The sequence below is a fragment of the Phyllostomus discolor genome, chromosome 10 (assembly GCF_004126475.2).
Source record: "Phyllostomus discolor isolate MPI-MPIP mPhyDis1 chromosome 10, mPhyDis1.pri.v3, whole genome shotgun sequence".
NCBI classification, from domain to species: domain Eukaryota; kingdom Metazoa; phylum Chordata; class Mammalia; order Chiroptera; family Phyllostomidae; genus Phyllostomus; species Phyllostomus discolor.
The window spans coordinates 16,406,031-16,550,209 of record NC_040912.2 but is presented as its reverse complement, the minus strand read 5'-3'; the positions used below and the strand labels follow the sequence as shown (position 1 = coordinate 16,550,209).

Genomic DNA, 144,179 nt, shown 5'->3' with positions numbered 1-144,179 from the left:
GTTTCTGCCCCAGATACAATTTTTTTAAATAAATGAGCAGTTATCTGATGCAGCCATTCCTAAGATGTGTGCAAAAGCACCACGCTACTTCACAAAACGTTTGGGCAATCCTGAGACCTACATATATACCCCTCTCAGAGACTCACAACATTAATACAGTAAAGGTTCTGAAAATTCCTGCAGTTCTACGTAACTTTGTTCAACCCATACAAAACTTACTTTTTTTTTTTAAACCTAATACCCCTAAACATCTGTGGAGCCTACACTGGTGATTTTCAAATTATGTTCTACAAACCCCTCTTAGGGTTTATCAGAAAACTGTAGTGAGAGAAAGCAAGGAAAGGAAGAGGAAGCAGTTCACAAGTAGGACATTAGGTCCTATCCTCACTTCAACATTTTTACTTCGGAATCTCAAAATATAGTATCACTTAATTTTTTAAAATATTTTATTTATTTATTTTTAGAGGGGGGAAGGGAGGAAGAGAGGGAAAGAAATATCAATGTGTGATTGCCTCTCACTCGTCCCCTACTGGGTACCTGGGCTGCAACCCAGGCATGTGCCCTGACAGGGACTCGAACTAGCAACCCTTTGGTCTGCAGGCCAGCACTCAACCCACTGAGCCACACCAGCCAGGGCAAAATATAACACCACTTTAAATAAAGGAATATATTTATTTTAAAGTGCAAAAATCACTTTCATTTCTAAAATTTCCTAAGAAATAATTTATTTCTAGTCTGAATTGACATGTTGAGCTTATTATGGAATTGCCCAAAAAAGAGTCCACAGTATTTCTACGACAGGTTCTTGCAGTACATGGAATTTACAATTCATGTCATCCACTCCCAAGCTTTCTGTGCTTTCCTAGAAGCAGAGTTCACTTCTCTGCCCCATTGATTTGGAGCTGAACCATGTGATCTGCTTTTGTCAATGGGATGTGAGGTTCTAATGTACTTGTGTGGTTTACTTGTGTTCCCCTTGACCTCTATTCACCGTGAGAAGTGCATGCCCCAGAAAATGGCTGTTCACCAGCCAAAGCCCAGGAGTTAGAAGACACATGAAGCCCAGATGATACCAACAAAGCTACAGCCAACCCACAGCCCTCATGTAATATGAGCAAGAAATTGTTTATTGTTGTAAGTCTCTGAAATTTGGGGACTGTTTTTTGACACAGCAAAAGCTGAAATTCAAATCAAATGTAAGCTGATTTGATACTCAAACATCTGCAATATTATCCTAGACTAGATAATCAGTTTTAAGATATGAATTGCTGAATTCACTAACAGTTTTGTAATTTCTTTTTATAACTGTAAGAAGGTGCAATAATGCTTCATCCTCCAAGAGTAAGTGCTTCGCCCTCCATGATTTTTAAGAAAATCAATGGTTAAAAACAATGCCAATAAAACTCACTGTATATAGTTTTCCACTAGGGAAATCAGAGAATTTTCCCTTTGTTCACAAAGCCAAATACAGCTTTGGAGTTGGAATTTAATGAGAAAAATTCAAATATGAACAATCCATGCCTATAGCTGTTTTCATACAGCTTAATCAGGTCAAAATTAAAAGTCAGCTGTTTAATCAAGCTGTAAATCAAACAACAGCCTTTCCAACCAACACACATGAAAAGCAGTCTAGAAAGAAGAAAACAGCCATATTCACTTCCATCCTAAAAACTGAAACCTCATCTATTAAAAATGGATATGTAGTGAATTAATAAGTTTTCATTTTATTCAAGTTCTTTAAATTTATAGAACAGTTACAGAAAAAAACAGTGTCCCACAGTACATGGGATGACCATGCAATTACTTCACTTAACAGAAAATACAGTTGGAAAAACTCTTACCTCAGAAAAAAATTCTACTAGTAAGGAATTAACCCATAGTTGTGTATAAAAAATGAAAAATGAAAAAGTTTCTGGAAGTAATCGATCTTTACTGAGTCAAACTTGTGCACAGAAGGGCCACACAACCAAAAGAACAACTGTATTAGAATTATAAGACAACTCAGCAGCAAGATTCAAAATTCCTAAGAAGTGAATGCTAACAATATGTGTGAAGTTTAGATTTCATCATTCTTTTGAAAAGTAATGAGAAAGAGATTTGTGATCTACTGACAGAGAGGAACTCCTCTCTTACTTAAATAATTAAAAATAATGCCAACTATAATACTGTTTATTAAGCACCAACAATGTAATAGGAAGAGTTGAATAAAATAATGAAGTAGTGGACAACACCCTGGCATAGTATGATATGCCCATTGTACAGATGAACAGATGAAAACTTCAAGAGTTTAAGTAACATGTTCTCATAACTACTATAAAGTAGATTTTTTAAAGATAAATTGAATTAATAAACACTTAGCCAGATTACCTAAGGTAAAAAGAGAAGATTCAACTAAAACCAGAAATGAAAAAGGGGACATTATAACTAATGCCAAAGAAATAAAAAAGATGATAATGGACTATTATGTATAATTATACACCAGCAAACTGGACAACCTAGAGGCAATAAATAAGTTCCTAGAAACATATAACTTTACAAAGATTAAATTACGAATAGAAAATATTAACAGACCTATAACTAGTAAAGAGAATGAATCAGTAAGCAAAAATCAACAACAACAACAACAACAAAAACCCGGGATCAGATGGCTGCATCAGTGAAATCTACCAAATATTTAAAGAAGAATATGAATCTTTCTTCAACTGTTCCCAAAAAATAAAAGGGGGAACACTTCCAAACCCATTTTACAAGGTCAGCATCACCCTAACACAAAAGGCAGAAAACATACTATGAAGACAAACAGGTATATCTGATTAATATTGATGCATAAATCATCAACAAAATACTAGGAAACCAAATTCAACAGTGCATTAAAAATATTATACATCATGATCAAGTGGATTTATTCCTGCAAAGACCTTTCAACATACAAAAGTAATCAATGTAATAAACCACATTAATACAGTATAAAAACCACTTGATCTCAATCAATGCAGAAAAGCACTTGAAAAAATTCAACACCCATTCTTGATAAAAGAAAAACACTCAAAAAAACTAAAATAGCCCTGGCTGGCATAGCTCAGTGGATTGAGCGCAGGCTGCATGTGAACCAAAGTGTCGCAGGTTCGATTCCCAGTCAGGGTACATGTCTGGGTTGCAGGCCATGACCCCCAGCAACCGCACAGTGATGTTTCTCTCTCTCTCTCTCTCTCTCTGTCTCCCTCCCTTCCCTCTCTAAAAATGAATGAATAAAATCTTTAAAAAAAAAACTAAAATAGAAGGAAACAACCTCAATATAATAAATGCCATATATGAAAAGTCATATATAAAACACTCCACAGACAACTGCAAACAATGTGGATAGACTTAACACTACTGAAATATATGCTTAAAAATGATAAAGTTGATAAATTTTATGATGTCTTTTTTACCACAATTTTTTTAAATGAAGAAAGAATTCTAATCCAGTGGGTTTTTTTTTTCCCACAGATATCTTCCTGCAACATACACTTGGAGGTCGATGAAAGGAAAAGCAAGCAGTCCAGGTGGAATAAAGGACGTGGTCAGATGAACAAGTGTCCACAGTTATATGTGTTGAATGAAAGTACCATGATAGGAAAATAGAATTGTTACATAAGCACCAGCATATACAGAAGGCTGCAGGTGAAATGTCAGAATGTCATTATTTTAGAAAGTGTTAGAAAACTCTTTGAGTTTTAAATGACTCAATGCTGTTTATTCAAAGATTTAGTGCTCATTTCATTTTTACTGTATTAGTTTGCTAGGATGTCCATAACAAAATACCACAGACTGGCATTTTTCTCACAATTCTAGAGGTCAAATGCCCTACTTTAAGACATCAGCAGGTCTGTTTTTCTTGAGGTCTCTCTCCTTGTCTTGCAGATGGCCTATTTCTGTGCACATGCATCCCTGCTGTCTCTCTCTCTGTATGTCCTAATCTCCTCTTCTCAAAGTGACACCAGTCAAACTGAGTTAGGGTTTACGCTAATAGCCTTATTTAACCATAGTTACCTCTTTAAAAGCACTATCTCCAAATACAGTCATCATTTTAAGTGATGCAATTTAGGACTTCCACACATGAATTTAGGGAAGGCATTTTGAGTCCATAAACAATCACACACAGAGTTTAATTTCCTAGTTAGTTGTACATGTAAATTTTGCTAAAGGAAAAAAAAGAGCTACAGACAAATAGCTGAGGTCATATGCTATCAACTAGGGAGAATAAGAGAATATAATCATGCCTCAAATGGTATTTTTGAAGGGACTCACTATAGGCAATTTCACAAATTATATATTTCCACAGATCCAGCCTTTTTTTGTTTGTTTGGTTGGTTGATTGGTTGGTTAGCTGTTCTACATTTTACGCAGTAGCAGGAAAAACATCAAAAAGCAGGCTTTCAGGGCCAAATGAAGTCTGGAAAACATCTCTGTAATTCTGCAAGTTTATTCCCAAGAGATTTCACAACATCCTTCGGGAAATCTGAAGACAACTTTTCCTCAAAGGGTTTTAATATTCTGGCCTCCAGACTTACTCCGAACCGGGAAGTTCCTAAGTATTTTAAAAGAAAATTTAAAAGAAATCTACAAATATTTCAAAAGGTTTTTTTTAATATTCTATATGAAAAATGCAATATAATTTTGTCCCTGAGAGATAGATGTTTTCTTTCTTCCCCGGTTCATTTCACAGTCTTACCTGTAATATATTCAATAGTCATTAATTTTCTCTTCTGAACTTTTCCTGACTTAAATTCTTTAGAAAATTATATTTTTATACACACTGACTAATTTTCTCAGTTGTCACTGACATCAGTAATTAATATGAAAGACCAACTGGGTAAGCTGCTTTAAATAAATATATATGCACACTACATTCTTGAAATAATAAAGCTCAGGTGTTGTTTTTAAGTCAAGGGACTAATTGATGTGTTTAAATGCATACTGACATGTTTATTTGGTGGTTTAGTGTCTCTTAAAAGATACTGACAATGACAGTGACCAGAGGACAGAGGGGAGGGGATTTCCGGGGAAAGGGGGAAGGGCTTACAGGAACAAGTACAAAGGACACATGGACAAAACTAGCGGGGGTGGAAACAGGATGGAGGTGGGGAGGGCTGGGGGCGGGCTGGGATGGGAGTAAAAGACAGAAAACTGTATTTGAACAATTTTTTTAAAAGTCATAAAAAAAGAAAGAAATTCATGGAATTGAAGGTAACAACCCAATTCACAGTTTTCTATGATTTATGAAAAGCTGTGTACTGAAAATATTCCCTTCTCTTTTTTTTTACATTTTTTAAATCTTCACCTGAGAATACGTTTATTAGTTTTAAAGAGAGACAGAAGGGGAGAGAGAGAGTGAAACATCGATTAGTTGCCTCCTGCACACACCCCGACCAAGAATCATACCCACAGCCTAGGTATGTGCCCAGACTGGGGATCAAACCCACAACCTTTTGATTTATGGGACAATGCACCAACCAACTGAGGCACCTAGCCAGGGCTATATGTATTCTTTTTCAATAATATGAGGTCTGGCTTGTCTTTTAATCTGTAAAATTGAAACATGTAACGTAGTGATTTAGAACAGTTTCTAAATGGTTAAAAAAATGAGTGTTCAAAGTTAAATAATATCTGAGACCAGTTCTGCATACTAATAAAAACATCTTTGTTTATATAGATTCAATGTGTCCAACTATTATATTTTTAAAATATAATCAAATCCATAAATGTTAGGCCCTGGCTGGTGTAGCTCAGTGGATTGAGTGCAGGTCTGTGAACCAAAGGGTCTCTGGTTCGATTCTCAGTCAGGGCGCATGCCTGGGTTGCAGGCTGGGTCCCCAGTGGGTGGGGGGTGCATGAGAGGCAACCACATTGATGCTTCTCTCCCTCTCTTTCTCCTTCCCTTCCCCACTCTCTAAAAATAAGTAAAATCTGTTAAAAAAAAATACATCTGCCAATAAAAAAGTCATAAATTTTATACCCAAATACTGTTTATAAAATCTCAAGTTCTCTCTTGATTTTATCTTATAAAATTGATCTACATTAAATACTCTTTAGTGCTGATTAAATATTTCATTTAATCTCCCTACTACATGAATAACATCCTTAAGCACAGCTTCCTATATTAAGGAAAAAAGTCACTTTAGTTCAGTGGGAATATCAGCTAGAGAATTGAGTGTCAGTAATAGTCATACAATATTCAGATGAGGTGGTCAGAATGTTAAATATCAAATAGATTGGTATAACATCAAATTTCACTATACCAGCCTAGAGCAGCTGGCATGTAATACTTTTTACTTCCCTGAAAAGTCCAGAAAACAAACTAAGCATCCTCATTTAGGGATCTTGATCTCTCGTTAGATATCAAGTAAAAGTATTGAATTCCTTATAGCCTCAAGTTATACAAGTTACAAACATGCACGCACATTTGCATACATAGGACTCATGAGAATTCCCTCACACCCTCACACCCTCTGAATCTCTTCTGTGCCAACGTAGGACATGAGGAACTAGGAGCCTTTACCTTAATCAGGTTCATATACCCAGAAATCTCCCTCTAGTAATGCTGCATTTTGGCTCTGAATCAGGATGTCTAACTCTGGGCTAAATGGTGTCCAACCTTTCGGTATCTCTGGCCCACACTGGGAGAAGAGTTGTCTTGAGCCACACATTCAGTACATTGAAACATATAATAACAAAAAAAAAAATCTCACAATGTTTTAAGTAAATTTATGATTTTGTGTTGGGCTACATTCACAGCTATTGGGAACCACCCTGCCTGGTTTCAGGAGCTGTAACCCCCCATGGCTAAGGCTGAGTGAGAGACCTTAGGATCATAAACCACTAAGGAGACAAAGCTCATCTCCCTGGCAGGGGTGCAGCCTCTGCCCCCTTTCATTTCACTCTGTTTGGCCCCAGGCAGATGACTGGTTAGCCGATGACAGGTGAGATTCCTCAAGGGAGAGATGACCTAAGACAGGCATGGTCATGAAGGGGCCCTCAGGGAAGGACTGGGGACCTATAGAAAAAGGGGGGTGATGGACCCTCATCCCTCGACTTTGACATAGCCTGAGTCTTCATTGTCTGCAAGAAGTCTCCTAATCTCTTAGCTGCCTTACTTCCCCTGCCTCACTTAAACCTCGAACAATGCCAGAGGGCAGTGCAGCCCTGGGCAGGAATGGGCGGTTACCTGGGGCAATCAGGCCTGAGGAAGAATACATAAAATCCTGTAAAACCTGCTTTGCTAAGAATGTCATCAGTTTTCTGATAAGGACCCAAGTGTGAACTGAGTTTGTTTCCCAAAGTTTTATGGCCCTTTAGCTCTGACTCTGACTCAGAATAAGCCCTCATACTTCTTTGTATGTTATCTATTATTTGACCATTACGGTCTGACAATGGTGATGATCTTCACCTGTATTCCCGTGCAAATTGAACTGGCTCCCGGCCCTTTTCTTTGAGAGATCAGCCACCTTTCCTCCTCAAGCAGATCCTGTCTTGGTAGACCCATTCTCAGCAGGCAGAGCCCCCCCAACACATAGCTATCCTGGGCCACAGGAGGCCCAAGGGTTGTGGGTTAGACACCCCCAGATAGGGTGTCCTAGAGGTCCTGCTTAGGATAGCAGACTACCAGCTCAAACATCTTCCCAGATTTCCCCATACTCATCTGGATGTGACAGTAGCACCCCATGTCCCCATACCTACTGCCATGATATTCCCCCCAAAAAGGAACAAGCAAAGACACTGAACTTGGCTCCATTTCAAATCATTTACTGAAAAAGTCTAATATTGTTTAAATTTAGTTCTCACTGTGAAAAATCACAGAATCCAAACATAACCCAACTACATGATTTTAGATAAGTCAGAACCTCAATGAAATAGAAATATCAGAAGTTGAGGTCTTCCAGTTCCAAGTTCATAATTCCTTCCACAGTACTTCTTGCCTTCTTAATTATGTCTTTAATACTTCATGAATCAGCCATATTCAAAAAACACTGGAGATGAATGTTAGTCACAGAGTGTTTTCCATGTAATAACCATGCATACGATAAATTATCCATGTCACAGCAAAAATGGTACTTTTCAAAATACCTTTATTAACGTAGCAATGATTTCCAAAGCACTTAGTATATGCCAGAAACCATTCAAAGCACTTTACAAATTATTATACCATTTTACAAGTTAAAAAAAAAGAGAGACACGGAGAAAAAATAACTTGCCTGAAGTTACACAGCCAACAGGTCAGGGAGCCAAGACTCCACCAAGGCAGTTTAGCTGTAGAATCCATTCACTCAAACAGTGCCATTCCCCTTCCTGAAAATATTCATTATCTTCCCATCCCATACAGAGTGAAATCAAAGTCCCCACAATGCCTTAGTAGGTCCCACATATCTCTGGTCTACTTCAGGGAGACAAGTGGTGTCCCACTACAGGGTCTTCCAGCTGTCCCTCCACCTGGAGCACTCTTCTTCCATATACATGTTTGACTTGTTCACTTCCCTTCCCTCTTTCACAATCAGGCATTGCCCATCTTCTCACTGTGCTTTTTTTTTTCTCCACCTACATTGTACCAGCTATATACATATTGTTTGCTTTTGTCTATTCCCTCTCCCCCATTTAAAATGCAATCTCCATGAGGCAAGGGCTTTGTCTTCTGTCCGCTCTTGTCTCTCCAGTGCCTAGAACTGTGGCTGGCACATAGCAGGCACTCAATTACTATCTGCTGGACAACTAATGATTTATGAATGTGTAGAAGATGTACACATATTTGAAAAAAGTAGTAAACTTTGATTCTACTTTTTCTAGCCTGCCTTTTACCCCAGTGCTATTTGACCTGACATTTTGACTCTGCTGCTTGCTTTTACTTCCTAAGGACCCAGTCTACAAAGTGATTCAAAGTACAGAGAAAATTATACTTGTAATACAACAAGCCAACCCCAGACATAAAGTAATCCTAAAATATTTGTGGGGAATTATTGTTTTTTCATGGTATAGCTAAAATTTAAATACAACATTTTAAATAAGACTAGTAAAAATAATCAATTTAAATATTCTATTCATGAAAATTTTTTATTAATTAAAAAATTATCTCTTGTTGATAAAATTACAATTTTTTAAATCTTCACCTGAGGATATGTTTACTGATTTTAGAGACAGGAAGGAAGAGAAAGAGAAACATCAATTAGTTGCCTCCCACACACACCCAAATGGGGACGGAAGACACAAACTTTTGATTTATGGAACAATGTTCCAATGAACTGAGCCACCCAGCCAGGGCAACAAAATTTACACAATAGCTACAAGAGCAGAGCAAGTAATACTTATACCTTGTACAAATAAACAAAAAATAAAAAGTTTACAGTAGTTAGGCCTATACATCATATTCAGTTTCCATAGTTCCAGAGATTATTCAAAGAGCTTTAAAAAAATGGAATTTATTAACCCTCCCCATAAGATTAATCATAGAATTATCATAAGATATTATAAACCCTTTTATGAGTTAGATACTAATATTATCCCTTTCATTGGTGAGAGCAGTGAAACACAGAAACAAAGGCAGTGGCAAAGGCAGGTTTGGAACCCATCAACCTAGTCCTTGAATTCGTTTCATGCACTGCCTGTCTCTAATAAACCTCTACTTTTTATTATAAAATTACAGAAGATTCACATCTTCCCACCAGAATTTATATCTCCAAATTTTGACACAAGTCAATTGAGCTTATTAGAAATATGAAAATTCATGACACAAAAGCTAGAATTAGTGCCATGAATATGAAAAACAATTATGAATTAATAATTTCTGAGAATTTGCATAAAACAGTTCACTGTAGCAAAATAATTTCTGAACAATGAAATGAAAATGAACAAATTTTTAAATGACAAAAGTATACTATATAAAATAGTTATCAAAGAGTAAAACAGGTTTTGTGGACTTTGCTCTTTTATGGACTTTGCTCTTCTGTGCCAGCTGGGATGAGCTAGGGAGAGCTGCAGTAACAGATGACAACCACATTTCAATCATTTCAGTCATGTCAGGTTTAAAGCTGAAAAGTTTATTTTTCATTCATGCTACATGTCTATCACACTTTGGCAGGGGTTTCTGTACATGCTGTCCTCTCTTGGGACTTGCACCATCTGGACCATCCCTGGTTTAGGTGACAAGCATCATTACTCTTGTTTCACTAACCCCAGGGCCATGCCTACTTTCAAGCAGGTGGGGAAGCGCCATCCCCCTGTTGTTCAGAAATAGGGGGGAACCATTTAGTGAGCAGTTTGCACATGGTTCCCAGATAAATACACAAAATCAGTGCTCAGATTACAAGGAAGATGGAGCACCAGGAAATGTCTGTATTTTCTGCCACCATCAATGCTGACAATGATAATAAACATGATAAAAGTAGCTATCATTCACTGAAAACTCACAAAATGCTGGGCACTATGCTTTGTATGCATTTCTTCTTTAATCCCCAAATCTCACAAGAAAAGTGAAGAACAGAGAAGTAAAATACTATTCTGGGCCTTAGATCTAGTAACTGTTGGAGGTAGAACAAGAACCTAGACAATCTAATGAACACCCCCTGTTAGAAATGCTCCCCTATTGCACTTCTAAATTGTACAAGATTTGGAATTCAGAGCACTTTATCTCTGGATATTGCAGGCTTTGGAACTATATTCATCAGTGGTCTTGAGTGCTAAATAGAATTTGACCCCGGTGGTTTAGCTATAACTGGAAAAGACAACTTCCACAAAATTTTCTCATAAAGTCTGTTGCCAAGATCGTCAAGAACAGCATGTGCTTTTCCAAATTACAGTGATAAGAAAGTCAGTGTTGCTCAGAGCTACAAGTAAGTCCTAAGGAAGCAGCATGTCACCAGAAGAGGCACATTTCCGCTGGCCTCCACAAGAGCCTGTGCATTGGTTTCTTGGGAAGAAGCTGGCTAATACTACTGGGAAACCACATTGAACAGATTCATGTTGTGGGAAGGACCGTCAACAGGAAATGGTCCAAGATAGCCCTAAATCCACTAACGCAGCTTGCAGACAGGGTCTGCTGGAATATTCTGGATATTGCCATGCTGTCCATTCACTTGAAGACTAAAAGACCCCTTCCATTCTAAGGGAGGGTAATGAAGTGATGAATGAAAAAAAGAATCTTTGACTAAGTAAGTTGTATTCAAATTACTCACCCACACCTGGGAATTTACACTAATCACACCCCACCTCAAAATGTAATTACTACGATGCCTGGTGTCTCCTGAGCTGTAAATCTCTCCAATAGGTGCTTATTGTCATGGGCTGGCAGGTGCTGATGATAATGGCCTCTAACCATTGCACACATACACACTCCATACCTTCCTTTCTTGCCCCAGGTTCCTTCAAGTCCACTCTCTCTCAATAATTTTCAACCCCGCTGGATCCTCTCTCTCACTCTGGGGTACAAGGTACTCCATGAGAAGGTCTCAGAACTATTAGCTCAGGCTCTTCACCATGCCATGGCTAGTCTGCTATTCCAGCCCTGTGATAACCATGGGGCTTCTAAAAGGCTTCCAGCCTCCCCTGGCCACACCTAGTGACCCTGGGCTATCATGCACCAATTCCCTTCAACTTAGGAGTGGGGGTGAGAGAATTCGGGGCAGGATCTGGGTCTTTCTCATCAATTCTTACATCATCATACATTCTAATGATTTGGGCATAAATCTCTATGCTTTATTATCTTCAGAACTTTGGATTCTGATATCCAAAGCCAAGCTTTTGAACTTTAACACACCTTATCTATTTCAAGCACTTGGATTTCAGGAATTTAAAAATTCTTAAAAATTTGCTTCTGCTATGAGTTTCAAAGCCCACTCATCAAACCCCATTCTAAGCTACACCTTCTCTCCCTCTGTGGCTAGTGTATAAAGAAATTATCTTGTGAGGAAAAGGCCATTGGTTCCAAGCTGCCCAGGGGAGGCAGGAAAGTGGGGTCAGGAGTTTTGACTAATGTACCTCAAAATATTATTTGTTGGATAAGCTTTCTGGAATTCTGGGTGTTCCTTCCTATTCTGAGGTTACTCTGATAACTGTAATAGCTACACTTATGTAGCATTTACTAAGTGCTAGCACCTTAGATTATTTTATCTTTTAACCCTCAGAAGACACTATGATTTGGACCTTTTATCTTTACAGATAAGGAAAGGGAGTCTTGGATACATTTATTAACTTGACTAAGTCCTCACAGGTAGTAAGTGCATGGTAGAGCCAGGCACTATGTTAGTTCCTAAAATGAATAGTACAAAGGTGAATAATATATCAAGATGAATGCACCAAGTGGTGCAGATATCATACATTTAAATGGATCCTGAAAGCCCAAGTAACTAGGGCTGGTATTGACATTTATACAAATCATAGGGGCATTTAACTACAGATTATGGAAGACTTCCTAAAGAGACTAACACCTGAGCTAATTCAAGACTAAGCAGGAAAGTTAGACAAGTGAAAGGAATTGGATAGGAAAAACAAGAAAGAGCATTTCAGGCCCAAGACACAAAATCAACAAAAGCACAGAGGCAACCTGAAATAATGGTCTGAATGGCTGTGAATGTTTGCTTCCTGTTTAGGACTACTTTCCCATCTACTGTCATTAACAAGCCACCCCAAAACTTAATGTCTTATAACAGCAGTCATTTTGCTTATGCATCAGCAGTTTGGACAGAGCTCTGTGGGAACACCACATCTCTGCTCTGCCCAGCATCATCTGGGAGAGCTCAAAGCCTGGGGCTAGAATCAACCAATGCTCGCTCATATGTGAGTCAATAATGGTAGCAGGCTGAGACCTTAGCTGGCTCTTTGGGCTGATAAACCTACCTCTAGTCTGTCCTGTGGCTTGAGCTTCCTCACAACATGGAGCTTCCTCACAACATGGAGCTTCCTCACAACATGGCATCCTGAGGAAGAAGAAACCAGGTGAAAGCCGTATCATCTGGGTTTTTTTTTTGATCTAGCCATCTAAGTCATGCAGTGTCACTTCTATCACATTCTCTTTGTCAAGACAACGACAAATGCCACCCAATTCCAAAGAGAGGAGAAAATCCCTCATCCCTTGAGGGAGTATGGCAAGGTTTTAGAAGAACACAGGGAACTGGAAATATGGCTGTGATCATTTTTTAGATATATAATGTGACACAATGTTAAACATAAAAATATATATATAATGTTGTTAGGAGGATAAAGGTGGAAAGAAGGGGAAGGGACTGGTCAAGGAACATGTATGAATGACCTATGGACATGGACAACAGGGTGAGGAATGACTGTGTGAGCGGGAGTGGACTGACTAGAGGGGGGCAAAGGGGGAAAATTGGGACAACTGTAATAGAATAACAATAAAATATTTAATAAAATGCTGTTAGCCATCTCCTATAACAATGCTGTCCTTCCTCATCTAGTTACATGGTTGGCTGCATGATATCATTGACTGGCTTATTGTTTACTAGAAGGGGGTTACTAGCTAAAGCCCAAAAAAAGAATTTCTCATTCACAAGGTATCAACATGACTTACCCACTCAGTAGGCTGGGCACAGGAAAATCATGTTATCACTGCACAAAATATTTGTGTTATCTTGGCCATGTGGCAAACAACACATTCATAAACTGTCTGCAACAAAGTCTTAGCTAAAAATTGTGTCCAAAGGCTTAAATTTGATTTTTGCAAATTAAAAGACCATTTCAAGCTATCTGTCCCAGGCTGCCATAGATACCTCTATTTCTCTAGGCAGTCATCTGTAAGTCCTGACCAAGAATCTCTAATAATTTTGCAGTCATTTCAGGAAAGGTCTTCTTGCTTGTAGAAATATCCTCTGAATGGCTTGAACACTTTTAGCTTCATCTCACTTACTGGGTACAACAATCATAGCCCCATGCCAATTTCATTGTTAACAGTCAGATTGTAAGATGTTAATGTTTCTATGTCCTACAGGACCCAGACTGCAAGTGGCTCCGTATTGCAATGCCATGGTAATGAAATGTAAAGTTGCTTTTTCCCAGGCAACTTGAAATGAAGCTACAAGGACAGGGACCCTCTTATCTAGAGGAATTTAACTCTGAACTTTCAGTTTCTTCACCACCTCACCACCACTCCCCATGGAATGTCATCAGAAACACAGAGTAGAGAAGCAGTCACTTTTACTGTCCATCACAGTGACGAGATCAGAAATAATGGTGAGCAAATGCAGACAAGGGCCCTGTTACCAAGACATTGCATTCTAGTAGGAAGGACAGGGGTTCATCAAATCATCACACAAATACGGGATATACCTGAGAAGGGATAGATGCAATGACGGTGAAGCCCCTGACTCTATGAAAGCTTGTCACAGGGACGCTGACACACCTGGGGAGGGCTTCCCTGAGCAAGGGACAGTCGAGCTCAAGCTGAAGAATGCGTTAGCCCCGAGTCAGAGATGAGAAGAGGGGAAGGGTGGAGGGGAGTGCCGGACAGAGAGAACAAACTGATCGGCAACCTCGCAGGGCACAGCATGGTGAACCCAAAGACCTAAAAGGACAGATGGCATGGCACCAAGGAATCCCGACGCGTGGACCAAGGTGAGTCCACAGCGCCCTTGTCCTTTGAACAGGGAGACGCCACTAACAAATGTTAAGCCTCTAGATTTTCTGAATTTCCTTCCACGCAGAACCATGTGATACTCAACTAGAGAAAACCACGTGGGAGTGGCACGGGACCTTTTGTGTTGGCCCCACACCGGTCTGCCACAGCTGCTTGGTCCCGGGCACGACAGCGCCGGTCCACTCGTGTAGCAGCAGGAGCTGGATCCTCGTGGACGCGGGCCGAGGGGCGCCAAATGCCCCCGAGGTGGGAAATCCACGCAGTGTGAGAGAGCCCTCTGCCTCCGTGGGTTCCCACTCACGGATGGAAAACAACGTGGCTGTTCTCCTTACCGGGAACTGCCCTCCCAGGCGTTTCCACCCTCCACGCAGCTGGGTACAAACCGGGTCCCCCACAGTCCGCCAGTGTCGAGGCCATCTGGCGGGAAAGCAGGCGCCGCCGGAAACGCCCACGCCCTTCGGGAGGACCCGGATGTAGAGGTGGGCCACCGGCAGGAGAGCAACCCCGAGCTCCCGCGGTTCCCACGGGGACCCTGGGGCGGGCCTCTGGAACGTTTGAGTCGCCGTCTTGGTTTGCTTACCCATCCTCTGGCTCCGGGGCAGTGCCTTTGCGCCCAGGCTGCCTGCCCACCGTCCTGATGCCGGAGGGGGCCGCCCGGAAGCTCAGGGGCTTGGGGAAAGCCCAGAGGCCATGGGCCTCCCGGAAGCCGGCGAGGTGCAGGCCACTGGCTGGCTTCTGGACGCGGCTCCGAAGCGCCACCTTCCCCAGCCGCCAGCCGTTCTGCCCTCACCTCAGAGCATCTAGAAGGGGACCGAGAGCATGAATGGGTTTTTTTTTTAATGCTCTCAGAACTGTATGTTTTGCTCAAACTCCTCTTAATAAAACACGTGAAACAGTCGCCCACCTGCATCATGGCAACTGGAAGAGAGGAGCCTTTGCTGGGCGACGTGCTCTCGCTGGGGCGAACGCAGGGTTTTAGGGAGAGTTGACTGGCTGAAGCTCTCGGAGCACAAATTCAGGTTATTATAAAACTGGCCAGCCCGAGGAAGGCGAGTCTCTGGGGACATGACCCGGGCAGAAGTGGAAGCCCCTGCTCCACGTGAAGACAAACAGGTGCCGTTTGGTGTTGGGGAAGGGGTGGATATCGTTGCTTCCAGATCAAGATTTGGTAGGGGGTGAACAGGGCACACGACACATTACACCGGTTTCTCAAGGGCAGAGGGATAAAGCAATTACATAGGGAATAAAACTTAACTCAAGGTTTACAAAGGAGCAACATAAGTCGTGATTCATCATTGGTGCCTGATTCCAATACCTAGTTGATCTTCCTACGATGAAAGTTTTGTCACGTCACTCTCCTGTTCAAAATTCTAGAGGCAAATTCAAACGCTCCTCTGTATTATTTCTGGTCTAATAAAATCTATTTCCTCCACAACCAACCCCCACTCTTCCCTAAAGGAATCTTCCCTTTCACGTGGGTTCTGTGTTGATGTCATTCCTCCTGGGAATGACTTTGCTCTCCTCCTACCCTGGCCAATTCTTACTCACCCACTAGAACATCACCCGAGTCCCACATGGGTGCAGCCTTCCACAGCAACTCCAGTTTACAATGATTTCTCCCTCTGAGATTTTATAGCCCCTGTTAACCTCTACCCTTCATATTTGTTACTAATCACAGATGAACTCCCGCAGGACTCTGTAACTACTCACATAGGTTTGTCATATCTCTTGCAAGAAAAACACGGGTTCCTTGCCAGGACCCATGTGTTTGATCTCTTACATCTCTCATAGCACTTAGTCGGAGGGTAAATGAACGTCAGGGAAGAAGACCGGAAGCATTCAACAGACTATCCTTAAAAACTTGAACTGGCCTGAGACTGGGCAATTCTATTTCATGAGCAACGGTGACATCTAGTGGTTGCAAGGTTGTATACCTTCTTCTGACTTTTTAATATTAATGCTTGGAAAAGGCATTCACAAAGAGAATGTTGCAGAATGTTTAATGAATTCAAATTATTCCCGTCAATTATGCTTGATTTCGAGGGGATTGCAAGTGTAAATTTATGTGCTCTGCTTTCCTCCCAATGCCTTCCGCTCCTCCTGCGGTCCAACGGCCCACAAACTGCTGGTTAGAGGGTCCCCGCATGTGCTCCTTGTAAACCACAACTTCCCTTTCCCGTAGGAAGATCACAGAGGTTGCACGGTGATTATGCGATTTTTAATTCTCCACTTCCTGTTAAGATGAATCTTACGTGCATAAATATTTATTTTGGAAATAAAGTATGTAATTTAGAATGAAACTTGAGATGATAAATTTGATAGAGTAGAAGCCAAATGGGAGAAAGGCAGTGTGATAATAGAGGAAAGATGTGGACTTGGATTTCCAAGGGACTGGGGATCAGAAACCATTTCTTCCCATTAAAATCACATGGTAATTATTACAGAGTAACTTCCCTGGGACTCAATTTCCATATCCCAAACAATTAAGATGACATATACCTTGCCAGGTTGCTTTCGGGAGGTTAACAGGATCATGTAAAGTAAAATTCTGGCCCACAGCAGGTAGTCAGTGAAAGGTAGCTATTATTATTATTATTTACATTTTACTAAGAATAATTATCTTCATGTTTACAGTTTGATATTTTAAAAAACTAAAATGCTGGGTTTTTTAATTTTTGATTGTCAATAACTAACTTTGATCCTGATTAAAACTACCTCATCTCTCTTGGATTCAGGTGCTTAAGCTACAAAATAATGAGTTTGGGAAAACTACTTTAAGTCTCTGAAAATGAAATAAGAATTCTAATCTACCAGAGACATCGAAATTTGAATAGTAATGAAGGGTTTAGAAGAAGGGGAGCAAACCGATATCATCTTTATATAGAGAATTTGAAAAATGAACTCTACCTCAAGTTATAAATTGTGAAAGTAATCTGGATTTGAGGAGGAGAAAAAGGCACTAGGAATAAATATGTAAACAAATTTATCACAGTAAATTATTTTCAAGCACTAATTGTTGTGGTCCTCCTGTGAGCAGAGTGTGAATCATAATAATTCTTTTAAAATGTATGTATTGTGTTAGAAAACATCATCTGAGTGTTCTAAGTTTTTCCTGAACCCAAAGGTAAAGCAAGAGCTTATTTCAAAAGTTGATCATTTTTGCCTATTATTTGGAACTTGGCAAACTTTTTCTCCATATAAGAAATATTATATACTGTGGATTATTTCCTAGTCAGTCCCATAGACTAATACCATAGTTAGGTCTCAAATATATAACCCCACAAACAATACTAGCCCAAGTAGCATCAATGGACAGTGATTTCTTTGGAAATGTCAAAAACAATAGAATATTTGAGTTGAGTTGGAAGAAATTTGAGATGTCCATTATAAATTCCAGTGGAATATACCAAAAACACACCTTCCTCCAGTTTTGACCCTACCAATGGAAGCAAATAATCCACTACCCACTCAGGATCAATGCAACTTTCTTCTCCAATCAGAACTATTGAAATAGCAAGGCATGGGCACACCTGCATTCTAATTCTCACTCTTCCGTTAATTACAGGAGAGGGAATAAAAGGGCAGGGGTTAGTCATTCCAAAATCTCAGAGTTCAACAAAGGTCTGTTCCAAATCTTTATTCTGCGATCCAGGCTGAAGTAGCAACCACTAACAGGGACATGCTTGTAGCATAGGGAAAAATAAATTGACCAGTGAGATGACTCAAAGTCTAAACTCAGGACTGCAGTAAAGATCAAGTAAGACTAGGATTATACATATTATATTATATTATATTATATTATATTATATTATATTAATATTATTGCTGTTATAATTTTTACCAGAGATTCTATCTAGCAGGTCTGTATTTTTTGTAATGTTTCAGGATGGAGAGAGACTTGGAGAGGCATAATCCTTTAGTCGGCTGAAGCTAGCAAAGTCCCAAGACTTTGTTCTTCATTTAGCTATTTGCCATTGGATTTCTGTCACTTGGTACCCAAAGAGTGCTAATTAATCCACTCCCCTCAGGCATAGTCAACTTTGTTTAATACATAAAATTCAAAGATTAACCAGATAGGCAACCTTGTTCAGAGTACAGTTGTTAAAACAATGCATGCCATAATGCTGCACCCCTTCATGTTGAGGCCTTTCAGTCACCTACAAAGTTTTTGTGCTACAGACTTCTAAACTCATAAAATCTGTCATAGATGTTCCATGAAGGTACAAGGAAAACCACCTTTCTCACCCGAAGAACACATTGGGAATATGGGAGATGGAAGAGCCTTCCATCTGAGCATTCTTTGACTCTTCTCTCCTGTCCCTTTTGTCTGCGTTTTGATCACTTCCACACCATATGTGGGCCCTTTGCCCAGCTTCACTTTTCTCAGAGGTTCTTTAGACAGCACTAGCTCTACATGGGAAAATATTCTTTTCATCAAAAAACCAATGGAATCTTAGGAAACCCCTGCTTCCACGCGTGTGGTGGCAACTGTTGAGATGTGGCAGTTCATATTTACAAGTTTTCTCAGGTCTCCTCCCTAAATTTGTGGTACTCAAGTGTTAAGTGTTCCAAGGAAGAAACCCAATTATTACTTCTCTTTGGCCATGCACAGCATTTCAGAACAGATGGGCCTAGATGCCAAGTTGCTGTACATTAATTTTTTTCTTGCTCTAAATTTAAAATGTCATTATAATATTTACTTTATTGTTAACTTAAAGCTATTATTTTTAAAAAATACACTTCTCTTCCTTCAGAAGTGGTTAAACATTAACACGTGATCTCAGAATAGAGTTAGTATTATATGAGACTACCTACCCACATATGCTACAAGTATATCTAATGTATGAATTCAAGAATTTGTCCTGTTTCACAGTAACAGCACGATTCTCTTGTATTGATCATGTTTTTTATTTTCTGTATTTTATGATGCTTTGATATCCTGGGCCTTGCTGATTATGAAGGTACTACCCTTTCCAGGGTTAGCTAATTCCTGGAGACAGCAAACAATCATCCCAGAGTGCTCCTTCAAAACCAACCAACCCAGAGCTCATACCTTCCTCCATCCTCTTTATTGGGCTATATCATGCTGAGCAAACAACTACCCTCTTTCCTATCAGTCCAAGATCAGGTACCAAACAACTAGACACAAACCCTCCACCCCAAGTCCACTGAAATTATTCAGACTAGCCAATTCTCAGCCTGTTTATCCAGCGTTGCTATGCCTTTCCTATGGAAACCACAATAAAGGCTCTTGCACACTTTTTTCCCCTGCTTCCTCTACCTCCTAGCAAACCTATAGTGCTTCCCTGTATGGCCCTGTGGAGAGTGGCATATTTAATATTTCTAGGGCCCTGGGAGTATAAGCTGCTTCCTTCATGACAGTCATTTCTGTATCTGTATGTCTTACCATAGATTAAAACAAGTCCTGAGTACATTTTAAAACTTTGGCATCTAGTATTTTATTAACTATTTGGCAAAAATAGCTTTTCTTAGTAAATGTATTAATAATCTAATGTTTTTTACAATATTCAGAGGTTTTCTTGAGATACATTTTTTTAAAGTAAGACTTTAGGACAGAAGAAAATTCAACTCCATTGAGACTATGTTGGAATGATTCACTTCCATATTTTTTAGGAAAGCTTTAGTAATAAAGTCCATAAAGTTGGATTTGTGGTTTACAGAAGTCTCTATAATCTGTTTTTGATATGCATAAAATACTGTGAGTCATGAAAGGAAAAGTAATTTTCCCTCTGTGGATTAGAAATGATCTCAGAAACCTTTATAAAATTTAAAGGGGAAAGGCATTGCTTCTAACAACTTGCCTAATTGTTCATTTAGATCTGGTGATTTAATCTTCTCATTGATTTACAAAAGGAGCTGTTAACAAGCAAGTGGACCCTGTAGGTGACTATCTGGTATTTCTTTCCTAATCTTGTATCAAATTATAACTTTTCTTTCAATTGATTTTTAAATGAGAATGGAATTAATGGCCTCTTGGTAGCCAAAATAGATTTATGAGTGTTGGCTGTCTGACTGGGAGATTTTACACATCAGAGCCACATTAATGTAATCTTTCGTAATTTATATTACGAAATAAAAATAGCATTGTCCCCGAGAAATTATTTTTCCTCTATTTAGGAGGAGAACTTTAAAAAGATTCTGTATATGAAAACAACCAGGGATAGAGCCAGTGTCCATTACTTTAAGCAGTGATCTCAAATTGTAATTTGAATAAAATCACTTGTAGTGCTTGTCTAAAACTCATATTCTTGGGCCATACTCTCCAGAGATTCTGATTCAGTAGTCTAAGGAGAGGCTCAAGAATCTGCATTTTATACCTGGCTGGCATAGCTCAGCGGATTGAGCGTAGGCTGTGAACCAAAGTGTCACAGGTTTGATTCCCAGTCAGGGTACATGCCTGGGTTGCAGGCCATGACCCCCAGCAACCGCACATTGATGTTTCTCTCTCTCTCTATCTCCCTCCCTTCCCTCTCTAAAAATAAATAAATAAAATATTTAAATAATATATATTTTTAAAAAGAATCTGCATTTTTATACACACTGTTCATCCTGACACAGATGTTCTAAAAATCACAATTTAATAGACACAGAGAAACCAGTGGCCTACTTCCCTGCTTCTAAAGACTCATTGTTGAGCCATGTATGCTGCCAGCTGCCAGCTGGGGTCCTAAAGTATCTCTCCTAGTAGCAGCTACTCTCCAAATGTTGAGCTGATAATATTAATTTCATATATAGAGTATATATATTTATATATATACAAATGTATCTAGATATAAGACAGATGTCTAGGTATATATTTAGATTTTCTCCTATTATTATTATTATTATCCCCCTTTCAGATCCAGATACAAATGTGTAAAAACTTCAAGTCAGTCACTGATCAACTCTCTTAGTTAGGGCAAGTTAAACACTTTGAATCTCAATTTCCACATCTTTAAAATGGGATTACAGTGCCCCTTCACAGAATTACAGTGAGGAATGAAGGGGCAATTGTGTGTGATGCATTTAGCCCAATACCTAGCCAAGAGTAAGTCGTCAGTAAATAGTAGGTATTCTTATTAAAACATAAGGGAGGAGACACCCCAACTCATTGATGCCAGAGGCTACAGTGTATTGTTCAATTTACAAATGAGGTTCCACCTCAGCCTGTCACAGTGAATACTTGCTCAGAGACTCAGTGTGGGGGGGGAAATGAGCCTCAAGGCAGCTTGGAGCATAGGCCCTTTTTTTTGCCTTTTGATACTAAGGAATTAGTGTACATTAGAATGCTCCTGTAAATTTCAGAGCTCACAATGAGTTGCCGATTTGTAGAATGGCAGAGTAGTACAGAGGCTAAGAGCATAGGTTTTGGACTAGACAAATTTGGCTTTGCCACTTTAACAATTGTGTCAACTTGACAATGTTAAGTCTTTTAAACCTCAATTGCCTCTTTGCATAATAGTAACATCTAATATTTATTGAAGCTTCCATATCATATTTTTCACAGTGTATAGCAGAGTACTGCTCAGGATAGAATTAATATATGAGAAGCCACCCACCTACACATGCTACAAGTACTGTTAATGTCTGTGAGCTATTATTACTATTGCTAACTTAAAGAATAAAGTAATAAATTTTTCCAAATGTGAAGAGATGGCTTATGAACAAGTTGTTCATCACCATTAAAATCACTTACTTTACTAGGAAATGGAGTAGACATGAAGAGACTGCATAGCTAGGCCCAGATTACAATATGATTCCATGGCAGGGTCAAATTTCTGCTCTGTCCAAGACCTTGTCTCTTCTCCAGAAACCACTGTGATCCTTTCATTTCATTCAGAATAAAAACTTCTACTTGGGAATTCCCTTGTAGAGTTTCATAATTTTGTCCTAACTACTCTTGGGTCTGGAAAATTACTTTGTATTCTTATGTTTAATATTTTGAGTTTCTGTTAAAGATGGAATTTTTGCTGAGTTAAAGGCCCACACAGTTCTTACAGGTTCCAACTTGGAACCAATCCTAAATCTTTTGTGGCTTTGAGTTGGTCTTGGCAGAACACTTCCAGAGTGGGAGGATTTTTAATGGGTTTCTTTAAAGAGTCACTTTAAAGCATGCATTTAGGCTCAAACCAAAGTAAACTGACCACTCTATTCCCATGGATTTTAGAGCAACAAGGGTTAGAATTCAGGGGAAATGTGGTAACCAAGCCTACTGAGAATTTGGTTGATACTGTGGGCCATAAAGCAGAAGTAGGACTATGGTGTCACCAAAAGAAACTTTCTCACAGAAACGTTTTTAAAGTTGTACTGTGTTATGTTTCCATAATAGTAAAAGTGTCTCTGAATACATACGTACATGCATGTACACACATACATATCCTTTGTACCAGCGCCAAAGGTGGAGTTGTAAAATTCATACTTTGGTGAATATCAACTCATAAAAAAGCTTCCAGTATAAAATAACTATTCTAAAATGTTTACTGAAGATCCCAGTAAAAACTTGAGTCTAACATGACAGTGAAGAACCATAATTTTACAAACAGCTGCCAATAGCTCATACAAGTCACTACACAGCACATTTGTCTTACTACATAGACTTTTATCTGAGATAAGTGAAAGATAAAAATATTTCCCTACAATGTTTTTTTCTGTACTCCATGGTTTTTAAATTTTTTATTATGCCTGAAAATTGTATGTGATTTTGAATTTATAATCCTCAGGGTTGTCTGAGGTGGCCAAATGGATTTGCTGCTTTTGATTGTTTCTCATAATTTATGAAGAATTCCAAATGGGACTTTTCCTTGAAAAAACTCATGGCTCAAATATATCTTAAAAGTGTTAAATTAATATGTCTTATAATGATAACATTGTTTAGTATTATGATAGATATTAGTATCCAAAAATTCAATGAAGATTAAAATATCACTTATTTCTAGTGTACTCTATCTTTTGAATCAGTTAGTAATTATTTTTAATAATCTTCCTAAATCTATCTAGCTCAAGTTACTTTTATTCTACTATCACTCAAATTTCTTATTTTCTTAACTATTTGTTTTTATTGAAATATAATTGACATATAACATTGTATAAGTTTAAGGTGTACATGTGTTGGTTTGATATATTTATAAATTGCAGTATGACTACTAATGTAGCATTAGCTAACGCTGCCATCATATCACATAATTATAATTTTGTTTTATGGTGAGAATATTTAGGATCTTGTCTCTTAGCAACTTTGAAGTATATAATACAATACTGTGACTATAATTGCAATGCTGTGCACTAGATCTCCAGAACTTATTTTCTAACTGCAAATTTGTTCCCTTTGATCAATATCTCCCAAATTTTCCCACCTCCAAGGCCCTGGAAACAACTATTCTATTTTCTGTTTCTATGGGTTCATTTTTTTTAAGGTTCCACATATTAGTGAGATACTATAGCATTTGTCTTTCTCTATTTGACTTACCTCATATAGTATAATGCCTTCAAGGTCAATGTTGTTACAAATGCAGGATCTCCTTTTTTCTGGCTGAGTAATATTATACATATACCACATCTTCTTAATCCATTAACTCACTGGCAGACCCTTAAATTGTTTCCATATCTTGGCTATTGTGAGTGATGCTGCAGTAAACACAAGAATGCATATATCTTTTCAATATACTGTTTTCATTTACTTTGGCATATCCCCAGGAGAGGAATTGCAGTATCATATTGTAATGTGATATGATAATACATGCATACCTCATAGATATTGTGAATTTGGTTCCAGACCACTGCAATAAAGCAAATGCAATATGGTGAGTCACTCAAATATTTTGGTTTTCCAGTGCATGTAAAAGTTAGGTTTACACTATATTCTAGCCTATCCAGAATGCAATAGCATTATGTCTAAAAAATCAACGTACACACCTTAATTAAAAATTTCTTTATTGCTAAAAAATGCTAACCATCATCTGAATCTTCAGCAAATAATAATCTTTTTGCTGGTGTAGGATCTTGCCTCAGTATTGATGAAAACTCAATACCTGCAAAGCTCAATAAAGCTAAGTCCGTAAAACACAGTATACCTGTATTTTAAGGAAGTGCTATACCATTTTCCATACTGGCTAACTCAGTTTACATTCTCACCTTTCTCTTGTTCTATATCTTAGAGGAAAAGCCTTTAAACTGTGACAATTGAGCATGATGTAAGCTGTGGGCTTAACATTGTGTAGCTGAGGTATATACCCAATGTGTTGAGGGCTTTTATCATAAAAGATGTTGAATTTTGTTAATTTTTTTTACTTCTATTGAATTGATAATACAATATTTTATTATTTATTCTATTAATGTGATGTATCACATTTATTGCTTTGCATATGTTGAGCCATCCTTGCATCCCAGGAGTGGATTCCACTTGATCATGTGATGTGATCCTTTTAACATGCTGTTGCGTTTGGTTTGCTAGTATTTTATTGTGATTTTCACATCAACATTTAAAGGGGATATTGGCCTGTAGTTTTCTTGTATTATCCTCATCTAGTTTGGTATCATGGTAACTCAAGGCAGAAGAATGAGTTCAGGAGTATTCCCTCCTCTTCAAGTTTTTGAAATAGTTTGAGAATTGGCATTAATTCTTTAAGTGTTTGGTACAATTTACATGGAAAACATCTAGTTATGGGCTTTTTTTGTGGGGGAGATTTTTTTCAATCTCTTACTCATTATTGGTCTATTTAGATTTTCTATTCATGATTCAGTTTTGATAGGTTGAATTTTTTCTCAGGATTTATTCATTTTTTCTAAGTTTGTCAGGGGTTTCCTAGTAGTCTCTTATGATCTTTGTATTTCTGTGGTACCGATTGTAATAGCTCCTTCTTTCATATCTGATTTTATATATTTGAGTCTTTTCTCTCTTTTTATTTTTTTAATCATTCTCTTACCATCACTTTATTTTTTTATTAAATACTTTTGAATTTTATTGTTGTTCAAGTAGTTTTCTGCCTTTCCCCCCCCCACCCCTCCTCCCATCCCAGCCATCCCCCACCCCCCCGTTTCCACCCCGCCTTGTTTTTGTCCATGTGTTCTTTATAGTTGTTCCTGTAAACCCTTTACTTTTTTCCCCCCATTATCCCTTCCCCTCTCCCCTTTGGCCTTTTTATTTTTTTTAATGTTTCTAACATTTATTTTCTTTTTTAAAAAAAACATTTATTTATTTTTAGAGAGAGGGAAGGGAGGGAGAAAGAGAGGGAGACAAAGAGCAATGTGTGGTGTGTGGAAGGATACCGGCCAGCAGTATCCATCTCGGCTGCGGATGTTCATCAACATGCGAGAAAAACATACACAGAGACGATCAGGTCCTGTGGGGGAATAGGAACAGCAGGGCCACTCCTCATGTGGGGAGCACCTTGGCCACCCTCTCTCCTGGAGGGTGCCGCTTGGCCACCCTCCCTGGTGGGGAGAGCGCTCTGTTCCCCCTCCAGAGAGGCTTTTAATTGGCTTCATTTGAATAAGAATTCAGGTAAAAGCTCATTACTCATTGCTAGGAAGTAAGGATCAAACAATAGATAACAAGGAAGTCTGAGGGCCTATTTTGAGTCAGGGTCAACGAGCTGTAAAAAACTTTAAGGAACAAACTTACTTCTTCCTTGGACCCTTATCATTCAACTGAGAGCACTCTAAACAAAGCAGGTTTCACAGGATTTTACATATTCTTTCTTAGGCCTGATCACCCGGGGAACCCGCCCTTTTCAGCACAGAGCTGCACCACCCTGTCATTGTTTCAGGCTTAGGTGGAGCAAGGGAACTAAGGCAACCAAGAGATAAGGAGATTTTCTCCCAGACAATGAGGACTCAGGCTATGTCACAGCCGAGGAGCGAGGGTCCATCACCCCCTTTTGCTGTAGCCCCCAAAGTCCTTTCTTGGGGGCCTCCCACGTGATTGTGCCTGTCTTAGATCATTCTCCCCTTGGGGAATCTTACCTGTCATTGGCTAACCAACCAAGCTTTGGGGTTCAGTTATGAATGAAGCAGCAGAAGCAGTGCTCCTGCCAGGGAGATGAGCTTTTGTCTCCTTGCTGGCTTAGGGTCCAAGGCCACTCCCTCAGCCTTAGCCTTGGTGGGGGTTACAGCTTCGGATACCAGGCAGGGCAGTTCCCAACAGTGGTGGGCTCTCACACGCACCCCACTAGCTACCTAACCTACAACCAAAAAATGTGCCCTGACTGGGAATTGAACCAGTGACCCTTTGGTTCACAGGCTGGCACTCAGTTCTCTGAGCCACAGCAGCCAGGGCTCTTTTCTCTCTTTTTATTAGTCTAGCCAATTGTTTATCAATTTTGCTTATATTTTCAAAAAACTATCTCTTAGTTTCCTTTGTCTTTACTATTATTTTTCTAGTCTCAACTTTATTTCTTCTCATTGTGATCTTTGTTATTTCCTTCCTTCTAACTATGGTCTTAGTTCTTTTCTTTTTCTAGTTCCTTGAGCTGTACAGTTAGATAATTTATTTGAGATATTTCTTTTTCTTAATGTAGGCATTTATTGCTATAAACTTTTCTATTAGAATTGTTTTGCTACATCCCATAAGTTCTGGTATGTTGTGTTTCCATTTTCATTTGTTTCCAGATATTTTTTTCTTCGATAAATTGATTATTTAAGAGTATATTGTTTAATTTCCACACATTTGTGAATTTTCCATATTTTCTCCATTTTTTATTTCTAGTTTCATATCTTTGTGGTCAGAAAAGACACTTGTTGTCATTTCAGTCTTCTTGATTTGGTAAGACTTATTTTATGAATTAACATATGATCTGACCTAGAATATGTTCTGTGCGCAATTGAGAATAATATGTATTCTGCTGCTGTATATATAGAATGTTACATATGTGTCTATTAGATCTATTTGTTCTAAATTCTAGTTCATTATTTCCTTATTGATTTTCTGCCTGGATGATTTATCCATTGTCAAAAGTAGGGTATTGAATTACCCTACTATTATTGTATTGTTACCTGTTTCTCCCTGTAGAGCTTTTAGTATGTGCTTAATATATGTAGATGTTCCAATGCTGGGTTCATAAATACTGGGTTGTTATTTTCTTTTAATGAATTGACCCCTTTATCATTATAGAATAATCTTTTTCTCTTATCACAGTTTTTGGCTTAAAATCCATTTTTTTCTGATATAAGTATAACTACCCATGCTCTCATTTGATTTCCATCTGCATGGGATATCTTTTTCTATCCTTTCACCTTGAGCCTATGTGTGTTCATAAAGTTGAAATGAATCTTTTGTAGGCAGCATATAGTTGGGTCTTATTTTTTTAATCCACTCAGTCACTGTATGCTTTTTGATTGGAGAATGTAATCCATTTACATTTTAATAATAATTAATAGGTGAGGACTAACTGTTTTCTGGATGTTTTATACTTCCTCTTGCTTTCTTCCTTTGTGAAGTAATGATTTCATGTAGTGGTATGCTTTGGTTATCTTCTTTTTATCTTTTGTATATCTACGGTAGGCTTTTGTTTTGTGCTTACCATGAGGCTTACATAAAACATCTTAAGGATATAACAATCTGTTTTAAGCTGATAACAACTTTGATTGCATACAAAAAAAATCTACCATTTTACTCCTCTGCCAATATTTTAAGTCTTAGTGTCACAATTTACCTTTTGTATGTTATCTATCCATTAACTATTGTAGCTAAAGTTATTTTAAATAATTTTGTCCTTTAATCTTTACACTAGAGTTAAGTGATTAACATACCATAATATTACTGTATTAGAGTATTCTGAGTTTGACTGTATACTTACCTTTACCAGTTATTTTATATTGTCATGTTACTAGTTAGCATCCTTTCATTTCAGCTTTATGAACTCCTATGAAGATTTCTTATAAGGCAGGTCTAGTAGTGATGAATTCCTTCAGCTTTTGTTTGGAAAAGTCTTTCTCTCTCCTTCATTTCTGAAGGACAACTATGCCACATTAATTTTCATGGTTAACAGGGTTTTTTTTTCTTTCAGCATTTTGTATATATCATTTCACTCTCTTGGCCTATATTTCTGTGGAAAAATCTGGCGATAACCTTATGAGGGCTTCCTTATATATAAGGGTGTTTTTTGTCTCAATACTTCAAAATTCTTTGTATTTAATTTTAGACCATATTATTATAATGTGGAAGATCACTTTGGTTAGAAATTGTTTATAGATCTATGAAATTCATGAACTTGGATGTCAGAATCCCTCTCCAGACTTGGGAAGTTCTTAGTCATTATTTCTTTAAATAAGCTTTCTGCCCCCTTTCATTCTCCCTTCTCGTTCTAGGAGTCCTAATAATGCATTGATTGTATCTCTTAATAGTATCCTATAGTTCTTGTAGGCTTTCTTTAGTCTCATTATTTTTTCTTTGTTCTCCAACTGGTCATTTCAAATGACCTCTCTTACACTTTATAGATTTTTTCTTCTTTTTGATCCAATGGGCTGTTGATTGCTTTTTATTTTATTTTATTTTATTTTATTTATTGTATTCTTCAGCTCCAGAATTTGTTTGTTCCTTTTTTTATAATCTCTGTTATACTTCTCATTTTGTTCACATATTGTTTTTCCAATTTTGTTGAATTGTCTTTCCATTTTGTAGTGGTTCACTGATCTTCCTTAAAACAGGGATTTTGAATTATTTATCAAGCAAATTGCAGATCCCCATTTTTCTGGGGTCAGTTACTTGTAAAATATTGTGATTCTTTAGTGGAGTCATGTTTCTTGAATTTTTCATGTTTCTTGAAGTCTTACAATGCTCTCCTGTTTTTACTGACTAGATTAGAGAGACCTTCCGTCAACCCTATTAGGGATTCTGAGGCATTCTCAGACCCTTTTTATGATTATGTTGCTCCACATTTCTTGGAGGGAAATTCTTAAGATTGAATACCTTCTCTTCATCCTGCAAAGCCATACCATGTGCAGATAGTTTCTCATTTTCTTGTTTTTCCTACAGTTTAGTTTTGTGTGCTTTCTCCCAATCCCACAGAGTTGGGCCAGCTTTCTATGTGTGTGCATGCTCACTAGCTATCTGTGAAGGCTTGCTTCTACTGCCTGCAGGGGTATACACAGGGAGATTATCATTGGTTGGGGTGGAGGGGGTAGGGGTGATGCACGCAGAATTTGGGAGTGCCTATGAACTAGTTGGAGAGAATCTGTAGGCACCCCCAGCAGCTCATGAGCACACTTTCTGACAGGGTTTTTTTTTTTTTTTTGCCTTTCAGTATTTTGTGTATATCATCTCACTCTCTCTTGATGTTTCTGCAGAAAAATCCACTGATAAACTTATGGTGCTTTCCTTGTATGTGACAGAGTCTACCATGGAGGATCTGCATTCCTTTGATATTTAACATGCTGAACAGTGGCTGGTGTGCTCCCAGTTGCTCCCTGCCCCCCAGTCACAACACACCTCAGTTTGTCCTCTGAATCTGTGTCCTGTCAACCTTCCCTTAGAAACATCTCTCAAATATGACTTTCTCCTGACTCTATCAAACTGGACCATAATGACTCTACCTAAATCTTATCTTTCCCCAAGTCCTTCCAGTCTACCCATGACATCAGGTTAATTGTACAAAATACCAAGGACTCTGTCCCTCTCATTCCAGAAAATTATAGTATTTTCCCTAAAAAATTAGTTCAATGCTTTCTATAATCTCATCTACCTCATCTCTTTTTCTGTTTCTGCATGAACTGTCTGTTCTAACCACGCTGGTCTTATTCGTCTATTGTGAGATCATTTACCTTTGAATTCCTGAATTTATGTTCTCGTTCCTCCTCAGGGCCCTCCTCATCTGTGGAGTGAAACCGTTCTAGGCCATAATGTTCTTTTCAGATGCTAGAATAGTCACTCACTCTATGTATTATTCATCATATAACTTTGTCTTGCTAGTTATATTAGTCAAGGTTCTCCAGAGAAACAAAAATAGTAGGAGAATATGAATATATAGTGTTTATAAATATCTATATATAGGTATGAGAATGGATAGATAGATAGATAGATAGATAGAAATTGATTGATTAGTCTTAAGGAATTTGCTCACATGAGTGTGGTGGCTGGCAACACTGAAATCCTCAGAGCAAGCCAAAAGGCTGGAAATTCTGGCAAGAAGCTGATGTCTTGAGTCTGAAGGCAGTCTGGATGCAGAATTTTTTCTCCATCATAGGACCTCAGTATTTTCTCTTAGGCTTTAACTAATTGAATGAGGCCTGCCCACATTGTGAAGGGTAATCTGCCTTATTCAAAATCTATCAATTTAGATGTTAATAACCTCTAAAAAATACCTTCACAACAACATGTAGACTGGTAATTAATCAAACAACTGGATGTCATTGCCTAGCCAAATTGTACATAAAATTAATCACCACATTGGGTATGTATATTTTTTAGGGTTCTTAGGGTTCTTACATATAATCCTCAATTCTACAATCTTGCTAGACATGTGGATGGAAGAAGGAAACAGCATTTGAGGAACTGGAATATGTCAAGTGTTAGAAAACAATTACAGCTTTTGAAGAGTATAAAATACTTCATTTCAGAAAGAATAGATTTATGGAGAAGATAGAAACAAAAAAAAATTTGTGAAATTTGTCCATACTTAACAATGATCTTCCTACTACTAGTTTGTTCCTTTTGGAGCTTTTATAAAATTTATCTTTCTTCATCTAATCAAAAATCTTATGTTTTCCATCCAACCTGTCTATCGTACCTATGCATCATATTATTCTTATTTACCATGTTTCAGTATTAAGTGACTTTCTATCCTGACACATGAACCCTCCCCCCCCCCAAATTTTTTAAGCCAAGAGCCCTTATAAACAAAATATTCCTAATTTTGTATTTCTTTGTATCCTCTATAGTATTTTCTATGATAACCTCTACATAGTTATCAAATACTAAGGGCTGGCTGACTGACAGATTTAACTTAGGCCAAGTAAGATATCCACAGTTCTGTTCTCATATCTCACTTGTTGTTGGATATTACTACCTGATTGTGTCACCAGTATCTTACATTTGACATGTTTCAAACCAAATTTATTTTCTTTCCAAAACATTGGATGATATAGAGGAACAAAGAGGTAGCTGTCATGACCAACCTATAACTTTCCATATAATAATGACTTCCTTATTGTCCCATGTTCTTTCATCTTCTGTCCCTTTGTGTCATGAACTTTTTCTCTCCACCATATAAATCATACTTCCTCTTTCTGGGATACTCTCTTTGATCTTTATAAGTCAACCTCCTTCTTACAGTTCAGCTTTCATCTTCAAAATTACCTCCTAAAAGAGGTTTACCCTGACTAGATAGTATAACAATCACATTACTCTTCATCACATTGCCCTGTTTTAGTCCTATGTCTAAAACTTAACCACTGACTGCCACGACTCGGTTGAGCATTGCCCTGCAAAGCAAAAGATCACTGATTCAATTCCCAGTCAGGGCACATACTGAGGTTGCAGGCCAATCTGTGTGAGAGAGACAACTGATCAACCAATCAATGTTTCTCTCCCTCTCTTTCTCCCTCTCTTCCCTCTCTCTAAAAATAAATAAAATGTTTAAAAAAAAACCTTACCACTATCTCATTTTTCTAATTTATGTATGTTTTTTGTTAAAACTGTGACTGTCCCAAAAATAGGGTGTAAGCTCCATGACAGCACAGACTTCTAAGCTATTTAATGTCAAAAACAATCATCATTTAGATTGGCTGGTGTGGCTCAGTTGGCTGGAGTGTCATCTCATAACCAAGTTTACACATTCAATTCCCAGTCAGGGCACATACCTAGATTGCAGGTTTGATCCCTGGTCTAGAAATATGGGAGGCAACTAATAGATGTTTCTCTCTCACACTGATGTCTCTCTCTCTCTCTCTCTCAAAGCAATGTCGTTGGGTGATGATTTAAAAAAAAAAATTATAATTTAAGCTTGTTAAAAATGTAGATTTCCCAGATTACTGCCTTAGCTTCTTACTCACTGAATGAGAGAAAAGAAATCTGTTAGTTTTATTTTTAACATGCCCTCCAGGAGATTTTAACGTCAAGAGGTTCTTTGATCATACTTTAAAACCATGATATGGACAGTAGATAAGAATAACATTGTTAGTATTGCACTTTATTTTGAACTTCATTCTTATATTCTTAAATTTAGCAGAAATAAAAATAAAACTTTCTCTAAGGAATTAATGCCTTCTATTTGCCAATACTTAGTGCTAGGTGTTATAGAGTTGTGTTTCTCATATTTAATAGTCATACAAACCACCTGGAGAATCTTATTAAAATGCATATTATATTCAGTAGTTCTAGGGAGGGATCCAAAATTCTACATTTCTATAATAAATTTTAAAAAGCATGATCCAGTACATCCACTATGGAAAATGATATGTGTTCCTCCAAATATTAAAAATAGAATTACCATATTATCCAGCAATTCCACCTATGAGTATGTATATGAAGGAAAAGAATTCACTGTTCCAAAGAGGTATTTGCACCCCCGTGTTCATTATAGCATTATTTACAATAGCCAAGACCTGGAAACATTCTGAGTGTTTGTGGATGGATAAATGAACAAAGAAAATGTGGTATACAGTCATACACTGCCAAACAACAGGGATACATTCTGAGAAATGCATCCTTAGGTGCTTTTGTCATTGTATGAGGATTATAGAGTGTACTTACACAGATCTAGATGGATTAGCCTAAACTATATTGTACACACCTAGACTGTATGGTATAACCTATTGTTCTTAGGCCACAGCCTATCCTGTATGTTACTGTACAAAACTATACAAGATCAAATAAAGCACAAGAGAAAAATGATTCAATCAAGAGAAGTGGTAAACATGAGATGTATGAGGCTGCTACTAGTATAACACGGCATATAGTTTTACAACAAACTTTATTTTTATAATAAAAAAGAGTACACTCTAAAATAACAAAAGTATAGAATAGTAAATATGTAAATCAGTAAAGTAACATAGTTATTTATCATTATCAAATATTATGTACAGTACATGATTATATGTACTATACTTTTATAGGACTGGCAGCCCACGATTGGGTTGTTTATACCAGCATCACCATAAACACAAGTGACACATTTCCCTAAGAAGATAAGATAGCTACAATGTCACTAGGCAATAGAAAAATTTTAACTCTGTTATAATCTTATGGGACCACCATTGTATATGTGGTCCACCATTGATCAAAATGTCATTATATGGTACATTACTGTATATATACAGTGGAGTATTATTCAGTCATTTAAAAAAAAAAGGAAATCTTGCCATTTGTGAAAATGTAGATGGCCCTGGCCAGATGGCTCAGTTGGAGCATCATCCCATACACCAAAAGGTTGTGGGTTCGATTCCTGATCAGGCCACGTACCCAGATTACAGGTTTGAGCCTCAGGGCATGTACAGGAAGCAATCAATCAATGCTTCTCTCTCTCTCTCAATCTCTCTCAATCTCTGTCTCTCTGTCTCTCTCTCTGTCTCTCTCTCTCTCTCTCCCCCACCTCACACACACCCCACTTCCTCTCCCTCTAAAAAAAATGAACCTTGAGGTCATTAGGCCAAGTGAAATGAGTCAGACAAAAAAAAAAGAAGTATTGCGTAATCTCACTTATGTGTGGAATCTAAAAAAATTGCTTTTCTACACATTAACAATTACCAGAAAATAATTAAGAAAACAAATTTATTTATATTAGCATCAAAAATAATGGAATAAATAAAATATGTGTATTTTGCCACAATTCAAAAAATTATTTCTGCATTTCCAGTAAGGTACCAGATGCTGCTGGTCTTGGGACCACACAGATTAGCAAGGCTGTAGTATGGAGGAAAAAAAGGCACATGAGTTCCTCAGGAGAGTGAACCATATCTTTTTATGAACTAATGGCTGACATATTGTATAACTTCAACACTTCTTCAATGAACTCACAAAGGACTAGATAAAGAAATATAGTAGGGTAACTTAGAATTATAATATAAGGCAGAATTTGTCAAAGAATGTAATATAGATATGTGCAAAGCACAAAAGGAGGTGATTATTTTTAGATAGCAACAATGAGGTAATTTGAATGAATGCCCTGCATGAAGTATTACTCAATGATTGTTTATTACAAAAATGTGACATTGACATATTAAAGAGATTTATTTTAATTATTATAATTACTAATTCAACTAACTAAAAGTATAATGGGACTAAATAGAAAACTGCATATATAAACACTACAAATCTTTAAAAAGAGTATTTATTTGGCTCATTAAATTGTCTTTGCTTACATTGTTTTTTGGTATGCAGCATGACATGAAGAACACAATGTGCTTTACCTGGAAATTAACCACTGTTGTAATCAGATATTACAGCGGGATCAGAAAATGAGCTTTCTAAAGCACAGTTATGAAGGTGCAGTTATTTGCTGAGAAGAGAAACCACACATGATTTTGATGTAAATGAATAGATCATACACTTAATAAGGTGAGCTTCAATTGTTTTGGTTTTTTATGAATATGAGTCTTATTATATAATTGTTAATTACCATAAAATACAAATGATTGATACGGTATATTTTATTACTTTTCTTACACATATGTCAAAATAATGAAATGATGTAAAGTCAGTATAGCAATTGTAAAGATTTCCTACATGGAGTCATGACCATGATTTCTGAAAAAGGAAGAACATGCCTTTTTTCTCAGGTACTGAAAGCTGACCCATTAGGACTTCCTTCTTTGGGAAGAAGCTTACTATTTCAAACTGTATTTTTTTTCAGAAGTTCAGATAATGTTTAATGATTTAGTAATTCTACTCTAGATTTTAAATCCATATTCTGTATAATCATCTTAATATAGGTAATATGTTATATGGCCTGACAAATGAGATTGAGTTTAAAAATCTCTATTACATTTGCATTGAAATGATAATTTATATAAATAATTGTAACCCTTAGACAAGCTAAGATTCTGAAGTGTCATCCAAAAAAAGAATACATTATGCTTAATAGAATTTTAATGAGTTATTAATATATTCTATTTTTGATAAGCATTAGTTTATATTTGGTAGAAGCTCTAACTTCCTTATATTTGGTGAACTAGAGAGCCCTGCTCTCTCAAACCACCCACAGAAACTACTGCATCAAATTTTTGCAGAGAAAAACCATAAGATAAAGTTTTCATCAATTATAATAAATCAGTGGCAGAGTAGAAATAAAATTCAATGTCCTGAAAACTATGCATTGTCATAGAATCTAGCATAGAATTTTCATTGGCTTCAAATAAATCCAAGTCCAGAATGAAAGAAGTTATAAATTCAATGATAAAATTTGAATAGATACCTCAGTTGGGGAGGGGAGTGGAGAGGCAGTGTGAAACTCAGCAGCATGATTTTTTCAGAGGCTGTTACAGATATAAAGAATGCTTTATATCAACTAAGTGATAAAATTTCATGTAGTCATGATATATTTGTTAATATTTGGTTTCAGAAGAATTTAATGGTAACTATGATGGCAAATTCTGAAAGAACTGCAGAGATGCCAGAAAATTGCCAGAGAAATAGGTAAGCTTTACCTAAATTCTATAAAAAGTATTCTGCAACTTCAAAGATACCTTATTCTTTCCACAGCTGTAGCAAATAAAGTTTATATTTTTTTTTCCAAAATTAGCAATACTATTTGCTTGTTGCTGGACTTCAACATAATCAGTGTTGCAGCTGATTTAATAGTAATTTTAGGAAGTGTTAATAGTATAAGATTTATTGATTTGGTACTTCATATATCACCTCTTCTGAACCTGTAGCTTACCAGATAGAGAATTCCATTTTAATTCTCTATGGATCCTCCATTCCACGTGGCACATTTAATGAAAGAATATATTAGATCCTGATGTTTTTACCAAATGGATGCCTGTGTGTGTGTGTGTTATAAAAATTGTCTTCACCTATAACCCATTAATTTAGAGATATAGAGTAAAAATGGTTTAAAATCTATTGTATTTCTACTTTCACCATAATAATCATGTTACATTTCAATGTACAAACTGTGAGACCCAAGGGAACCCCTCTGGATCGTTGGTTCATTAATGTAGGGCTACCACAGCCAGAAAGGGAGTTCCCACCATACCTGCCCATGTTCTCCTCTTCACTTTCTTATTTTTATTATTATTGTACAGTCCTTTTATTGAATTTATTAGGGTGACATTGGTCAATAACATTATATAGGTTTCAGGTGTGCAATTCCATAACATATCTTCTATCGTATTGTGTACGCAGCACCCAATGTTATTTCCTTCTATCACCGTTCATTCCCCCACACCCTCTCTACCTTGCCCCACTCCCTCTTCCTTCTAGTGATCACCATGCTATCATGCTGTTGTCTGTGTCTGTGAGTAGTTGTTTTGGTTTGTTTGTTTTTGCTTAATCCCTTCACCTCCTTTATCTAGCCCCACATCCCTCCTCCTCTCTGACGGGTGTCAGTGTGTTCTCTATCTATGAGTCTTCACTTTCAACTCTGGTAGAAAAAAAGACTTTTAAAAGACTACCCAAGGGACACCCAGCTAGCTCAGCTACTAGAGCATGAGACTCTTAAAAGACTACCCAATCCCTTCTTCCAAGGCATTCCATGAAGGTCAATAGTAGACAGAAGTGTTTTCCTGAAATAAAATTTATTAAAAAAGAGTCGACTTGGCCTTAGGCTTTAAAATCTGTATTTGGGCTGGAGGAAGGACTTCACAATCTTAAAGCGCTTTTTGTCATCCATGAATCATCTCAGAGCAGTTGGCCCAAAAACATAAGTAAATTATTAACCACAGATAGAATAGAATTAAATGACTTCTCATTTATCAATGCTGATTGAACAGTAGGCTGCAAAGCTGGAGAGAAAAGTTGGAAATTTGCCCTTCTGTCATATCTTTTTTAGAAAACTTAATCTTATCCCCTTCAGTCTTCTGTTAATGTTTAAGAATTGGTGTGTATTCAGTTGAAAAATTTCCCTGAAATAAATAGATAAAATTTACACTTTTCATGTGGACCTACTTGTAATGTGAGCTACAAAATGAAATGTTCAATGAGGGACAAAATGCACAATATACTTATTTAATGTGTAATTAATAGAAATTTCATTTAACACTTAGAATTGCTCTTGAGCAATTTGTTACAAAGGGTTAAAAATTCTAATCCATCACTTCATACCCATTAGGATGGCTACTACTATAATTAATAATAATAATAAAATAAAATGAAAATAACAAGTACTGGTGAGGGTGTCAAGAAACCGTGTAAATGGTTTGTAGTATGGCCTTGGCTGGTGTGGCTCAGTGGATTGAGTACCAGCCTACAAACCAAAGGGTCACCAGTTCGATTCCCACTTAAAGCACATGCCTGGGTTGCAGGCCAGGTCCCTAGTAGCAGGGGTGTGAGAGGCAACCATACATGAATGTCTCTCTCCCTTTCTCCCTCCCTTCCCCTCTCTCTAAAAATAAATAAATAAAATCTTTTTAAAAAAGAGGTAAGATGGTAAATTCTATGTTCATGTGTACTTTACTACAATTAAAAAAAAACTTTACTCCAACCTGGCTGGCGTAGCTCAGTGGACTGAGCGCGGGCTGAGAACCAAAGTGTCGCAGGTTCAATTCCCAGCCAGGGTACATGCCTGGGTTGCAGGCCATAACCCCCAGCAACCGCACATCGATCTCTCTCTCTCTCTCTCTCCCCCCCTCCCTTCCCTCTCTAAAAATAAATAAATAAAATCTTTAAAAAAAAAAAAAAAAAACTTTACTCCAGCCCTGGCTTGTGTAGCTCAGTGGACTGAGTGTTCGCCTGCAAACTAAAGGGTCACTGGTTTGATTCCCAGTCAGGGCACATGCCTGGGTTGTGGGCCAGGTCCCCATAGGGGGTGCATAAGTGGCAACCACACATTGATGTTTCCCTCTGTTTCTCCCTCCCTCCTCCTTTGTCTATAAATAAATAAAAAAATCTTTTTTAAAAATTTCACTCCAGATGTGTACCTTCAATTGTTACTCTAACTAATGTGGAAAGCTAGGGACAACTTACTTTTCCAGTGATTATACTAAAAAGCTTTGTAGTATCTATCATTAAATTTGTTTTTAGAATTTCAGCATTGTTATAAATTTGCTACCAAGAGTGAAATTTGACACTTCAGCACAATTATAATTGGAAAATGTTACAAATTAATGCACATTGTAACCTTTAAATTTTAATATTTGTTTTCCAGAAAACTACGAGAACAACTGCCCAAAGTAAGAAACCCAGTTGTTGGACCTTTTGAAATAGTAAGTGAAATCAGTTAAAATGTATGCATACCAGAAAATTTTAGCAAATTGTCAGTAGTGCATAAAATGATTGTTTGATAGTTTACATCTATTTGGGATGGAAGGACAATTAAAAATAATTTATCAAAATATTATTTCCAATAGGAAAAATATAATCAACCCAACAGCAGTTCTACAATAAGGGGTAATGAGCAGATCATAGATAGAGAAGCCTGACAGCTGTGGGTGACAGCTGTGGGGGTGAGGTAACCTGGGGGTGATGGAGGGATTGAGCAAAAAAGGAAAAAGAAAAGAGAAAAATAAAATAAATGGAACACCTTTAATTCTTTTAAGAAGTAACTATCTATACAATTATTCGAATTTTGGGGAAAAAGGTCTGTGTATGTGTGTATGAGGTACATAAACATCAGAGGTTGTGTCTGAGTGGTGTGCAATTATGAGTGACTTTTACTATTTTGTTTACACTTCAGTATTTTCTAATGAAAAGACCATAATATGAGTTACTTGTATTATTTTTAAAGTGCTATAAATCCTTTTTAAATAAGAAATAATTATCTAAATATTTTGTAAAGACTATGCAACAGAGTGTGTATCAACATAATTCTTTGGCATTGTGTTCAAGAAACATTTCAGAAATGTGTTCCCAGAACAGCCCCTGTATCTACTCTAGCTGTAAATCAGCCTAGCTATAAATATCACTAGAAATACACATGAAACAGTATCTGTTTTTTTTCAGAAGTCAATTTTTTAAAAAATCTGAGATGTAGCAGAACATGAGAAATTTTATCAAGGAGATAACATACTACTCTGGAGGATGGTGCAAGGAAGAGCAGATAATCTCTTATCTCTAGTACCAAGTACAGTGCTATGGCATTTAACTCATAAATATTTATTAGCTACTGCATGAATGAATGGGAAAACATTAAATGTTTTTCAGTCTCCACTTATAACACAGGAGGTCTGTCCAGAAGGTATCCAGCCATGTAATATGAAAAACAGAGATATCTATTAAAGAAGATACAAGATACAAGAAATACTGTATGCAGGACAATGATGCCTCAGTCCCCTTCAAAATACTCACCTTGGGACCTCACACAGTTTTCACAGTCACCATCAGCTTCCCCATCCTATTTTCATGAAGTTCATCCATGGTCTGAAATCTCTTCCCTTTTGAAGGTGATTTTAGTTTTGGGAAAAGCTGCATGTCTCAGGGCACCAAATCTGGGTTGTGTGGGGACTGAGTCACCTGGGTAATTTGGTGTTTTGCCAAAAAATTCTGCATAGGACGTGATGCATGAATGGGCATGTTGTCGTAATGAAGCTGCTAATCACCAGTTGCCCAGAGCTTTGGCCTTCTGAATCATCTGAATTGTTTCTGCAGAGTAATGTTCAAGCTTAATGCAAAATCTGATGCAGATTTGCTGCTCTACTTGCCCAATCATTTTGAAGGTGAACGGACACACAGTACACATGCTCACTCAGTGGTGTCTACCACCCCCACTGACTAGTGCAGTGAAGTCGTCACTGTTCACGGACGAGCATTCCAATCCACTCTCCTTGGCTGCCAGGTTACATCGATATCACACAAACTGTTCCCATTATACTAACAATGGCTGGACTTCTTCCAGATAGACTTTATGTGTACTAAGTTTCAGTTGCTGTTATTCAAACCTAATTTCATTTCAATGCCATTATACATTTTATCTTTTCCTCTCTTGGTAAGATAAATAACCCACATTTTCAAGTTCATTTTTTGGTTTTAGATAGTGCTGTGGGGACCTGCTATAGAATAGAATGTGAAGCACTTCAGTATTTGACTTTCAGTTATCTCTTTCTTATTCTAAACAGCTTTGCAAATTATTGTAGACCCTAATTTACAGAACAGACATTGTCCTGCATGGAAAAAATGTGAGGAATTTAAAATTAGAATGAAAACTTTAATTAATTACATTTGGCAAACTAATTTTTACTGGATAGCTACTGTTCACTACACGTTCATTGCTATGATGTTGATAAGCCTAGGGAATTGAAAGTTTGAAGAGCAACTGTCCATCAATAAAGACATTATCATTGCAGTCTTTTGAAATATCTTAATTTAGTCCAGAATCAACCAAATGAGAGGAAGTTTCTGATTCATGCCAACATCCGATCTGACTCATGTCATAGGTCTACAATTTGTACGGATTATGCTACTTTCTTTTGTCAACAGTTTCTTTAAAATGTATTGTAAATCCCTAGGACTGGTGATTTTTTAACTATAAATACTTATTCATGACTTTATACATTTATTTAGTCTCTTAATTTATAAAATAAAATTTACTTGATGGCAAAAACTATAGGTTGGTTTTTGGTTTTAACCTGCTACCATGTTTTTGTTTTTTTTTTTCATTTTCCCAGTTTCGCTTTGCTGATGGACTGGACCTCACACTCATGGTCCTGGGATTACTGGCATCATTGGTAAATGGAGCCTGTCTTCCTGTAATGTCAATGATTTTAGGAGAAATGAGTGATAACCTGCTTAGTGGGTGTCTAGTCAAAAGCAACACAAGTAAGTACAATATTTACTTCTTTATATTACCAGAGACTTAAAAACATTAAATGCAATGAACAGTGAGCTCATAATATAGATTATTGTATTGTTAAACAGTATCTATATAGTATGTATTTAAGTCATTTATACTTTTATATTGCTAGGGACTAAAGAACCAAAATTTATATTCATCAGGAATTTTTCAAAGAAACAGAACCAATAGGATATGTGTGTGTGTGTGTGTGTGTGTGTGTGTGTAGAAAGAGAGAGAGAGAGAGATTTATTTTAAGGAATTGGTTCACTCAATAATTGAAGCTGGCAAGTCCAAACACTGTACGGTGGGCCTGCTGGCTGGACACTCAGGGGAAAACCAGTGTTGAAATTCAAGTCCAATGGCTGTCTGCTCATGGTATATACAAATCATCTGAGACCCAGTATTGCTCAGCTTATCTCTCTACATATTCAAATAATTTTCTGTCTAAAGTACAGCATAGGAAATATAGTCAATAATATTGCAATAACTATGTATGCTGTCAGATGGATACTAAATTTATTGGCATGATTACTTAGTTATATAATGTTCAATCACCAGGTTATATACCTGAAAATAATTAGTATTGTATGTCAACTGTAATTGAAAAATAAAACATTATTTTAAATGAAAAAAAAAAAAAAGAAGTGATGATTATATCAGGATTTAATCAAAGGCTTGGGCCATTCCAGACCATTCATCTGTAATTCACCCTTTAAGAAGAAATCAGGAATGGCTAAATCTTTCAGAGAGCTTTTAGAGTTTCATTAATAGTATATAGATATCCATGACATTATAGAACATAATACAGCAAAGAAACCAAAAAGAACATGCAGAAAATTATAGTACTAAGACAAATAGCTTGAATAAAGATAGAAGGGGAATTTAGCAATCAGGTGTGGGAAAAAGTGTTTTTATGCTTCCTATAATTATAGATGTCCTTCGTGTATTGTTACCTTTGTAGCATCGTATTTTAGGGTCATGTCCTTTAAGGTGACATTCTTTAGAGGTAAATTCCATCAATTCTCCTAGGCACTAATATAGCGAATATTCACTTTTTTAAAAAAACCTGGTGTATATTATAAATATTTATATTGATAATTCCCTGATATTATGTTTTTCCCCAAATTACACAATAGGAAGGAAGTATCCTTTGACTATTCATTATAACTAGGATAAATGTCTCATTAAAACCTGTCTTTTAGACACAAGCCTGACTTTATACATTACACCTCTCTTTGTGCTCTATTTGACTTTAAGTACTAATTTATTCCTTACAGTTTTCCACCTGAAGGCTAACCTTTCTACTGTCCCAATCTTGTTTGAGTGGAGTAAAGCCATTGTGTCCACCTCCACATCCTTGCATGTGATGATCTCTTGTCTACACAGTTACTGTTTGGTTGGCCAAAAAGTTTGTTTGGTTTTTTCCATACAAAGGCTCTAGTAAGTGCTTAGTTGTCTTTAATTTCATTTGAAACAATTTTGTTAGACTGTATTTTGACAGCTATCATATCAGCATGCATTTAAAAAAAAATGACAGTAACCAGAAGGGAGATGGGAGGAGATAATGGAGAGAAAAGGGAGAAGGGTTTTCAGGAACAACTATAAAGGACAAATGGACCTGGCTGGTGTAGCTCAGTGGATTGAGCACGGGCTGCGAACCAAAGTTTCGCAGGTTCGATTCCCAGTCAGGGTACATGCCTGGGTTGTAGGCTGTGACCCCCAGCAACCACATATTGATGTTTCTTTCTCTCTATCTCCCTCCCTTCCTTCTCTAAAAATAAATAAATAAAATCTTTTTTTTAAAAAAAAAAAAGGACAAATGGACAAGACTAAAGGAAGTGGGATCGGGAGAGGAAGGTGGAGATGGCTGAGCTTGTGGGGAAATGGTGCAGGGAAAATGGAGACAACTGTACTTGAACAACAATAAAAAATAAATAAATAAATACATACATATAAATATAAAATATTTTAAAAACTTATCAAAATTGGTGAATTTTTGTGTAGCCATTTCAACACTGAAGGTGGAAAAAATAAGCAACATTTTTGGCATATTATGCTTCATTGTTTCAAGGTAAAAACACAACTGAAACACAAAAAAGATCTGTGCAGTGTGTGAGGAACATGCTGTGCCTGACGGAATGTGTCAAAAGTGGTTTGGGAAGTTTTGTGGTGGACGATGCTCCATGGTTGGATAGACCAGTTGAAGTTGATAGTGATCAAATCGAGACATTAATTGAGAACAACCAACATTGCACCGTGTAGGAGAGGGAGATAGCCGACTTAAAATATCCAAATCAATGAAGTTACTGGTGAATACAAAAAATGTGTCTTTTATGGAGAAAAACAAATGGACTTTTTGGCCAACCCAATAATTTTTTAATAGTTTAATGATAGAAGCTAAATTAAGGATGTCATTCTGTTTGTTAAACAAAAAGAACCACCAATTCACTGAGTGAGTATTTATGACTGCCAGCGATGCCTCTCTGTGTCCAAATGAGTGAGTGAAAGAGAAAGGAAAGAAAAACCTAGCAACCTAAGGCAGTGAGTGTCCTTGGGAGTATTCCTTCTGTTAGATCTACTCGATAATTGATTGTCTTACCAGCTTTAGATAGGGTAGGCCAAACATAATTGATTGATATTGATCTGAATTTTAATTTTTGTTTTTTATTTAAAGCTTTTCCAGTTTGGGAGTTTTTTGGGGGGAAGGGTTTTGTTTCATCATGGAATATACAAATTTCTAATAATTGACTTTCTGGAGGATTATAGAGGAGAATTATTTGCTCTAAAAGATGAAAATATGAATATAGCTATTACTGATCAGGGGTCCATTTTTGAGCCAATGTTGAGTTTTTGCACATGCTACCTCTATTAATATATTCTCTAAAATGAGATTATGCCATTTTTATGTGATTCTAGGTGCCACTTTTAGAAATAATGTTCATTATTTTTGTTAGCTCCGTTAATCTCATTAAAACCTTTTACTAGTCAATTCTGATACTTCTACTATGTTAATTGTGATAGTTGGAGTATACTGCTTTAAAATATTTTCCTGCCATAATTTCATAAATGGATTAAGAGGGAAATGATTGTTTGTGTATAAATAATGATCATAAATATTATCATATGTGAAGATGCTGGGGTCATGTAAGAGATGAAGAGTCATGATGTTGTCCTAGCTAGGTGGCACAGTTGGTTGGAGAGTCGTCCCAGCCACCAAAAGGCTGTGGATTCGATCCCAGGGGCGTGTATGAGAGGCAACTGATGGACAGTTCTCTCTCTCTCTCTCTCCCAATCCCTCTTTCCCCCTTCCTCTCTCTCTAAAATCAATGAAACATATCCTTGGGTGAGGATTTTAAAAATAGAGTTATGATGTTTGCAATTCATTTTAAATATTTATTATAGAAGTTTAAGAAAGAATATCATGATAGTGATTATTAACCACTGTTTTGTTCTGTTGTTGAAATCGCAACCTTGGTATATTAATTAGCATTTGATATATGTTTTACCAGATACGTAAAACAGTTTATATAGAAAACTTGTAACTCAAGGACTGTTTTAAATACTGTTCTATTATATCACTATCCTTGTTACACTCAACATATTTCAGTGAGCTTTATTTAAATTTTTCCCATGACTACTGCTTCTAGAATTTTCACATTTTTGCTTTTCTTGAATTTTCTAAATTATTCCCAGAGGTATATCAAACAGAATTCTAAATAAATAATCTTAGCAGGGAAGGAGAGTTTTATTACTATTAATTATACACAATTGTTGACTGAAATCAGAGATGTTCTAAAGAATTCTTTCCTGGTATGAGATTCATAGTTAATATTAACTTATAATTTTTCATGTTGCATAAGAACTTATTGAGACCACAGAAAATTATTTCAAATTTTAAGTTAAATAATAGAAAATAAGGTAATCATAAATCTGTGTGTAAGCATTATTAAGTTTATTTTCTTGAGAATGCACTGTGTTTGGTTTGGAGAGGTATGTATGGAACAGTATGGCCAATTATAAATTAACTGCCTTTATAATTTAAAAATCTTTTTTACAGCAATTTATCGAAACTGTACTCAGTCTCAAGAGAAGCTGAATGAAGATATGATTGTGTAAGTCAAAATGAAATGTAAACATCATGCACATTACATGCTGCTTTATTTAATATTTATAAGGAAAATACTGAAAAGTGTGATCATTAATATTGCAAGTGATTAAAGCATACATGTCCTCTTCTTTCACTGTTATAAAATATAATTATTATACAATATTTTCTTCTATTTAAAAGGTATGTAGGTTCATATGTTTTAAGTAGTATTTGATGAAATTATCACCAAGACAAAAGTTGTTTTGGGGTTTGCATTCTTACACAAATTTTTACTCCTAGAACAGAAGCTACATATCCTGGAAACTAAAGGAGTTGTTTTTCCTTTTTTTCAAATTATTTTTCTTACAAACTTTATAGAAAAATGTCACTTCTATGGACTTTTAAAAAAGAGAGAAGTGTGTAACAGTAAAAATATTAATGAAATGGTAAAATTTGATTGACTGATTTTGGAAACTAATTATTCAGACAATTATAGTTTTCATTAGACTAAAAATTGTAAAGTCTGAAATAAGTAATTTATAAGGATATTGTGTGTTAATAGTTTTATGTATTAAACAGTATGCTTTTGTCTGTGATGTGTATTGAGTTTATTAGTCAGAGAGATGTTACCTTACTGAGTATATTTACTGGATTTCAGTAGTATCTCACTAAAACTGTGAACCTTTGCTATAGACCTAAGTGATGTCTCATGTTTTCACCCAAAAGTGAAGCCTGCCTGTTGCACAGCCCTAGGAGACACCTATCACATCCCAGTGACATCCTCTGGACCATAATTCTTGACCTGTGCTGTCCAATGTGTTAGACACAGCCACATATGGCTATTTAAATTTGAATTAAATAAAATTAAATATTCAGTTCCTCATTCTCAGTCACATTTCAGGTGTTCAATAGCCACATGCAGCTGGCTGCCATAGCGATGGGGAATCACTACGTACAGACAGGGAATATTTTCTTCATCACCAAAAGCTCTGCCATAAATGCTGTTCTGTACTGTGTGAATGGAACTCCCTCAAGTTGTGCTTTGCTGAAGCTTCAACTTCCCTTGAGGGAAAATTCTTTTGTTTTTAGCAACTTTCACATAAAATTTCTTTATAATGTGTTTTCTAAAAATTCCTCATTAGGATCCAGGGTATTGTCTTCTACTGAATTCTATTCTTACAGCATGAAAACAAGATTCAGATGTACGATTATGAAGCATGAGTTTCTTACAAAAAGTTTGGAGCTTTTAAAAATATGGGTATCCATGTAAAGAAGAAATGGAAGGGAGAATAAGCTGAAAAAGTGTGTCTATACAGTTATTAAAAGGTTACTAAACTTATTAAAAACCATTTTTAACAGTTATAATGTAGTATTTGTTAGGCTACTATTTCTCAAACCAGTGTTCTTTTCTTGGAAATTTATTTGAGGTACATGATTTTAAAAGGTTCCATGGTCAAATTGGTTTGGAAAACACTGTATATGACAGTCTCCTCTTGGGTACATGCAGGACAGAGAAACAGAGTAAAGGCTTCCATTAATCCAAGTTTTCCAAACCTATTTGACTATGGAACCTAATTTTTTGTACTAACTTCTAGTAACATTCTGTGAAACTAATGTTTTGATGACCACATTATTGCTTTACATAACTTTTTTATTAGGATAAACCAATACCTCTACCATCCATAATCATCAGGAACTGAAGAATTTTATTCTACCTATTTCCAAAGACAATGACTCATAGCTTTATAAAAATGTAATGTTTTATTTTAATGTTAGGCCTATGCCTTTGTTTTATTTATCAGGCAGTTATTCTGAAAATAATTGAATCTCCTCTTGTTGAATTGGATTATAATGGCTAAATAGCCTTAAGATTATTGTTGGTGAATGTGATGCCTCCTCTTTTGCTGTCAAGAGTTAATTAACTCTATATGAACTTTTAAGCAACTTGTGCCTTCCTTTTTTGCTACTTTGAATATATCTACTATAATCTACTTGAAAATGAAGGGGCAAATTAGAGGACCAAGAACCGTGTTAGACTTAGTTCAACTGCATCTAGTGGAAAACCCATCATAACCATCACTTGACCATGATAGAAATTTATTTCTCTCACACATAAAAATAGGCAGTCTAAGGATGAAGTATGACTTAGATGTAATCAAAGACTCAAAAATCCTTCTGTCTTTTTACTAGTCATATGTCCACATCCATTTTAGCTGGGCCTATTACCACTCCAAGTAAAATGGAGGTTCTCTTACTTCAGAAGAACATCAGACATTGGATGATAGATTAAATAGATAGTTATTTTTGCTGCATCAAGTTGTAGCCTGGAATATTTCTCAAATTATATACAGTGGAAATGACTGATGTTAATCGGTAATACATTTTAAAAGAACGGGGTTGTTATGCTTAATTGGTCTGTAACACCCTAGGTTGAACAAAATTAAACTCTTTGCTTTTAGATTTTCAAAAATATTTAATGTATATTATCAATTTGCAGGGGCAGTGATGCTAAGCATACAGTGTTTCCCAAACCTATCTGAGAATTCTTTATTCCCACAAATATTGCCAGAGTGATTCAGCTCATGAGCTAAGAATTCAAATCACAAATTCAGGATTCAAATGGTAGGCTCTGCCACTTGCCAGCTACAGAAACTATCGGGTAACTTGTATAAGCTTCAGCTTCTTCATCTGTAAAATGTGATGTGAATACTTTCTGAAGAATCAGTGATGCTCAGATATGTAAAGTGCCTGGTGTAATATTTAACACACAATAAATGTGCGATAAATGGAGCACTTGAATCAACCTTAATTTGCATACAGTTTTGAATTTAGAAGGCTTAAACCCTGATGGTTGTTTTATTTCCTGATGCAAAATAAAGCCTGGGTTATGGGACTAGTAGTGTTTCTTCTTCTGGGTGCCAGATAGTTTGGAAGACTGATTAATAGAAAAATGAGAAATGAGAAAAATTAAGTATGGTTCATTCATATGGAATAAATTGAATGCAATTTTTCTTTGTTTTCAAGAAATAGTCTTTAAAAAGTGAATCAGTGCTTATATAAAAATTATTTTAATTACTTTTTCTGATTAAATACTCAACATATTCATTGTAGAAAATATAAAAAGATAAAATGCACAAAGAAAGTTAAATCACTTATATTCCCACTACTAATGGCTAATAAATATTAATTTTGGTTTATATTAGTTTTTTTACATGTATAAGTATGCATTTAAATTTTAATGTTATTGGAATTATGCTGTTCGTATGATTTTAGCTTTATTGAAGCATAATTTACTTAATATAAAACTCACCAGTTTTAAGAATACAATTGAATAGTTTTTAGTAAATTTACAGAGTTGAGCAACCATTGCCACAATCCACTTTCAGAATACTTCTATCATTCTACAGAGATCCCTTCTCTGCATGCAGTCAATTCCCATTCCCACCTCCAGCCCCAGGCAACTACTTATCCGCTTTCTACCTCCAAATGCATTGCATATGCATAGAAATATATGTGTGTGAGTTTTGTACCTGACTTCTTTTATTTACCATGTTTTTGAGGTTCGTTTATATTGTAACATGTGTCAGAGGTTTATTCCTTTTTATTGCTTAGCAGTAATCCACTGCAAAGATATATCACATTTTGTTTATCTGTTCACCATTCAGATTGTTTCTGGGGTGGGTTTTTTTGGTTATTTAAAAATACTGCTTCTATGAACACTGATATATATGTGGAAATAGGTTAATTCTCTTAGGTAGATTACATAGGAGTGAAACTGATGGGTTCCATATGGAATGTCACCCCATATACAAGAAAGGTTCTAGGTTAGATTCCCAGTCAGGGCACATACCTAGTTTGTGGGTTTGTCAGGAACCAACTAATTGATGTCTCTCTCCCCATATTTTCCCCTTTTTACCCCTCTCTCCCCTTCCTTCCCCTTTTTCCCCCTCTCCCTCCCTCTTCCCCCTACCCCTCTTCCTCTTTCCCTTCCTCTCAAAGATCCATGAACCTACTCTTTAGTGAGGATTAAGTAAAAATAAATAAATCCTCTTAGTCAAATAATGTGACTTTTTAATTCAAATATTGGGTTCTTTTTTGTTTGTTTGTTTGTTTGTTTGGGGGAGGTGTTGGTAACAAGGGAAGAAGTTGCTCTTCGGTCTCACTAACATTTCCAATAATCTTTTTTTCAGGTTGACCCTGTATTATGTTGGAATAGGAGTTACTGCCTTGGTTTTTGGCTACGTGCAGATTTCCTTTTGGATTATGACTGCAGCACGACAGACCAAGAGAATTCGAAAACAGTTTTTTCATTCCATTTTGGCACAGGACATCAGCTGGTTTGATGGCTGTGACATGGGTGAACTTAACACTCGAATGACTGAGTAAGAGGATGGATGCATAGCTTATCAGCTTTGTTTTCATCTATGTCATATAACTGACTTTGCTGCCTTTATTTGTTTCAGTGACATCAACAAAATCAATGATGGTATTGGAGACAACATTGCTCTGTTTTTTCAAAACATGTCTACATTTTCTATTGGCCTGGCAATTGGTTTGGTGAAGGGCTGGAAACTCACCCTGGTGACTCTGTCTACATCTCCTCTTATAATTGCTTCAGCGGCCATGTTTTCTAGGGTAGGCAAGATGGCTAATGTGGTGTTGACAAGAAACAGGAATGTGAACTAGTGTTTTACTGTGTTGTCAGAAAGGTATTTCTTTCCGTTTTTTATGTCCCAAAATAGAAAGAGACATTATACACAAAATTACTCTTAATTTTGTTCACCATTAATCACTTTTCTATCTTCATGTTATTAGGCTATAGTGAAGTTGGTTTTAGTATCTTACTAACATTAAAAATATTCCTCTTAATTTAGTAGCCTAATGCAGCTTCAAATGATAGCATGGGTAAAGTATTATGCATGGATACATGGGCTGCTGGCAGTACCTTATGTGTTCTAAATTCCCAGGTAAATGTGGTGCAATTTATTTCTCCAGAACAGAATGAGAAAATCCTAAAACAATAAATACTTAAACACTTTTTTATGACAACCATTTAAAGTTTAAAATTTTAATAAGGCTCTAAATTATATTTAAAATGTTTGCTGCTGTCTATTTTTATGTATTATGTAAATTTTAACAAATTATGTATGTGCATTTTAAATTATTTTTTGCACTATTATACTGTGAGTATACCACAAGATATTAATCTATTTACAGCCTGATTTTGAAAACAATGTTCCTGGTGAAGTCTAAAAGCAACTAATATATCCTTAATAGCTCTCTCCAAATCAGTTTTTGTCATTTCTACCAATGTATATACCCATTTCCTAGATTTGAGGTACAGTGTATTCTTGAGGGATAGAGTTTTTAATTTTGCAAGACTAATTGTTTTTATGAAAATCAAAGCCAAAATATTCACTGAGTTTGCTAACAGTATACAGAGTCAACCAAATAAGAATTTTTAGCAATAAAAATATTTTGTCATTGAATAATTCCTTAACAATAGACTTGGCTGTTTAGACAACAAATCTTTATTTAGTATGACTTCTAGTGTTGACCTGGTAACCCTCGTCAAAATCTTCATCCCTAGCTTATTTGAAATGAGAACATCTGAGGAGGATTACCCACAGTATGTTACTAAGATCAGATCTTTAACTTAACTGCCCAGAGAAGTGACACAGACAAGTTTTTTGAAAAGAACATCAGTGGGGAATCTAAGTTCTATATTCCTTCAATTTAATTAAATTTGGCAAACATTTATTAAATACTTGCTATGTACAAGGATTTTTGCTAGGTGCTGCTTTCCTTCTAGTGATATATCATAGAAATGATTATCTTTAAAAAATAAAATAGTATTTCTTAGCTTATGCTACCTTCTGAGTTTAACTGGATGTGCATGTTTTACATAAAATCAGCACCAAGTGTGCGAAATGTACTTTGAAAGAGGATGATTTGTTATGTGAGTAGGTAATAGTTAGACTCACAGCTCTGAGGACAATTTTCTTCCCGTTCCCTTTCATTGAACTATTAAGTTAATTACTAAACGAAATCCTTTACTAATCAAGAGAGTAGCAAGTGCATTTAATAGAGAAAAAGGCCCATTCTGATTTTAAATTTTTGAGAAATCACATAAACCTACCTAATATCATGAAGAGTGATATTCTCCTCTCTCTGTCTCTAGAGCCTCAGCTGTTAGTGTTTGGAGATACAGAATTTACTGTGCTGTATTGCTGAGGACTCGCTGCGGGAATTGCTTCTGGGTATATGCAGGATCATCGTTTCTTCCTGCCACAACTGTGTGACCAATATCCTCTAGAAGCCTTGCTTTTTCCATAATAATAAATCAAATCAAGTTAAACTAGGTTTACTAATTTCCAGATTGTATCCAAAAAGAACTATGTCCCTAATATTCTTCTTCAAATCAAGTCTTTACCAATTGTATTAATATAAATACACATTTTCTAATTTTAAAAAAATACAGAGAGAAAACAGTGAAACTCCGCTAGTAAATATTGAGATTTAGACTCTAGGTTATATTAGGCTAAGTTCTTGCACTGCTGTGAGATTTTAAAAAGTCAGTATCTCTGGTCATTGGTTTCCTTATGTGCAAACTGATGAAGTTAGATTAAGTGATGTAAAGTACCTTTGGAATAATAAAATTATGTTATTCTACATTCTACCTGAATTAAATTTTCTACATTGTTACTATCCCAAAGTCATTCTTTCACTAACTGTGGACATGGTGTATTACAGATAGTCATCTCGTTGACCAGTAGGGAATTAAATGCCTACTCCAAAGCTGGAGCTGTGGCAGAAGAAGTTTTGTCATCAATCCGGACAGTCATAGCCTTTGGGGCCCAAGAGAAAGAAATTCAAAGGTCTGTTCTCTTAATGATGACAATACATGTTTGATTGTATTTTTACCCAAAGGCTATTCAGTTATATTATGGTTTTTCTTTTTAAGGTATACACACAATCTAAAAGATGCGAAGGATGTTGGCATTAAAAAAGCTATAGCTTCGAAACTCTCTCTTGGTGCTGTGTACTTCTTTATGAATGGAACGTATGGGCTCACTTTCTGGTATGGAACCTCCTTGATTCTGAATGGAGAACCTGGTTATACCATTGGAACTGTCCTTGCTGTAAGTCTTGTTTGAGAACAAAAGTAACTGGCCTAGACAAACCTTTTCCTGCTATAGTAAAAATTTCTCTTTGAATAACATTGAATATTCAAAGATGAATGTTTTTAATAAGCAACTATTTTTTTCTTCACATGATTTGTATATACCTTTAAATTATATTTATGAATGGCAGGATATATTTATCCAGCCTATCTTCTAAAAGCATCATACTTTTAGAAGAATCATAATTTAATGTTCTATTGAGAGAGTTTTCTTAATCCAGCAAAAAAGGCCAGTCTCTGGTGAGATGTCTTCCTTTTAATCTTGCTGATATACGATGGCACTCTGCATTTATCTTGCTAAATGTCTTCCTTCTGGAAATAGTCTGTGGACTGGACTCTCCTGCCCTTCCTCTGTCCTTTCAGCATGTAATAATTGGGGGAGGGCAGTGGGCAGGGCAGCGGAGAGCAATGGGGGGAAAATGGGGACAACAGTAATTGAACAATAAAAAAAAATTTTTAACAGACTATATAAGTTCTGTCCAACATCACAATTTAGAATTCTTTAAACTCTTAGGGGTTATGCCTTAAATTTGAATTTACTCAGTTATCTTCCCAAATTTTGACAATCAACATATTATTTCAGGATTAAGAACTATTTGTCTTGCTGAACTGAATTGTGTAGCTCTTCTATTCTATGTAGATTTCTTTTTTCTCAGCTAAAGTCATATTATGAATTTGAGACTTTCATAGTTAAGACTTTAAGCTGCTCATTTATTTCGTATAAATGACACTGGAACACAAGGAATTTGGGGCACATCCTTGCTCCTCAGTTTGTGTGTGACTTGGACAGATGACCCTTAGCCTCAGCTTCCTCATCTGTAAGCAGGAAAAATAGCACCTAGCTTGTAGGGTTCTTTCTTTATTTGATTTTTTGCAGAGATGTATTTATCTCTCTAAAAATGGACAGATGTCCAGTGGGACAAGAATTCATAAGAGTTTGGACAGAAATGGTACAATGTCTCTGAGTTAGTGAAATCTAACACACCCTTCTCTTTAAAGAACAAGGAGGAGAGTGCTGCTCATCTCCTCACTCAGCCAGGCTCAGGTATGCGAGGCACTCCTCCTTAGGCCAGTTTTCCTGCTCAGATTTCCCAGAAGGTGATAACGACAAGGCTGTGCGACAATGAAAAGTTGAGGAAAAGCCCACATATGATGGGATTAACTTGTGTTTCCTTTATAGTTGACAGCCTCTTCTATCCTCCCCTACTTAGTTTTTCTAATATCAGTCTGAGTCTCAACCAAGTGTATACACTGTATTCTGTTGTCTCTCTTATATAACTGAGGAAGGATAATTTTTTTTTTGTTCTTGTAGGTTTTCTTTAGTGTAATCCATAGTAGTTATTGTATTGGAACAGCAGCCCCTAACTTTGAAACCTTCACTATAGCCCGAGGAGCTGCCTTTAATATTTTTCAGATTATTGATCAGGTAAGTCTTCTAATTGCTTTGAAAGATAACTAACATTTTTGTAAGAAGGAAAGCAAGAAACAGGCACACTCATTTCACTAAAACCAAAAGATGGGCAAAATCAATGTCAGGCAATTGGCTATGGAAAGAGAGATTGTTTTAATTCTTTTACAAGGAGATTGTGTCTTATTAAAACCTTCATTCTAAAGAGTGCACTTCTAAAGCAAAAAGGAAAATATTGTAAAAGAAGCCCATCTTTAAATTACTTTTTAGAATCTAGAGAGTATCAGTTTAGTCCCTTGCAGATTTATAATATTCTCTTTTTTTTTTCCAAGAAACCTTCTATAGGTAACTTTTCAACAACAGGTTATAAACCAGAATGCATAGAGGGCACTATAGAATTTAAAAATGTTTCTTTCAGTTATCCATCAAGACCTTCTGTCAAGGTAGGTGAAAATTAATTAATTATAGAATTGTACCATTTTCTGATATTACTGTCTATTGGTTAAGATCTCCTCTTATGAGATAATCTGGAATCATTCGCAGCAAGATTTAGCTACTTTGCTCAGAGATTTGAAAAGAGAAACAAAGAGAGCAGGGAAAGAGGTGACAGTGGGGAAGAAGGAAAGAAGGAAATATAGAAAGATTAGCAATAGATAAATAACTCTGGATGAGCCAGTTACATTTTGCAGCCTCTTTTCTATATTCAACTGACTAAAGCACTTTCAACTTCCTGGAACTCCTTCACTCTGGATTTGGCAGCACCCACCAAAAAGTCTTCAATTGGCAGTCCCTGGATGTTGTCCCCCTTAACATAACTCATTTTAACCTAGTCTCTAACCTGGGAGAATTAGGCCTGGTTGTGCCTTTCACTTCTCCCTTCCCTAGGACTTACACTGCACAGCATCTGTGCCTGTTACTTCACCCCTCGCTTTTGCACACACAAAAACACACTCATGCATGCACATGCAACACAGTTTATCCTCCTTTCTCTGTCATTCAGCCCTTGACAAATTGTTGAGAAAATGTGTCTGTCTTTTCTGTTGTCTTCCTCCTTTCATTTTATGGTGTATTTATCCAAAAAGTAGTCCAAGGTTGCAGAGTACTAATGAATACCTGTTTCGTAGAAAAAGAAGATTATTTTAAGTGAAATTAATAAAATTGCTAATGTTATCAACCTGTAATGTCTTTTAAAATATACAAATGTCCTCTGCATAATTTGCATCATAAAAGATCTACCTATTCCTATTTCTTTATTTTTCTCTAAGTCTTTGAATGGAATTCTCTTTTCAAAGCTCTTTATTTTTTAATTCCTTATTACTTAGTTACCATTATTGTAGTAGTATTGTCTTCTACTATTTTTCTTAACGTAAATAGAGTATTTCAACTCCATTTTGCAACATTTGAGTTAGCTTCCTGGAAACGTAAGCATGGATTGTGCTATGTTGCATAGTAAAGTGCTCTCTGGATTTTAAACAACTATTTTTTTATGAAATTTTGCAACATAGCTCTATTTGTTAAGCTGAAGAGTAAGTAATTTTAAGAAAGAGATTCACTCATTTTAAATAAAGTACAAATTCTTCCAAGGAAGTAACAGGCATCAACTCCACAATAAAAGTGCAGGTAGAGAAGGAGTTCCTCCCACTGCAGGTTCTGATTTCTCACCTCCTTTCGAGAATTTTTCTCTGCTTGGGCCTTTGAAGTTTTTATGTTTGGCTATTTAAAGGGTCAGTTTTTTTACAAATGAGGAGATCAAAGTGAGAGAATCCGAGGAAAGATTCCTATACTCAGGCTGAATACATACAAATGCAAAAAAAGATAGGTGAGAGTTTCTCAACAGGATTGCTGTTGTCATTTCAGGAGGTTTGTCTCATGTCACAGGTCCCTCAGACACTAAATGCCGGTAGCAATCCTCAGCAATTGAGAAAATTTTAAAGGTTTCCCCTAAATTGAAATGTTCCCAGGATAGCCACCACTGGAAAAGGGAGGGTTCCTATTCATGGAATCTAATTCAGAGGAAGCACTGAAGTTTTAACAATTGTTTTACTTTGGAATACATTTTGCAATGATATTATATTCTTAAAAATTTTTCTTAAATAGCTCACAAAAATATCTGGCAAGATTCCATTCAGCTGTTTCAAATTAAAAGGTGAAATTTTCACTAACTTGGTAGCCATGAAATTCATATAAAGTATGTCAGCTGAAAATACAGTTTGTTGTGGCTAATTAATATTTAATAACTAAACTGAATTTAGATTTCTTCATGCAGAGAGATGACGAGAGATCTTTTACAATTATTTTCCAATATTATGTAGGTTATTATTATATTGAAACAGATATTGTATATTAAGGTCCACATTTGTTTTTAAGTGTCACAGAACAATTAGTTTTATGCTAATTACATTACATTTTAAAAATATGTAAACCATATTCTCACTTATCCTAGTTTTATGGAATTCCTTCCCATACATTTCAATAGATTCTGAAAGGTCTGAATCTCAAAATTAAGTCTGGAGAGACAGTAGCCTTGGTTGGCCCCAATGGCAGTGGAAAGAGTACAGCAGTCCAGCTTCTGCAGAGGCTGTATGATCCCGAAGACGGCTTTGTAAGTGCACCTAGCGATATTATGCACAGTCTGCACAATGAGATTTGGAAATGCTACCTATTATAAAGGTTTTATAGCTATGGCAACTTTTCATTTTTAACAGTGGAACTCACAGAGAAGCAATATCATTTTCTTTCCTGCACATTCATCCATTCAATAAATATTTCTTGAACACCTACTATGTGCCAAGTACTGTTGTAGGTGCTGGGCATACATTGGTCAACAAAGCACTTAAACTTCCGCCCTCGTCAAGTTTACATTCTTACAAGTAGAGACAGACAAATAAAATAAGTAAATTATATAGTATGTTAGAAGGTATTAAATGCTGTGGAGAAAAAAAAAAAACATAGTAATTTGTAGTACCCAGAGCTTACCAAGAATTTCAGCTTCTCAAAACACCCTGGAAGAATGACATCTGTAGAGGATATGCTCTCTTGTTTCATTCTGCCACACATAAAGTTGCACTTAATTTTAATTAATTGAATTGAATTAATATGTACTTGTACATGGCATAGAGAATGAGACTGTGATAGTCACAAAAGCATGATTTTTAATGCTTCTACTCAAATTTTCAACTATTATTTTTAAAAGAAAATCTACTCTCCAGTAGCCTGGTTTCACTTAAATTTGACTTCTTAAGTAAGCCTTCATTTGCAGTCTACTAAACTCATGCATCCAAACTAACTACTGGATAATCATTTCACATATAAAGCAGTTGCATAGAATACCCTTACCTAAACAGAATACCAGAGTTGGCGAAAAAGAGAGACTCTGCGTTATAATCATCAAACATTGGCCTCTGTCATTGGAATATGTTAAGGTAATAGGTAATGGCACTATCTATGGGAAAGACAACATTTATTTACTATTGTTTATAGTAATGAATAGAAGATATTGTTGCCTTTTGCAGGGGAGCAGGGTGTTGAAGAGAAATAAGGAAGGATATTTCCTAGAAAAATAATGCAAAGATCACATTAGTTTGTTACCTGTGTCTACACAATAACATTGTGGCTCTTAGAATATATAGTTTTACAATGTCTAATTTGTGGGTATTAGAATAAAGATATTTAAGTAATGTGGTGAGATTTTTAAGCCAATTTATTAAAGTTCTTTTGTTTTATACCTACCAGAAAAAGTCTCTTAACAATACAAATGCTATAAACATTCCTGAAAAAGCATGATCCTCAGCTTATGTTTTAGGCTAGTAAAAAGGGCTCCCAAGACAGCACAGTGACAGATATCACAACCCGGTTCACTCCTTTGCATTGGCAGATCACTGTGGATGGAAGCGATATCAGAACTTTAAATGTGCGACATTATCGAGAGAGTATTGGAGTGGTCAGCCAAGAGCCTGTTTTGTTTGGGACTACCATTAATAACAATATTAAATATGGAAGAGACGGTGTGACCGATGAAGAGGTTGAGAAAGCAGCAAAGGAAGCAAATGCTTACGATTTTATAATGGAATTTCCCAATGTAAGTACACTATGTAGCCTATGCCTAGTATAGGCTCAGGCTCTGCCTTAGCTCCCAGTGTAAGCACTACAATATTCCAAAATGAAATAACAAAGCAATAACTTCTACAGAGTAGGGGGACATGATTAATTTTTTAGCTGTCCTAGGTAAAACATCCATAAATGAAAGAGTGTGGTAACAACCAAAAGAAGTACATCATTGAAAGATAGATTTTAAAAATTATATTTATATCTAATTGGGTCTCACTGTAAATGAAAAAGAAAAACAACAAAGATTACATGAAACAAAATCATTACAAGCTGAGGAATGATGTCTACAAAATGTTGATTTGCAAGGCCATCTTGTGGCTAAAAGTGGGAATGTCACACAGAATGTTCAGATTGATTCTGTGATAAAGCAAAAGGAAAACTGGGACCATTTTTTTAGAAGCACATGGAGCTAATATTGGACAAGAAACATGAAATCATACTTGGAAATAGATATAATAAGCTAAAATCCTTAGTATGAGGACATATCCTAATTTTTACTTAGAACTGATTACTGTAAAACCACTTATTTGCATTTCCCAAAGTGTCTATTCATCAGTATCACATGAAAATGTAGTGGGGAGTACCCTATCACATACAAAAGGGTAAGCCTTGAAATTAAAATACAGACAAAAATTCCACCATCCCTGAAGGCAAAAATAACAAAAAAGTTCTTTTTAATGGGTATATTTCACAAATTGCCCTCTATAAGTCATAAAAATTTTGTTCTTTTGTTTTTCTTATAAAAATGCTCATTATGCTATTAAATACATTCTATCTCCATTAGAAGCTTTCTGGTACCTCTTACATTATACCCTGTAAGTTACTACTTGCTTTTACTAAAAGTATCATATTTATACAAAGATGACCCCTGCTATAAATAGAATAGTAAATCCTAAAGATGTAATCCAAAGAACAAATTAAAGATACTGGCTTATGATGATGGAAACTAAATTCCATTGCCATGCTTATGCAGAGAAATAAGAATAAGCATAGTATTAAACAAAAATTTCAAAAGTGGTTAATTCATATAGGTAACAAATTAGGGAAGGCTATGCTCAAGAAATACCATCACTTTTATGATATTCACATGATACACACATATTTTTAAATTAATATATTAGGATTAACTAATATTTGCTAGCCTTTTCCAATAAACAACCAAAAGTCTGGCTAAAATAGGACAGTTGTTTCCAAGCACTGGAAAAAAGGTAACATAAAATTGTGATTCCTGAACAAAAGGAAACTCATGAAGAAAGTCCATGAATCTGCAGCATTCTGCCTGGGTACAAACTTCTGATGACATCTCTGGAAACTGGAATCCAGACAGAACTTGGCAGTCCCTCGGACCTGAAAAACAGAGATAGAATTTCAGGGCAGCTTAAGCAAAGGGAAAGGCAGTGAGAGAGCTGTGGAGTTGAGGTGGGGGCAAAGTCCATGTAGGCATCCTGTGGGAATCTTTGAGGATGAGACTACGCAAGGCTTACCACAGAGAGCAGCTGCTACAAAGCTGAGAATAGAAGATAGATCCTAGACATCAAGCAGGATGGTGGAGATATTGAAATCACAGCCCACCCAGGGTGGAGAGATCACATTAACATCTTTTTAATACCTCAAACATATAGCTCAGATACCAATAAAAGCTATACCTTAGGAGTAGAGACCACACCTTAGAGTATGGCTGACACTAGACCGTCCTAACAAATCCTAAAACCAAGCCATGACAAGATCCCCAGAAGAAACAGAACTTGGAGGTTGGATCCTGCCAAGTTTCAAGACTTTCCACAGATTCACTCCCAACAAAGCATAAAACCAAGATTACACAAGTTCAAAGTGATAAGTCAATATTTGAATTGCCTACTAGAACAAAAAAATCAACATTTTTTAAAGAGAACAAAATTCAGTCTCTCCAACATATCGCACACAGAATTGAGTACATATGCTAAAAAAAAATCTAGACATGCAAAGAAATAAGGACCTATGATCCACACTTTCCATAAACATAATCTAAATGTTTATGCACTTCAGAAAAGCTTCTAAATGACTAAGGCTATATATATATATATATATATATATATAGCCTGAAAGAAGAAATGGACAAATTCACAATTTTATTTGAAGTCTGTAGTACTTGATAAAATGGGCAGAAAGGAAGGATATAGACGATTGGAACAATACTGCAACCAAGTTGATCTAACTGACATATATAGAATCTTCTAACTGATGACTGCAGAATACATACTTCTCAAGTGCACATGTAATGTTCACTGAGATAAACAATATCTTGGACCATTAAAATAAAAATTAATATGCTCTCAGTTTATAATAGAATAAACCATTGTCTTGCCAATTAAACCATGGCAAGATGTCTCTTCACACAACCAAAAGAAGGACAACAAATTTAAAAACAAAAAAATAACCAGAACTGCCAGAAAATTGAACTGTATGGAAGTCCAATAACCAAAGAGTTAAAGAAGAAACTTTCATTCAGACTGGTAGGAGAGGTGGAGATACGCAGCCAGGGTAGAGAGGACATGGAAGACCAGGCAGGTAAGGTGGTGACTGGTAGACCTGGCAGTTCCACATTTACATGCAGATAAACTGGGAGGAACAACTGGGGAGCAAGACAGACTGTGCAACTGAAGGTCCCAGCAATGGGAAAGAAAGCCTTGAAACCTCATGGCTATAGAAATCTGTGGGAGTTGTGGCAGAGGGAGAAACTCCCAGTTTCAGAGGAGAGTTCATTGTAGAGACCCACAGGGTCCTAGAATGTACACAAACCCACCCACCCTGAAATCTGCACCAGAAGGGCTCAATTTGCTTGTAGGTAGTGGGGCAAGTAATTGAAAGCAGCAAGAGCCAAGCAAGCAGCATTGTTTTCTCTCTGACCCCTCCCCCACATACAGTGCCACAATGCAGCAGTATGGGTTGCCCCACCCTGGCGAATACCTAAGGCTCCACCCCTTCCTACGTATTGGCACACTGAGACTTTCTCCAAAAGAAAATATGGCCCAAATGAAAGAACAGATCAAAGCTCCAAAAATAGAACAAAGTGGTGAAGAAAACCAACTATTCAGATTAGTGTTCAAAACACTGGTAATCAGGATGCTCACAGAAATGGTTGAGTATGGTCACAAAATAGAGGGAAAAGTGAAGGCTATGCAAAGTGAAATAAAGCAAAATATACAGGGAACCAACAGTGAAGGGAAGGAAACCAGGACTCAAATCACAATTTGGAGCAGACGAAGAAATAAGCATTCAACCAGCACAGAATAAAGAAACAAGAATTCAAAAAAACGAGTAGTGTTTAATAAGATTCCAGGACATCCAAAAAGGGCCAATATCCAAATCATAGGGATGCAGAAGAAGAAAAGGAAGAGCAAGAAGTTAAAAGCTTATTTGAAAAATAATAAAGGAAAACTTCCTTAATTTGGCAAAGGACATAGACATGCAAGTCCAGGGAGTCCCAAACAAGTTGGATCCAAAGAGGACCACACCAGGACACATCATAAATAAAATGTAAAAGGTTCAAGATAAAGAAAGAATCTTAAAAGCAGCAAGAGAAAGGCTGAGAGTTACTTACAAAGGAGTTCCCATAAGACTATCAGCTGATTTCTCAAAAGAAACTTTGCAGGCTTGAAGGGACTGGCAAGAAGTATTAAAAGTGATGAAAAGCAAGGATCTGCAACCCAGATTACTCTATCCAGAAAAGCTATTATTTTTTTTTGAGTTCAGAATCAATCTTTTTTTTCTTTTTTTTTATTTATTTTAATCATTGTTCAAGTACAGTTTTCTCCCCCCTACTCCCATTCCAGCCCACCCACCCAACCCTCCCCCTTTCCCCCCATTACCCCCCACCCCTAGTTTTTGTCCATGTGTCCTCCAAATTTGTTCCTGTAATCCCTACCCATTCCCCCCTGAAATTCCCTCTTCTCTCCCCTCTGGCCACTGTCAGACTATCCCCTATTTCAGTGTCTTTGGTTATATTTTGCTAGTTTTTTGTTTTGTTTTGTTTTGTTTTGTTGTTTAGATTCCTGTTAAAGGTGATATCATGTGGTATTTGTCTTTCACTGCCTGGCTTGTTTCACTTAGCATAATGCTTTCCAGCTCCATCCATGCTGTTGCAAAGGGTATGAGCTCCTTCTTTCTTTCTGCTGCATAGAATTCCATTGTGTAAATGTACCATAGTTTTTTGATCCATTCATTTACTGATGGGCATCTAGGTTGCTTCCAGCACCTAGCTATTGTAAATTGTGCTTCTATGAACATCGGGTTGCAAAGGTTCTTTTGTATTGGTGTTTTAGTATTCTTAGGATAGAGTCCCAGCAATGGAATTGCTGGGTCAAAAGGCAGATCCATTTTTAGTTTTCTGAGGAAGTTCCAAACTGCCAGAAAAGCTATTATTTAGAATAAAAGGGCAGATAAAATGCTTCCCAGACAAGGTAAAGCTAAAGGAGTTCATCATTATCAAGCCCTTATTATATGAAATGTTAAAGCATCTTATTTAAGAAAAAGAAGATCAAAACTATGAACATTAAAATATCAACAAATTTATAACAACCAAATCTAAAAAACAAAAACAAACTAAGAAACAAGTAGAATAAGAACAGAATCAAAGATGTGGAGATCATTTGGAGGGTTATCAGCTGCGAGGGGTAAGGGAAATGAGGGAAATGGTATAAGGATTTAGAAGCATAAATGGTAGGTACAAAATAGACACAGGGATGTTAACAACAGTATAGGAAATGGAGAAACCAAAGAACTTATATGCATGACCCATGGACCTGAACTAAGGGGGTGCAGGGAATTGCTGTAGGGAAGGTGGGATGAGCAGAGGCAGGCAAATGGGAAAAAACTGGGACAACTATAATAGCATAATCAATAAAATATAGTTTAAAAATTAAAAGGCATAGTATTAACAAAGCTATGCCTATAAATTTTACAGGTTGATGAAGATCAATTCCTTGAAAGACACAAACTACAAAAAGTCACTCAAAGAGGTGTAGATAATCTATAACTGTAAGACTATATTGTGGGGGGAAAATCAACTAGATTCCTAAATAACAGTAATAGTTATAGATGAAATTAAATTGAGTGACATTCCCAATAGCATCAAAAAAATATAAAACAGAATAAATTTAATGAAAGATATGTAAATCTTCTCTGTGAAAATATCAAACATTGGTAAGAGAAATTAAAGGAGATCTAAATAAATAGGATGTACCTTACTCGTTGATTTAGACATTGAATATTTTTAAAGCTATGCATTCTCCCCAAATTGACCTATAAATTTGATGCTATACCAATCAAAATCCAAGCATTCTTTTTTTGTGTGTAGAGATTGACATGGTGATTCCAAAATGTATTTGGAAATTTAAATTAAGAATTGCCAAAATAATTTTGAAATGACAACTATAAACCTGGAAGACCTACAATATCTAATTTTAAAACAGCAATTAAGGCAGTAGTAATAGCATAAGAATGGATGACATGTAGACCAGTGGAGCAGAATAGAAAGTCCAGAAATAAACCTACATATATCTAGTCAATTGATTTTTCACAAGGCCAGTATATTTCAGTGCAGGGAAGTCTTTTTAACAAATAGTGCTGGAAAAATTGGATATCCATATGGAAAAAATTCAGTATGACCCTTTCCTCACACCATATGTACATATTCATTTGCCATGGATCTTAGGCCAAATGTAAAAACATAAGCTGTCAAACTTTAAAATTAAAAATTTAGATGAAAATCTTTGTGACCTTGGGGTAAAGATTTCTTAGACAGAAAAGCATTTACTTTTTTAAAAAATGATAGACTGGCCTTTATTGAAATTAAAACCTTTTAAATTTAATTTTTAAAGATACCATTTAAAAAAATAGAAAGGCAAGACACAGAGTGAAATATCCACAATACACTGATCATGCAAAACACATGCACCCAGAACATATAAGGAACTCTTACAAAACAGTAATAAGACAAGAATAAAAATGGACAAAACTTATACATTTTACAAAAAAAGAATCAAATGAACAGTATACACATGAAAAAAATATTTAACATTATTAGTTACCAGGGAAATCCAAAGTAAAAGCCACAATAGTTAGGTATAAGTCTAACAAAATCAGTATGAAGGAAATTATGAAATTCTGATTAGAGAAGAATTAAATAAATGGAGAGATATTTCACGTTCATGGAAAGGAAGATTCAATATTGCCAAAATGTCAGTTCTTCTCAGCTTGTTCTATAGATTCAATGTAATCTCAATCAAAATCCCAGCAAGTTATCTTGTGGATATCAACAAATTCTAAAATTTATATGTGGAGACAAAATAACCAGAATAGCCAACACATTACTGAAGAAAAACAAGGCTAAAAGACTGCACTATAAAACTTTAAGACTTACTGTAAAGCTACAGTAATCAAGACAACATGGAATTGTTAAAAAAAAAAAGACAAATATATCAGAGGAATAGAGTCCAGAGTCCAGAAATACATCCATATAAATATAGTCAACTAATCTATGACAAAGAAGCAAAGGCAATATAATAGAGCAAGGATAGTCTTTTCACCAAACAAATGGTACTGAAATAACCAGACATACACTTGTAAAAAAAAAAGCAATAAATGTAGGCACAGACCTTACATCATTCCCAAAATTTAACTCAGAATGGATCACAGACCTAAATATGAAATGCAAAGCTATGAAATTCCTAGAAGATAGCATAGGAGAAAACCTAGATGACTTGGATATGACAATGACATTTTAGACATGACAAAGGTGCAAATCATGAAAGAAATTATTGATAATCTGGACATTTAAAATTAAAAACTGCTCTGTGAAAGATAACCTCAAAAAATGAGAAGATAAACCACAAGCTGGGAGAAAACATTCACAAAAGACACAGTTGATAAAGCACTGCTATCTGAAGTATGTAAAAAATTCTTTAAATTCAACAATGAGAAAACAAACAACACAATGAAAAATAGGCCAAAAATCTTAACAGACACCTCACCAAAGAAGATATACAGTTGGCAACTAAGCATGTGAAAAGATGTTCCACATCATGTCATCAGGGAAATGCAAATTAAAAACGTCAGTGAGATACCACTACACTGGATTTAGAATGGCCAAATTCTAAATACTGATGGCAACATATGCTGGCGAGGATGCAGTGCAATAGGAACTCTCGTTCAACAGATGGTGCTGGACATATATATCTCATTCTACTAATGGTGCAAGAACATTGCTAGTGAGAATGCAAAATGTCACAGCCATTTTGGACACAGTTTGATGGTTTCTTACAAAACTAAACATATTCTTACCAATTTATCCAGCAACCATGCTCCTTGGTGTTCACCCAAAGGAGTTGAAAATATGTGTCCACACAAAAACCTACGCAAATATGTTCACAGCAGCTTTATTTATAATTGCCAAAGCTTGGAAGCAACCAAGATGTTGTTCTTCAAAAGGTTAATGAGTAAACAGTGGTACATCTAGACAATGGGATATTATCAAGCACTAAAAATAATGAGCTTTCAAGCTATGAAAATACATGGATAAAACTTAAATGCATATTACCAAGTGAAAGAAACCAGTTTGAAAAGGCTCCATACTGTATGATTTCAAATATATATCATTCTGGGAAAGGCAAAACTATGGAATCAGTAAAAGATTAGTGGTTGCCAGGGGTTGGAGGTGGGGATGATGAGGGGGAGGGAGAGTAGATGAAACACAGAGAATTTTTATGGTAGTGAAAATGCTCTGTATTATACCATAATGATGGATATATGTAATTGTACATTTGTCCAAAATCATAACCAGAGTGAATTCTAATGTATACTATGGGCTTTGGGTGATTATAAGGTGTCAGTGTAGGTCCAATTGTAACAAACATACCCCTGTGGCAGGGGATGTTGATAATGAGGAATTCTGTGCATGTCTGGAGATGGGATGTACAGGAAATCTCTTTACCTTCCTCTCAATTATGCTGTGAGCCTAACACTGCTCTATAAAAAAAATCCTCTTCAAAAGTAGACACTGTATGATTCCTCTTACATAAAATTCTAGAACTAGCAAAATTAATTTATAGTGATTAAAATCAAATCAATGCTATCCTGAGACAGGGTGTGGGTGTCAACTAGAAAGTGTCATGAGGAAACTTTCTAGGTTGATGGAGATATTCTAAATCTTTATTGGGATGGTGATAGCATGTGTATAGCCATTTGTCAAAACTCACAAAACTGTATCCTTAAATTGAGTGCATTTTATTGAGTGTATAATGTTTATGGGTATATAATTATTAAATTATTCCTCAATTAGGTTTATATTTTTAAAAATCAAATTTGAAGGTCAAACTCTAGAAATTAAAGATTTAGAAAGGATATTTATTCAATACATTTATATCTTTGAAGAAATGAACTTTGGATCGGGGACTTTATCCAATAGAATATTACTAACCATGCTTCATTAGTTCTAGAAGTTACCTCCAACCTCAAATATCTAAAGATAACTACTTTGTTAAAGATGCATTTACCAAAAAAACAAAAGTGAAAGAAGACCTAAAAAGTCTCCCAAAATTGAAAAAAGCTTTGAGGGAAAGTTTATTTTTGCAGTAATTTTTCATACTCTTTTTTGTAATATCCAGGAAGAAGATTGTATATAATGCATTAAATTGCTAATGAACATTTTGAATAGTAGCTAAATATGTCTTTACATTACAGTGTTCTTTTAAAGATGTCAGTGTATTCTAAAAATCTCCTAAAAACTTTGAAAATTGGTTCAATTATTAATCTTCTTAAAAATCTTTGATTATCATGTATTTTCATTTCTTTTATTGCTAGCCCAATTGCTCTTAGGTCCTCTCTTTACTAGACTTTTTCTTAATAGTTATTTGTTTTTACAAAGAACAAGTTAAAGGTCAAAACCAGCCAGCCTGAATTAGAGATTAAGCTGGTGTTAAAACATAACTGTGATTGTTTGTCATTTCCTTCTCTAATCATTTGATCATGCTTCTGTTTCTGTGCTCTTTCCTACTTTTCATTAGAAATTTAATACCTTAGTAGGTGAAAAAGGAGCTCAAATGAGTGGAGGACAGAAGCAGAGAATTGCAATTGCTCGAGCTTTAGTTCGAAACCCAAAGATACTGATCTTAGATGAGGCTACATCTGCCCTAGATACAGAAAGTGAATCAGTTGTTCAAGCTGCACTGGAAAAGGTAAGTAAGCAGGCATGTTTCTTATTTTCATATTCCTGGTTCAGCATTGTTTTTAAATGTAAAGAAAGTATAGTGCCATAGTGGATTATTTATTAAGTTTAGTACCCTGCTTAATGTATGGATGCAGGGTGTTCACCCTTGTAAAAAATTATGTGATGGTTATAGGAAATGATTTAGAGAAGAGAAGAAGATGCTATAATTGGTGCTAAAAATATATTTGAGGCTGATATCCCAAGCAATCATCCTCTATAAACCTTCATTCCAATGAGTTTGCAATTTCCACTTTCTCGTGGTAACCCCACACCACTACCACCATCATGACTATACCTTTGCCTTTTCCATACACACCTGTGGGATTCTCTTCTCTGACAACTTTTCTTCATTAGGGAGATCCTGGAGTACTCATTTTAACTTCATTTCACCTCAAATAGTGAAGCGTACAGTGTGGTTTGACTTGATCTTGAACTTTCAATCCCAACAGCCCATGGACCCTCAGACTTCACACTGACCTTCTGCTTACTGTAGGCACATGCTTTAAGCCCACAATGCAGTTGTAACTCTTTACCAAACTGCATTGCATCTAGGAGGATAGTTGGTGGTGGCACTGTGAAAACACCAGATACTTTTTTTCAATGGCCAAACCTCTTTATAATCATGGCATCCAAAACCCTTCAGAAGGCTTAATGGCACATTTTACTTTAACTTGTTTGAAAATGTGCTGTTTTTCAACTTATGTGTATGACCCATGGGCGTGAACTAAGGAGGGGGAATGTTGATGGGAGAGGGGTTGCAGAGCAGAGGGGAATAGAGGGGAGAAAAAGATGAGATGACTGTAATAGCATAATAAATAAAATATAATTTAAAAGGAAAAGAAAATGTGCTGCTTTTCTCTCAAGGAAAATTCAGGCTTTTCTTTTTAAATACTGACTTTCTGGGAACAGAAATGGTTACTAGCAGCCAAAGTGCCCACTGCTTATTGAAAAGTTAATTACTATTATCAACTTGAAAATCAGATCATATAAGTTTTTTACCCTTGTTTCCATCCCATGATGAATGTGTCACATGTTGCATGTGATATTTGTTATTTTCATAAACAACTGATGAGAATATTCATGTTTATTGTGGACACTGCTAATGTGGTTCACTTGGGGGAAGAAGAAACAGCAGTTCCCTCAAGGGCATGACTAATGTTTATTCATTTTTTATACTTAATATCTAGAACAGGGCTCTATCTATAGAATGCACTCAAATTGTGTTTAGGATTGTTGATATTTCATTTCTTAGGGCTTGAATGTACTAAAAATGATTAAGTTACTTAAGATTTTTTCCAGGTTTATGGAGGTATAATTGATATACATTTATAAGATTTTTAAAACTTACTGTAACAGGCTCCAGAGTTGTTTAAAGGTTAAATATTGTCACCATTGTCTTTTCATCCAGCATGTTAATCACTGTGGGCAATCAAAGCTTCTTCAAACATTAAAAATAAATAATTGTGAGACTTCCAGTCAAGATGGAGGCATAGGTAGACGTGCTTTCCCTCCTCGTGCAACCACAGAAAGAATTACAACTAGATCTTGAAACAAATAACACCTAGCCCTGGCTGGCATAGCTCAGTGGATTGAGCAAGGACTGCAAACCAAAGCATCGCAGGTTTGATTCCCAGTCAGGGCACATGCCTGGGTTGCAGGCCACGGTCCCCAGCAACTGCACATTGATGTTTCTCTCTCTCTCTTTCTCCCTCCCTTCTCTCTCTAAAAATAAATAAATAAAATCTTTAAAAAAAAAGAAACAAATAACACCTAGAACAGTCAGAAAATAGAGCTGTATGGAAGTCCAACAACCAAGGATTTAAAGAAGCCACATTCATCCAGACAAGTAGGAGGGGTGGAGTTGTGGAAATGGGCAGAGAGGCACGGAGACACAGTGAGGTGTTGACAGGTAGTGATGGCAGAATGGACAGTTCCGCATTCACAGATAGTGGATAAAAATTGGGAGGGATACCTTGAGAGCAAGTGATCCCAGCCCCAGGTCAGACAGCACAACCTACGGTTCCAGTGCCAGGAAGATAAATCCTTATAACTTCTGGCTATAAAAACCAATGGAGGTTGGGGTGATGGAAGAAACTTCCAGATTTTCAGGAGACTCTGTTTAAGGAGCCTATATAGACTTAGAATGTACACAAACTCACCCACTCTGGGATTGAACACAAGGACAGCTGTTGGAAGAGCACCAGTCACATATGGGAAGTGGATGAAGTAATTGGAAATGGGGCAAGTACCCAGAAAACTTCCAGAAGCTATGCAGCAGCATTGTCCCCTCTCTAAGCCCTCCCTCCATACAGAGCCACAAAGAGGTGAAAAGGATTGCGCCAACCTGGCCATTGCCTAAGACTCTGACCCACACAATTTACAGGTGCCTTTTCTCCAATAGGCCGTGCTACTAAGACAGGGAGTCAAGGTAGCTCTACCTAATACACAGAAACAAACATTGGGAGGCTGCCAAATTGAGGAAACAAAGAAACATGGCCCAAATGAGAGAACAAAACAAAACCCTAGAAAAATAATTAAACGAAATGAAGATAACCAACCTATCAGGTGTAGAATTCAAAACCTGGTGATCAGGATGCTCAAAGAACTCATTGGGTACAGCAACAGCATTAAAAAAAAAATACCCAGGCAGAAATGAAGGTCACATTAAGTAAAATAAAGAAAAATCCACAGGAAACCAACAGTTAAAAGAAGGAAGCCATGATTCAAATCAACAATTTGGATCATAAGGAAGAAAAAGCATTCAACTATAACAGCAAGAAGAAAATCAAATTTAAAAAACCTAGGATAACATAAGGAGCCTCTGGGACATCCCCAGACATACCAACATCTGAATCATACAGGTGCAGAAGGAGAAGAGGAAAAGCAAGAAGTTGAAAACTTATTTGAAAATTAATGAAAGAAAACTTCCTAATTTGGCAGAGGAAATAGACATGCAAGTCCAGGAACCATGGAAAGTCCCAAACAAGTTAAACCCAAAGAATACCACACCAAGATACATCATAATTAAAATGCCAAAGGTTAAAGACAAAAAGAGAATCTTAAAAGAAGCAAGAGAAAAGCAGAGAGTTACAAAGGTGTTCCCATAAGACTATCTGCTGATTTCTCAAAAGAAACTTTTCAGGCAAGAAGAGACTGACAAGAAGTATTGCCACATGCCTGGGTTGTGAGCCAGGTCCCCAGCTGGGGGCGCACAAGAGGCAACCACATGTTGATGTATCTCTTCCTCTCTTTCTCCTTCCCTTCCCCTCTCTCTAAAAACAAAAATAAATAAAATATATTTTTAAAAAACTAGCCTTTTATTAAGCATAGAATTATCACATGATTCATCAGTTCCATGTATGGGCATGTACCAAAAAAATTGAAATTAAAGATTCAAACCAGAGTTTGTGTACCCGTGTTCACAGTAACATCATTCACAGTAGCCAGATGTTTGAAACAATCCAAATGTCCATCAAAAGATGAATATATAAATGAAATTTTATATCTTCATACAATCGAATAGTGTTCAGTCTTAAAAAGGATGGAAAATTCTGATCCATGCTACAACAATGATCTTGAGGACATTATACTAACTGAAATAAGACAGATGCAAAAAGATAAGTTTGAGGTTATAAAATAGAGGTTACCAGGGGCTGAAAGAAAGGGGGAATAGAGACTTATAGCATAAAAGGTATAGAGTTTCAGCCCTGGCGGGCATAGCTCAGTGGATTAAACGTGGGCTGCGAACCAAAGCATCGCAGGTTCAATTCCCAGTCAGGGCACATGCCTGGGTTGTGGGCCAGGTCCCCAGTGGGGGCCACATGAGAGGTAACCACACATTGATATTTCTCTCTCTCTCTTTCTCCCTCCCTTCACCTCTCTAAAAAAATTAATAAATAAATTCTTTAAAAAAAAGGTATAGAGTTTTAGTATGGGATGAAGAAAATGTTCTCAAGATGGTAGTGGTGATAATTACACAACAATGTGAATGTACTTAATGCCACCTAATTATACAATTAAAAATGGTCAAATTTTTATGTTATTTATATTTTACTACAAAAAAAGAATAGCAGTCTAAGCCTGAGTATAAAATAATAGTAATACAAAAGAAAATAGCCTCTCAGATCCAGGTGGACCCTACCCTTAAAATGGTTAGAATCATAAATCTGATGTTATACATGTTTTACCAGCATTTCAAAAATAACAATCTAGCCTCTTCCCAAAACCACTCTGCCCTCTTAGAATAAAAACTCAAACCATACCCCAAATTGAGACTCTCATATAGGCTTATAATAGACTCACTCATGTCCCCTAAGCTGCTTATTTTAATCCTACTGTATGTATAGGTACTAGATATTTGTTTTACAAATGAATTTAAATCTTTATTACTTAGCAGGATATTTCAAAGTCTTAAAAAATGCAATACAATGCTTTTAAAATATAATAAAATACTTTTCTATGATATGGATATGCATCTTAGTGATACCTGTAAATTTAAATTATTCTTAAGTTTTGCCTTTGCTGACAAATAAAGAAAACTCTTACATATAAGATACTGATTTTCATAATTGCTACCCAGTAAGACATCTGTAATGTATTATTCACTGGTCAGCATTCTGGTATAGGTAAGATATTACTCCCTCATGGAAGAAAGATGAGCTAATTATTTTAGCATTTTTTTCTTCTTGCCCACCACTTCATCATTTACTTTTTCTTGTTTATTTATCTATAAATATTAACTTGTTAATAAAGCTAAATGTAGGAGAAAGGTATTAAATGACTATAAATCACTGTATTATTGTCAATTGTTAATATGTTATTTAGAAGTAAAAATAAAGAGATTCAGGCTCTAAAAAGAAAACTTCATAGTACAGACTATTACCACTTGTTACTAATTAGATCATATGCATGGTCTCATCTCAGTAGAGAGTTTAGATATTGGATATCTTTCCCTTTCTAAAAGCTGTGTGTGTGTGTGTGTGTGTGTGTGTGTAAGAGAGAGAGAGAGACTGACTTATATTTACATGAGTAACTTTCTACAAGTTGAAAGGAAGGAGTTGAGGTGTAGACAAGTCACTTATCAAATATGGCTCTAAGTGCCTGATACTTTGCTATTTGTCATCCCATTTTACAAAAGAAAAACTATTCTAGGACAGGTGAAGTGACCTGACAGTAATTTGACGTTGTTCAGCTATGGAACTAGAGCTGACCTAAAAGAATGGCAAGCTAATTGGCTTTTGATATCATGGTAAGGTAGTTAAAATACCAGAAATTTCATGTTTCCCATATAACTACCATAGAGACCTTCTTAGAGCAGATGGTCAAGTAAACTTTGGTAGATAAAACAAGTGGCAATTTGTAAAAGAGTAGTGAGAGGTTTCACAGATGGTATTCTTGGAGTACTGGGTGGCTAGAATTTTCCAGGAGCCTCTTGAGAATTAGAAGGCAAGGTCGGGTTCCCCCACCATCATCTCAGACACAGAAGCCACCCACTAATTGGTATAGTTCATTTAAATATATCAACTTTCCACGAGCTTTTATTTGTTGAAAGGATTTTGCTTAAAATCTGTTTTAAAAGCTTAAAAAGAGTTTGAAAGCCACAAGCATATGTTGTCAATGGGCCCAATCCACGGGAGGCAACCTTCTGAGTGGCAGTCCGTGGGAACTTGTGTTCTCACAGGTTTCTCACCCCGACACTTGCTGTGGGGCACCAGAACTCTGTGTTTACTGGCTTCCCCAGAGAGTATATTATCCCTGTTAATTGACCAAGCAGTCAATCACAGGCCCTCTCAAATGCTCACAGCTTTGCATTGTTCTTTCTTTTCCTGTTGCCCACCTTTATCCAAGGCCTATTACCACCACTGGTGAGAAGCTAGCTGGTCTCCTCAGGCCCTTATCTCTAACCTAGCAATTCTTTCAAGGGTGTTTTAAACTACCCTCTATTTCAAAGTCCAGAATAATCACTTGGTGATTTATGGTTGTGCATGGAATTGTGAAATAATCTGAAAAATGCCAGCAAAGTGTCAAGTAGAGGCCTACCTTCCTGTTGACCTTTCTTTGGTCAAATAGCTAATTGCTTGTCTTTTAGCTTTGTATGAACTGTGAAGGAGGAGAGGAGATGTTAGGAAATTCTTTCAAATTGGTACTTTGTAGAAGAAATAATAGCAATAAAGGCATATTGGAAATCTACCACACCTACTTTGAGGCATTCGGAGAAAAAAAAAGCAATTGGAATAAATTGCACTAAATTCTCCAATCTTTATAGTAATTCTTGCTAAAAGACAAAGCATCAGCTCAAATTTCTTTGATCAGTTTTCCAGGAGACTTTGGCTTCCAAAATCTCTTGTGTTTTAAGTCTGAAACAATTAGTGTTGAATTTTTTTGTTCCCTATGGCTAGTACATCAATTTTAGGTCACATTTATGATGATGTGGAGCTGTAGTACTCATCTTCTGTATATCAAGTATGCCAGGGATCACTGTGTCTCACTGTCTAATAATGTTCAGTGTTTTGAAAACCATTTTTCCAGTTGTTTTTCTGGTTTCAGATGAGAGGGTTAATCTTATTGCTGACATTCCATCTTGCTTAAAAGCAGAATCTGTCTTTTATACAATTGACTCTTCATTTTTTGAGGCACTGCTTTGGTATTTTCCTTTTTCAATATTTGTATCTTTTTTTCTTTTTAAAAAAATTCAGAAATAGCCCATTTTGGGAATCATACATAAACTATCAGAGGGTTTAGTTTGTAAATATTATGTAAATAAAGTATATGTTACACAATCAAAAATACATCTTTGGTACGCATGCTTAAATCAGTAAGATCAGTATTAAAGATCAGTAATTCTTATTATTACCTGCATTTCAACAGAGGGAATTTAAATAAGTCTGCTTTGTTCACACGTAAAACTGTTACAAAGTGTTCACTTGCATGAAAGCCTGTCCTTAGTACTAGTATAAGGTACAGGAACAGGAAATTTGCAAGGTATAAGAAGTAGTCAATGCAAGGAGCTTTAGTCACATTAATGGGAAGGCACCTAATAGAGATGTGGCAGGGTATGCACTCTTTGCATGTTGAGAGGACCTCAATGTGTGTTTCAGCCTTGCCATGTGGCCTGGCATCCACTGGTTCACCTCTCTGAGCTGCTGTGTCTTGGTCCCTCAGAGGGAAATAACCACACTTGCCCAGTCAGCTCACAGAACTGTGTAAGCAAAACCAAAGAGAAATGTTAGTTACAGAACCTTAGCCATCTGAAGTTAACAATAATTAACCTGTAACATTGTTTGGTTTCCTGATGGATGACTATTTCTATGGCCTTTTGATTTCTTTTTTAAAGATAACAGAAATGACTAGTGTTCATCACCTGAAATTAAAATTTATATATATATGTAATGTACATTACATATATACATATTTAGTTGTCTTAAGTAACAAAAAGAGAAAAAGAGCAATAAAAACAGTTCAGACTATTATGTCTATATTTATTCATTATAGCATCAATCATTTTTACCTTAATCATTTTACAACCTCTTAAGTCCCAAAAACATGCTAAGATCTGCCTGTATGAAAAAGATAGGAATCTAATAGAAAAAGACCTTAAAAGTTCTGCATCCACATGTAACTACAGAGTGATGGATAATTTTTAAATAATGGATTTTGTTTATGTACACTACTCCCCTGTTCAGAAACCTCCAGTAAATTCTATTCCCTGTAGGAGAAACATTCCTTAACATTGCTTTACAGGAACGAGCCCTAAATTCTATTCCTAGCCCATAACCTTCTGTTTTCTATAACTCTGCTGTATGTGCACCTCATTATTCCCCACAAATTCGTGTTCTTTTGGGGCCAACTGCCTTGTCTTGCTGTATCCTCTATTATAGTTGCCCTTCCTCTCTTTTTCCCATTTGACAAACTTTTATCCATTCATTAAGACTCTACTCAAAAGTCATTGATTTGGCGATCTTTCTCTATTCAATTAAACAGTTAATCACTTCTGTGCTCCTATAGTATTTTTATATTCTTCTATTACAGATGTATTACTTTGTTAAATTGTTTTCTGCCTCCTTTATTAGTTCTCTCAAGAGCTAGGACCTTAACTTATCTTTTGAATTGGCCTCAATAAATAGTCAAGGGTCTGCAACTTAAAGATATTTAATTAATAACTTAAAAACTAGTATTTGCTATAAACTTTTAATGTACAAGTCATGATACCAAGAACATTAGTCTGCACAAGAATGCTAAAATATAGGTAGCATGATTTTTCCTCATTTAACAAATGAGGAAACTGAGACTCAGAGAGGTAAACTAGTCTAAGACCACAAACACAGGTATTTGTAGAAACCAGATTCAAGTCTAAGAATTGTGACTCCAGAGAACACAAGTAACAAAGAAATTTTTAAAAATTAGATCTTTCTTTAGCAACATGATTCACTGTACAGCAAGCACTCCCATCCTCCCTCCTCCCCACCCATGAATGCTGCTCACATTTCCACCTGAGCTCTCTACCTCCTGTCTCCCCCCACCCCACATTCCATGGGAAATTGTCTTCCACGAAACTGGTCCCTGGTGCCATAAAGGTTGGGGACCGCTGCTGTACAGTCTTATCTATGAGGATGTTTATAATTTGTATTTAGTTAACATGTAGTACAGTAAGTTATGCTCATCATTATATGTCAGAGTAAACTGTATTTATTATGAGTTTTTATTGAAACAGTGGACTTCATTCCTATATCATCAGTCTTCTTTGTCTGTTGTTCAAAAAAATTGCTTAGATATTTGTGTAATATCTAAGCAATTTAGATAATGATATGCTTTCAAAATTTTAAAAAAGGAAATTTTGGAGCTAGTTGTGTTATTTAATTTCATATTTATAGAAAAATATCTGAAACTCTGGGCTGATGAGGGCAGAAATAGCTCTCTCTCTTATCTGCTCTATGTAACAGCAGATGCAGGTTAAATATAAATAAATTTAGATGCTTTGAATCATAATTTGAGTCTGACTATTAGAATGTAACTGAGGTCATGACAAGAAAGGACCCTGAGTTGGATAGGTGTCAAACTATTTTTTTAAAAAATTTACCTATTTAAAGGCCTTTCTTAATATCCATCCTTGGGTTAAATTATGGTACACCTACCTGGAAACCTTTTTACCTTTACTAATGGTCAGGGTCAGCTACATAGTTTGTGAGGCTCAGTGAAAAATAAAAATGGGTTTCTTTTTCAAAAATTAAGAATTTGCAAGATGTCAATCCTGGGTTTCAGCATCAAAAAAAAATGAATTGCAAAATAGCACAGAGCATTCAGCCAAAAGCTGGACTCTTCTAAGCATGGGGCTTTAGCAACTGCATAGTTCATATACCCATGAATCTGGTCCTGCCAGGGGTTCCCTAACTGCTACCATGACTAGAAGGAACTTCAGACTGACTGTGATACAGTGACTTACATTCACTTGTGAATTTTAGGCACCAATCCTCATTACTAACCCAAATGATACCATTCTTACTTGGCTTGATGGAATACATGCACATCAAGTGTATGTATATATGAATATATATATATTCCTGACATAACTATATCTGTTTGACATTTACAGATATACAGTATATTTCAAAAACCAAAATTAATAATAATATCTGCTTATTGTGGAAGCCTAGTTTTGATGATTTCTAGTGTCTCCATCCCCAATACTATTTCTCAAAGTAAGTTTAAATATTAAAGTCCAATTTAGGTAGTCACCACTTCTCTATTGACATTTTTAACCTGAGTGATATATGATTCCCCTTTAACTTTCCTGACAATAGACCATCAGTTCAAAAGGCTTTGAGTTATAATGACATGACCATATCTCCCAGTTTGTCCCACTCAAGAGTGTCCTGGTTTGGATGATACTTTAGATGGTCACCTCAACATAAGCTAAATATGTCAGAATGTAAGTGACAAATTTAGCTTATGTTTGCTCCTGTGCCTGTAAATATTGTAGGAACAAAAGCTTTAAAAAATAGAACATGTTTTTCCAAATTATTTTAGCTCTCTTGCTTTTAAACAAAAATGTAATACCTGTATATTAGTAAATAAAATTGAGAAAACTGAGACAAGAAGAATACAACCCATAGGCCCAATAATTATATACAGGCACTATTAATATTTTGATATATTTCTACATATGTATCTTTTTCTGTGGATAGATATTTAACATAGTTATAACATGATGCATACATTGTCCTACATTTTGCATATAACATTATGTTATAAATCTGTTTCCACCTATCACTATTGTTTTGAAAAGTTCTCAAAAAAGTTTTCTTCATTTATACATTTGGAGTAGAAGAGTTTGAAAGAAATACTCATCTGCTTCATTGAGAATGTATTCTGCAATTGAGAGACCCTTTCCAGAGAACAGAGTACACCATACCAGATTCTAGTACCAGTCCTTCCAGGGACTAGATGATTCCTTGAGCAAGCCTCTTAACTTTCCTGAACTCCAGTTTCCTTCTCTGTAATAGATAAGAATAAAAAGTCAATATCAGTAATATATTAGTACCAGTGTTAATAATAATAATACTAGCTAGAAGTTCTTAAGCACTCAGAAAAATTTTAGTATGCCTATAGTGTGCTCAAAGTATCAGATATTGTGTTAGGCATTTACAAAACTATATTACCTGGAGAATAATCAAGACAACCTTGTAGAGGAGCAATGAAGCTGAAAGACTTAGGTAAATAGGTATGAAGGCCTATTTTAAATTTATGGCAGTTAAGACAGTGTAGTATTGGTGCTATAATAGACAAAATGAATAGAACAGTACACAGAATACAAACACAGACACAAAAGAATGGTCACCTGATTTAATAACAAAGACAGCTCTGCAGTGCAACAGAGAAAGGATGATCTTCTCAAAAAGTGCTTCTGGGCCTATTGGTTAACTTATACATTTGTCCCCTTCATTGCAGGGTATATGTTCTAAGATCCCCAGTGAACACCTGAAACTGCAGATAGTACCAGATAGTATGTATAGTGCCCTATACATGCTATGTTTCTTCTGATGCATACTACCTATGATAAAGTTTAACTTATAAGTCAGGCACAATAAGAGATTTACAACCATTAATAATAAAATAGAATAGTTATAACAATAAACTGTCACAAAAGTTATATGAATGTGATCTCTCTCAAAATGTCTCTGAATTTCCCATTCTATATCTTCAGGCCACAGCTGACTGAGGGCAACTGAAACCATGGAAAGTGAAACCTTGGACAAGGGGGGACTACTGCATGGGGAGAATGTACACTGACTCCTGCTTGACACCATACTCAACTAATTTCTGATGGTGTATAGATCTAAATAGAGAAGGCACATGATAAAGATTGTAAAGTAAAAGATAGAAAAATATTCACATGACACTGGAGTAAAGATTTCTTAACTATGACACACCAAAACACATAAATTGTAAGAGAAATATTCATCAGTTAGGCTCCACTAAAGTTTTTAAATTGTATTCATCAAAAGGCACCATTAAAAAAGTGAAAAGACTACCATTTAGAGGAAAAAATAATTGTAATACATAGTATCTGACAAAATCCTCATATGTCAAATATATAAAAAGCTCCTGAAAATTGACAAGAAAAAAACAGTTCCAATAAAAAATGAGCAAAACCTACAATCCACAAGAGAGAATATACAGATTGTCACTAACCATATGAAAAGTTGTTTAACTTTATCAATCATCAGGAAATGCAAATAAAAGCCACAATATGATAGTACTCACCTACCAGACAAAGACAGAAATTACCAAGTGTTGGTGAGAATATAGAGTAACTAAAATTCTCCTGTACTTTTGGAGGTTTATAAATTTGGACAACCACTTTGAAAAGCTGTTTGCCAGAATCTAAAAAAGCTGAGTATATGGCTCAGCAATTCCTCTCCTAGGTATATAACTAGTAAAATTGTATACATGTGTTCACCAAATAAACATGTATAACAACCTACTATAGAAAAAAAGAAAACCCTGAAACTACCCAAATGTCAAAGAGCAGTAGGTCAGGTAAATAAATCGCTGTATGTTTGCACAGTGGAATACGATTTGTCAGTAAAAATGAATCACAATTATATACAACAAAATAGGTGAATCTCAAAAACATAATGTTAAACACATGCTCAGACATAGAAGGGTATATACTACATGATTCAATTTATATAAAATACCCAAAGAAATCAAAACTAACCTATGCTGTTAGAAATCAGAATAGTGGTTACCACTGGTGTGAGTGAGCTGGGCAACAATGATTGAAAGAGGGCCTGAGAAGAGTTTCAGGGTGCTGATAATCTGTTTCTTAACCTGGTTACTATGCATCCAGATATATTCCGTTTGTGAAAGTGTATTGATCTGTACGCTTATATGTACTGTTTCATATGTATAGGATACTTGTAAAAAAGTTGAAAACATATAGTACCTTGAATCTATACCTGCTTAGTTAAGAAATACCATGATTTTAAAGTCAAAGAAAGTGAGAAATATTGAGTTTAAGCTACTCACTTAGTTACTTTTAGTTACTAGCCAAATAGTTCTTAGATGGCTCAGATTAAATGGTTCTTAGTTGCTTTTCTAGCTCTAAGATACTGTGTTTTATAAATCCACCAATATGGAATCTAATTAACTTTCTGACTTTCTTTTCATTTTAGTTTTTATTGACCTTCCTAATCTGTCAATGTTTCTAAATTTCTATACCCAGAGATGACATTCTGACATGTAAAATATGACAAGCAGTTTTCTTGAATATTGAAGAGCTTGCTATTTCTACTAATTTTATATTTTTTTCTATAACCACTATTTTGTAGGCCAGCAAAGGTCGGACTACAATTGTGGTAGCACACCGACTTTCCACTATTAGAAGTGCCGACGTGATTGTGGCCATGAAAGATGGGATGGTGGTGGAAAAAGGAACTCATGCTGAACTGATGGCACAACAAGGTCTCTATTATTCACTTGCAATGTCACAGGTAATGTTTACATATTTTGAACTGGCATCCCAACTCAGCCACTTAATAGATTTTGAACCTTGGGCAAATTATTTAAATTTTTTTTGCTTCAATTTTCTGATCTCTAATGGGGAAAATAATGGTAACCTATTCATGAATTTCTATGAGTGTTAAATTAGTTCATTCATGTAAATTGCTTTGAATCATTGTTGAGTAATAAAGTTTATTATATTACTATTATTAGCATTAGCATTATCCAGTCAAACTTTTCAGAAAAGTTCAAACCATGGAGACTAATGTTGTAGTTATTTGTCTTGGCCATGCATGATTATTTAGAGACATATTCCTTTAGTGAGTTCCCCCATGAAAATGAAACAAAACAAGTAGAGATAGATACATACCAAAACTTATCTTGTCTAGCAGCCTTCCCAGAAAAACAATTGTCTTTGTCCTGTTAAAACACCTTCTTAGAAAAATTTGAGAAGAGGTCAAAATTTTATTTTAAACTTGTCACAAAGTAAATATCTCCTGAACAAAGCCAAATACAAGATTTTTCTTGGTAGAGAAATTTTTTTTAAAAAAGGAAAGAGTGATATCATAAAGGAATGTCTGATTAAAGATGTTAGGATAGTATAAGAATGATTAAAGTTCATTGTACTTAGAGAAGACTGATTAACAGCTGTTAAGCTTGGCAAAGAATCGGTGTCCCTGGGAAGCCTTTCATGTGCATATTCTCCTTTGTACGCAAATCCACCTCTGTCTTTCATCTCCACTCCCCACCCTGATCTCGGCCACAATCGTCCTAACTGGGGTCCTCGTTCTGTTCCTGTCTCATCCCCTTCCTCCCCGCTCTGCTCTTCGTGGGGTAGTCAAATTTATTTACTCACACCACTAAAACTGGCCTCATTTCTCTAAATACCAAGAAAAGCAAAACTAGACTTAGAGCATTTTGGTTTAGAGCTTTACCCTATCCTATAATTTAAAGTCTCATTAAGTTTAACTTGATATTTTTGGAATTTCTTATTGTTTATGAGCTGGCCTCAGCAATTGTGCTTTTTGATCAGTTTGCAATGGGCAGCACTAGCAGGCGTGGAATGTATTATTCTCCTCAGATCTCCCTCAGGCTCAGGACCAGCCTCACATTTAAGTGTTATAAACTACATGCTATAAATTTATAAACCAGGAAGAAGGGGTCAGAAAGAGTGTCTTTGAGTCATCTCCCTCACAAAGCTCCTTTAACTAAGATCTGTCCCTGCTGGTGGAATAATTGCTTTGGATTAAGGCATTGTTTTCTCCAGTTAATTATACAGATCTTTGGGGAGGGGATGGAGGCAGAATAAGTTATCGTCACTCACTAACATTTTAGTATGAGTTGGACTTGCTCTCTGTGAAGCCTGAAAACTTCAGCAAGACCTGCACAAGAATACAAGTATACCACTTCAGTAACAGAGACAAAAATACGCTTTTAGAGGGATGTTTAATAAAGTTCCTGTGAATTTCTAAGGCATTATTCTAATGGTAACCTGTATATTCATTATTCAGGATATTAAAAAAGCTGATGAACAGATGGAATCCATGGCATATTCTGAAAAAAATACCAGCTCTGTTCCTCTGTGCTCCATGAATAGCATCAAGTCAGACTTTACTGACAAGTCTGAGGAATCTACTCAACATAAAGAGGTAATGGTTCCATTATCAACAAGTTTTACCGTGTTCTCCAATGAATTTTTATTTAGTACTTATAATATTTAGAATTTATTTATGATAAAATGTTACCAGAGCACTAAATTTATAAAACATACATCTTTCCCAAACTTCACTCTAGCATCCACTATGAGAAAGAGACCCTCAAGTAAGACTGCGTTTTTGTCAGAGGTCATTGTGTGAACAAGAAATCTCGTGAGAATGCTACATTATTCTTTCCTATGAGGCTAGCCATGGAAAGCCGTGGCTCAGGAAGTGTGGTACAGATACTACCAGTGATGCTCAAGATCAACTGGAGTCGTATAAAGACCCAAATCCACTCCACTACCAGGACACAGATAAGCACCAGCATGTATATACGGGATCTATCTAATCCTAGGTACAACCAGACAGAGTGCTGAGCAAAATGTTTAGAGTATGGGTTGAGGCCCAAAGCAGTGCTGGGCATGTTAAGGAAAGGGAGGCTGAATGGAGAAACAGAAATGAAACTTGAGATAAGAGTGGGGATTGAAGAGAGTAGTACTGAGGGGTGTAAGATATAAAGAAGGTTAAAGAAAGGTGATCTGGACTGTGAAAAAGCCTAGGGGTAGGAGTGGGGAAGCAAGCAAGAGCATAAATACTCCTCGCCCAAGTGAACAAAGCTTTGTATAGGAGGATACAGGCATCAGTGACCTGGCAGAAACAGACCCGTGCTGTCTGGGCCCATGGTTATACATTTACTAGCCAAGCCAAGAGCTAGAGAAAGCACTTGGTGGCCAAACATACAAGAAAACTGTATACCACAGGCACCTTGCTCTGAAAACACTGCAGGCAGAATATTGGGGAAAAGTTCACCCTGCAGGAGCCTTCCCAGTGATCTACCAGAAAGAGTAGGGAGAAAAATTTTCTTCCTCCTGCAGTATCTTTCCAGTACCCTCTGCAGACAGGGCTTGAGATCTTACTACCCACCAAAGGAGAAATATTGGTCAGGCAAAAGGGTGAATTTGGACGTGAGAGGCAATATATCAATAACCAGGACAGAGCTGGTATTATCTTAAATACAGAAACAGTAAATATAAGGGCCTGGAGTTGGGGGTTATAGTGACTAAAGAAGAGGGGTAAGCAGAGGGAGTGTGTGAGATACTCAGGGACTAAATCATGTAGTGTCTTGTAGGCCATAATAACAGCTTTGGATACTATTCTTATTCAAACAGAAAGCCATCAGGATTTTAATTAATGGTTCATGACCCACAAGGAATCTCTGGTTAGAACTGAGAGGCAGTGAACCTGAATGGGAAAAAATTGCAAAATTTTTCCCCATCTATCCTTGATCGAAATTTAATTTACTTTTACTATGAATATAAACAACAAAGTACAGTAGAATTACCAGTGCCTGTGATGTCGCCAATGAAAATCACAGAAATTTTCATATCATATTAGTTATTTTAGATATCTCAGATATATTTACACTCATCACTATTAGATCTTATTACTCAATATGCTAATAATGAAGCATATTCGTAACTGTCACGATTTGAATTTTTTGCTAAATTTTTTGAATACCATATTTCAGTATAATTGACTTTCTTTGAGATCTATGGGTTATTTTAGTACATCGTTGTTAACTCTTCTGGGAACGAGTCCATGGACTTCACCATTGTTCCAAAGGGTTCCACCACACAAAGCAGGTTAGAACTGTTGCATGAAAGGGTCTTATTCACTTGATGAACTGATTCACTTCATGTGGCTGCTGTGTGGAAATGGCATTTGGGAGTCCGAGTGGACCAGGGATAATGTAGCAGAGAAGAGATGATGGTGACTAAATAAGGGACCTGATGGGCCTGACCAAAGCTGTCTAAGGAGAAATAGAGTATAGGTAGAGAAGTGAGTAGAATGAGATTGAGACCTAGAACACTACAAAATTTTAGTTTATTGAAAAGTAGTAGCCAGCAAAGGAGCTTAAAGAATGACTGGAAAATAAAAGAAAATCCAGGAAAGAGTGGTATTACAGAAGCCAGCTATGCAAAGCATTACCAAAAAAACGAAGAAATCGTTTGTGTCAATTGCTGTGAAAACCAGATGAAATTAGAGATTTCTACTTCCAGCTAAGGTTTATTTATGGTTAATTGTGATTAGATTTACCTTCCTGCCTGAAACAACTAAGAAACTGGACAAAATACATGAAACATTTCTCTAACAATGGACATCAGGCAGAATAAGACAGTAACCCCTAAGAAAGGGGAGAAAAATTAGATGAATCTTATCATTGACCGAGGTTATTGCCTGGGTAGTTTCTATGCCTCAGAGCTGAAAAGAGAAACCCAGACACAGCCTACGTAGTAGGCAAAGGTAGGTGAGTCTTCAGAGCAAAGAATGAGAGAGGAGAAAGCTTCTCAGAGACAGAGAGGGGGAGAGGGAGGTGAAAAGTACTGCCTCAGAGAGAGAAAAAAATTAGCCCCAGGCTAAACTCAAGCTCTGAGCCCATATAACAAAGCCTAAAAGCAAAACTCAAAAGGATCAAACTGGTCTCAAGTAATTTCATGTGTCCCAGCACAAGGCTCAATTTTATACACACACACACACACACACACACACACACACACATATATATATTTATATATATATATGAATTTTTAAATAGCCAGTGAGTAAAATTTTCAATGTCTGGCATTCAATCAAAAATCACCAGGCAAGTTAAAATGAAGAAAAATGGTACTCCAAATGAAAAGAAAAATCAATTAATAAAAATAGATCTAAGGATGGCACACTTGGTAAAATTAGTAGAAATATTAAAGAATTATTGCAACTATATTTCATATGTCCCCAAAGGAAAGGCAAGAGGGGACAAAAAAACATTTGAGCAAATAATAAAAAGAAATTTTCCAAATTTGGTGAAAACTAAAAACCTACAGATCCAAGAAGCTCAATAAATTTCAAATGCAGTGAACATGAGTAACACTATCCCAAGGCACATCATAATCAAATTGCTTTAAAAAATGTAATAAGAAGAAAGATTTTAAAGTAGCCAGAGAAAAGCAACACAATATGTATAAAGGTAAGAAAAAACACAGATTTCTCATTAGAAGCGATGCAAACCAGAAGACAATAAAGCAATATCTGTAAAGTACTGAAAAGAAAAAAACTCAAAATGCTACATGCAGAAAAATGCCTTTCAAAATGGAGGCAACATATAAAATTTTTCAGGACAAAAAAGGCTACAATAATTTATCACCAGCAGACCTCTACTACAAGAAATGTTCAAGTAAATTCTTCAGGCAGAAGGAAAGGGATACCAGATGGAAATCTGAATCTATATAAAGAAATAAAGAGTATCACAAATAGTATGTAAATGGGTAAATATAAAATAATTGTCTTTTAAATATGTTTTTAAAAATAATTTGCATTTTAAAGGAAAAAAATAACATGACAGTATGGGGTGTATAACACAAGTGAAAATGTATAAAAAATAGTCAAAAGACTGGGAGGGAGAAATGAAAGTATTCTATTTCAAGGTTCTGAAATGATATATATTATTATACTTGAAGGTAGACTGTGATGTTAATGGCAGTCAAAGTAGATTTAAGAGGAAAAAAATTACCAGGAATAAAGAGGGTTATTTCATAATTATAAAAAGATCAGTTTATCAAGAACTTGAAAAGATAAATTGACAAATCCACAATAATATTCAGAGATTTAAACACCCCTCTCTTAAATATTGATGGAACAAATAGACAAAAGTTCAGTAGAGATATAAATGTCTTTAATGACACTGTCAACCAATTTGACTGAATAGACATTTGCAGAAGCCTAGACCCGTCAACAGAAGAATACACATTCTTTTTAAGTACACCTGAAACATTTATCAAGATAGAACATATTCTGGGCCATAATACAAGTCTTAATAAACTTTTAAAAATTCAGTGCAAAATAGAATTAAGTCATAAACAAAAACAGAATGCAACCTGGGAATTCTTTGAGCTTCTGCAGTTATTAATGCAATCACATGGAAACATTTATGCAAACAAGTACTACAACTCCAATAGAATGGACAAATTCTTTGAAGGACACAAACTAAAATACTCAAAAATAAATTAATCACTTGAATAATCTTACATCTATTTAAAAAAGTTGAATTTGTAGTTAAAACCTTTTTTATAAGAAAACTCCAGGCCCAAGTGGCTTTACTGGTGAATTCTACCAAACAGAAAATTGAAGAGGAAGGAGTTCCTATTCTATGAGACCAACATTACTCTGATATCAAAATTAGACAAAGAGCTCTGGCCAGTGTGGCTCAGTTGGTTGGAGTGCCATCCCATAAACCAGTTCAATTCCTAGTTAGGGTACATGCCTAGATTGTGGGTTTGATTCCACCTATGGGAGGCAACTGATTGATGTTACTCATATTGACATTTCTCTTTCTCTGTTTCTTCCCCTCTCTCTAAAAATCAATGAACATGTCCTCAAATGAGAATTTTATAAAATTACACAAAGATATTAGAAGAAAATCAAATTATAGACAAATATGCCTTATGAACATAGATGGAAAAATTCTTAACAAAATTTTAGCATTATAATCAACAATATATGAAAAGAATAGTACACTACCACTAAGTAGGGTTTATCCCAGGAATGTGAGTTTGGTTTAACATTCAGAAACTAATGCAATTACCCTTATTTAAAAAATTTAAAGAAAAAAACTATCTATCATCTCAATAAATGCAGAAAACGCATTTGATAAAATGCATCATCCATTCCCAATAACTCTCAACATACCAGAAATGGAAAAAAATTACCTCAACTGATTAAAGGGCATCAACAGAAAAATCTACAGTTGGCATCATACTGAAGGGTGAGAGATTAAGATCTATAGCAAAACAAAGACGTACATTCCCACCCCTTCTATTCCAGATTGCCCTAGAAATTCCAGACTGTACAACACGGTCAGAAAATAAAGGCATCCAAATAGGAAAGGAAGATGTAAAACTGTCTTATCCATGTAAACAATGCTATGGAATCCACAAAAAAAAAGTACTAAAACTCATCTTTGAATTAGCAAAGTTGCAGGCTACATTATTAATATAAAAAATCAACTCTAATTCTATATATTAAATATTGGATACTAAATGTTAAAATATGTAGTAAAATCATGAAAGACTCCATGCTACCTAAATATGCTATAGGTTATAGCATGTTTTAAGGCATTCTGTTAAAAACATACAAAAAGTATATGAATTTATAGGCATTCTGTTAAAAACATACAAAAAGGTTTTTAAAAAGTTTAAAAACTTTCCCAAAGAATTTAAAATTTCATCTTTTATATTTTAGAGCTTTATTGGGTTATAATTTTCATACAACAATCTGTGCATATTTAAAATGTACGATTTGATCAGTTTAGACACAACTACACACCTGTGAAGTCATCATTGCAATCAAGATAATGAACATACCCATTACCCCCAGAAGTTTTCTCCTGCCCTTTGTAACCCCTTTCTCCCACACCTCTTAAATGCCATTCTCCCTTTCCTACAACCATAGATTTGCTTTCTGTCACTACAGATTATTTTGCATTTTATTCCATTATATTAATGGAATCAGACAATATATATACTCTTTTCATCTGGCATCTTTTGTTTAACATGTGATTTATTCATGTTGTTTCATGAATTTATACTTCATTCATTTTTATTGCTGAGTATGAATATACCACAAGTTATGTATCCATTCATCAGTTGACATAAATTTGGGTCATTCACTCTTTTGGGGTATTACAAATAAAACTGCTATGAACATTCATATATAAGACTTTGTGTGTACCTATGCCTTCATTTCTCTTGAAAATACCTAGAAATGGAATGACTGGATCATATAGTAGGTACATGAGGGAGGGCCCCCCAAAAAGGGAAGGGTGGCCGCATTGTAGTACAGGCTGCCACAGCTAGGTGAGTATTACAGAAACCCGTCTGTGTCAGTGTACCAGCAGGTATTGCTGTGAGAGGCTGCCATTTAGCTTCAGTGAATTTTTTTGAAGACTTTTTCAATGCCTTGCTTTAGTATATTTATTTTGTTTTTAACTTATTTCATTTTATTATTTTCTATCTTGATAACATTATTTTAGTGATACTTATTTTTTAACCTGTTATTGTATATTTTCCCAGAGGTAAAATGATAGATTATTCCATAGAAGCAAGATAGCCCTCCTGCATATACTGGTTCTGTAATTTCCTGGGATATTATATTATGTCCTGGGACACAATAAGCCTTTGTTTTGCTACAAAATGAGGTGATTTTATTTAAAAATTTGATTAAAAACATTCATGCTCAGTGCTCAACAAAGAGTTGTTAGTATGCAACTTTTTAAATTTCTGTATTTTTTTAATAGTCAACTAACTAAAAAATGAGGCTGTATGTGATGATGATCTTCAGAAAACTTCAAAAGGAAAGAATAAATAGTGAAATTAAGTAACCCAATGTAATTGTGGTTTAGCCATCCTGAAAATAGACTTTCAAGACTTTAGAATTTGAAAAGTTCTCTTGTTCAAACAATAGAGTGTGCATTATATTGCCAGACTAAAATTAAAGCAAGAGTTATAAACTATTTATAGTCTTTCCTGAAGAACTCTCTGGTTATTAGGTTAATAAATGTCATTATTTCAAGCGTAAATACCATGAAGAAGTTTTAACATATGAAATGCTTAGTAGTTTGCTGTCTACTTTACTATTCAAAATAATTACTCAGCACAGAGCTGTTCACAAGATTTTGGAAGTTTATCTCAGCGTCCACACATCCCATTGGAAGGGCTGGCAGATACCAGAACAATTACTTGCATTGTTCTTTCTCTATATAAGACCTGGGATTTTGAATAATATAATTCTTTCTCTGTAATAATAACATCGACAACAGCTAACATTTATTGGGTACTTATTGTTTGCAAATACTGAGTTAAGCTTAATTCTAAAAACAGTCTTATAAGATAGGAATTGATATCATCCCCCTTGGAAAGATGAAGAAACTAAGGCTTAGCAAGTGTAAGTAATATGCTCAGATATTGGAGTAATTTTTTTGTAAATGGGAGCCCCAAACAAAGGTATTAGAAAATGTTTCTGTAAATTCTCATGAAACTAGAAAATGCTCAAGCTTAAAATGCTAATAAAACTTTTACCTTTTGTCTCTGCTCGGTCCCTACCTAGATTTCTGCCCTATCCTAGAGTATGATATTTCATCCGGTTTAACAGGAATAAAGAAAATGTGCCTGCCATTTCTTCTGTGAGTCTTAGCTATCGGAACACGTGGCTTAATTTGTACTTTTTAATGGTAGGGACTGAGTGAAATACCAGAAGGAGAAGTTGCACAAATAGTCACTTTGGGGCAAGATGTCTGTATGTTTAAGATCACCATCAGTAATGTGGGAAGTGAAATCTTTCTAAGAAGAATTCTTTCTACTCTGCCACCTATTACATTTGCTATTTTACATTATAGGTCTGCCTAAGACAGCTAACACCAATTTCTATCATGCTTTCAAACTGGGTTTTAACCAAGGTATTTTATTTATAGGCAAGTCTTCCTGAAGTTTCACTATTAAAAATTTTTAAATTAAACAAGTCTGAATGGCTTTCTGTGGTTCTGGGGACATTGGCTTCTGTTCTAAATGGAACTGTTCATCCCATATTTTCTGTCATCTTTGCAAAAATCATAACTGTAAGTAAAACTAATTTGCTAATATTTTTAACAATTTTAAACAAAGTGTTGCCTGGGAGAACAGACCTGTTGTAGTCTGATCTGGCAAGGGGAAAACTGGGTCTTGTGGTAGGGTCACCTCCACAGAGGGATCCATGGTAGAAAGGTTAACTAAATGTTCTCAGGGAATAAGCCCACCTCTATTGTGAAGTGTTTGGCTGGGCCTTGTTGACTGGACAATCAGTAAAGAAACTGCTTTGTTTTCTAATTTTGACTCCAATGCTATATCAGCATTCCAAAGCATTGAAGCAATAAAATAGACAAATACAACTGCTGTTTTTTCGACTAGTTGAGACAATGGCCATTTTTTATTACCAGCCAGATCGGGAAGAGGAAATAGAGTTTTGTATTATGCTGATGGACCCAGGAAAGCTGATGGATTCAAGGATTTTACTAGAGCTATGTTAAGTTTTCAGTCTCCGAATTTGCACAGCTATGCTTTGTCAACACAGATTCCAATACATGTATAATTACTAATTTCAGGAACAAGTTCTACGGACATGTCCAAAGTTCTCACATTATTAGGTAGTGCTCTAAATAGAATAATACTAAGAAATCTGAGTTATTAAAAGTTATTGGAAATAATTCAAACAGGTGGTTACTATGAAAATAATAACAGATGGAGGACTCATTTGTCTGATTTAATATTTACATAGCTGAAGTGATAGAATTAATAGCAAATTATGTTTTTACCATATTTAATAAACATAGAGGATAGAACAGTGGTGACCTTTCCCTCTGGCAATTTGTATATAATTTTATTATGTTGAAATTCATTTTAAATCCTAAAGAATAGACAGTTTTGTTTTTCTCTTTCATATTTTCCTCCAATCACCTGATAAAAAATGTATTCCTTTTCAGATGTTTGAAAATGATGATAAAACCACATTAAAGCATGATGCAGAAATGTATTCCATGGTATTTGTCATTTTGGGTGTTATTTGCTTTGTCAGTTATTTTATCCAGGTAAGTGTTCAATGAATTAAACAAATTTGACTGTGATTACTTTTTATATTGTCTTCTTTATTTGAGTTAAAAATAATAACTAAAAAATACAAATAAGTAAATATAGTAACTAACTACTACAAAGAAATAGAAAAGAGAGTTAAAAATAAATATAGATTTTCTTTTTGTTTTCCAGGGATTATTTTATGGCAGAGCAGGAGAAATTTTAACCATGAGATTAAGACACTTGGCATTTAAAGCCATGTTATATCAGGTCAGTGTTTAGTTGACTTTTTCCTTATTTTATTTAAAATGTTCTTTTAAATATTCTAGCTTTGAGTTTTTCTCAAGTCAATTTCTTTTTTATTTTATTTTTCTAATTGTTTTTCAAATATAGTTGTCTCCATTTTCCCCCTACCACTCCCCCTCAAGCCATCCCCACCTCCCACCCCTGATCCCAACCCCCCTTAGTTTTGTCCATGTGTCCTTTGTAGATGTTCCTGAAAACCCTTCCCCATTTTTCCCCCATTATCCCCTCCCACCTCCCCTCTGGTTACTGTCAGTTTGTTCTTAATTTCAATGTTTCTGGTTGAATTTTGCTTGCTTGATATAATCTCTTTTTTCTCACTTAAAAGCTTGCTTTTTGTGTTCCAACCAGCATCTGATGTCAGAATTCTCATAGTATGTTTATCTAAGAGAAGCAAGTCCAAAATTATATTCTAAATTACAACTTATAGGAAACAGGGTTTAGAGTCTACTTCTTGTTCCTTGCATTTTTCTTGACAAATCTAACTTTAATGTATAATGTAGTGTTCTAGGATCAGAATGTAAGATCAAATTAAAACTGAAAAGGAGGGTTAAGAGCTGCAATATCTTGGAGAACACTTTAAAAGGAGGAGTTAATTTCCCTTGTTCTCATCCATATGCACAGCTTAAGGTTTTTTAGTTTAGTTTTGTTTTGATTTTGCATTACTTCCCATTACCATTTATCCTATCCTCCTTAAGTTATTTTTCACTTCATACTTCTTAAAGCATGCAATCTCTCTCCCCCGATGGGAGGAGTCCTGAATTCAGATAACATCAGTCTAGCTGGCAGGTCAGCCTGCTGCACACAGATGATCAATCACACTTGTGAAATAACTAAAACTAGGTGGATTAAGTAATAATCTTGAGAAGTGAGTCTGGGGGGCAAATGGCAGGAATGTCGCAGTTCAGCACCTCAAAAATTCTTTCAGGAGGCTGAGGTGTATTGGGTTACCCTGAAAGCCAGTAATCATTTGGAGCCCTTCGCCCCACTTTCTGTCACCAGACCTCACTGTGCAGGAACAAATAGCTTCCTGCCAGGGTCATTTCTTTTCAGAAATACAGTTTCTGTCACTCCAACCAAATCATCAAAACCAGTTTTTAAATCTTGTGACTTTTAGCAGCAGCGTTTGGAGAACTGCCGTGTAACAAAACTCCTCCGCCTTTGTGTGCTTAGGGAACTGTGTGATCCAAAATGCTGTGGAACACATGGGAGGTTTCCCATAGCAACCTGATGCTCAGAAGCAGTTGGTGCCTGACACCCTGTGCTCAAAAACATCAAGTCAGAGACAACTGGAGACACTCCTTAATCCAGAAAAAGAAAAATCTACCTAAGGGATCACAAAACGTTTTAATTCCTGCACACCTTGCTCATGTTAAACTTGGTACTTTAGGAACTTTTTTTTTAAATGAACACTTTATGTTATGTCTGCAGCACATCTCTAATGAAATAATGTGGAGTTATAATTAATGCTATATTTCACACTTGTTGACAATCCCTGCTCATTTTTTTCTTTATGATTTATGTCTTTTCATGTTCGAGGGTTTTCAATTTCTGGGAATTTTTAAAAATGTTCCCTGAGTGTCTGGATGTTTTAAGCTAAAGAATGTGCATTTTGCCCCAGCTAGTGTGGCTCGCTTGGTTGGAACATCATCCCACAGACCAAAGGATTGCAGGTTGGGTTCCCGGTCAGGGCTCATACCCATGTTGTGGTTCAATCCCCACACCAGAGGCAACTGATCCAAGTTTCTCTCTCACATTCTCTCTCTCTCTCCCTCCCTCCTCCCCATCCCCCCAAAATGTGTCCTTGCTTAGGGATTTTTTTAAAAAGAGCATACATTTTAATTGTTTTAAACTTTACTTTGAAATTCCTCTCTAGAGGTTCACAGCATGGTTTTAGTGAAAGAGTCTCAAGGTCATGAGCCAGTTCAGCCAGCAGATATTATTAATCCAATATCCTGACTGTTAGTGATGGACATTAATGCCCTGCCTAGCTAGCATTAACCATGTGAACATCAGGACAGTAACATTCTTGAACGAAGTAGTTTCTGCCCATAAGAATGCACCCATCCATAGCCATAAACTCTGGTCCTTCAAAACCATGCACATGCAAAGACACACAGAACTTCTCTGCTCTCCGCCTTTTTAAATGTCCTCATAAATGTAACTCAGCCCTTTCAGCGTATTGTTTGTTTTCTCTTTTCATCTTTCAGTATTCTTTTTCTTCTTCGCTTTGTTTTCTTTTAATTGGAGGAAAAGGAAAGTAATAGTATATTTGGCCTTTTCTTTGTAAATATCTTACCAGTTTTACTTTTGTCTATAGTAAGGGAAGCTCCTAATGTTCAGTTTTGGCTAACTCTTATTATCTCGTTTTTGTCCTGAGACTTTAAGTCTTACAAAGCATGCTGAGACTTGCAGCATTTTTTATAACCATTTTGAAACTTCATTTGAGGTAGAGGTATTTATGGAAACAGGTGTGGTCCTTTTGTAGGTATAAAATTTATATTTTATTTGATTACTTGAGCTCCTTTTAGTTGAAAGAATGTTCTAATTGTTGCTGACTTCAGTGGTTGTGGATAATTTATTGTTCATTGTGTTTCAAAGCTAAACTTACATTTCTTAATGATAAATGTTGACCTATAGATCCATTGGGTTTTTCAACAAATTTGAAGTTTATTTTTTCCCATTACTCTCTCAATTAGAGTGGCTAAGGCTTCAGAGGGAGGGTCTCTAATTGATACAATGATAGTGTTAAATGGTGATCACTAAGGGATCTCAAAAAGCTACTTCCAGAAGGATTTGAGGTAACAAGTACTGAAAAGGAGAAATAGGTAATGAAACTCAACTACAATGCTGCAGTTCGATGGGAGGCATAGTTGATTAAAAACTCTGGCATCTAGTTGTCTAAATTCAAATCCTGGCCTCAGCATGTGCCAGCTGTGTAGCCTCAGACAAGTTATTTAACCTCTCAGTTCCTCAGTTTCCTCACTTATAAAATATGGATAATCATAGTATCTACCTCACAGAGTTGTGATGGGTAAATGGAGAAGTACATACCAAGTACTTATCATAGTCTATTCATTTCTAGTAAAATTATTGATAGGAAAAAGAATGCATTACCTAGTATCAAAGAACCCGATAGCCTTACTTGTAATTGTTTTACCATCAGGAATAGAAGAAGCAAAAATTTTTACTAGACCCCAGCTATGTTCTAGAAACTCTGCTAAGTGTTTCAGCACATATTCCCTATGCTGGAAAACAATCCCTAGAGTGCACAATTGCTGACTTGAAAAGCAATGTTGGACATCTTGCTGATTGAACATCAAGTAATGACTAAGACCAGTCAAATGTATCCTATGCCTTGTGTGTTGCTATAGAGTTAAGAATGCAATATTCAGTAATAAATTCTCTTTCCACATTTTAACATTCTAATGTATCTAAATATTCTTTATGCAATTCATGTCATGTTACAATATAGAAATAATTGGAAAGTATATGGTATAGTTAATTTTTTGAGTATATAATAAAAAACAGACAGTGGCTTCCAGTTCAAGACTACTATAGTAGTATTGCCGCTGATGTGAGTGCACGGCATGTTAGGCTCTTAACTAGGGCTGTGTTTTCAAAGTTACTGCGCTGTGCAGATCAAGATCTCTACAGGATGCCGTTTGGATATCAAAGACCCTGAAGTGTTTGGGACACTATTGTAATGCAGGGGTTTAGAGATTAGCGCTGTCATGCCAGGGCTGTACTCACTCTGACTCCTGCCATATTCCTCCACAGGAGCTTTCTTCCCACGTGACTTCATGATTAATGCACAGCCCTCCATGTGTTATGCTTTTGTTTCTCTAATTTGGCAGAAATCTGTAACCTGAGCACCAGGTTCCTGGCCGGCTTGTTGCAAGACCACAGTTTTTTTCACTTGCTAAAAATAAGTCATTTTTCAGAGACAGTCTTTGTGTAGTTTTAATCCACAAGAGATATAACTGGTTTGAGCGAGTGGCAGGAAACATTCAATAGCTAATAAAAGGAAATCAGAATTCCTTGCTTTGAGAAGTGCTAAGTGCTGTCTCTATTTGCTGTTGAAAATAAAATTGGTTATAACATGATGCTTTTATCGCCTGTATTTTTGACCTGTCTGCTTCTTCAGACTGCATGCTTCTTGGCTGCATGGGTTTTATAGCAGCCTTTCTGCCTTCTTAGCTTTTCACAATGGCCCATGCTTGTAAAATCTAGGGGGTATTATGAAGTATCAGGGAAATTCTTCCCTATGTGGGTCCGAAAGGGAAGGAGGATTTTTGTTATCAATCAGTTTAGGTAGGAAGGTTTGGAAATATTTCTAAGTTCTGTTGCACATCACCTTATTTTGTTAAAGATTTTACTTATTTATTTTAAGAGAGAAGGGAAGGAAGGAGAAAGAGAAGGAAAGAAACATCGAATAGTTGCCTCTTGTGTGCCTCCAACCAGGGACGTGGCCCTCAGCCCAGGCATGTCCCACTGGGAATCAAGCCAGTGACCTTTCGCTTTGCAGAACAACACCCAAACCACTGACCAAGCCAGTCAGGGCTCACCTCACTACTCTCCACAAACTGCTTGCAGAATGAAACTACAAATTACCTGGTGGTTCAAACTGACCATTTTAACATTAATTATTATAACAATATTGTATGATGGCAATGAGTCCACGCTGTTGGACTTAAGTTTTCGGTTTATATCTAAATATAGATTTTTGTGAAATAAGAAACGAAAGTCATCTGATCCATGATATTTATAAAAATTAAGTACCTGTGAGTGAGGAGACAGGTAAGTGCCTTGTGACATACTATAGCAAAACAACAACTCAGAGAATCTTTTTATTAATCACATGTTAATTCCCTTTTTTCTCTAGGATATTTCCTGGTTTGATGATAAGGAAAACAATACAGGAGCCTTGACGACAATATTAGCCATAGATATAGCACAAATTCAAGGAGTATGTATATTGCTTTTATTTTTAAATGATATATGTATGTGATACACATGTGTGCACATATACACAAGTGACTGTACATATGTGTGAGCTACACTGACATGACCCACATAAGGAGACCAGGTAAGTCCCAGGACTAACAATGAGTTCTCAATAAAAGATGTAAGGAAGCCTTGCCATTCTGGATATTTTTAACCAAAAATAAAGAAGATTTAGCAGATGTAATAGAACCAGTACGCTGAAGAAGATGCAAGAATGAGTTAGTGAAAGAACTTGGAAATAAGTAGACAAGAAAAAGTAACAAAATAAAAACACAAAATTTAGAAGTTTTAATAAGAGCTTAGTATTTTTTCTTCCCACAGCAAATAAGATCTTATTTACCATAATGTCTGGCAAGTTAGACTTACGTGTACAACTGGAAATTATTTTGTGCTAAGTTTTTTTTTTGCTATTTTACTTCTTTCCCACAATTTTTAAAATATATATATATATATTTAAATATTTTATTTATTTATTTTTAGAGAGGGAAGGGAAGGAGAAAGAGAGAGAGAGAGAGAGAGAAACAATGTGCGGTTGCTGGGGGTCATGGCCTGCAACCCAGGCATGTACCCTGACTGGGAATCGAACCTGTGACACTTTGGTTCACAGCCCATGCTCAATCCACCGAGCTACGCCAGCCAGGGCTCCCACAATTTTTTAATATATTTTATTGATTATGCTATTACAGTTGTCCCATTTCCCCCCTTCATTCCCCTCCACCCTGCACACCCTCTCCCACCCACATTCCCCCGCTTTAGTTCATGTCCATGGGTCATAAGTTCTTTAGCTTCTACATTTCCCATACTACTCTTGCCCTCCCACTGTCTATTTTCTACCTACCGTCTATGCTACTTATTCTCTGTGCCTTCTCCCCCTCTCTCCTCCTCCCACTCTCTTGTTGCTAACCCTCCATGTGATCTTTATTTCTGTGGTTCTGTTCCTGTTCTAGTTGTTTGCTAAGTTTCTTTTTGTTTTTGTTTTAGGTGTGGTTGTTAATTGTGATTTTGCTGTCGTTTTACTATACATGTTTTTTATCTTCTTTTTCTTAGATAAGTCCCTTTAACATTTCATATAATAAGGGCTTGGTGATGATGAATTCCTTTAACTTGACCTTATCTGAAAAGCATATCCATTCTAAATGAAAGCTTTGCTGGATAGAGCAATCTTGGATGTAGGTCCTTGCCTTTCATGACTTGGAATACTTCTTTCCAGCCCCTTCTTGCCTGTAATGTCTCTTTTGAGAAATCAGCTGACAGTCTGATGGGAGCTCCTTTGTAGGTTACTGTCTCCTTGTCTCTTGCTGCTTCTAGGATTCTCTCCTTCATTTTTACCTTGGCTAATATAATTATGATGTGCCTTGGTGTGTTCCTTCTTGGGTGCAACTTCTTTGGGATTCTCTGAGCTTCCTGGACTTCCTGGAAATCTATTTCCTTTGCCAGAATGAGAAAGTTCTCCTTTATTATTTGTTCAGATAAGTTTTCCACTAGTTGCCCTTCCTCTTCTCCTTCTGGTACCCCTATAATTCAGATATTGGAACATTTAAAGATGTCCTGGATGTTCCTAAATCTCTCATTTTTTTGAATCTTATTTCTTCATTCTTTTCTGATTGTATGTTTTTTACTTCCTTCTGGTCCACTCCATTGATGTGAGACCCAGCTTTCATTCCATCACTATTGGTTCCCTGTGCATTTTGCATTTCACTTATTGTAGCCTGCATTTGTTCATCTAATTTGTGACCAAAATCAATCAATTCTGTGAAATCCTGATCACCAGTGCTTTGAACTGTGCATCTGATAGGTTGGCTATCTCTTGATCACTTAAAAAAAACTAATTGTCCTGGCTGGTGTAGCTCAGTGGACTGGGAACAGGCTGTGAACCAAAGTGTCGCAGGTTCAATTCCCAATCAGGGTACATGCCTGGGTTGCAGGCCATGACCCCCAGCAACTGCACATTGATGTTTCTCTCTCTCTTTCTCCCTCCCTTCCCTCTCTAAAAAATAAATAAAATCTTTAAAAAAATTTTTTTAAAAACTGATTCAGTTCTCTTTGAGCCATCTTTTTCCCCCCTTTGGTCTGGTCACACCTATTACGTATGAGGGGTGGAGCCTTAGGTATTCACCTGGGTGGGGCACCCCAGTCGCTGGGTTGTGACGTTGTAAGTGGGGGCGGGGCCGAGAGGGAACAACGGTGCTTGCTCCATTCTCCCTATGACCTCAGTCCCTTCCGCTGCTTCCCCCAGCAAACTGGGCCCCTCTAGTGCCAATTCCCATGTGGGTGGGCTTGTGCACACTGTGGGACCCTCCAAAGACCTCTCCTGGGAGGCTGGGAGTCCCTCCCTGCTCCTCAATCCCCACAGGTGTCCTCAATCAGTGCCCCAAGGATCTATTTCCCAGCACTGTGATCCTGGGTTGCATGCAGTGCCGTGCTTCACAATCACCGCCTCGCTGATTCTGCCAGTTACCACCCCTTGGTGGAGGTCTGCCAGCTGCCGCTTGTGCGTTCAGGGTCCACCCGCTGCGGTCTTGCATGCCACAGATGCCTCACGAGGCTGATCCCAATGCTCTCTGCTCTCTGCACCAAGACCCGCGCCCGGCTGCCAGACTCCGCCCCTCCTACCGGTCTGGATGATGTGTCTATTTTCTTGGTTGTCTGACTTCCATTCAGATCAGTTTTCTGTCAGTTTTGGTTGTTATTCTGTTTCTAAATTGTTGTTGTCTCTATCTTGGTTGTGTGAGGAGGCACAGTGTGTCTACCTATTCCTCCATCTTGACCGGAAGTCAATTTTGTGCCAAGCTTTATTCAGACACTTGAAACTTTCTTGTTGCAATTAGTGAATGTTGGTTTTCATGATAACTTCTGAACGGGTGAAATCATTTTCATTGACTGGGCAGTAGTAGCTAAAGAGAAATGGTTGGAATACTGATGGTAGATTTTATAGTTGTTAAATTTAAAAAGCAAAATAACTGAAGAAGATTTCAAGTCTGAGACTGTATGTATTAGCATGTTATTCACATAAACCCTTGCTTGAATGGACACTCTTTTTATTGAAGGAAGAATTATTTACCATCTTATTTGTCCACTATTTCCTTTCCCATGAAGACACACTACACTAGAGAAGAATCATGAAAAAATCATTCAGGGCCATATTTCCTGTCATAGCAACTTACATTTCATCTCAATTTCTTCATCATGCAATTTCAGTTACACTTTATCAAATTTATTAGGGTGAATGTTCATAAAAAGAACATTAAATAAACATTATTTGGAAACCTTTCCTAATGATCACAAATATATTCTCCTGACAGTTTTTAGAAGCTCTGATATTTTGAGAGCCATGAGAAGAACATGTTAGTGAAATAAAGTCATAGGACAACATGATTCCTGAAATAGTTGACTAAATACAACTAACTTAGCTGGTATTATTGCAGCCCAAGGTAATGGCATAGTGCCAGTATATCTATCAACAGACTATTTTCTGTGTAACATGTCATTTTACTAAAGGTATGAGGCCATTTTAGATTCTTTGGAAGACTAGATTCCACAAAATTATAAGGATATAATTGCTGTATCTTTTTGCAACCCCTTTTCATCAACCAAAAGGCTTACCTCACTTTTGTCCACAAAAAAAGTGTTATAGACATTTCCGTGTATGCTTGATGTAATACTGATAGACCAAATGTTAGTTCTAAGAACTCTTCTCATCAAAACTGTAATTATATTGCCCAAAGAAAAAAAGTAACTCATTTATTAATTCCAAAAGCCCAGTGAATTGATTAGGTATAATGAGGTTTTCATTACCTGAACAATGGTGACCTTATTTCTTGATTTCACTTTTGATATGGAAATGTATAAAACAGCTTGGCATTACTTGTGACTGAAACAGTGTTAGTATGCATCAAAATGACTTAAACATAGGATAAGTTTGGCATATAATTTCTGTTTTGCATTACAATTTTAGGTGGAATTCCTTTAGAGACATTATCAAGTCTATAGCAGAAGCTAATATCCAGACCCATACTAGTTAAGTGTGGTTCTTCTAGTAAAGAAAAATGTTAATGTCAGCTCTAAACTCAAAATATTGCAGTGAAACTTTATCACTGCTAACCCCTGGAACTGTTGTGTGGTAAGGCAAGTCAAGGTAGCTTCCATTTTAGACAAAAATAGAGATAAAGATGGTTAAGTTTGTAAGAGCAAATAAATCTCACCATTCACCATACTGTCCCTATAGTCTTTATGAAATTCAATTATTTTCCACAGAATACTTGCTGATGAATAATGCAATGAATAAAAATATTAAACCCTTTATATTACATTTCTACAAAATTTGTATATTTGTCCAATGAAGACTTTTTTCTGCTCTACAAATAATTTCACCATCGTCAGTTATAATACATCTTAGTAGATTCCACTTCAGGTTATACTGACTTAGTTTTTTCTCAACTCCTTTGAAAATATTTTCACCTGTACTTGTTCCACACAGACTATTCATAGAAGCTAATTTTTCAGTTACTTCAAACTCATTATTGGCTCCTCAGAAAACCTGAATACAGTTGAGCAGTATCAGTAACATATGCCAACCTATCAAGAACCAGGTAAAGCTAATCAAAATAATCTACCTTGGTTTTTAATTGACTATTGTTATTGTTGTCAAGGTTCTCAACTTTTTGAGCAACCATTCTCACCAAAAGGCTAATCATCCAATGTAAGTTTATACTCTCTAAACACTTTCTTACACTGCTACAAACATGATTTAATTAACTCACTACCTATAAATGGCTTTCCTTGCTTAGCTAGTAAATGAACCACTCAGAGGCTGGTATTTTTAGTTTTAGTTTTTAGTTTTAGTTTTAGTTTTAGTTTTAGTTTTACAAAAAAATTATACTGAGATACCTCATTTTAAATTTTCTAATTTTTCTGAATGTTACTTTCCTGTGAATTAGGAATATTGTGATGAGTGCTTAATCTGCTAATATTGACGTGTTTTACATATTTTCAGTAATCTGTAGTGTCACAGCATAATAAACACAGCACTGTGGTATCTAGTCAGAACATACAGTAATGCACAGTCCACTGTTCCTTAAAAGCAGGACATTCAAAGTCTTTTCCTTTCTTGTTTTTAGTTGTTGAATATGCACTCATAATTTTTGAAATTAGGGTAAAATGTCAGTTTAACAATACATGTGGCACTCAACATTCAGTCAAATTATGATCACATCACAGATTTGCAGCACCCTGAGCAGCAGCACAACATGAGGAGAACTATGGTTTCTCTAGCAACCGCTCAGCTCCGTCATTGTGGCACTAAAACAGCCCGACTATAGATAAACAAAAGGGCATAACTGTGTTCCAATGAAAGTTTATTTATGAACACTGAAATTTTTATTGGTAGTTTGATGTGGGTCTTTTTGATATTTTCATATCTAACTTTTTCAATATACGTTATGTAATAATAACTTAATTTCATTGTATTCTAAGTCTAACATTTGTATCTGTTCTGGCTCAGTTTCAATTGATTGATTTTTTTTAATGCTCATTATGGGCCCTATTTCTTTTTTTTTTGCATAACTGGTAATTTTTTAGTGAATGCCACAGATTGTGAATTTAATATTTTTGACTGCTGGATAATTTTGTATTTCTATAAGTCTTGTTTTGTTCTGAGATGCAGTTAAGTTACCTGAAAACATTTTGATTCTTTTGGGTCTTGATTGTAAGGTTTATTAGGCAGGACTAGAGCCTACTACTGAGGCAAGACCCTCCTACATACTCTACCCAACACTGAATCACGAGGTTTCCAGTCTAGCTGGTGTGACCAAGGACTATTCCCAGCCCCCACACATGCATTGCTCAGCTGAATAATGAAGGAGGACCCTCTGCAGATAACTACATTTCTCTTTCCATATACCTCTCTCGTATTCTGTGCAGCAAATTCTAGCTTCCTTGAACTCTCCCAATCTCAGCTTCAACCACTCAAATTAGGGCATCTCTTGGGCTCTGTCTTAGCTTACCCTTCCTATTCCACAACCTGGATGCTCTTTCAGTGGGTAAGCTGGGGCAGTGATAGGGCTTACTTTGTTTGTTTCCCATCTCTTGGTTGCCTTGGTTGCCTTAGGTTCAGCACCTTGAATACCATCGGTTCATGTTTTTTGCCTATTTTTTGTTTGTTTTAAATGGGAGCATAAAACCATTCCATTAGTTCATGTTGGCCAGAAGCCAAAATCATACCATATGGAATTTTATTTCTGCAATTGTGTACTGAGTTTCCTTTCATTTATTTTCTTTTGCTAGCCACTCCTCTTTGTATGCTGTAATTTTCTTATAAAAATTGTATTCCCCACATTTAGCATGCTACCTTAGACTTGGTAGCTAATCCAAAACTAATTGTTATCTAAAGAATTATTTAACCATAATCTTCTGCCCTTACTTTCCAAGAAAATAACTATATTTTTGTTATCTAAGGAAGTTTCATTAAATTTACTCTGATTCCAGTTCTAAATTCATCCAGAGGTACACACAATTCTTCATGTTCTTTGAGAACATTTTTCATTAAGTCCTATAGTATTATTCTTTTGTAAAAAAATTTAACTTAATTTTTAATATTTTATTGTATTTTTATTACCATTTATCTGTCTATCCTCTTTCACCCTCACCCACCCACCCTTCACCCACAAAACCACACTGTTGTTTATGTACATGAGTTCCTTCTCTTTTTTTTCTTTTTTGCTCACTCCCTTACAGTATTTTTCAAGGCCAGATGTCTGTTATTTTCTGTTAATTCTTCATGGAAAAGGAAAAATATATTCAGACTTTTCTTATTCTACCACCATCACCAACAGGCAAGGTCTGTGGCCTGTTCTTGGTTGAAATGACTGAATATTTCAACAAGTTTCTGGTAGCTTAAATGAAAATACCATATAAAAAGGTATATAATTTTATTTTCAAGCAGCAGTTTAGTACACAAGAAGATATTCAAAATGTATAAGCAAGGCTATGTAAGAGCAGGTTACTTTGTAGAAAATTAAGTTGCAAGAAACACTCAAATAGAAGACTGTCTCATCACAAATTTGATAAATAAAATTGTTTAAAATTTTTGATAAGGTTACACTTAAATGTTTTGAGAAATGAGATTGATATGGATAATCTTTGCACTAATTTTAAGTGGCTTTCAAATGTTGATCTAGTGTGGCACATTTAGACATGTATCCCTACCTCTTTCTCTAACATACTGCATAATTTTATACATAAACACATTTATCTCATCTTTAAATTCTCAAGAGGCAGAGTGTAAGTCATCATTAACTACCAAATGACATTCCTACTTCAGCCCCATAGGTCTTAGAGTTTGTGTGTATTATACCCTAAGGCACTTAAAATAGGTTATCTACTATCTTAGTTCTCAGTATTTAGTGGTGGGCTTGGTGTTTGCTCTTACTGTTTTTACTTTTTTGGAGTTTTCTTTGATAACTTAATGAGAAATTGGGAAATAGTGTATCAATGCCAAATGCAGTTTTGAAACTGACGCCACAGAAGTTTTTTTAGGAACAAGACAGAACCCTGGGGAGAAAAAGGGCTTTTTATTGTTGTTACTTTAATGACAATACTAATTTGGAAGGACTAGTGAAAACTGATATAATTTTTAGAGAAGCAATTTGACAATAGCTACCAAGAATGTAAGACTGTATATTGTTTAACATATAACTCCAGACTAGGAATTTAACATTATGAAATGAAATATAAGCACAAAGATTTCACACAAAGATGCTCATTACATCTTTATTAGTAGTAGTGAAAAGTAGGAAGCAATCTAAATATTTTTGAAGACTATAATGACCCAGGAAAAAGCTCATAGTATAATGTAAAGGGATAAAGGGATAAAAGCAGGATAGAAAAATCTACATATACATAACAACCCTAACTTGAATATGAATATATATATATATATAGTGTGTGTGTGTATATATATATCTGTATCTGGAAGGATGTAAATTTTAGCATTATCTAAACCTTTTCCAGTGGTCATACTTTCATGATCAGAGTAAAATATATGTTTTAAAATGTGAATTGATATATTGGTTGATTATAGCTGTGTTTCTAAGTAAATAGGTGTCTCATTTTTCATCCCAGCACTAAAGGAATTTAACATTTTCTTTATTATGTTTCACATGTTCTACTGACAGTTGATTCATAAGCATGTGTTTTTTGTAAAATAGTAATAAAGATATTTCTACTTATTTAATTTTTTAAAGTTCTTTTGTTACCTTATACCATGATGTTTCCAACTTCTTTTCTACTTTGATGATACTTCTTTAGACTTTGCTCAGTGAAATCAAGTTATAAAGTGCAGAAAGGGAATTCAAGATGTAATTTTGGATTTCCTTTCAAAGTGTACATTTTAATGACTATCCTCAGTTATTCACGTCAACTCTCCCATAGCATAGTGGCTGAGAAGCCAGCCTTCCATCAGTGTAGGTGGAAGGGGCGGGGCTGGGTTTGGGCCCACATAGAGTGAGTGAGTGGGCATCCATGGGTGGCAGCACTCTTGTGTGGGAAAGCCAAGCCAGAGCAGAGTGAGGAAGATGTTCATGCAGGGGAAAGGCAGGGACCATGATGGCAGACTGGTTACATACAGAGAGATCGATCACATAAATCTATTAAAGAAAATGAGAACCAGGTTTCTCACTGTTGAAGAGGAGACAACAAATCTTGAAAGGGAGAAAGCTGAAAATAACTTTGTGGTGTTGGATTGGAATTGTAGGTATTGATGTGAACTTATGAGTTTCAAAAAATATAACTAGAGAAATAAATGTAGATTTCAATGTGCACAAGCATCTACACACACACACACATTCCCCAGTTCTCTCTACTGACATTTCACTAATAATGAACACACTGACACCATATTTTGACTTCCAAATAACATTCTCCACTAAGGGGTACTGAGAATCCTTGGAGAAGGCAGATTCCAGGCACAGGGCTGAGAAAACCTACTTGTGACAGAAAGTAAAGATATTTAAAGAATGATAGGAACATATCAAAAGACAACAGTATCAGATATAAGGTAGACCAAGCAAAATGACTCCATAGAACAGGACATTTTAAAAATATGGATATTATTTAATCTTTAAGTATAAATTCAAAGTTAAAATCTAAGTATAAATTCTAAAAAAAAAAAAAGAGCCTACCTTGTTTTGCAAGAAACTATAATAACAATGCTTATAAATTTTAAATTAACTGACATTTTTTCCTAAAACATTTCCAATTATAGGCAACAGGTTCAAGGATTGGTGTCTTAACACAAAATGCAACTAACATGGGGCTGTCAGTTATCATTTCCTTCATATATGGCTGGGAGATGACGCTCTTGATTCTGAGTATTGCTCCAGTACTTGCTCTGACAGGAATGATCGAAACCTCAGCAATGACTGGATTTGCCAACAAGGATAAACAAGAACTTAAGCGTGCTGGAAAGGTAAAACAAAGACTGTTGTTATCATCATAACATGTAAGGGAAAACAATGAGAGATCCCTTTTTTACAATATGTTAACTTCTTTTCTTAGGAATCTATAAAGTGGTATATATGTATTGAAATGCACACAGTTAAAGGCTGTGGCAAGTTAAAGATAGGATATAGGTCTGTTATAGCAATAGAATGCACGATTGAAACCATGGGCTCTGGAGTCAAATTGGCTGAATTAGAATCCATATTCTGTCACCAACAAATGTGTGACATGAGCAAGTATGTCAACATTTCTGGTCTTCAATTTCTTCATCTGTAAAGTGGGAATAATAGTATCCACTTACAGATTTTTGAATTACATAAAACAGTGTTATTATGTACAAAACACTTAGAATAGTATCTGGACAGTAAGTACTCAGTAATGTCAGCCATTATTACTGATACCACATCACGGGAGAATTTGCTAACATATGATTCCCTATCCTCTGATTGTTGAATAATTAAATTTTCTTGAACAATTCTGGGTATTTTATCTTTCAAAATAAAGAAGAAATATAATAGTCACTGAATACAAAGTGCTGCACATTTTTTAAATTGATAGTCACTAAAACAAGGTTTTAGAAACAAGAACCATTTTTATGCTGGTTAAAATGAATAATTTTTTTAATTTCTTGGAAAATGCTTTGACATATTTAAGCTTCTCAGGATTAATCGTATTCATGAAAATAATCTTGTGTTGGAGATTTAGGGAAACATTAGTATTGTAGTGCCTTAACCTCTAAGAATTGAAGGAGATGTCATTTTATCTAATTGGGCACCCAAAGCAGGACTCCCTTGTATAATATCCCTGCCAACCTGTCAAGTGTCCATCCATCTCTACCCACCCTGTCTCTTCAGTTGAGAGCAGTGCATTACTTTCTCAGTTCTCCTCTCCCCTCCCCTCCCCTCCCCTCCCTCTTCCTTCTCTCCTTCCTCTCCTCTTCCCTCTCCTCCTCCCTCTTCTCCTCCCTCTTCTTCTTCCTCTTCTCCTCCCTCTCCTCCTCCCCCTCCTCCTTCCTCTCCTCCTTCCTTTTCTTCCTCTTCTCCCTCTCCCTCCTTCCTCTTCTCATTCCTCTTCTCCTTCCTCTTCTCCTTCTTCTTCTTCTTCTTCCTCTTCCTTTTCTTCTTTTCTTCTTTTCTTCTTTTCTTCTTTTCTCCTTCATGGTCTTCTATCCTGTTCCTCTTGGCTTTCATCTTGCTAGAGATCCAAAGCCTGTTTCTCATGACAGCCTTTAATAAGCTACTTCATGTCAATGCAGAGTCCTATCTTGGCCATCCATCCCCAGATCTTTAACCTATTCTCACAATATAGTTTCAGAGATCTTTAGCACACTGTTAAACATCCTCTGAATATGAAAATGATTTTAATATTCATTAAAGGTCTGTAAGACTGTATCATCCCTGGCATGTTACAAAGAGCACAAATATTCATGAAGAGGGATGCCAAGCATGTGACTCATCAAAATGGGTTGGCATGACCCTTGGACCTTTCCACGCTTCTTGCACTAGATAAGCACCTTGGAATATCTCCTTGGGCAGTGCAGACTGAACCACATACTGTATTATTTGTGGCTAACACTGAAAATTTGCTTAACCCTCCCCATGTGCAAATCATCACAACTTCCAAATTAATGGAACCCTAATGAATTATATTTTACTCATCTTAATTTTGTGTTATGAGCATTAGTTGTACATGTGCCCTTTGATTTTTCTTTTTTGTGTGATTAATCACAGAATATACAGTAGCTTTCCCAGTAGCTTTAAATCAGTCCATTTTTCAAACACCGAAACTGAGAATATGGACAAATAAAACATATTTCTCCTTCTTTGGTTAAATGTATAGCTTTTGACATATATCAAATGTCTTCTTTTTGAGACTTAAAATGGAAATATTAGGTAAAAAAAAAGCATTATTATCTAAGGTTCCAAATTCACAATAACACTTTCACCAATGTGAAAAATGATTACATGTTTTTTGTTCATTTCAAGTTTTTTCAAGGTTTCAGCATTCTTAACCATTTTCTTTGCATACCAAAGAATATTACAATTTGAGGTTTCTTTGAGTTTAGTTTTAAATTAATGAGAATTTCAAACAAAACATCAAAATGAAGAGTAGAATCCAGGTTTCCTAGCCATAATCCAGAATCTTAGTCTTTCCCTATAACCCCAATTTCCCTTCAAAGAACACTTGGTGTCCACCTAGGTCTTACTCCGTCCCACAACCCACTCTGCCAGTCTGGAAACAGAATGTGAAAGCAGGAAGGTTCTCCTTCAAGTCAACATGTGTTCCCATGTCCATGAAGTTATTCTAAGCCAGAAGTCTCCATTTTAGATCCCACGTGATTACTCCCTTTTTAAACTATATAAATGTGGAAAAGCATCAATTAGATTTGCATTAAATATCTTTTGGTTTCACAGACAATAAAGTAAGAAACAGCTACAGCTTGTACAGAATACTATAGCCACATCCCATTACTTTACTGCAATATTCCTGAGGCTTTTGGTTGCAATTTGCTTTTCTCTGCTACAATAAAATAGTTATTTATTTGATTATATCTGCTCTCATTTCCTTGAATTATCTTATAATTCATAGAACAGTTCTTTTCCATAATTGTGTATGGACATAATGCTCGCTAAATGTTTGAACCTTCTGCCTATGGAACCAGTTTAAACAGAAATTCAGTGAAAAACTGAAAGAGGCTAAATTTAGGTCAGTGGACTAAATCTTTTCAGAAGAAATTTTCCTTGAGCCTATCATCCTGAACTGTTATTTCCCTATCTTATTTTGGGAGGGAGAAAAAGGGAAGCTAAGAAAACTCATTAGGAAAACTTACTGAAAAAGTAATTGACTTAAAGTAATTGACTTAATTACTTTAATATGTCCCCTATGTAAGTGACTGAAATTCACAACCAGGAGAATTTTAACCATTACTAACTTTATTTCTATCTTTTTTATTCTATTTTATAAGATAGCAACTGAAGCTGTGGAAAATATCCGTACTATAGTGTCCTTGACGAGAGAAAAAGCTTTTGAGCAAACGTATGAGGAGACGCTTCAGACTCAGCACAGGTGATTGTAGATTCACGCTGACTCCGTTAACCAGAGTCTGTTCCTGTAAAGGCAGTGCTCCTGGTGCCCCCAGGGCTTTGCCTGCCAATTCATTTGTTCGGGAATCTTTCCTAATAATGGCATATCATAATTTCTCATTTGACTTCATCAAAGAAAGACTAAAAGAGGAATCGAGAGCAAGCATCATTAGAATATGTGTTTTAGCTCCTCCCACATTGCCATGTGCTTTTACTAAGTGTGCACCTTTTCTTATTTTCCTGAAGCAAAACTGGAGAAATACATTTAAGAAAGAAAACGAGATTGCTCGGCCTTTTAAATTGAACCTCTAAAATGGTTCACATTTTAAAACGAATATATACACAATAAATGGATCATCCCTTTTAATTTTAAATTAGTCCTCCTTATCATATTTACTCAGTGATACTCTTTGTATTACTTTATCAGAGAGATAGCTTTGTACCCTTTTATACCCATGCTTGTGATTGGTACTGACCTTTAGTTTCCACCCTTTATTCTCTTAGTGAAAGAATCTCTTTAACTCTTTCATTAACTGTCCTTTCAGACTTATCCATTCATTTGAAAGTAAATAGAGGCAATTTTGTTATACTGAACTAAGTGTATAGCTATAGAGAAAATCATTACATTTTCTGTTTTCCCAATAATAATTTTCAGTAGTTAAAAAGCACTTTTTTTCTGATTCTTAGAAAATGTATATACCCTAAATAACATGCCTAGTCTTGTATATTCTTTACTCTACATTTATTAAAATGTTCTTGGTATAACTTATGACCCATTATTTAGTAAATTTTGTGTATTTCAGAAATACCTTAAAGAAAGCACAGATCATTGGAAGCTGTTACGCATTCAGCCATGCCTTTGTATATTTTGCCTATGCAGTGGGGTTTCGATTTGGAGTCTATTTAATTCAAGCTGGACGAATGACCCCAGAGGGCATGTTCATGTAAGTTGTACAAATATATAAACCTTATAAATGAGTCATGTATTTAAATTAACCAGAAAGATGTCTAGTTTATAGGCATTATCATTTAAATCATATATACAGGAAAGGCATGCTGGAAAAATGTTTAATTTTTTGTTATTTAATATCTGTAAATTCAATCTAGCTGGTAAAATACTGATATCTGATATAATACAGGTAATCTATTGAGTTAAATTCCTAAGTGAATTGCTCCCTATTTCAGTTTATTAGAATTTGGGAACACAGGGGTAAAATATTACTTTAGTCATTCATTCCTTCTGGAATTAATGAAGCTTTATAAAACTCTGAAGGTACAGATAGCTTTATCAAACAGGACTTTAAATCACTGAAGCTGAGTTCTTTGCTAAGCAAATGTTCCAGAAGAAACACACATGAGTATTGCCCTTCAGAAAAGTCACATTTGGAATTAATTATGGCATCCCAAGAAAGTTGCCTCTTCCAAAAATATTTGTTGGAGCTTCTATTTTGGAATTCTGTCTATATACATATGAATTTTGGGCTTCTGCCTTCCTTTTCCAACCTTATCCACCACTGTCATTTTTGTGACCTGCACATCAGGCCAACAATTGCCATTTCTGTCCCTGAGAGTACCATCTCTTTGCACTTGGTCTTCTCTCTGCCTAGAACAATCATTCCCCATGTCTTTGCCAAGCTTTCTCACCATCCAGCCTCTGCTCCTAAGTCCGTTCCTCAGAGAGACTTTTGCTGATGGCCGTAAGAAAGTGCCTCTTCATCATCACTCTCCATTTTATTACCTTGTTTTATGTATAATACTTACCACTATTTGAAATTATCGTTTTGGTTCCTTATTTATTGAGTGCATAGGCTGTAAGCTCAGGGAGGGCAGAGCTTAACCTGTTTTGGTCACTAATGTTTCCCTAGAACCAAAAACAAAAGCTTGGCACATAGTAGGAACATAATAAATATGTATTGAATTAATAACTGAATCAAAACTGACAGGGGAGCCCTGGCTGGTGCGGTTCAGTGGATTGAGCGCTGGCCTGCAGACCAAAAGGTTGCTGGTTTGACTTCTAGTCAGGGTACACACGTGGGTTACAGGCCCGGTCCCCAGTTGGGGCCATGTGAGAGGCAACCAATCAATGTTTCTCTCTTATATCAATGTTTCTCTTCCTCTCTTTCTCCTTTCTTTACCCTCTCTCTAAAAATAAGTAAATAAAATATTAAAAATAAAATAAATAAAGGAGGAAATTTGGACTGCATAATTAAGCAATCTAGTCATTCCTGGAAATGTGCTTTGAGAGTCAACTTTTCCACATTACTCTTATTTTTCAAGATTATTCTATTCCCCGCCCCTTACATCCACACATCTAACACCAGGTACTTTGGCAGCAGGGCTGGGTCTGAGTCAAAGGCAACCATTTATATAAAAATAGAATGTTTGTATTTGGGAGTCTACTACATACTGAGATTTGTTTTGATTAAAAGTAAGTAGAGAAAAAAAACTAAGTGAAGAATTTTCTTAAAGAATGATACAATCTCAACATCATGCTGATTAATATCATGCCTACTAGTGAAATCAGGCAGGGTGTTTCTTGAAAAGGGCCTTTCAAGACTGCCAGCCATTCTGTTCATACGACAACGACTATAACAGCAAACCCTGTATTAAGGATTTGTCATGCATTATCTGATTAATCCTCTCACTACCCTGTGAAATGTTATGATTCCCATTTTACAGATGGGGAATATTAAGACACAAGGAGGTTACCCAATTTGCCCAAAATCACTTAATCAGTAAGTGGCAAAGTACAAATCAACTTCATGATTCAATATGGCAGAGGATTTGCTTGGTAGACATTTTTTACTATTATTGTCATTACAATTTACTGTTGTTACTAATTCTGTACCAAAACTTTCATAGAATCTTTCTGTACAATTAATTTTTTAAAAACTTCTTAGTTTTCTAAATATTTGAATATCTAGAGATGGTTTGATTCTCTTAACATAAATGGAAAAAGTGACTTGCTTAATGTTATTTTATGACCCTGAAATATAAGAGAATCAAAGGCCCCAATAAAAGAACTCTTTCTCCTACTAGCATACCAGACTTCCTGAATTCATTTTCATTAAATTCCTTAAAAAGGGTCATTTTCTGGAGAAAGCATTTTACTTGTCAGAACATATGTAGATTATCAACATAAGAGTAATGATTAGTGAATAGTATCACATTGGTATTTCCCAGTGCCCTGAAGAAAGGAAGACACAGGGAACTATCTGAGGTAGAGCAACTCATATCACTTTCCGAGTTTCATTTAACGAGACTACAGACAAAATAAGAATACCCACAGTTTTTATAGTGTGGACAAAACAGAGAGGGTCTCTGGGAAATATGAGTACAGAGCTATGCAAAAATGTGAATAGATGAGATTTGTCTTCAACACCAAAATCTCTAGCCTCTTGGAAACCCAGTGTATTCCCCCAACCACCATGAACATGTCACAGGTGTCCCTTTAGACGCACTAAGTTCCACCTGGCCTGGAAGACTCTGTGCATCCCACAGTCTAGGGTGATAGCTCTCTATCTAATCAGCTAATTGAATGGAAGAGGTTTACAAAGGTACTCCATCCTTCTAAAATGCTCCTTATGTAAAAATAACTTTGTGTCATTCTCTCAATCAATGGTTTCCAAACTCTGTTTCCAGTCAAGGAGCTGGTTAAAACTGCAGATACCCAAAATTCACCCCACAATTCTAACCCAGATATTAGTAGATCTGGTTTAGGACCTGGAATCTACATTTTACCAAATATCACAGATTGTTCTGAGGAACAGAATCTGAGGATCGTACTTTCTTTAAGAAATATAAACATGGGGACAGAATCCCAGGCTACTCTCCATAGTTGTTTAAAACCTTAGGGTTTTCTTTTGGCCACTATTAGAAATCTCCTAGATTTATATAAAAATTGGGGAAGTCATATTTTAGTTTATTGTTAAAAATAAAGATATTTTATTCACCTTGTAAAATGTGCATGTATTTTCATGATTTACAGCTACAGGGATGGGTAAGCAGTCTATCTTTAAGAAATGACAGTGTGCCATAAGAAATGAAAGGGAGAGGCACAGTCCTTAATGTGCTCATAATATTAGTTTATCAGCATGGCTACTATCAGCCTTAACTTTTTTCCTTTAAAAAAAAGGCAACATACATTTCCTTTTTATTATTTACATTATTTTATTATTGTTCAATTAGAGTTGTCTGTATTTTCACCCCACCCCTACCCACTACCCCTTCCAAACCCACCTCCCTCCCTTACTTCCACCCTCCCCCTTGGTTTTGTCCACACATCCTTTATAGTAGTTCCTGAAAACCCTTCTTCCCATGTCCCCTCCCCTCTGGCTGTTGTTGGATTGTTCTTAATTTCAATGACTCTGGTTATATTTTGTTTGCTTTTTTTCTTTTGTTGATTATGTTCCAGTTAAAGGTGAGATCTGCAACATACATTTCTTATACTACAAGCTGTCTCCATCCATCCCTATTATTATAGAAGTTTCTCTGAAATGAGCATTTTTTAAAAGGTGATAACATGTTCACTCTGCTACCTTGCCACCGATGCACAGGCAGGTAGAAAATCTCTTGGTTAGGTTCTCACACACACGTTCAGTAAAACTCGCCCCTTCTGCTTCTACTAGCCCTGGCAACACTTTGATTCACTTCACTCTAAATGTGTAGACTTGGAGAAATAGAAAATAATTTTTTGCCTGATTTTTAGTGCCTGTAGGTTAGTTTCTAGCTGACTTCCCTTTTGCAATATTGTCCAGAAACCGTTATTGCCCAGCAGAAGTTTCTTTAACTCTTCATACCCCCACTTCAGAGTTGTCCTCTCTGTTCCTTCTTCTTGCTACATGTGTTATTAGCAGGGAGCGAAGTGGAGCACACAGCCGAGAAAGAATCCAGGCACGACAGCCTTCAGTACAGTAATAACAAAGCCACAGCCTTGAAAGTGGCCTGAGAAGCAGAGCCAGGTGGCTTCTGTATTGTGGCCTCGTCCTTCAAAAATCCAAGTGCAGTTATTGACCAGAAATCATATGGGACTTTGAAAATTCAATGTGATTACTGACCCAAAGGGCAATATAGGCAGATTTTTCAATAAATATTGGTAGTTGGTTGATAGCTTGAATAGTAAGAGATAGAGAAAAGCCAGCTAGGCTTCCACTACCTTCCTTGCTCTGGTAGGCTGGAAAGCCCTGGAAGAACTGTATGTGTGATCATTGTAATTTGGAAACCAATCTAGTTAGCCAAACCAGGAAAACAAGTCTTCTCCAGCGTTCACTTTGATGGCAGCCACCCGATTTCTGCCCCACTCCTCCCCAGAGATTATCCAGAAGAGAGGCAGACAAGATAAGGAGACTAAATAGAGAGGTCAATGACTGGAGGCATTTAAAGGAGACAAATCAAGGGAGATTTGATATCTAGGGTCCTCTGAAGACTCTAATACAGGAGACAAGTGGTAACAAAGTCCAACGTGCAGAGAGCGATAGTTCAGGCCGATAGTTCAGGCCGGCTTGCTGTTGGAAAGAGTACTGCAAGGGAAAACAATGAACAAGGAGGAGGTTCAAGTGCCAGTCCCACAGTTGCATAGTTATGTGATCCTAGGCTAATCTAGCCTTGATTTCTCTGGGCCAAAGTCTCCTCATTTGTTAAGAAGTGATAAGAGTTCCTGCTGTCCTTATCTCCTAGGTGATCCAATGGTATAATGTATATGAAAACATTTTATAAAACCCAAAGTTCCAAATAAATATAAATTGTGTATATTCTCTTTCCCACTTGTTGAGGAAGGAATTTAGGATGGGAAGAAAGGAGTTTTGGATTATTGTATGGATGTTAGGAGAAGAGAGTATGAGTATGGGAATAACTGTAATGGTCACCTCCATGAGGAAAGATACTCTGCCTTCCAGTCAGAAAAAGGAAACTGAGTGGGGACCTCAGATGTTGCAACTTGATCTGCTGTGCCAATCTGTGCTTATAGAAGTGTGAGATCTTATTTTCCAACGGAAAGCATGCCATGCACTAACTTTCAGTTCTATGAAAGGAATGATAAACATTTGTTAAGCATTATACTGAGCACCTTGTGCTATTAATGTATTTAATTCTCACAATAGCCCTTTAAGGTGCATATGGCTTTGTCATCTCCTGTTTTCTAACAAGGAAATGGATACATGGAGAACATACCCAAAGTCACACAGCTAGTAAATAAGTGGTGGAGTTTGGATGTCGTCCCAGTCATCTGGCTTCAGAGCCCCCGCTCTGAACCCTTAGCCCCCAACCCCCATGTTATCCCTCTTAGAGTAAGTCACCAGAGTGGTACAAACTGGATATGGGAGCAGGGGTAAGGGGAAAAACTAGATCTGAACCAGTAACTATGTAGGATATTCCCATCTGGCAGTCATCTTAAAATAAGGATTATTTATTTCTATGCTTTTTGTGTGTTCTTCTTAGCCAAAAGACCTTTTTTAAAATTCAAATTTTATTTCAGCAGCAACGATGAGCAAGGGGATTTCCCATTGCTTGGACGTGATTGAAAAGACCAGTGTAGTGAGGATGCAGTGACAATGGCCCCATAAACCCATGGAGAACCCAAAAGGCTGGAGAGGAGGAGGCCCAGGACCTGGAAATCCTTCCTGTTCCACATTCTTCTCCCTCAACCCCTACCAACCCAAAGATTTTTGCTGTACATTCAGTATAGAAGTATAAATTCGGTATAAATCCATCTGAGGATACACTGTGGATAAAATTTATTCTTCCACGTATAATTTAAGCTTAAGAAAGTTATGGAAGTTAAGTTTAAGGTTTTTTAATTCCCATTTTATATAGTTATACATCAAGAGTTCAACATGAAAATCATTTCTGAACTGTGTAATGTTTCTTGTAATCTTAGAGGCATGAAGGGGATAGATATATAGGCAATTGTTATAGATTAATACTTTAACAAATGTGTTGTTAGTGACTTTAAAACATTTGTCATTATAGCAAATTGTTCGTCTTTATATATTCCCAAGTAGATGAAATTCCCCAGACAAGCAGTGGCATGGGAAGTTGGCCTGACCATTTCTCTGGAGTAGGCTCTTGGTTCAAACGCTTCCAAGAGTCTGGACCAGATTTGAAGGATGTGGTGTAACTCGGACATGGAGTGACAGCACCGGTCGCCCCGCACTAAACACTTTGAGTAGAAGTGAATTGCAGTTTAGTTTACGCTAATGAATTGGGTGGGACTAGGTTAGGACAGATTCTGTAGCAGGCTAGCCTTGGCCTATCTTTTTCCCACCTGGGGAAAAATATAAAGGAGATGAAATGTCCCTGATTCGACCCATATAATCCTCATGAACATCAACCCCCATCCCACTCACCTTCCGCTCAACACGTACACAATAAAGACAGCATCAGGGCTCTGAACTGGTATTCTGCCTCCTCTGCTGAAACTTTTCTTTTTGATCTGTTGTGCACCTGGTCATTTACCTCTCACAGACCCAAGTTCTAAATGGAAGGCCCCTCTCCCCTTCTTGATAAATTTCCATTTCACGAGGAACCTCACAAAGACATTAGCCTCTGTACGTCTATGCCTAGTGCTTTAACTGGCTTATAATGGTAGAAATTTGGGACAGGTAGATATTTTCAGACCTCTCAAATCAGAAGAGGAAGGTATTTTCTCAACTGTTCTGAGAAGCCTTTATTCCGGTGGAAACTAGAATCCAAGTCACCTGACTCATAATCCAATTATCTTCCCATCTCACCTGCTGGCTCTTGGATTAAACTGAGGCTGAAATCCGATGCAGTTTGATCTTTTTCTTTGCATTGTAAAAAAGGAAAACCCCTGATGTGTTACCTAAACTCAATAACCACTTCCACAATATTTAAAATTGGGTGTTAAATATGTTGCATGGCATTATGAGCTTTAAACAATCTCTGTATTAATACTAAAAATGCCTTGACATCACAGAACTAGTGGCTACAATAATTTTAGCATCCAGCATCTTAGCAGACTGGGTGTTTTTATATTTTATACTGTGTTTAACCTTTGTGAAAACAAGGGTCAGGACCTAAGGTCTGGGTCACTGAGGAGACTGCATCAACATCCACCCCTTGGTAGGTGCCATCTCCAGAGAAATTGATAAGGAGCCCACACCCGTTAACCTTGCTGTGATCCAGCACAGCACAGCATACAAGCAACTGGGTTCTGTGATGTCCTTCTACTGTCTGATGTTTAAATGTTGCCAGTGAAATTTATCCAGTCTTAGCTGAAATATATGTTTAGTTCCACTACTAAGATGCATTATTTTTCATTCCAGTAAAATGTTTTCATGTCTAAAATGTGGTATGCCACATTTCCGTGAATATTTTATATGCTTCCAAGCATCATTTGCATACTTACCATTTTATAATTAACATGTTTTGAAACTGAGATCATAATCTATAGCAAACCTAAAAGATCAAAGTTCCTCTTCATGTCTTGCTAAGGTACATTTTAGTCAGGTTTTCCTTTGAGGAGCTTAACAGTCTCCATGCTTTGCTGTCTTTAAATCATGTGGCATTAATTATCTGTTCTAACTACATGATAGTATATGCAAAAACAAGGGGGAGAACATTCATATCGAATGTGTACATTCAGATCTCACTTCCAGAGTGGCAGAAGAACTCATTCTTCCTAATGGCAGTTGAGTTCTCTCTCAAATCGCCAAGCAAGTGAGCCTTATATCAAGGTGGCTAAGAAATTTTACATTCACTAGTTAGGACCTTTGACCTGTGTCTCTAACTGGAAGAGAAACTTTTAAGATCACCTGAGCTTCAAAGGTTATTGTGGTGTACAGAGCAAGAGATGATCACCGTGTGGTAGAAAATTACAAAAGAGGTACCATTGCTGGACCTTTAGCATTGTTGGTGTTATCTGGCTCAAAAGATTATATTCCTGTGCCTGCTTTTTCCTTTACTTTTAGAACTCCATTGTTTGACATGGGACTAATTCAGATCCCAATGCTCTGTCTTCCAACAGAGTTTTCACTGCAGTGGCATATGGAGCTATGGCCATTGGAGAAACACTTGCTTTGGCACCTGAATATTCGAGAGCCAAATCTGGGGCTGCACATCTATTTGCTCTGTTGGAAAAGAAACCAACTATAGACAGCTATAGTCAAGAAGGGAAAAAGCCAGTAAGTACATCTGTGATTTTAAGTGTCCACTTATTGTTAATTGTCCATATGAATAGTTAGTCTGCAGATTGGACCGTGTCTATGTAGTGAATCTGAAGGAAACCAGGGCTTTTAAGCAATTTTGTGATGCCCAGTAGTGACGACAACAAGAAGTACAGATATAAAAATGTAAACGAAAGTAACAGAAGCCAATGTGGAATCGGCAGCTCTATGGAATATGATGTTTCAAATTCAAAGAGTATGGAAACATGCAGTTTCCAGAAAGCACTTGGCCAGAGTGCTGTAATGTATCACAGCCTTTCGAAGGCATCCTTCCAAATGCTGCCAACTTTCTTTTACAGGACACCTGTGAAGGGAATATAGAGTTTCGAGAAGTCTCTTTCTTCTATCCGTGTCGTCCAGACGTCCTCATCCTTCGTGGCTTATCCCTCAGTATTGAGAAAGGGAAGACAGTAGCATTTGTTGGGAGCAGTGGCTGTGGGAAAAGCACTTCTATCCAACTCCTTCAGAGATTTTATGACCCCATGAAAGGACAAATAGTAAGACCTAATTTAAATACAATTTATCTGTGGATTAGTGATGCTATTCTTAAACAGCCTCTTGGGTTTAAGCATTCTCACTGGTTTAGGCAGAGCAAAACAGTACAGTAGTTAAGAGAAAGAAAAAATCTGTTTGCTAAGAGGACAAGCAAACTAGTAACAAAAATGATGGATAGGACTTTGAGGCTGAGTATAAAGACCCAAAGGTTCTTCAACTATTATGGTGGTAGGAATTCTGATATTATAAGCCATAGAATTCTTTTAAAATACAGGTCTAATGTTTAGAAGAATGGTCTAATATCCATATCCAGGCTCTTTTTTTGTTCTGGTTTAAGACAGACAGAATACTTTTCCTTTGCCTCCAGGTTAAGGTGCTCTGCTATCCCCCTGGCCATCTTCAACACGCCCAGCCCCAGTTCCCAGAACCTTATGTGTGATTGGGGCTTATCTGAATCAGCTCCAGTAAATCCTGCTTCCTGATCTCAAAAAAAAAAAAAAAAAAAAAAAATGCAACCTCTCCCTCCTTTGAACTCCAAAGACTGTTTTTCTCACCTGACAGTTTTCTTACTCTACGCTATTTTCAGGTTTTCATTTATCCTTTCCCCTCAACCACCACTACATTACACACAACACAAATACCACCTCCCATTCTGCCTCTTCCTCCTCATACACACAAAAAAACGTAAGCCCCTAAAAGTCAAAGATTTTTATTGGTCCTTATTAGTTGTCATTCTCCTGCAATTTGCTACCTTTTCCCCATCACAGATTCTCAGTGACAACTGATGAAATGCAACAGTCCTATTACAGTGGAGGTTGGTCATTTTCCATATGAACTTAGAACAGAGCAGCAGGCTTTATTCTCAACTCTGAGCAGGTGGCTAGAATATGTGGCCATTCCTAGAAATGACAAGTAAGTTTGGGAGTTGGCATTTGAGTCATTTCTCACTGTTGGCTTGTATGTGACATATGATTTATGAGCCTCCCTTGGGTAACATTATACTACTAAATAGCTTGAATGCCTAACCTTCTTGTTATGATTTGTATATGTTTGAATACAATAAACTGTAATATGACACAGTGTTGGGTCTGCACACACCGTTCTCCATTCTGGTTTTGGCAGCTGTTTGATGGTGTGGATGCAAAGGAGCTGAACGTCCAATGGCTCCGCTCCCAAATAGCAATTGTTTCCCAAGAGCCTGTGCTCTTCAACTGCAGCATTGCTGAGAACATCGCCTATGGTGATAATAGCCGTGTGGTGCCATTAGATGAGATAAAGGAAGTAGCAAATGCAGCAAATATCCATTCTTTTATTGAGGGTCTCCCTGAGGTAAGAAAATATCTGAAATCTTGAGCTACAAAGCTACTAAGTTAGCCTTTAGTGGGCCACCTCAGAGGCAGCCAACCCCTGGTTCCAATTTTCAAAAGCTCTTAAAATTTATTTCCTTTCTTCCCCCACATGCACAAATTTTGTATGTTTTGTGGTCAAAATGACATGAGGCTACATGTAGTCATTTTTAATCCTACTTAAAATGAATAATGAAATATTTCCTCACAAATATTCATGTATTGGAATATCAGTCGCTTCTCAGACCTTTCTAGGGATTTTAAATAATATCATGTGTTAAGTATATGTAATATATAGCATATACAATTTATAGTATATTTTCTTTTAAAACAAAATATAGGAAATTCTTACACAGATATAGCCCCCAGATTTCATGAGGGTGAATACCAAGGGGTCAATTTGAAGTGTGCTGAGGGTAATATATGTATGGTATATATCATGGAGATGGCCTGCGGATGTTTGGAAATGTCAGCCTAGGGCATGGGAGACAACTCAAAGCAACACAACCTTGGTCTTGAAGCTCCTCTGAGAAACAGACCATGTGTAGATGCCCCTTAGTCCCCAAAATATCACACACAGTGGCAGCTCAGTCAAGCCACATCATGGTTCCTTGAGTAGGACTTAGACCACTGGAGCCACCCTGCAACTCCTCCCCAGGGCCTGCAGAATTTCCCAGCTGGTTGAGGATTAGACTCTGATTTTCCCTCCAGGACCCAAACAGCTTTTAGCCCCTGTTTCATAGTAAGAAGCTGTTGCCCCTTGAGCATCTCATACAGGGTCTCTCCAGAAAAAGTCCAGCCATTGTTAATATAACGATGTCAGTGTGCATGACATTGGTGTAACCTGGCAGCCGAGAGTGAACTGGAATGCTCATGAACAAGACAACTTCACTGGGTGGTAGATGCCATTGAGGGAGCATGTTTACTGTGTGGCCATGGCATTCAAACTGACTCAGTGAATAGATCAATGAATCTGCATCCAATTTTGTGTTAAGCTTGAACATTCCTCCACGGAAACTATTGGGATGATTCAGAAGGTCGCAGCTATGAGCAGCTGGTGATTGGCAGCTTCATCACGACAATTCATCCACTCATGCATCACATCTCATGCAAAGTTTTTTGGTGAAACATCAAATCAGCCAGGTGACTCAGCCCCCCTAAGCCCCGATTTGGTACCCTTCAACTTCTGGATTTTCTGAAAACTAAAAATCACTTTTGAAAGGGAAGAGATTTCAGACCACTGGTGAGGTTCAGGAAAATATGAGAGGGCAGCTGCTGGTCATTGGAAGAACTGTGTGAGGTTCCAAGGTACCTCCTTTGAAGGGGACTGAGGTGTCATTCATTGTCCTATATACAAAGTTCCTTGTATTTGTATCTTCTTCAGAAAATGTTGCTACTTTTCATTGTACATGGCTGGATAGCTTCTTGACAGACCTCATAAAACAGGTGATTTCTGAACACTCACCATCCCAGTGTTTGCCAGAAAACTGATTTAAATTTTCAGTTTAAACAGAAAAGAATGGAACTCTATGATTCTTCATTAAAAAAATAAAAACCTTCAGTTTAAGTACCTGAAAATGTTTTAAAGTTGCTATTGAGACAGTGTGCATATCTACATTTATAATCTGTTCTGCTTAATGATAGGCAAAAACACTTGAATTTGATTTTCATCTAATTCACTCTTGAGCCTTATATTTTCCTACAGTCCAGAGAAGGTCAAGAAATGCAAAGTGATTTCTAAAATAGTATTGAACCTTCTTCAGGTACGTGGAAAAATCCATGTACAATTTAAGCGAGTCTAGCTGAAAGAGCTACAAGCCCATTATCATTCCCCAATTGTCCCTGTTTAAGATTGGAGCCTCTAATTTAGATGGAAATTTTGCAGTGTATGGAAATGAATGACATAGTTTTATCAGATTGCCCTGCCCTATGATTCTGAAGTTCATAAAATACATGTTAGGAGGAAGGGGCCCAGCCTGCTGGCAGTCCCAATTAAAATCTCAGAGGAGATAGTTGAAGTCTGTTTTCTTTGTAGAGCATTTCACTTCAGAAAAGACACATTCACTGAACTCTAATAATTCAAACACCCATTGTTTTCTATAAACCAAGCAACTGTGTATTTTAAGTTGAAAAATGAACTTTGAATGAAGTACACACATTTGTCATAAGACTGTCATAGGCGCTCTCCATACTCACTTTGCCTGAGTGGCACCTCCTGAAGCAGTCAAATGTAAAAGGAGAGACAATTCATTTCAATTCTCCAAGGTACTAAAACAAAATGAACAGCATATGATCACATGCTGCATCTTCTCTGTGATGCTGCTTCAGGATCCACCTTTAGAAGGTTGCACCCTCGGGCTTACTTTCCAGTGGAACTAGCCCATCCTCCCATTCTAGCCTGGGTACCAAAGGCATGTATTTGTCAGACCACTGGCTACCACTACTAGAAAGTGGTGTGAAACCTTGGAGGGAAGCAGTCAGTGGGACCATCTGGAAAACAAGCAGGAGACTGCTTTCACCAACTAAACCGACCAATCGTGACTTAGCAGACTACAAAGGCTACAGGAGATGAGAAATTTCCTTTTCCCTCTACAGAGGGAAACACTGGAGGGGGTCATTAGTAGGCAGGAGAGCTTTAGAAACACTGTGAAATGCTAAATGGCACTATTAAGATGCCGACTTAACTTATAGCCAGAAAGATACCTACCCGCACACTAAGAACAGCATCCTGGCAACTGGAGGGATTTGCTGATAGGGATTTATCAAGAGCCAAATAAAGGAACCAAAAAGTTCCCATGTGTTTAGATGCTTTAAGTTATTTTGACCTTAAAATAGAAGGTAATGTAACAATGGAAAAAGATTTGTGTTTACTTGGAAATATTTTTTTGCCAGCAATTTTTTTCTTATGCTTTAATTCAAACAATTCCTTTGTAGGAGCACACTGGCAAAGGTCTGCTGCCTGTGATCAGATTAGATATGTAAATGAGATGGTGTTTACTGCTGGTTTAGCATTTATTTACAACAAAGCACAAGAATACACTTCAGTACTTGTTGGGACACAAATTTTTCCAGAGTAGCAAAATCTGAAATATTTAGATGGTTCTCACCCACAGTTGCCATGGTAATTTAAATAACCAAGCCTTGCTCTCTTAATTGCATGTTCCTGTAATAGAAATACAACACACAAGTTGGACTGAAAGGAGCACAGCTTTCTGGAGGCCAAAAACAAAGACTAGCTATTGCAAGGGCTCTTCTCCGAAAACCAAAAATTTTATTGTTGGATGAAGCCACTTCAGCCCTTGACAATGAGAATGAAAAGGTAACATCCTCTTTTTCACCTCAGAATATCAAATATGAGAGTGAAGTATCATGGAAGAAATAAAGTCAGTTTAAAGGAAAAAACGGCCTGGAGAGAATTGTACTCATAGGGTCATCGGTTCTAATTAAGGAATAGATAGGCCTGTAAAATAAGGTTAGGGGCTGATGGGCAGGTGGGAGAGAGCTGGGACCCAGGGCATCTCATGTTCTAGAAAGGTTTCCTCTCTTGAATTCGTCTCATTATTTAAAAAGGGGCCTGATGTCTATCCACTCAAGGAAAAAGCACAAGAAATTTAACTTTTCTATTTTGTTATTAGTCCTGTTAAGCCAAACAAATTAAGAAGGCAGTCTACCAACCTGCCTGTGTAACAGAGTGATCTGCAGGGCATTGTCGGAGCCTGCTGGTTACCCCACCTCCTACAGAGGATTAGCTCCGTTTGAGAAGGAAGCAAGGCAGCAGACAGCCCTGCCGCGGGAGACCCACACTGTGAACGCCTTCAGATGTTTGGTTTTGCTGTGCCTCTTGTCCCCCAGGAGTTTCATACCCCTAATAGGCACTTATTTGTTAAATGAACATTGGTTAAATAAGTGATAATCATTAATACAGGGTGGGGTAAACATAGATTTACAGTTGTCCGTATGGAAATTAATACAATAACAATAATACAAGAATAAACTGTTTTTCATACTCCCAACTGTAAACCTACATTTGCTCCAACTTGTATTTATTGACTGTTCACTATATGCTGTTATCTCAATCCTCATAACAATTCAGTGAACCAGGCTATTTTATCATCGTGCTCATTTTACAGATTAGAACACCAAGGCTTAGAAAAGTAAATTAACTTCCCTAAATGCTAATTGTGGGTATCTGACCTAAGAATTCATGTGGTTAACCCCTATTCAACAGCTCTTTTGTTGTTTGAAGGTGATTATCATTCTTGATTTCCAAGGAGACAGTGTGTTACGAAAGAAAAAAAACTTTCTTTTTCATCAGTGTCATCAGTTACTATCAATGTGACCTTGGTCAAGTGACTGAAGCTTTTCAAATCTAAGTTGACTCATCAGAAAAGTGAAAATGCCTCACCTTAGAGGTCTATTGCAGATTTAAATGAGATATCCATCACTGGAACATGTTATATATTCAACAAATATTGCTTTTTACTTTTAGTCTTATTTCCTTTATACAGCCTTATTACCTCATTGTAGCTGAGATACTGTTTTGGTCAGAAAAGTTTTACAGATAAATTCTATTTAAAAAATACTATGAAAATAAATGAAGAAAGTAAATTAATTCTACTTATGTGTAGAAGTACTACTTTCTGACCTTTCTGAGTTTAGAACCACTTACATACAAATAACCATTTCATTTTTATTCATTGTAACAAATGCTTGTCCAGTTAAAAGTCTTACGATATCCGTAATTACTTTTTCTACATTTCTATTGAGTAGGGTGAATATTTCTCCAAGTAGGGCAACTTCCTTGGGAATAAGCAAATAAACAAAGAATGTTATTCAATCACCTTAATTGATTCGATTTAGGCGAGTTTATTAGCATCTAATCTGAACTAGTGATCACAAGTCCTTCTCTCTTCCAGGTGGTTCAGCATGCCCTTGATGAGATCAGTAAGGGGAGGACGTGCCTAGTGGTGGCTCACAGACTCTCCACCATACAGAACGCAGACTTGATAGTGGTTCTGCACAACGGAACAATAAAGGAATGGGGCACTCACCAAGAGCTCCTGAGAAACCAAGACATATATTTTAAATTAGTGAATGCACAGTCAGTGCAGTGATGCTGTTCAAGTTAGCACACACTTTGATCTTTGTGTAATGAAAAGAAAGGTTACTTAGTAATTGTTTGGCATGCTTTGATCTCTTTTACTGAGATATCAATATCTAGAATCATGCTCTGCAAGCACAGCCATGTTCTGTTTACACGCTCTCTTCCCTTCAGATTTTTTTAAAAGAAACAAAAATTTCCTAAACTCATTTGAGTAAAATAATGCCTGTATCCCTCACTTTATAAAAGTGTTCTAGCATACTTGTTTATAAAGCAATTTTCTGCAAAGTGAATCTATTTTCCCATCAACTTCTGCTATAAAACCAGGACTATGTTCCAGGAGGGAAAATTCATCAAGGTAACTAAGTTGGTAGATTTTCGCAAAGAGAGAGTAAGATGTAGCTGGGCCTGTGGCATCACAGGACGAATGATTTTAATTTGGAACTTCCAGGACATTGTAACTCCTATTAGAGTACTTTGAGACAGTCCTTTTCTCTAGACCTTAGGAATTTTTCTCATATCTCCCTCAGTGCTTCTGTTAATGAATACCCACTGTTTCCAAAAATTATCACTTTGTTAGGGGGACAGGAGGATGACAGTGTAAAATTTCTGATGAATTAGGTGGTTATCTTTCACTTTACCCGTAAGTGAAATGTTTCATGTGATCCATCTTGAAAATTCCATCGTTCTGCGTTTTGGGTTTGGCAGAATAAATCACAGGCCTACCAGTATATGAACACTTAAATTTACTTAAAATAAGAGCTGCTGTTGTTATGGGTGAAAATTTTTAAATACCTTTATTATTAATCAAGTGATTTGTTTAAATTTGATACATACCTTATTTTATATATGTATGATTTTAAAGTTTTGTGTAAATAACAATATTGGTAATCTGAGTCATGTTTTCCACTTACCTAAATATGTAATTGCATCTAGTGATTTTATCTCCATTCTAATTGTATTTTCTTTCATTTACAGTGACACAGCCAGCCTATCTAAAGCACACTCTTCCAGTAATATAGAATCTTGCTAACAGATGTACAAAATAAATCGAAATAAAGCCCAGATGCTCACAGACAGACAGTTCCAGGCCTTGGCGACTCGAAGCTGGCGTGCAGAGCGTAGTTCCAGAGCTCGGGGTTGCTGCTTTTGCTGCCCAGCTGGCACACTGCCTCCCTAACCCTAGCTGCAGAGCAAGCCCCGAACGCTATTTTCACTTTAACCCTTTTACCGAAAAATTGAGCATCCACTCAGGCTCCTTTTGGATAGAGAAAACAGGTACTAACGTGGGTCTTTCCTAAAAGGAAGGTGGCATAAGGCAAAGTTTGGGAAAGCAGGGATACCTGTATCACCTTCGTCTTGTCCTGGGTTATGATCAGTTGCTGTTGACCCACTGGCTAGGACACTTCTATTCTTGGCTTGCTTAACTTGTTCTTTCCATTCACATGGCAAATGCAATTTTAATCACCTTCATTTTCTTTTCATTTTAGTCATACCATAGTTCAAGTTTGTTTTATTTAATTTTGAAATAATTTTGTATTTGAGTGTACATTGCTGAATGTCGTACACTGGCTAATTTCCCTCAAGACATTTATTTATATTATGACACATCCCTTAGTCTCAAGCACTTCCTAGTCTCAGGAAAACACTGATTTCTGGCAGTCATGATTCACATGCTAATACTTATCCAGAGTGACCTCAATTCAAACTTGTTCAGGCATGCTTGCCCTCTGCTTCTCCTTTGCCTTTGGGTTTGGATATACAGTAGTAACAAGAGACAATAATGATGCACCAGTTTAAAAAGAGAGGAGGCGGGGACCTGTAAATACCTGGCCTAGAAAGTTCTAAACACAACAGAAATGGCTAACCAGAGAGGCCAGGATCTATCAGAGACTCCTTCCTAGGAGGAAGGGCTGTTCAGTGAGTCTTAAAATAACTGCAACACCAATGAGAGTACCAGTGGAATAGAAACGATTTAGCAAAGATAAGCTATGGCACAGATGTTTATGAAAAGGAAAAAAAAAAAATCCGGACCATGTCACACCTGTTTCATAACTAACCCAGCCAACCTACTTTATATCTTGCCACTCCCTAAAACAAGCTGTGGTGTGTTTTCATGTTAAGTCAACTTAGGTCATAGCTAATAACCTAGTTTTTAGCTTACTCAGTGTGTCACTTCCATGGTATGCATAGAGTGCTTTGCACATGACCTGTTGTATGAAAATATTTCCTGTTAGTGTTGAGCTATGTGCTTTTTGTGTAGTTAGAGGTTTTATTCCAAGTGGGTTTGTGAAGTGGAATCATAGATTGACTGGAACGTTCACTTGTAAGAACCAATCAGCCCTGGCTGGTGTGGCTCAGTGGATTGAGAGCCGGCCTGTGAACCAAAAGGGTTGCCGGTTCGATTCCTGGTCAGGGCATGTACCTGGGTTGTAAGCCAGGTCCCCGGTTGGGGGCGTGTGAGAGGCAACTCACACACACATCAATGTTTCTCTTCCTCTCTTTCACCCTCCCTCCCCCTTTATCTAGAAATAAATAAAATCTTTTAAAAAAAGAACTAATCAAGGGAAGAAAGAGGGTAAACTAAACTAGAAAAATGAGGGATTGGGAGACAGCAGCTTTCAAGCCTTCATTTCCTTGCTATTAGCAATAATTACTGGAAGTTAAAAAGTTCACTTAAAAGCCATAATTTTTTTTAAAAAGCAAAAATCACCAAACATCTCTTCATTGTACCTCAAGTTACATAATTTATCTCTTTCTAACAAAACCATGCTGATAAAGCAAGCATGTACTACTTTTCTATTGCTGCTTTAACACATTACCACAGACTTAGTGGATGGAAACAACACAAATTAATCTTACAGTTCTGGAGGTCAAAAGTCCAAAATCAGTCTCTGTAGGCTCTGGGAACAAATCTCTTCCTTGTTCTTTTCCAAGTTCCAGAAGCTGCCCGTCTCTTGGCCCGCATCCCTCTGGTCTCCGCTGCCTTTGTCACATCGCCATCCCTCTCTGGCCATTGCTCAGCCCACTACAAAGGCTGTACTTGGACACTCTTAGTCCATGGAGAAGACAAGTTTTCATATATTTGCATTGACTATAAGCTCAGAGAGAACCCTGAAAACATCCAGTCTAACATCTTCATTATATGTTGATGAGAAAGCAAAAACTCACATTTCCTGCCTCCGAGTCCCATACATTTCCACTGCAACATGCCATCTATCCGCATTCCTAGGCCAAGACTTGGGATGCAGTTGTCTTTCTGTCTTCACTTCTGTTGGATGCTGCTATTGTTGCTATTTCCTTTCATCCTGAGACTAGATTTATTAAGTAGAAGTTTATACTAAGTTCTACCTAACCTTACTTTCTTTCCACTTAATAACTGTATGTGCAAGCAAGTAAAAACAGTATCCTGTAAATATGGGAGCTTCACACACTTCTGACCCCATACCCTTTGGAATTTTCCTAAAACCATTTTAAACTGCTTCTAATGAGAGCTAACATTTTTTGGTAAAACTTTTCCCACAAACATGGGATAAGCACTTTATGTACTTTATCTCTTTAGTCCTCGCATCAACTCTGTAATGGCACATGTTATTAGTATTATCCCTCTTTAAAGAGAAGAAAACCAAAGCTTCAGTAACTTGTTGAGGCCTGGACTTGGATTCACATCCTTGTCTGACTCCAGAGCCCACAGCCTCAGCCAGAGCATCGAGGGCCTCTCTCTGCACTTTCTGCAGGGAGATGGCTGGCTGAACGGAGAGCACAGTCACGGCTCACAGGAGTCCCTCAGGCCGACATGAGGATAAAACCAAACTTTAGGCAGCAGTTACGTGGTCTAGTAAAATTAACCAGCCACACCCTAAAAATACTCTCTACATCCACACCATTGGAACAAAACTGAAGTCAGCCCAAGGTATGAGATCTTTTTTTCCTTTCGTGTTTACTTACCTGTATAAGTGTCGTAGATTTGAAAAAACATTTTAATGGTTAAAATTGCAGAAATATGAGAATTCTAAACTAAAAAAAAATTCTAAGACACATACTTCTTAGACAAACGCATAGTATCTGTGATTATAATATCTTTGGAAATAAGCTGAAAATCGTCACCAATATAAATGAATTTGTTGGACACTTTTTCTTAATGACTTAAAATTAATTAAGTTTAATCCTAGGAAAATGTTTTTCTTTTTAAACTGCTTGAGTATCTCCTTAAAGAAGATATTTTCATCTCAATAGTTTATTGAGATTTCAGAAAAATAAAAATTAGACAATTAGGTGTGAAAAACTATACATAAATAATCACAGCTGCATTATTAGACTGAGGGAAAAAAAAAGGCCTAGTAGATGGATCTGTGTTTTTGTAGATGTAAATGGTGGAATGCTATTCTTTATAAGCCAAGAAAAATTTGCTATTGAATGAAGGTATTTTCTTTGATCACCAACTCTATTACATCACAGTAATATAATAAATGGCTAAAATATTCTCTACCCAGTTGAAAGTCAAGAAGAGATTCTATGAAAAGGATTAAAGTTGTTAAATTACCAAAACATTCAGGTCAATTGTGGGGGGATAGAGAGATAACAAGAGCTAAAGAAAGAAGAAAAACCTATTAGAAAACAAACAACAAAGAATGTAATGCATTCCAGCAATCAGCTTAGTAATGGAAGAAAAAAAATATCCCACCATCAAATCCTCAGAAAACCTAAGAAGAGAGGTACAACTCTAAATTTAAATTCCTAGTCCCATGGCCCCAATTCAGGTAAAATTACACATTTGCCTACCTTAGTTTCATAAATTCCTTTAGTTCTCAGTTTCTTAGAGCCAAGCCAAGAAGGAAGAGACGTTCATCAAGAACAGGGTCAACAGAGCTCCCCAAAATGGAGGAAGTAGAAAGCCCCCAAAGTAACAAAGGTCCATTATAAAGTGGAATGTTCCCATCATTAGTAGTAGCAATAATAATAATAATCAAATTAATAACATAAAGTAAGCTAGAGCTACTAAAAATAACTTTATATTCATTGAGCACACATGTACTAGACACTGGATTGAGCCTTACAGGCATTAACTTACAGTAGGATACATCCTGTTATTTTTCATATTTTACTACATGAGGCACAGAGTAATTCTAGAACTATCCCAAGGTCAAACACCAAGGAAATGAGAGAACGAGGCTATAACCCAGAAAATCTGACTCCACAGCTGACCCATTATCCCTCTGAGATGGAATTGGAAATGATAAGATACTTTTGAGTTGTTCTCTTAGAAAATAACTTGCACCCTGGCCTGAGAGCTCAGTTGGTTGGAGTATCATCCCAATATGCCAAGGTTGTGGGTTAGATCCCTGGCCAGGGCACATGAAAGAATCAACCAATGAATCCATAAATCAGTGGAATAACAAGGCGACCTCTCTCTCTCTCTCTCTCTCTCTCTCTCATACATACACACACCAATTTTTTTTAAGGCCATTACCTTTAAAACAAAAGAGGAGAGGGATGAAGGGAGGGAAGGAGGGAGGGAGGGAGAGAAACAACTTGCTGTTTTCCTCCTCCTTGCACTGCAAAAATACAGAGGTACAGATTCCTCTTTGGCTAACATTCTGGTGTGAAGCTGGATTTTCCTGCTTACCCATACTCTGAAAAAATTCTCATGCAAACCTGGTTACAATTGGGAAGGGCTGTAATACAGCTGCTTCACAACCCTTCAGTCTTCCTTACCTTCACACACACACTCACTCACAAGCATAAGGAAGATCAGACCCTGGTATCTATGCAGATTGTCTCTCACTGTGGAATCATGCCTGCTATCTTTCTTTTCAGGGTATTTATCATAACTCTTTTGTCCCATTCTGCAGCCCACTAGCTGGCGCATCATTCCTCTCTCTGGTTAAGATAAAAAAGATCTTGATAGCTGTATCATGCAAAAACACAGACAGATTTACAAATGTAACTGAAAAAAAGTAGTTAGGTAAAGTGTTGACTAAGGTGGAGTCATCAAAAGTGGTTCAGGTTTACTTAACCATACTAAGGCTCCTATTCATACAAATGACTTTCCAAATATTGTAAAATAAATACCACCTCAAGTAATGAAATTGTTTTAAAATTAGGGCATTTAATGATTAATAGTAACATCCTATGTATTGGCAGAATGCCTATGACATTAACCTAGACACAATTAAAACATTTGCAGTGACCACTAGAAAACGATATCACAAACCCAGCATATACAAAGTAAGCAACAGAAGTATAAAACATAACAAAATTTTGATCATACACTTCTAAAATGTGAGGGGCAACAGTCCCATGTTTTTCTTTTACATGTTTCAAGTTGCTCCTTCAATAAGAATTTAGTATCTTCACAGAAACTCCAGTCAGACAAGAGTTAACCCTTCTCCTTTCTCCACGTTAATTTTTATCAGATAGATTGTAGAGCCAAAGATAAGACACTGTCTTTGATTTACGTCAGTGAAATTCTTCTAAAAAGTGTACCATTTTAGTAGAAATAAAAACGAGGGACTGAAAGGACCTCTAGCTCTAAATCTCCATTTAGAGGCAGCAGAAAGGTGTTAAGATGAACATATTTTTAAGATAAGATCCATAGTTTTTATAAGAGTCTCTCAAAGGGATTTGTTAACACCAACAAAAAGGTTGAGAAGCATTGTTCTAGACAATAGTAAAAGCCTTTCTATAAACCCGGTCACTTTATATAGAATTTATTAATAAAAGTTGTAAACCTGAGCATACGTAGAACAATTAATCAAAACCAGTAAGTGCTAACTTATTTTCTCTGCTGCACTATAGTTTAAAAAGAGAGAAGCTCTTGTCTCCTTTCTTTTTTCTTCTTTTGGTTTCTTTTGAGTTGCAGTGTATTAAGAATTTATTATATATGGTTAAAATAAGAAAAACTTTTCTAAATGTCTATTTACCACCATGAGTGAGCTTAGTTTGTTTTACACAATAGAATATTTAAATTTACTTAATAATCAAGTAACTTTGTTTAGAGGGCAAACTAAATTAACCTCTGTCCCCTTGTAGCAATTTTAGATAAAATAGATTCGGCTTAATTTCCAATAAATGCATACACACTTGCAGATCAAGGTAGAAGTTATTTTATTTTAACATACTTAGGACATTTTAAAATTATTATACTATAATACCTACATTTTTTATAATTTTTAAATAGTTAATGTTAGAGTCATAAGGACAAGATGATGGGAATTTTTTTGTAAACAATATTTTTCCCTTAAAGAACGAATTTCAGAATTAACTTTTATTTTACAATTATGAATAAATTCTCAAATTATAACTGTGATTCATGATCATGCTCAAGGCTACCTTTTAACCTGAAATATGAGCACAAAGTAGACATTCAGTATTTGTTGATTTGATTTTTAAAATTTTTGAACAAAAGCAAATAAATCACTTGAAATATCACTGTAAGTTAAACTCTTATCTCTGCTACAAAAGGAGACTATGTTAAAGATAAGATGTAATGTGATATGATTTCATGAGTCCAATCTACCCACCATCTCCTTCCTCTCCCTCCTCTCAACAACACAAGAATTTAAGAATCTTTAGTGGTTGTATTTAAGCATTTCTTTCAAGCACTAATGAATATGTCACCAAGGTATTACAAAACTTCAAGCTTGCTAAAGAGTTACTTTTTTAACTATATAGAATTATTTAAGAAACTTAAAAAACTTAGAATTAATTATTGACTAAGTAGACCTGACTTATAGGCAGCAGAACTCTTGGACACTACCTCGCCAAGGGTCATAAAATACCAAAATTTTTAAATCAATCTTTTTGTCCAGTTATAACAGCTGATTCTAATCAGACTTATTGCCTATGTTGTGCATGAATGAATGAATAAACTTAAAGGTTTCATGCAGCCAGAGGCCAAAACATCTGGCTAATTCAATTAATAAAGTCATCTATTAAAATGTCATTTTTTGTGTATCCTATAGACACATTGAATGAACCTTTTTTTAACTTTTCTACCAGTTACAACTAATATGTTTATTTGAATCTATATTTTAGTACCATGTGCCTGTGGAAAACAATGTCGAGTCTTAATTGGGAAATACAGCTGGTCATCTTCCCAAAATTCTTTTGTAAAATGTCAGTATAACACTTCTGCCCTCTTACCATAATTAATCTATTGCTAATAAAAGGGAATCTATTTGTGGGACCTAATTTAAGAGAATTCTATGGTGCAAAGGCATGAAGGGAGTTTCTGCTTCCAGAGCCAGCACTCACTTTTTCCAGAATGTTCTCCACTGGCCCAGATCATTTGCCTCATTTTGTAATCAAGTGGACTCATTCAGAAAAGGGCATAGCCATGGAAGGACAGTTCACAAAAGAGGAAGTGAAAATGGCAAATAAATATATGGAAAAAGTACAGGAATCTAAAATTTGCATCTTTTTTAATAGGATTTTTTATTATTCTCTGAAATCACTTTTTTCAATACATTTTATTGATGATAAAATTTACATCTTAAAGCAATAATGAATTCATTCCTCCCTTACTAAATAAACAAAGACTAAGCGTTCAGTGTGTGTGAGGCAGGCTCTTGTAAGTGCTGTTTCCTGCGATATAAACTGCTACATATTTCCAGGACAGTAATCTGGTCGTCTCTGTTTGGAGCCTCTAAAATGTTCTTATCTCTCAAGAATTTCTTCCTTTTCTAGTATCCTAAGGAAATAATCAGAAATTTGAACAAAAAAGTCACGCATAAGGATGTTCAATCATTTGTAAACAATTAAATGTTCAGTATTAGGGAAGTAGGCAAAAAGTTGATATATACAGTTGTTAAATATTTTATAAATGTTTAAAATTATATTTGCAGAGAATTTCTAATAGTAAGGGAAATTTATTTTAATATTAATGGGGAGAAAAGCAGATTATATACTTGTACATACACGTGAGAAGAAAATCACATAGAAAAAAGATTATAAGTAAAAACACAATTGTATCTCAGAAGTGGGGTTAAGGTAACTTGTTTTCTCTGCTTTTTCACAATTTCTAGTACTTTCTAGACTATTTTCACTGAGCATCTAATTTTGTCCAAAATGCCTCCCTTTGGAATTCACAGAGGTAATTATATGTTTTAATATTTATTAATCCAAATGAATCTCTGATTGGTTTTATAAAACAAAGTGAAAATATAAGTACGGCAGTTTGTGGGAATCTGTTTAAAATTTAATTTTAAATTCAATTTTTCCAGGGACTGCTACCATCAAGCCAAGCCTTTTAATTAAGTGTCTCTGAACTTCCCACGTACCAGTTTCTCCTGAACTCTCACTGTAGTAGCTTTATTGCCTGGTGAAAGCAGAATCTGAAGGGTGGCTGCCTTTTCAGCCTAGGTCCTAGATAAATTCTCTGTTTATGGATATGAGACTGCCTGTATTGTTCTTAATGACTTGTCTGATGAGCATACACGGCTTGTTAATACTGTTTTTACTTACTCTTTGAGCTGTGTGAAGGCAATATGGATAAACCTTAGATGCCGGGTTCATTCTTCCCCTGACCCCTTATTAGCCTGTATTGTGTGCAAGCTACACAGAATTTTTATCATTATTTCTGGGATAATCACAAATAATCATTCTCAAGGGATAGGAAATTATTAGAAAAATTAAACGAATGGCATACATGAACCACAAAAGAGAAAGCCATTACATTAAATAAGGATTGCTTCTTTTTTTTAATCCTCACTTGAGGATCTGTTTATTGATTTGAGAGAGAGAGGGAGAAAGAAAGAGAAACATCAGTGGTTGCCTCATGTACATGCCTCAACAGGGGGACGAAACTTGCAACCTTGTGGTGTATGGGATGATGCTCCAACCAGCTGAGCCACCCAGCCAGGGCAATAATGGATTGTTTTTTGAGAAAAAAGCCATGAATAAATGAGTGGTGAGTACCTCTATTTCCTATAGCAATACTTCCACACAGGAAAGACAGACTTGCCTGGGATAGAGTACTCTGACTTCTGGTTATTTAGTCATAATTTATAGAACACCTAGCAAGTGAATTTCATACGCAGTACTGCTGCGACAACTTACACAGGACTTCTTGGAGTAAGAGTCCATGTTTGGGCAGTTTAAGTAAGAGCAATTAACCCAGGGGGTGGGTATAAAGTACAAAATACGTCCTTTCTTACAGCATTATTATAATAAAAAAGCATGGAGATGCTGAGCAGCAAACATCAACACAATATTACTTTCCTGAGAGCTAGGTAAATGTAGCTCCTAATTACAGCTGGGTAGTACTAGTATTCTAAATGTTTGAGGATAGCCCAGACAGAATGAAGCCAAACAAGCTGAAAACTAAAAAGTGCAAAAGAATAATTGGAAAATCAACTTTCACCCTGCAGATAATGAGTAAATCCTAACTTCATTGTGTCCTTCATTTCCCTTTTAAAATAGTACAGAATGCTACCCCCAGCATGTTTGTGAACAGGCATGAGTTACTTTGTTTTTATATTTCCCTTTTTCAAGCATTGTCCTTATAGACATATGAGTTTCATTTAAAAATGAAAAATCAGGACATTTACTTAAATTTGAACTTTTAAAAAAAACTCATGTCTAGTAAAAGTATGTCCCAAATATTGCATGGGGTATACTTATAATGACAAGTTATCTGTGGTTTATCAAAATTCAAGTTTAACTCTATATCCTGTATTTTATCTGGCAACCCTAGGTAAAGTGTAAATACATTCTAAATAAAGAGTACTTTTCTTTTTCATGAAACTCCCTACAATCTTACTTAAACAAGACAAAAATCCATGTAAATGTATTGCTCCATGGAGTGTAGGAGACATTTACCTGTGCTTATTTTGAAAAGTCAGCCATTAGGATTTTAAAGCCTTCTATACTCTGAGAAATAGCTCCTCAGCAAAAATGACCCTAAAACTTAACTTGAAAAATATGGAGAAAAAAAAATCAATTATTAGATTACTTGTACTTTGTAGTTACTATATTGAGGACAATAACAATGAGTAAATATGTCATTTAAAATTGTAGCATAAAAATAAGCCTAGACTACAAATAGAACATTGCTAGGAATCAATTTTTGTTAGTTTGAAGTGAAACTATCAATCATTCAAAAGTTAATCTGGTGCTATCAAACATGAAATAAAAATGAACATGGAACTAGATATACGATATTTTCTTAGATTTTAATTACCTATAAAAAAATTAAAATTTTTCATTCTGAGAAACCATTTTAGAGACATACTCCTAAGCAGTAGCTTTGTAGTAACTTACTCATGTAGTGCATAGCCTCTGCAGAGGCAAGCTGAGCGTAAGAACCCCCCAAAGAGAGGTCAACATGTTGCTGAGCTACAGCCTACCACTGACAGATGTGCCATGCAACACGTGTTGCCTTCAATTCTTTTTTTAAATTTATATACCGATATTGATTTCTTCGAGTTGACAAATGTACCATTGTAATGTGAGATGTTAACAAGAAGGAAAACAACTGGAACTCACTGTACTATTTTTACAACTTTTCTGTAAATCTACAATGATTCCAAAGTGAAAAGTTGACTTTAAAAAATTAAGTAAAAAACAAAACAAAATATACCACTGCTTTTGGAACATAAAATATGAAGAGTAGTTCCAAAACCACTTCATAGACATAAATACCATTTCTCTATGACAGGGATTACTATTATATATCCGTCTTTTGAAACAAAATTTTCTCTGAAAAAACAACAGGTAAAATTTTGAGAATGGAACAACACTTCAATGATTCTGACTTTCCTGGGTATGCATATAATAAAACATTCAAGCAAACATGTCATGAAGCAGAATATGTTCACACTTAATAATTATATCATATACTAAGTAAAGTAAATCATATGCTTTCTACAAAGTATATGCAACTGAAGAATATATCATGTTTTTTCGCCAAAATATTTACGAGGTTGTTTTACTGCTCTCTAGTACTATTACAACATTTGACTGTGATAATAAACTAAACATGTTATTTTTGAGAGTGTAGGAAATACATGCATTCCTTACAGGAACTTAACCACTGCAGTTTTAAGCCGAATATTTGTTGGGAGAAAGCAAAGCTTAATTTGCTTAATAGTACAAAGGCTACTGAACTGTCACCTACAAGAACCTTATTTTCTTAAAGTTTGGGGAGAAATATAATTTAATATTATAAAGATGATTATTCCTCCCCAAAATAGAGAATTCATATATCTAAAGACAAATTCTGTTAAATAATATGTATAACTTGATGTTTTTTAAACTTCACTAAGTCCATGTGACTTATCTTATAAATGCACTCCCACCTGCCACTAGGTTTCCCTCCCTTACAAAGGCCATTGTTCATTAAATTAAAAGGGAAACAAAACTGCTTAGGCAAAAAAGGAAACAAAAATAAAGCCAAACTAAGGGCTACGAATGTAATAGAGAAATGAAGCATTGATCAGTGTAGAAGAATGAGCACAAAACTTCCTGAAATGATGGGAAACCTGATGATAGGGTAACTGCATAATTAGGGACATTAAATTGGGTGCAAAATTGGGTAGTACAAATCCTTTAATTTCAGTTGAACTAGACAATCACCTGAACTCTTGTGGGGGGTGGGGGAGTGGACATCTACTTTCTTCTATTTCTGTGCTTAAAATGGAACGGCTAGAAAACTTAAGGTGGAAGGATTGGTTCCCTCAAAGACATAAAGATAACCCCAGGTGAGTTAGTGAGGGTTTTTTTCAACATTCTCTTACAGTACAGGGTGAACTGAGCATAATGTTGTAAATCAACTCATTGTTTGGGCCCTTTCAAATTAGTTGCCAAGAGAGGAGTGAAAACTTGATAAGCAGGCTCCAGTTTCTATGTGTTGATTTAGAAATCTTAAAGCTTGTGGGAGCTCAATTTATTTAATGGAAGAAATTTAAAGGGAAGAAAGGTAAACAAGGAAAATGCTATGCAATGAAACACTGATGTAAACGGAGTAAAAAGGGTTTTCTTTGAAAAACAAAACAATAAAGAATTCCATTGTGCTTTTAAATTACAAATTTAGATTTCTTTGATTTAGGTTAAGAGTCTGATTTCCTTTTGAGTTTCAACCTGTCGTGACCCATTGAAATATTCAAACTGCTGGTGCTATTTCTTACGTGTCTTGGGGGAGAAATTAAATCAAAATCGTAAAGAATTAAGTCCACATTTTTCTAATAGATAGGTGACTATTCTCAATGAAGCAGCAAATTCATTTTTCCTTTTAACCTCCCCGCCCCACCCCCTCAGGGAAAGCCCATTTCTGAACTGCAAACCAAGCAGGTCCAGAACACTCGCTGCTGCAGCTCCAGGCCTCGACCCTTTTACTCAGGAGCCAAGCAGAAGAGTAGTAAAGTCACCGAAACAAGTGAAGAGGTGGTGAGAGTAGTTCTGGGCAGCTTGAGGCAAGTCCAGGAAATCGGCCTGTTCCCAGGAAAACGCAGCCCAGCTTTCATCAGTGTGTACCTTGTCCTGATAGGAATTCATATTTACTCACCAAAGCAAGTATCTTTTTTACCCTCAAACACGATCCTTCAGTAGAGACTTTTAAAGTATTTTTAAACCACAATTAAAACCTGAATGAAAAAAGTGACAACAGACCGCTTTGCAGGGACAAGGACGATGAGGGTAGGCAAGGACTAGTTCCTCTGCACCGAGGTCTGAAAGACACTTGTAGCCTCCTTGGGATATTCCGTTCCTAGTGACAGCGCAGTGGGACTTCCCACTCCAACAGCCCATGAAATGCGACTGCATAATTATTCACCTCCGAGGCCCATTAGAACTTATCAGCAGAGAAAGAAATTTAATTTAAACTCACCCCTCTGTGCTAAAGAATGGCTGGAACAGGAGATCAAAGCCCGAAACTCTGTCCTCCGGTGGTTTCCGACACCTAGGCCCAATAGGAAGAGAGAACTCGGCATTCCAGCGCTTCCCGGCTTTCCGGCCCCGGAGAGGGGTGGGGGCAGGGCTCCAGTCACCAGCTGGGTAGGTGGAGGGCGGCGGAGGGGGAGGGGGACTTGGGAGCACCTGGTGGACAGAGCGCTTCCACGGGCAGCTGCAGAGGCTTGGCGATGGAGGTCCTCACTGCAGATCAGATAGGCCATCGCCCTGCCTTCCCTGCTACAGAGACCCGAGTCAGCAGCGGAGGCTATGGATGTAACCATAGGCCAGCTGTGGCTGGAGCCATGCCCCTGCACTGGTGTGCCACTCTGAGAACTCCCCAGATGTGGACGTGGAGAAGGATGTTTATGCTCCAGCCTCATCAGAGGGTTCCCTAAACGCACACACATGGTGCTTGCACAACCATCACTAAGTGACAAGTTTAATCCTTGACATACCTCCGGAATACGAAGCGGAACCATGAATCCAACCTGCATGAGGAGCTTCAAAGACAAGAAGCTTAAGTCCTAGAGGTGCCTAAGATGGGGCAGGAGAGAGGTTCACTAGGAGCTGCCTTCTCCATCACTTTCCTCCCTGAATTGAGGGTACAATCTCTAAAACCTTTAAAGGGAGTATGGCACGCACTTCAGGCAGGGCTATCCATCCTCACTTCTCTTCACATGTTACCAACATACGGGGCCTGAGAATGCTGCTGGCACACCCCATATATCCCCTTCCCAAAGGGTTGAAAGGCAAGGAAGGAGAAGAGGAAGAAAGCCCAAGAGAAGTAATTGGGGTGTAGGTACAATATGGTAAAAACAAAGTTAAGTTCTGTTCAACAGGTACAGTGATTATACATCTATAACTATAAAATGCTCCCCTAGGTAGTCACCAAGGTGGCTAACCTGTTCTTTGATTCCTGAAATCAAAAAGAGCAGAGTTTCACAGCCAATCAGCCTTAATTTTCTTTCCTTTAAAATAACAGCATGGGAAAAGGTGAGCAAGTTCCTTCGAGTCTGGCAAACCCGTAATAAAATGACAAGAATAAAAGTTCCCACCGATGGAGAACGCTGCACTTCCTGGAAGACCTCCGTGGGGAGGGAGGCAGATGGCAGTGAACAGCACAGTCTGGACAAGAAGAGAGCAGAGTAGGTGAAGGAGGGCAGGCACTGATCACTAGGGCCGAGAGGGAAATCGAAACAAGTTCGGGGAAAACAACCTTGGCCAGTTCACGATGGCACCGGCAGGATGCCACGCTGGGTAGAATGAGACGGAGTCCCCGGGGTCCAGGCGCTGACTTGGATGGCTGAGGGCAGCCAGGATGCTGGGGGCTTGGGGAGCCTAGAAAGGGAAGAGAATCCTCCACCCCGGTCCCGCCCTTTTGTATTTTAAAAGGCGGGAGGTGCACACGGGGGAGACTCACCAGTTATTTCCAGGGTGGGTTCCTGCAGGGCCGGAGGCCCCGTGCGTGAAGCACAGGCCTGGTGGGCCAGCACTGCCCGCCCGGGGCGTGCTGCAGAGCGGGCTTGGGGCACGGGGTGGCGCTCGCTATCTGCCGCACCTCTGTGTGTGCGCGGGCAGCTGGCCCCGGCAGCAAGAGACGTGCTGCTGCGGGCGGGGGCTCCCAGAGAAGACCCCAGACCCCTGCCCCGCTGCCCCATGCTTCCCTGTAACATGTGGGATGGGGGCGGGCCACGGAGGGTCTCGGGGGTCCTTCTGCAAGCAGCCCACACGGACACATCCAGAAGCTGGTCAAGAAAAGAAGAGGTAGCGTTCCGAAAGGCGGGGAAATTATCCCCGGCTCAAAACCTCCCCCACTAAATTCACTGAAAAGGCAAATGAGGGAAACTTTGAGTAGTCCAGACAGACCTCAGCTAACAGCCCTGCAAGAGAAGCAGAGGGAGCCTCCGTCGCCCCCTCCTTCGCAGCAAGAAGTGCTCGCCTGAGCGGCAAAATCAGGGAGTGGGCTTAAAAGAAGCCCCAGTAGATGGACTTGAAAGAATGGCCTTCGCACGACAGTGAAGAGTGGCAACTTGGAGCAGGCGCTGAAGTCCTGGTTTCTCAGCCACCCGCAAGCTCTCCGCGGTCCCTAGAGCTCTTGAAGCCTCACTGTCGTTAGGAGCCAAAGCAAAGTGTAGAAGGCTGCTTCCTCACGGCCAGGAGGCTCCGCAGAAAATTAAATTAAATTAAACACGCGCCCAGGGACCAAAGAAAATAGACCCCCCTCCCCCCTACTCTAGCAGATCAACCCTTGTGTGCAGAGGGAGAGCAGCGAACCACAAGCGACGCCCACTGACGCGCATCACCTTAAACCGAGGCGGCCTGGGCTCGGGATGGCAAGGAATTACCGGCTTTCCTTTAATCCGGAAGCAGAGAATAAACGGGGCACAGGCAAATTCTGAATCTTATTTTTTAAACAACAGCAACAATTGTGTATCGAGCAAAGCCTTCAAAAGATGCCACCCGAAACAACCGTCCTGACTTAAAAATGAGTACCACATTAGTCCACACTTCACTCCTTTTGCTTCTTACCACGGTTTTCTCTAACTGCAATGATAGAATTAATCTTCAGGGCTACGTTTTAAGAAAAAGGAGACAACTGTAGAAATCATAATTTTAAAAAGAAAGAGACTTGATCATACCTGAGTTTTTCATAGGGGTGTAGGGAAAAATAATGCCAGTTTGGGCACAGAAGCAGAAAAAAAAATCAGCAGGAAACTAAAAACCTCAATTTATTCAAAATATCTGCATTAAATCAATCCCCCTTTGAAGCTATTTGTATGAAAAACTGAGCAAAATGCAGAACTTCCTTCATTATAATATTTATCTCTACCATAGTAGGTGAGGGAAGAACAATCAAATCTGTACTTTTTTCCTCTAAAGTTCCTTCCTTGATGTACCAACCTAAACTATCATCTGACCTTTTGGCTAATCCTCTAAAATAAAATATTTATTTTAAAGAAATTCCTCTACAGGCCAGATTACATCCAATAATCTCACCAAAAGATCTGAGGGGAGATGAAAATGTTAATGGCAGGATTATTGATCTGCCCACTCAGGAGTCTAGTCTCACCACCTGCTTGTCTTTAATTTTTAATTCCAGCATTCTCTCCCCAAGGGAAGCCCAGCTGAGAAGTTACAACAAGGTTGAAGGGAGAGGACAGTGGAAGGAGGGCGAATGCATCCAGGAAATTTTTCCAAGATCAGCTGATAACCGAAGAGTAAGTAACTCATTGCATTTGTTTCGATTCAGTTTCTATCATAAAATGTTTTTGTTGATAGCCCAACCTCAACAAATCACAGTCACATAGGTCCCTAAGCAAGAGCTGAGCCAGAGAAGGAGAAAGCAGTAGAGGGAAGAAACACTGAAGTCTGGGGAAGAAATAAGGCAGGTAAACAGAAAGGCTGGACTGAGGCTGGGCTGGTACATGCTGGCCTGACCTCTGGGTCAACAACTCGTTTAACTCTACCTTGATCTGCAAGACTGGAGGCTTGTTCCTTGGTTCCATGTGAAACCCTTTGGCTTCATTTGAGAGAGCCTCTAAGGCACTGTTAGAGTTGCTTTATCGGAGACAAGGCAGGGAGAAATCACAACTTTGCACTTCATCCACACTGTCCTCTGAAAAAGAGGATGTTCATCTCCAAAAGGGAACCCTGCCCACCCTGCAGAACAGGAGTCTGGAAATACTGTTCAATAATTATCACAACAAAATACACCAAAGCTACAAAGGGAAGGAGAAGCCAAAGGAAGAAAGTGAAAGTTTGCCATTTCCACTTCAGAAATATCTGTCTCCCTTCAACCACCCCAAAGAAATCTTCTCCTAGACAATATCTGTCATCATCCACCTCTTAAATTGAATGTGATCTGTATGTAATGCAACTGATATTATAAATGTACCAAGCAGCTCTCCTTACCTGCCACTACATTTAACTCCTTCAGAACCGGCTCCTCCTCAGCACTGCAACTTTCAATAAAAAAGAAACAACACTTAAACTGTGTTCTGCGTGTTATTCCTAGGAAAGAGTGACAGAAAGAGAGACTGTTTTACTTTTTTAAACCATTGTTTGGAGCTATAGTATACCAAAGAATCAGAACTAACTTGCTTCCCTAAAACCGTAGGGACTGGAGGTCTCCAATATCTGCAGAGATTGCAGGACTCAGGCAGGCTGCCACTGAAGCACAAACTACGTTATCCTAAAACATGTTCATTGCTCATCGGTTCTTCTAAATTTACAATATTCATAGCAATCTATATTCTCACTTGTTTTTATGGGTAATAATGACTCTAAATACATTTCAATAGAAGGTTTTCCATTTGGTATACACCCAGACTGAACTTGGGGCAGGGAAAAGGCAAACCGAAAGAAAGAAGCTAAACTTAAAATAATCTGAACACTAACTTTTTATTCAATTTGATTCAAAATAATATTAATCTAATAGTGAAATAGTTTGATATAACAACAATCAACATTTAAAGTTTTACTTTTTTTTAACCTTCAAAAGTATGGCTCAAGGAACTCATTGCTTAAATGCACTTAGACATAAGACAATATTTTTTATTGGCATCATTGACACCTATGAACAAAAGCCTAGTAAATAGATTAAGGTTTAACCTTCCTTTTCTTTGGTGGCTGTTTAGAGACTTTAAAGGAACAGATAACTCATTCCAACAGGAATCTACTACTGATATTTACCTCTACATAATCTTTAGCTAAGACATGGAATGCCAAAAGCAAGCTTTTGTTAGCTTGACCTCCTCCACCCCCTAACAACAAAAGTTATCCCCGAACCCATGTTTTTATTTTAGATGTATTGATCTTCCAGTGTAAGTCTTGCCCTCTTAAATACCAAATGCAATCAACCGGACTCCTCCTGGAGAATGAGAAGGAAGCAACACAGGAAATTTCTTTGAATTGTTTGGTGACTTAGTCCAAATTTTAAGAGGTCGGTAAGTCCTGATGCTTTGAGCTAAATCTACTGGTAAATAATTAATTACATTTCTTAGACACTAATCTTTTTCTTTGTAAATAGAGAAAACAATTTTGCCAAATAGATCATTCCATCTGAGTAATATTAAAGGCAATTATTTAAATATTACCAGAACACAGGATTATATTTTGTTTAAACTAGATATTTAACTGAAAACAAAATGCAAATGTCTATAGTTTAAAAAGGAAAACAAAAACAAATTAACTGGCCTAGTCTTTTATCTGAGTTTATTAATACCATTTAAAATATTACAAATAAATCAATTACATTTCATGCATTTAAAATGCAAGTCTAAAATGTTCCAGAGAAAGGCTTTTCATTTCAATGTGAAATATCCAAATTATTTCAACATTACAATGAGCAATTAGTTTGCAGAATTTGCAAACATTTAAATGTACTATCAAGAGTGTTGATTAACAGCTAACAATATTACCTTCAGGAAATACACAAA

At 36.6% G+C, this 144,179-nt stretch overlaps 1 protein-coding gene across 1 annotated transcript; it reads left to right on the top strand.

Moving 5' to 3' along the window:
* Nucleotides 1-36,126: 36,126 nt before the first annotated feature.
* Nucleotides 36,127-126,845, top strand: ABCB5 (ATP binding cassette subfamily B member 5). Its single transcript, XM_028525197.2, has 27 exons — nt 36,127-36,179; nt 38,851-38,908; nt 41,306-41,456; nt 45,530-45,584; nt 49,750-49,941; nt 50,023-50,194; nt 52,313-52,437; nt 52,524-52,701; nt 54,055-54,168; nt 54,483-54,593; nt 56,627-56,752; nt 58,025-58,228; nt 67,299-67,469; nt 80,332-80,493; nt 82,015-82,152; nt 89,708-89,851; nt 90,752-90,856; nt 91,032-91,109; nt 96,028-96,111; nt 105,409-105,612; nt 108,610-108,710; nt 109,531-109,671; nt 117,711-117,867; nt 118,209-118,406; nt 119,527-119,733; nt 122,923-123,069; nt 124,667-126,845. Exons 1-27 carry the CDS (start codon nt 36,127-36,129, stop codon nt 124,862-124,864), a joined length of 3,774 nt encoding a protein of 1,257 aa, XP_028380998.1. The 3' UTR covers nt 124,865-126,845.
* Nucleotides 126,846-144,179: the final 17,334 nt, after the last annotated feature.

What these genes read in the sequence shown, in the direction of transcription:
- ABCB5 (XM_028525197.2), top strand. Translation starts at nt 36,127, where the DNA reads ATGGCAAATTCTGAAAGAACTGCAGAGATGCCAGAAAATTGCCAGAGA. An exon ending in CTGAATGAAGATATGATTGT is followed by an intron (nt 45,585 to 49,749) that starts GTAAGTCAAAAT and finishes TCTTTTTTTCAG; the next exon opens with GTTGACCCTGTATTATGTTG. An exon ending in TCTTTGCAAAAATCATAACT is followed by an intron (nt 89,852 to 90,751) that starts GTAAGTAAAACT and finishes ATTCCTTTTCAG; the next exon opens with ATGTTTGAAAATGATGATAA.